The 144,179-nt window shown below is 38.3% G+C and overlaps 4 protein-coding genes across 4 annotated transcripts; 3 read left to right on the top strand and 1 right to left on the bottom strand.

Annotated features, from left to right (window-relative positions):
• The first annotated feature begins 3,211 nt into the window (after positions 1 to 3,211).
• Positions 3,212 to 42,199, top strand: LOC139710155 (uncharacterized). The gene is made up of 20 exons (XM_071622087.1): positions 3,212 to 3,746; positions 4,979 to 6,794; positions 7,800 to 8,184; positions 21,734 to 21,776; positions 22,703 to 23,938; positions 24,876 to 24,922; positions 25,624 to 25,830; positions 28,572 to 28,646; positions 29,591 to 29,711; positions 31,387 to 31,585; positions 32,308 to 32,416; positions 33,186 to 33,244; positions 33,539 to 33,668; positions 34,508 to 34,614; positions 36,010 to 36,109; positions 37,498 to 37,651; positions 38,130 to 38,196; positions 38,980 to 39,138; positions 40,332 to 40,503; positions 41,200 to 42,199. Exons 1-20 carry the CDS (start codon positions 3,212 to 3,214, stop codon positions 41,371 to 41,373), a joined length of 5,895 nt encoding a protein of 1,964 aa, XP_071478188.1. The 3' UTR covers positions 41,374 to 42,199.
• A 9,198-nt stretch (positions 42,200 to 51,397) lies between these two features.
• Positions 51,398 to 65,199, top strand: LOC139710159 (uncharacterized). The gene is made up of 2 exons (XM_071622092.1): positions 51,398 to 51,624; positions 62,625 to 65,199. Exon 2 carries the CDS (start codon positions 62,648 to 62,650, stop codon positions 64,577 to 64,579), a length of 1,932 nt encoding a protein of 643 aa, XP_071478193.1. The 5' UTR covers positions 51,398 to 51,624; positions 62,625 to 62,647; the 3' UTR covers positions 64,580 to 65,199.
• A 3,696-nt stretch (positions 65,200 to 68,895) lies between these two features.
• On the top strand, positions 68,896 to 80,314 carry LOC139710153 (putative neutral sphingomyelinase). Its single transcript, XM_071622086.1, has 7 exons — positions 68,896 to 68,930; positions 70,539 to 70,638; positions 71,153 to 71,229; positions 71,978 to 72,161; positions 75,501 to 75,728; positions 77,063 to 77,300; positions 79,911 to 80,314. The coding sequence occupies exons 1-7, from the start codon at positions 68,899 to 68,901 to the stop codon at positions 80,312 to 80,314; spliced, it is 1,263 nt and encodes a 420-aa protein (XP_071478187.1). The 5' UTR covers positions 68,896 to 68,898.
• Positions 80,315 to 89,447: 9,133 nt separating this feature from the next.
• On the bottom strand, positions 89,448 to 108,297 carry LOC139710158 (26S proteasome non-ATPase regulatory subunit 13-like). Its single transcript, XM_071622091.1, has 10 exons — positions 108,165 to 108,297; positions 103,132 to 103,210; positions 101,845 to 101,935; positions 98,476 to 98,606; positions 97,637 to 97,808; positions 96,593 to 96,672; positions 93,840 to 93,965; positions 92,993 to 93,136; positions 91,794 to 91,910; positions 89,448 to 90,778 (listed from the first exon to the last, which is right to left on the bottom strand). The coding sequence occupies exons 1-10, from the start codon at positions 108,257 to 108,259 to the stop codon at positions 90,677 to 90,679; spliced, it is 1,137 nt and encodes a 378-aa protein (XP_071478192.1). The 5' UTR covers positions 108,260 to 108,297; the 3' UTR covers positions 89,448 to 90,676.
• Between the last annotated feature and the right edge of the window lie 35,882 nt (positions 108,298 to 144,179).

Below are 144,179 nucleotides of genomic sequence, written 5' to 3'. Positions count from 1 at the left end.
TGACATAGAGCCGTATATAATTGTCGTACATGATTTTGTTTATAAGTTGTTTTGTGTTTTATCAATTGAGTATTCATTTGTTCATTAACGGAATAAAAGATTCAAGACTTGCTTTTCACCACAAGAAGTCTGCCATCTCTCTCTCTCCATCTAAGGTCTACGAGTGCGAATGAGCGAGAGGTGGGCTACATATATATATATATATATATATATATATATATATATGTATATATATATATGTAGCAGGACCAAAATTAACCCATCTATTACTCCTTTTTTCCCCAACTTAGAAAGGTTATCGGGCTTCTATATTTGAAGTGTGAATGTTCCCATGTTTTATAGTGCACCCAAATTACATAGGCTAGAGGTTATTATGATGGATGCAGCAATAGTTATAGTGTGTGAACAGGCTTAGCTGATTTCATCCGGCCCTGACAAGGAGTCACCTGTCCTAGCCAACCCATGCTTACAGTAGACCCATACGCCTGGTATGTTGTTTTCAGGTTGCTCCCCTTCCTTGAGCGGTAGGGTAGTCCCTTGTTGTTGCTTCACGTGTTGGGGAATGGACTTATTTACGGCTATTAAGTTCCGGACGTGGACAATGCTGAGCTGTTAGAGTCAATGCATATTGAAAGACAATTTTGTGCAAGCTTTATTCTTCTTTATAAAACAATGGGAATACAAAGAAAATGTTGTGTAAGCTCAATTTTTGAAGAGTCAGGACTTTTTGGACAAAGGATGCGTGACATGACGTGTCCATCATGATAAACTGACCAATGGAGATTTAATATTCAAATTTAGCACTCTAGGACCATTCCCCCAAAAGAATATTTAGGAGAAGGGAACCAGTAATAAGTCAGGATTAGTTAGTTCATTTACATATACCCAGTTAAGGCGGAGTAATTATGACTGCATAATGAAGTATAAATCCCCCATGTTTTCCCCTTCCGACTCACTCTCGGCTACCATTCCCACTCTCGGCATCCCTCATCCCCCTCTCGGCCGCCCCATCTCCTGTCCTCTACACCTACTTCATCGCCAGTAATATGTACTAACCCCTTAGCGAGAAATACTTCAAAGTTTTGGACTCCAACTGAAATGAAGTAAGCCCTGCGAAAGCAGAAAGTTTTGGAACTGATCTTCGCCGATTGAGTCACCAATATTTAGGGGAAAGGGACTTTTCCCGCCGATCGAGTCACCAATAAAATAGAGGGAACTTTTCACGTCTCGCCGAGCCGAGGAAACGGGACTTGAATTTGCACAAGTGCAATTCTAAATGTACGTCATCGTCCTGCAAGTAATGTGTTCCAGAAATTAATTTGATCCCGATTTGTTCCCGATTTGTTCCCGATGTGTTCCTGAATTGTTCCTGAGTTGTTCCTGCATTGTTCCTGAGTTGTTCCTGAATTGTTCCTGTCCTGAATGCTCCGGAGGAGCCAGAATCGCGAATCGACCCAACTGAATTAAGTGCAACCAAGTCAAGACTGCAGCGCATCTCGCAAATTATTTCATTTATTTTTTCGTGGACTCTCGCGTTGCATGTGAGTACTCAATTCACCCCTTTTAACCCCTTTCATTTATACTAATTGCCCTCCCATTCCCTATCCTGCTTTTCCCCCTATATATATTACCAGTGAAGACAATTGTGACTTCTCTACATGTACCACTCGTCAATTATTGACACAGGTAATTTGCTATGTACGAGTGTTGAACATGAGAATTCAAATGTGATTGTTGGATATGTTTTATCATTTTGGTTATATTCCATTGTTTGGAATATAATAAATAAAGTGACACATACCTCATAAAGCAAGTTTCCAAGTCCTTTATTTTGCTATCTAAACAATTCTTCCTTTAATTTGGTGGTTCATGTAAACTTTCTAACCCCGGAGAGTGGTGATGTATTAACGGACCCATTGCCCATCCCGGGACGCGATTTCCTCCTCTCCTTAGGGAAGGATAATCGGCGTAGTGTTGGACGGAACTCACGACCTTCGCGTCGATCAGCACGATGCTCTAATTACCCTTTTATTTTAGAATTTTGGTTATAGTCAATTGAATATTAAGAAAAAAAAAACTTTGAAAGGCAGGTTTAGAGTTTCCCTGCATACACGAGAACTTGGAAACTTTAGTACTTGTATAGGATTACTTTTCCCCCTCTTTTGATTTGTCTGACTGAATTAATTTTGATATTTGAACATTTTAACTTTTGTGTGATTTATTTTATTCATTATTTTGGTTAAAGATTGTGCGTTTGATGGTCACCGAATTAGTACTCAAGTCTGAATTTGATCTCACTGTGCGTGAAAGTGGATTGCCCAGTTTATTTCAGTAAAATTACATAGTCGTGTGCGATGGTTCTTTTTTTTCTCTATAGAAAAGTAGGTACATTTTGCACATTTGTCGATGAATTAGGCGATTTAATTCATGCACTGGAAAAAGATGACAGCAGAGTTTAGCGCACCCTATTAATCAACTGTTGTTTATAGCGGTGTGTTGATGAGTGATAATGTGTTGAATTCATAACTGCTGTTTTGTTTGTTTTGCTTTGCTGCTTTATTTTGTATGCTTTATTGCGTTCTATTCAAGGTCTATATAGATTTTGTGTAAATTTAGTTGTTTGCTGTCCTCGGCCCATCGTCTTTTTTTTCTTCATCTTCGATTGCCATTAATTTTCCGGCCCCTAATTCATTTAATTGAAATGGCAAATTTGCAGGGGGACCGCATAGTTTTGGTGCGTAGAATAGATTCGGGTGTGACCGAGGAGACACTTAAGGAATTTTTAGCGCAAGTAGGGGATGTCACACACATTAAATTTGGGGTGGACTCGCTAACGGGAGAGCGAACAGGGAATGCGCACTGTGCTTTCGCAGATCACAAACAAGCAGCAAAGGCTTTAAAGGATTTAAATGGCAAGGAACTGGGCGGGCATAGAGTGGATGTGCTAGATGTCCCAAAAGCGCACCTGATTTTAAAAACTGAAGTAGACCCGGCGCCCTCACCTGTAGTAACAACACAAACAATGATCCAGAATCCCGTAAAATTATCGATGTTTTCGGGGGACCCCAAAGCGAAGGGAGGAGAAGTATCTTTCGAAGTTTGGCGGCATGAAGTACAATGTCTGCAAAGGGAGGAGGGGTGCAGCCCACACACCCTTGGTAGGCTTGTCCGCCGATCCCTGCGGGGTGAAGCAGGGCAACTAGTACTAAATATGGGAGTGGAGGCCACCGTGGATGATGTAGTTAACAAGTTAGAGGGATTCTACGGTACAGTGGAGTCGGGGGCGGTGTTGCTCCAACAACTGTACTCAGAAAAGCAAAGGGTAGATGAGACAATCACAACATATAGTGCCCGCTTACAGCTCTCCATCGATCGCGCTGAACAGCGAAACGGCATTTCGCCATCAGCAAAGGATGAGACCCTGCGCGTAGTTTTTTGGAAAGGATTGTCGAACGAAACTCTAAAACAGTCGATAAGACACAAATATGAGTCTGTCCAGAACTTCGATGAACTTGTGCGCATAGCCAGGCAGGTTGAACAGGAGTCCGAGGATTTCCAAAAATTTCACTCCCCATCTCCGCGCCCCCGCCCCAGTCGTGTAGGAATGCACGCCTCCCAGGTCGAACGGCCGAATAAATCAGCCCTAGAGAAAGAGGTGAAGGAGCTACGCGAAAAGCTCCAGGAGATAGAACTAGCCAGCATGAATAAGGGACCATCTAGCTTCAGATCCTCTGGGCCCAATTCACGTAATCCCCGTCCCGGCCCTTGTTACAATTGTGGACAATTTGGACATTATGCTAGGGAATGTCGGGAACCCCGAGCAAGACCCCCTCCCCCTCCCTCTCAATCCTTTGCGCCATCCATGGGTCTCATGTCTCACCCACCCCCACCTCCACCCCACCCCAATAGTTTTCCATTAAACGGGATGGGGCCTCTGCCGCGGGGCGGGCAGTAGGCCTATCGAACCGGCAGAAGTCAGTGACCCAGGGCCCCCCTCAAAAGACAATTGGAATGATAGGAACAGCTAATGAGACTACAGCTATTGTTGATGGGTATAATTGTAAATGTTTGGTGGACACGGGATCTCAAATCACAACCCTGTCGAAATCATTCTATGACAAACATTTATCTCATGCCCCACTTTGTAGCATTGATGATCTACTTAGAGTTGAAGGAGCGAATGGGCAACCGGTCCCATACCTAGGTTATGTAGACCTATCCCTCTCTCTCCCAGGGTCCCTACCTGAGGATAATGAACTTGATGTACCAATTTTGATTGTGCCGAACACTCCATACAACCAACAGGTACCGTTGTGTGTTGGGACAAATGTCATCCAAATTTGTATAAATAGAGGAGTGTCAATGTGTGGACAGGATTTTGTGAAGGAAAATCATGCTGACCCAGTTTGGCAGTTGGTATACATGAGTATGCAGGTGCATGTAAGGGTCAATTCGGGAGGAAGGATAGGGACCGTCAGAAATTCAGCCAGGCGTGCAGTTAAAATCCCCCCCAAACAAGCTGTTGTTTTGGAAGGAGAAGTTCCCCTCCCCATCTCTGGTAGAGTCTATGACGTCACAGTAGAACCCCCGGCTCAGTCTAGACTACCAGCTGGTTTGGTCATAGGTCAAAATGTCATCACCATCGATGAAGAGAGAAGGAAAACAAATAGAGTACCTGTGCTGGTCCAAAATCCGACTGATAGTCCTATTTGGGTTTATCGCCAAACGGTTTTGGGTGAGTTGTACTTATGTGAAGTGCAGGGTCAAGTTCAGAATCATTCTCAACAGCTAACTGAAACAAAGGAGGAGAATAATGTAGAGGAAATTGTAGAAGGGCTTGACTTTTCCGATTCCCCCGCTTCTGATAGTGAAGTTCATCAAGTTAAACAGATGGTAGGGAGGTATTCTCATGCTTTCAGTCAGTCTGATACAGATTTAGGACACAGTAAGATAATTGAACATTCCATCCCCCTGACAGACCCACAGCCTTTTCGGGAGCGCTACCGGAGGGTACCCCCGTCACTCTATGCTGAATTGCGCGAACACCTCGAATCGATGCACCAGGCAGGCGTTACTAGAGAGTCATTTTCGCCCTATGCAAGCCCAGTTGTTTTGGTACGAAAGAAAGATGGGTCGTTGCGATTTTGCATTGATTTTCGAAAATTGAACCAGAAAACCGTCCGTGACTCGTACGCCTTGCCCAGAATAGACGAAACCTTGCAAATGATGCAGGGCGCCACGTGGTTCAGTTCGCTAGACCTGAAGTCGGGGTACTGGCAGTTAGAGATTAATGAGGCAGACAAACACAAAACCGCGTTCGTACTCCCCCCTCCCCTCGGTCTCTGGGAATGCAATAGAATGCCATTCGGGTTATGTAACGCCCCGAGCACCTTCCAGCGCGCGATGGAGCGATGCCTTGGCGAGTTGAATCATTCATGCTGTGTGGTCTACCTAGACGACATTATCGTATTCGGTCGCACTGTCGAAGAGCATATCGCAAATCTGGAAAAGGTTATTCAGCGACTAGACATGCATGGCTTCAAGCTAAAGGCAACAAAGTGCAAACTTTTGCAGACAGGTGTCAAGTACTTACGTCATGTTTTGTCTGCAGAAGGGATTGCAACTGACCCGGAAAAGACAGAGACAATCAGAAACTGGCCCACCCCACAAAATGTCAAAGAATTAAGGGCTTTCCTTGGATTGGCTAGTTATTACAGGAAGTTCATTCCAAATCTGGCCAAGATAGCCAGCCCTTTAAATGCGCTGCTCGGTGGACCCAGGAAGAGAAAGGGAAAAGGTAAACGCAAGACCCCATCCCCTGCTGCCCTTCCCCCATGGGTCTGGGCTAAGAAACAAGATGATGCTTTCCGGGAGATAAAAGAAAAGCTAGTGAGCCCCCCTGTCCTCCAATACGCCGACTTTTCGAAGCCCTTCATACTCCATACGGATGCGAGTACGACCGGTCTTGGGGCTGCGTTATATCAACTTGACGAGGAAGGTAGGGAGCGAGTAATAGCGTACGCAAGCCGATCTGTAAGCAGAAGTGAACAAAACTGCCCCGCCCACAAATTGGAATTTTTAGCTCTGAAATGGGCTGTGACCGAAAAGTTCCATGATTTCCTGTACGGCAATAAAACGCACGTTTTCACCGATAACAACCCATTAACATACGTGCTCACGACAGCCAAACTCGATGCCACGGGGCATAGATGGTTAGCGGCCCTTGCAAATTATGACCTGAAATTGACATATCGATCTGGCAAAACGAATGTTGACGCTGATATTCTCTCTCGCCGTCCGCCGACAGAGCATGCGCAGTCCGAGCCCCGTAGGTCCAACGGGGAAGCCCCCGTCTGCGAAGACACAGTTCATGCGGTGATAGATTACGCATTGCATGTAGATGTTGATGACAGCCCGTACGCAGAGCTAGTCGAAAACAGTGATGATGAAAGGGAAGGCATGTGTACCCCCGACGTATCCAGAGTCACATTTCCGAATGAACCCCCAGACTGGCCAAAAGAACAAAGAAAGGACCCGGTTATCAGTAAGGTGATAACATACGTTGTAAGTGGAGCCCTGCCCCCTGTAGGTCAAAGGAAAAGGGAGGAAACTGAAGTTCAAATGTTGTTGAGGGAATGGGATAGGTTGGCCATGAGGGATGGTATCCTTTACCGAAGAAGAGTTGTGAATGACAAGCAAGTGTGGCAACTTGTCCTTCCTAGGAAGTATCGCCAAGTAGTCCTAGAGTCCCTACATGATGAAACAGGCCATCTCGGAATAGAGCGGACAACTGAGTTGGTCCGGGATCGATTTTATTGGCCTTTTCTGAGTCGGGACGTCAAAAGTCATGTCAGCATTTGTGGACGCTGTGTACGCAGGAAGGGTACTCTGAACACACATAACACTGCCCCCCTAGTTAATATAAAGTCTACCAGACCCCTGGAATTAGTATGCATGGACTATCTCACGTTAGAGGAGTCAAAGGGAGGGTATAGCAATATTCTCGTCATTACTGACCATTTTACCCGATATGCTGTAGCTGTCCCTACACGAAATCAAACTGCGAGCACCACTGCCAAAGCTTTGTTCGATAACTTTTTGGTTCGTTATGGTTTTCCGGAACGTCTGCACTCAGACCAAGGGAGAAATTTTGAGTCTGGTGTGATTCGGCAGCTGTGCAAACTAGTGGGTATACAAAAATCTAGGACCTCCCCATATCATCCCCAGGGTAATGGAAGTTGTGAGAGGATGAATAGGACCCTGTTGAGTATGCTCGGGACACTTTCAGAAGAAAAGAAAAGCGATTGGAAATCCCATGTTGCCCCTCTCATACATGCGTACAATTGCACAAAACATGACACTACCGGGTTTTCCCCTTTCTACCTTATGTACGGTAGGCATCCCCGCCTCCCCATTGATATGTACTTAGGGCTCAATGCTGGAGATGACGACGCATCACACGATAATGCGCCAGGATATGTCGCGGGTCTGCGAGACAGACTATCATATGCATACAAACTCGCAGCAGAGCGCAGCGATAAAGCCGGTGTTCGGAATAAGGTCACATATGATAAGCGTGCACGTGAAAACAAAATCGAGAAAGGTGACCGTGTGCTGATTAGAAATGTAGGGGTCATAGGTAAACAGAAACTTGGCGACAAATGGGGTAAGGTTCCTTACGTAGTTATTGAGCAGCCGAATGCCGATATACCTGTATATAAGGTCCGCCCAGAAGTAGGCACAGGGAAAACTCGAGTTTTGCATCGTAATCTCTTATTCCCGTGTAACTTTCTTTCAAGAGAGACTCGCCCCAATAATCAGCGCCCCTCCCCCAAGAGAAGGATTCCCCCGGTAAATGAGAACAGTGAAAATAAAACCTATGATCCCGTCGATGATGACGTAGAGGAAAATGAGGTAACGGCCTGGAATATCCCAGCAGTAGGAATAGAAGAGGGTGCATCATCGGGTGTAGACACCGTAGATTTTGAGACCCCTCTAGAAGAAGAAACACATGAGGTTTCTGCTATTCCCGATACCCCTGGGATTCCCAAAGTTACCCAGGTACCAGACTCTCCAGGGCAAGGTGTGCAAGAGACCGCCTCTCTTGAAGAGGAGGATCGTCAACCCAGACGGTCGAAAAGGTGTCCGCATCCCCCTAGTAGGTTGGCGTATTATCATAGCCAGGTAATTCAACCAGTTGTTGAGAATGAGACAGGTTGTCTTGTTTTGTATGGCTTGATAATTCTGATGTTTGTGAAAATTGTGTTTCTGGTGTTCTCACTGACTGAGGTATTTGTGAGTGTTGGATTGGTGCTGTCGGTACTTTTGCTGTCATCGTTTCCTAGCATAAAGGAACAGTTTGTTGAGATTAAACGCGCACGCAAAACACCAATTTGTTCAAAGTTCAGGATGCAAGACGAAGGGATTGTTAGGAAAATGGAGACTCAGGAAGGTAGAAAAGAAAACTACCAATTGGTTTGATGTACTCCAATGAATGCAATCAATTTTGTTGTCGTCACGCACACAAGATCAAATTTAGATTTATTTGATATAGGCTGGCGAGTAAGTTAGCTTTGTGTTTTGAGCTCTAATTGATTTTACCGGCTGAGGCTAGGTAAAGTAACATTTATGGTTTGGCTCGTAAAACATTGATTTAGTTGTGAAGATGTGAATAATAGTATTTGCACTAGTGATGGTTACAACGTATCACATTTAATTTGTTTCTTTTTGTACACAAGGCCGTAATAATTGTGATGAAATAAGAGAAAAGGGACGCTCAAGGGTTGTCCTGCTTACATGATAAACCTTATTAGGATTTATCCGAGCAAACAGTTGATATGCTCTCAAGAAAACAGTAATGATATATAGGAGCTGTTTGGTGTAATGTGAAATTATTGGCCAATAGGTCGTTATGTTAGTTCATTGATTCATCTCGTTAATATTTGTTTCCTTAGTATGTCAATGATGAGACTTCATTGGATGATATATGTTTTGATTTTTGTTTGAAACGGTTATTAACCTAAAATATTTGATGAGCATGTGGGTAGTGCACACGAGAGGGGTACGTCTAATTTGTACTTTCACCTATTTTTATAGCTGGTTGTTTTTTTTACTCGCTGGCATTTTGTTAGTGTAAATATTGTAAATAGATTCTCTTTTTTTTGTTGTTGCTGACAAGTCTCACTTAAAGATTATGCATTTAATTGGTAATACAGTTTTATAACCGGGACTATGACATAGCTCCACAGGGCTTTGGACGCTATGTTAAACGCTGAGTCTCGTTAAGAGAAATATATATAGTCTGATTTTTCTTTGTTTTGTTAGTATCCTAACTATGTGTAGGATAATTGATGTCAGTTCAATTCAGAAATAATTGAAACAATCTTTATTTTGATGTTAGGTTTATAATTTGTTTAACTGATTTTTTTAATAAGTTTTGGGTTTAATGATAAAAGCTTATGGTAGAATTTTATTTCATAAATCAGGATATCTGATATTTCATTATTGCAGAATTTTCGACATGCAAGATATTTATTGATCAAATTTGAGTTTATTACTAAACTAGTTTTTTTTTACATCTGGTGTCTGGTTGAAGCATGGGTAAAGGTAGCAAAAATTGATTTGGCATATATCCTCGTAATTGCCACCGGGCGAGTGATTATAATGCGTACGATGTTTTGTATAATATATTATTCCATGTTTTGAGTTTTTTTTTTTGCTGAGCCTATTCATAGAGGTAATGGCCAGAGGCATCTTTGATTTCTTTTATTGGAAGTCAATACGGTGTGTAGTAATATGAATGGACATGTCTTGCGTTTACGCATAATGTAAATAGAGTTGGTTAGTAGGTACTGTATGTGTCACTTGGTAAATGTAATGATTTATGAAGAATGTTATTTTTAAAGCGAATGTCGAGGACGACATTTTTCCTGGCAGGGGGGAAGATGTAGCAGGACCAAAATTAACCCATCTATTACTCCTTTTTTCCCCAACTAAGAAAGGTTATCGGGCTTCTATATTTGAAGTGTGAATGTTCCCATGTTTTATAGTGCACCCAAATTACATAGGCTAGAGGTTATTATGATGGATGCAGCAATAGTTATAGTGTGTGAACAGGCTTAGCTGATTTCATCCGGCCCTGACAAGGAGTCACCTGTCCTAGCCAACCCATGCTTACAGTAGACCCATACGCCTGGTATGTTGTTTTCAGGTTGCTCCCCTTCCTTGAGCGGTAGGGTAGTCCCTTGTTGTTGCTTCACGTGTTGGGGAATGGACTTATTTACGGCTATTAAGTTCCGGACGTGGACAATGCTGAGCTGTTAGAGTCAATGCATATTGAAAGACAATTTTGTGCAAGCTTTATTCTTCTTTATAAAACAATGGGAATACAAAGAAAATGTTGTGTAAGCTCAATTTTTGAAGAGTCAGGACTTTTTGGACAAAGGATGCGTGACATGACGTGTCCATCATGATAAACTGACCAATGGAGATTTAATATTCAAATTTAGCACTCTAGGACCATTCCCCCAAAAGAATATTTAGGAGAAGGGAACCAGTAATAAGTCAGGATTAGTTAGTTCATTTACATATACCCAGTTAAGGCGGAGTAATTATGACTGCATAATGAAGTATAAATCCCCCATGTTTTCCCCTTCCGACTCACTCTCGGCTACCATTCCCACTCTCGGCATCCCTCATCCCCCTCTCGGCCGCCCCATCTCCTGTCCTCTACACCTACTTCATCGCCAGTAATATGTACTAACCCCTTAGCGAGAAATACTTCAAAGTTTTGGACTCCAACTGAAATGAAGTAAGCCCTGCGAAAGCAGAAAGTTTTGGAACTGATCTTCGCCGATTGAGGCACCAATATTTAGGAGAAAGGGACTTTTCCCGCCGATCGAGTCACCAATAAAATAGAGGGAACTTTTCACGTCTCGCCGAGCCGAGGAAACGGGACTTGAATTTGCACAAGTGCAATTCTAAATGTACGTCATCGTCCTGCAAGTAATGTGTTCCAGAAATTAATTTGATCCCGATTTGTTCCCGATTTGTTCCCGATGTGTTCCTGAATTGTTCCTGAGTTGTTCCTGCATTGTTCCTGAGTTGTTCCTGAATTGTTCCTGTCCTGAATGCTCCGGAGGAGCCAGAATCGCGAATCGACCCAACTGAATTAAGTGCAACCAAGTCAAGACTGCAGCGCATCTCGCAAATTATTTCATTTATTTTTTCGTGGACTCTCGCGTTGCATGTGAGTACTCAATTCACCCCTTTTAACCCCTTTCATTTATACTAATTGCCCTCCCATTCCCTATCCTGCTTTTCCCCCTATATATATTACCAGTGAAGACAATTGTGACTTCTCTACATGTACCACTCGTCAATTATTGACACAGGTAATTTGCTATGTACGAGTGTTGAACATGAGAATTCAAATGTGATTGTTGGATATGTTTTATCATTTTGGTTATATTCCATTGTTTGGAATATAATAAATAAAGTGACACATACCTCATAAAGCAAGTTTCCAAGTCCTTTATTTTGCTATCTAAACAATTCTTCCTTTAATTTGGTGGTTCATGTAAACTTTCTAACCCCGGAGAGTGGTGATGTATTAACGGACCCATTGCCCATCCCGGGACGCGATTTCCTCCTCTCCTTAGGGAAGGATAATCGGCGTAGTGTTGGATATATATATATATATATATATATATATATAATATACAATATTAATACATAATATACATATACATATACATATGTATACATATACATAATCGTAAGGCCTACAGATAATTATTCAGATAATCATTAATCGTACCTCTCTCTTCCACCTCTTTCCTCAAATATCTACACTATACACATAGTCTTGAGTGGTTGTACATGAAGCAAAATTTGAACTGAATAATTCAGAATATTCCTTGACTTTCGTCGTATCTATATGTGTTTATGATATTTAACATGGCCCAATTTTTGATGTAAATTATAAGCGAAATGAAAGTGTACTGATAAATCAAAACCACTTCATATTGAGGCATCCTTTACTGAAATTGACCAGTGCCGTGTATGCTCTGATCAACAACGTTGTGATATGCTTTTTACGGATATGCTATGTATCAGCAATATTAATTACCGTGTAAATCGTACGATTATCAATAAGAACGATCCGGACTTGCTGTAACTTTATATGCTTCGATTTAGATATCAACAAACTAACTAAATCATCATCCTTGTTAAGATGACACCATGAGTGTATCTTGTTGCCTTTCTTGCTATTCATCAGCATGTATATTGTTCAGCGTGTATCTATTCCTTCTGTTTAAAGGCATAATTAACCATTTGCAGATGAAACAAAAACCCAGCATTAGTGCCTTAACATAGTTCTAAAAAGTGAGTTAGGGATAGAAACAACCACTGTAAAAATTTGAATTGGTAAAATCGATCTAAGTATTGTTAAATATACAAAACGTGAACAATAGTTCTAATAAAAATGTTTCCATACTAAACCGTCTACAGTTATCGTTTAATGAGAAAAATACACATATCTCCTAATACTTTAGGCTTTATCGCAAAAATGTTATATAATAGGATGTTTTGTGGTATAACAGACCTATACATATGCATTAAAAGTCATATTTTAACATTTTTGAATCAGTGTTCCTAAAGGTAAACAGGACATTTAAGGGATTGGCCCTGTAACTTGGCTCTATATTCCACACCGCACGTCTAAATCGATGACGTTAGAATATTAAGTGGGCTAGTGAGCTCATTAGCGTCAATTAATGTCACCAAGATATCTGAGCATTTTTGTTTTCGTAACGAAATTGCAAACTATGTTATTGTTGTGATATTGTTTTCGCAGATTAAATGGCTGATTAGGATTACAGGAAAAACATATCTAAGTAGAAAATACTACAATGTACATTGCAGTACACTTTTCTTTGAAAATTAGGACACTTCCTGTAATGGTTCTTCGCCACAACATGGACGACCAATACAGAAAGTCGGAAGACACTTAAACAAAGTCACCTCTGGTGTGGGCTAGAGTGTCAAGGGAAATCACTGCTTCATACGTGGGATATTGCTGATATTGCAGTTTGGCAGGGTTGGAAGATATTCCCCGTGTAGGCCTAGTGATCGAATAATGACAACACGGAAATACCACGCGGTGTTTGTGAAAGACATATTTACATTTTTGTTTGGCCTTCCTTTGCTAAAGTTTCGATTAACTATGCCAAAATAGAGACGATGAATTTGTACGACCCCAATGCGAGAGAAAACAAATCTGCTTGACCCACATTAAAATGTTTTCATGCAACGGCAGTCTTTATTTATATACTTCATAAAGAACATTGCCAATGGCATTCCCCACTGGAGTTTGATGTATATGCAACAGTGAAAGGAAATTATGTATGTAGGTCATTATGATACATAAATGAGATTTAAATTCAATCATGGAATCACTATTACAAGTACTGCTTCCGAGTGGTTAGGCGCTCACCTCAAACTCCCTGGGTGACTTCCGCTTGCCTACACGAAGCTGCTTACTTATGCAAGGCGGAGCCACGTTGAGGAGCGTTTGAGTGGAAGAGTTCAAAGCCTTGCAGAAAAGGTGGAATCCCCAATGTCCTGACGTATGGGGCGCCATGTGTCGCCTGGTCTATTTCGTTACGAAATCGCCCGCATAATCGGTCATTTCGTCGACGAAATGAGTATATTTCATAATGAAAGCAACACTTCGTAATGACAAAGAAATAACATTTCGACGAAGAAATTATTATTTTGCATTGAAATACAATAATTTCGTAACAAAATGATTTGATTTGATTTGATATATTGGTTTCTGTATCATGTACATACATGATATGTACATATGTACATATACATAAACATAAGTTGTTCATAAAATATTTTTTCTTCATTGCCTTTGCACAATATACAGCAAAACGTACACAAACATACAACAATGAATAATACAGTGGGGCTGCAGCATAAGCGTGGCTTGATTTGCGTGCAGCCTCCGTACATACATAAAATACGCATCGGAAGGAGAATAGGAGGGAGGGATGACTTGCATAGTGATAGGATATTTGAAGGAGAAAGGGAAAGGAGAGGTCTGTCTGCTTTCACTAAAGGTTTATACAAAGTAAGTTCACCTGTATCACTGATTAGCAAGGCATGACAAAAATATTTTCTTACCGAGGTACAGGTGAACAGTTAGTACAGTTCATGGTCGGTTACATGATTACGTAATGAATTAAATACGTCGATATTCTTTTCTCAGATTAAATGGCTGATTAAGATTACAGGAAAAACATATCTAAGTAGAAAATACTACAATGTACATTGCAGTACACTTTTCTTTGAAGATTAGGCCACTTCCTGTAATGGTTCTTCACCACAACGTGGACGCCCAATACAGAAAGTCGGAAGACACGTAAACAAAGTCACCTCTGGTGTGGGCTAGAGTGTCAGGGGAAATCACTGCTTCATACGTGGGATATTCATGATATTGCAGTTTGGCAGGGTTGGAAGATATTCCCCGTATAGGCCTAATGATCGAATAATGACAACACGGAAATACCACGCGGTGTTTGTGAAAGACATATTTACATTTTGGTTTGGCCTTCCTTTGCTAAAGTTTCGATTAACTATGCCAAAATAGCGACGATGAATTTGTACGCCGACCCCAATGCGAGAGAGAACAAATCTGCTTGACCTATATTAAATGTTTTCATGCAACGGCATGCCAGTCTTTGTTTATATACTGCATAAAGAAGCATCAGTGCTTATGTTTTGCTCCCCCACTGGAGTTTGATGTATGCAACAATAAAGGAAATTTTGTATGTAGGGCATTATGATACATAAATGAGATTTAAATTCAATGATGGAATCACTGTTATGAGTATACTGCTTCCGAGTCTTGACCGCAAAATGTCCGCAGTGGCTTCGCGCACTTGGTAATACTACACTGGTTTATATAGGAGATCCGCCTCGGCTAAGCGCTCACCTCAAACTCCCTGGGTGACTTCCGCTTGCCTACACGAAGCTGCTTACTTATGCAAGGCGGAGCCGTTGAGGAGCGTTTGAGTGGAAGAGTCCAACACCTTGCAGAAAAGGTGGAATCCCCAATGTCCTGACGTATGGGGCGCCATGTGTCGCATGGTCTATATGGTCTATTTCGTTACGAAATCGGTCATTTCGTCGACGAAATTAGTATATTTCGTAACGAAAGCAACACTTCGTAATGACAAAGAAATAACATTTCGACGAAGAAATTATTATTTTGCATTGAAATACAATAATTTCGTAACAAAATGATTTGATTTGATTTGATTTGATATATTGGTTTCTGTATCATGTACATACATGATATGTACATATGTACATACATATCATGTACATACATAAACATAAGTTGTTCATAAAATATTTTTTCTTCATTGCCTTTGCACAATATACAGCAAAACGTACACAAACATACAACAATGAATAATACAGTGGGGCTGCAGCATAAGTGTGGCTTGATTTGCGTGCAGCCTCCGTACATACATAAAATACGCATCGGAAGGAGAATAGGAGGGAGGGATGACTTGCATAGTGATAGGATATTTGAAGGAGAAAGGGAAAGGAGAGGTCTGTCTGCTTTCACTAAAGGTTTATACAAAGTAAGTTCACCTGTATCACTGATTAGCAAGGCATGACAAAAACATTTTCTTACCGAGGTACAGGTGAACAGTTAGTACAGTTCATGGTCGGTTACATGATTACGTAATGAATTAAATACGTCGATATTCTTTTCTCAGATTAAATGGCTGATTAAGATTACAGGAAAAACATATCTAAGTAGATAAATACTACCATGTACATTGCAGTACACTTTTCTTTGAAAATTAGGCCACTTCCTGTAATGGCTCTTCACCACAACATGGACGACCAATACAGAAAGTCGGAAGACACGTAAACTAAGTCACCTTTGGTGTGGGCTAGAGTGCCAAGGGAAATCACTGCTTCATACGTGGGATATTCATGATATTGCAGTTTGGCAAGGTGGAAGATATTCCCCGTATAGGCCTAATGATAGAATAATGACAACACGGAAATACCACGCGGTGTTTGTGAAAGACATATTTACATTTTTGTTTGGCCTTCCTTTGCTAAAGTTTCGATTAACTATGCCAAAATAGCGACGATGAATTTGTACGCCGACCATAATGCGAGAGAAAACAAATCTGCTTGACCTATATTAAATGTTTTCATGCAACGGCATGCCAGTCTTTGTTTATATACTGCATAAAGAAGCCTCAGTGCTTATGTTTTGCTCCCCCACTGGAGTTTGATGTATGCAACAATAAAGGAAATTTTGTATGTAGGGCATTATGATACATAAATGACATTTAAATTTAATGATGGAATCACTGTTATGAGTATACTGCTTCCGTGTCTTGACCGCAAAATGTCCGCAGTGGCTTCGCGCACTTGGTAATACTACACTGGTTTATATAGGAGATCCGCCTCGGCTAAGCGCTCACCTCAAACTCCCTGGGTGACTTCCGCTTGCCTACACGAAGCTGCTTACTTATGCAAGGCGGAGCCGTTGAGGAGCGTTTGAGTGGAAGAGTCCAACACCTTGCAGAAAAGGTGGAATCCCCAATGTCCTGACGTATGGGGCGCCAATTGTCGCATGGTCTATTTCGTTACGAAAAGAACACTTCGTAACGAAAAAGAAATGAACATTACGTCCAAGAAGTGATTATTTTGTATTGAAATACAGTAATTTCGTAACGACGTGCAGTCATTTTGTAGCAAAATGAATGTATATACTCATTTCGTAACTAAATAGATCATGCTACACTTGCCTCCCCATACTGACGACGTCCTCACGAAAAATCAGCTGATAGTGCAGCCATGTTGCCGAATGTGTTAGGGAGTTCAAAGTTTGCACTCTCCCGAAGGTAGTGAAATGCGCTGAAGTGTCTCAAAATGAACGGAATCTTTCAAGAGGTTGGCGAATAAACGATTCACAAAATTTGCATTCCACGTCGTTTCCGAGGACTAGCGAAGTGGGCCCCAGGTTTTTATCAAGGAAAAAAAAACCTGAGAACAATGTACAAAATGCAAAGTGCATGTGTATGTATGTGAGTTTAAGGCGAGTATGTCAGTATTTAAAGTTTGTTGGCACCCACAATGTTTGCTTATGTGAAAGTTTGAGCTTTTGTTTTTAAAAGCTGATGTTTGGCAACAGTTTTATGGCTATTATCTTGATTATGGAAGAAAATGTTAAGGGCCAGTCACGTAGTTGAAAGCTAAAATACAATGATTATTCATTAATAATTCAACATGATTTGAGATACATCAATTTACATTACAAAAGAAATGCTTATACTATAGATCCATAACAGTCATATTGACTGAGGCAATTCACTGATCAACATAAAACTATGAACCCAATAGTTCGAGGAAAGTCCATTTTTGCATGATGAAGCAAATAGCATCTAAATGATTATAGAGCGTTTTCATGTGCCTTTTTTCGGGGCGAATCTAGGACGAAAACTGAATGATGCCAGAGAAAAGTCCCCCGTGTTTCTTTTTCCCGAATTTTCTCCTAGATTCAATGACAGTGACATTGTTGTTTTGTCCTGTTTTACGTCATGCATAACTATAGTTATAGCTCACAAAGTATTTACAATAGAGTATCAACTGATATGAACATTTAACAATTCTAGAATGTGCTTTAATGAGCTGATGTGACGATTCTCTGAACGAAGAAGTCTCCATTTTCTAAGTTATATTTCTTAATCCACGTAACATATGCATCAGAATCAATATGGCTTCCTCACTACATTACAATGTAAATTGTTGATGTATAAGGAAAATTTGTATGGCTCTGGTTGCCGATTACAAATTCCGTTATCATATGCCAGAATTTGTATTAATAATTCCAAAGTCGTAAACACTCTTCCCTATAGAGTCTGTGATAAGATGGAGCATTGTAATTTCATACCTTCCTCTTATCTTATCAACTTTTTATAAGGAAAACAATTTTGTGATCATGCATAATTTGAAATGTTTCTTCGACGACTGAGTGAAATAATTAAAAATGAAAAATTCTTCAATGTATTTTGTATCGATGAACGTAGATTGTTCTGTATGATGTATTATGATAGATTCATGTATTGTAAATTGTGGCGAGAGGAAGGAAATACTATGTCATTAACAACAAAAAGAATAGGAGAAACACACAAAAAGACAGAAAGATTGAAAAGATAAAAGGGGAAGGGAGAGGGAGAGAGAGACATGAGATAGAAAGAGCATGGAAATAATGATGGCACACATTGTATCTGGTTTGGTAAGACTTTTTTTTCACATTTAACTTCACAATACAAAAAAAAATGTACGTATATTTGCGACGTCTCTTTACATTCGTGACTGTTATACCGGAGCGTTTACATGTAAATTGATACTTAATTGAAGCGGGTACCATCAAAGTAGAGCTGTGCTGTTTTTAGATCAAAAGTCAAACTAAGCCCTTTCTCATTTTCTTTTTGTATTTATGTTCTCTAGGCAAATTGATATCATGCAACCCCCTCCCCCCCAAAAAAAAAGAATAAAAGGAAGATACATACGTCAAAGAGGAAGTATACATAATTATGGAAGGAAATGTAGACCAGTTTATTTAGGTAAGATGATTAGTTGTAATCATTTGTCCTTAAGAGGGCTTAGAAGTTCATCAACTTCTTCACGTATATGACGCCTTTTAAAAGCCGCTTTGTAAAAAATGATTGCTTATCATTGGTTGTTTGGTTGCTCTCAGACTTAATGGTTGCAAGTTCGATGAGGATCATTATTTCGTTTTTGAATGATCGCGACGTTTTCATTCGACAATTATAATATCATCTTTATTGGATACTTGTAACTTTGCAGAGGACGTATTGTGAGTGTTAGAAGTGCTTTAGGATGTTATCCGAAAGACTGGCTATACATGTCAATCATATATTGATAAATTAATATGTTTCTAGCAAGAATGTTATGCAGTAGTGTATATAGTTTCTCCAGTCTTGTTCCGTCCTGTCTTTGTAAACAAATATTTTCTTAAAGAATCCTTTGAGTGGTTCACAGTATACAAGCATGCTTTTCAGTGGACCTCTTAATTCTTGTTTTCTCCAAACATAGCTTTGTATTTTGCCGGTGTGCATGTATGATTTTCTTCGTTAACCATTATCTATCCTGTAAAGTTAAATGTATGCCTCTGTTATAATTCCTGATTTATTCTGTGTTATGTTTTGCTGGAAAAAAAAAGAGAATTAAAAGTGAATGAACTGAATTGAAGTAGGCTGATAAATTGTGACCCTGCACCTCAAAACAAACAAAAAGTCGCCAGACATGAATTTTGAGTTAAGACCATATTCTGAAAGACCAGACTTTAAGCTTTAAAATGATGTATAACTCAAATGAAATGGGCTCTCGTAACCTATCTAAATATTGGAAAGAAAGCACAAACTCAGGAAAAGTGTGAACTGAGAAAAGAGGCTCTGAAGTACAGTGTCTATTCAAGCGCTTAATCTTTACCAAACCGTGCTGGCTGTGCGATGAATGGGACAAAAAACAGGAAGTAAACCACAAGCGTAACAACAATGAAGGGATTATCAGATTAAAGTGAAATTAGGCATGCCTCATTAACACATTCTGTTCATAATTAACGCCAACTTTCAAAGCAGTAGCCCTATCTTTTCAAAAGTTATTAGAGTTGAAAGTGAAGAGTGTGGACAAGGTTTTTCAGAAATGAAAAAGGGATTCTAAAGACACACCTAATCACACTATTCTACCAAAAATGTTCGAGATAAACTGCTAAAAAACACACTTTCCTGCCCGTTTTATGATACCAAATTTAAGCATAATGTAAAAGAAGGCCCGCTCTTTCAGAAAATATGAAAAAGTCAAGTTGGCTAGGTTGACCCGTTTCATTTATTTTCAGTCCTCACGCAAAATCGCTGTGTGCGACTTTATGTTCGTTTTGAGGTGCACGGTCACAATTTCAATCATTACTTTTTTGTCTTCGACAAGAACATACAGCATATCACTTTCTTTAGTAACAGAGGATAAAGCAAGCAAAATAATGTAGAATGAAAAGAGCATACAATAATAGTATCGAAGAACCTTGTAGTAATTTGATTATACATTGTCATGAAGATTGAAGTGATGAAAATGAAGTAAAAAAAAACGCAAAAAATGGAGGGACCTACTGAAAAGGAAAAACCTGTGAAATGCATGTGTTGTAATCTTTTGCTGAAAATCTTTGCATAAAACATATTAAATGTCCAAATTGATTGCTCGCTCTGCAAAGCAGCAGCAAATACATGAAAACTAATCAGTGAAACGTAAAAAAATGCATTTACCGATTTACCAACGTTATTATCTGAATTTTACGCAAAGCTTTTAAGAAAGGTTATTCATGACAAACAAGAGCACCTTAGCCTTGACCGACATTGCAAAAATTATTGCATGAAACTGATTTTCAAGTTTTGAAATGTATTACATAGATAGAAAATAATAGACAGGTTTACTAGATGATATTCTTTATTCCGAAATTTCATTCATCCGAAAATAAAATAACAAAATTCATTACCACGACGTTTCGAAATTCCAAAACACATAAACTCCGTAAGCCCATTAGATGTTCATTAACCCGAAATTCGAAAAGGGTCGGTAATGTGAACATTTTTGGCGTCATTCCGAAAGTTCGTTTTTCTGAAGGTACGTAATTCGAAAACAGAGAGTGCGTATTTGAATAACGTATACCTTAGGCAAGTTAGGAATAAAGAACCTTATTTTCGGATTAACGAACTGTAACTGGTTTACTAACGTATCCACTGCTTATTCAGACCTCTATGACAAAAGTATTTATTTCAAGCAGGACAATACAGGAGGCTCATCCTCGGCCTACTCGAGAAAAAAACAACCAATGTCTACAAAATCATAAATCGCGTCGTTGAAATGCAGTATTTATGTACAGGTAGTGGGAAAAGCTTGTCACGTGAAGCACTTTTCATAGGTTTTGATGATCCTATCAGAGCAGTGCCTTATACAAAATGTATAGTCAGCCCACTTTGATTTCGTTATTGCACAAGTTATCCAGAAAGAATATTCTAATATACGTATGATATACACTCAGCAAAAAAAAAAAGTAAACACTTTTTCGAGTTTATATTTTTCCTAGAAGAGTTTGATGAAAATCAATGTATTATTCGTTTTTGTCCTCCAGGGCACAATTATAAAAAGTGCAGAAATTGACAGGTTGTCTTTCATTTGCAGATGCCCTTTAAGATGACAATGATAAAAAAAGACCAGTCAAACACAATGAGAGACATGAATGAAATAGTAAAAATAAGTTTTCCTTCTCTTTATCTCTTCATAACCTCAAACGAAAGCAAAGTGGGAAACTAAAGGGGAAAAATGAGGATTTTCTGTCAACTCAAACCTCAAATGAAATAGTGAGTAAGTGTAATCTGGCGGCCCTTAGTGAGTAAGGGCCGCCAGATTTCCATTTTGGTAGCCAGATTGGGCAACTCATATGTCTCATTGCTATCATCTCGGCTCATCAAAATTTCAAATCTTCGAAGTGGCCGGAACGGGCCACCAGAGAAAAACGTTATCAGTGTGAAGCCCTTATATAGGCCTATATATGGGATATAATTCAGACAAGGATAATTTGTGATGTATTTCGTCATTCCTACAGGTTATGGTCGAGTGTGGAGTGGCTGGTCAGGGTATCCCTCCTGGTAAGTTCCAGAGTACTTGCAATCGTTTTCAGATCTTTGTCATTTATGTCATTCTTGCTACTAGTACCCTCATCAGGGCAGTGTATTAGAGTATGATGCGTCTATGAAATCACACTGAAACATGATGCCAGATGTTTTGTGAAACATGCCCGCCAAGCCTTGGTCATGTTTGTTATCCTGTAATAATTCCTTGAAAGGGTAACTCATTGCAACCTTGTAACATCCCTTCTTAAGATACTCACGGTCTAGCGGTTTATGCGCTTCGCGTGAGAAAGGTCCAAGGTTCGAACTCTATCGTAGCACTCGTGCATTTCAGCATGGCACTTTACCACAATGTTACTCCTAAAATGTGACTAAATGTGTGGCTTACTAGCCTGGGAGGGAGTGGACTGTTATTGCTGTTTTAGTATGCAAGCAGTCTAGCTTGAGTGCTCCCAACAGTGCCCAAGGAGGTCAAGTAGGAGCTCTCTATCTAAGGTAATAGTTTGAATCTAATGACCCGGGAGATGAAGCTGACAAAAACAAAACAATTTAAAATGTTGTACATCCTGTCAAATGTAATACATTGTAGTCTTCAAAACTAGGCAGACTTCTGTTTTCTCTGTCTTTTTGTTTCTTTCCCTCTCTCTCTCTCCCTCTCTCTTTCTCTTTGTTCCCCTCTCCAATGTTATATGTTACTCAAATTACTTCCATATATCTCATGATTTATCTATATCTTAAAATACTTATGATTTTATGAGATGTCTTCCAAAAATGGCTTGTTATATGCTCGGTCTGCCGTCACCATGGATTTTTTGGTCTAGTATTTTTGTTCTTTTTTTATTCTTCAATGAATTACCGTGTTTTGTCTTTTCTATGCTTCCCTTTACTTCATATTCAGATGTTAAAGAAAAATCTGCCGTACCTTTTTTTTGTTTCCCTTCAAGAAATAGACTCGATTCCTGCAGACGAGGAATGGTCAGTACGCTATACTTTTTCTTTTACCATTGTCGGAAATGGATTCACCAAAAAAATCCGAATTATTCCAAGGACGTCAAAAATAACGCTTCTGAGTATACCATGTTTAAATGAGACATGTCAAATTGATGGAGAGCGCAGTCTTGACATTGATGTCTCTCAATGTACGACTGTTCAATTACTTTTGACCGATGATGTCATAGTGTATGGGTTAGTGTATGCAGGAGATGAACTGACAGCAGGATTTCTGGCGCTGCCGGAGCAGGCTCTCGGCAAGGAATATCTTGTCGACTGCTTAGGCGTTGACGGCACCCTGTACATCTTCATAACGGCCATTGAGGACAATACGGAGATATCTGTGAATTCCAGTAATGAAGGTGATAGTCCTCTGATACTTCATCTCAATGCCAGCAACTTTACACGTTTGAAAGCGGTTGCTGGGGCGCATGTTTCATCGAATAAAAAAGTTGCTGTTATCGTAGAGGGGGAGGGTGTGAGAATACCTATCAACAAGTACGACCGTGGTGTCATTATGGAGCAACTCTTTCCGATATCTCACTGGGGTCGTGTTCACATTGTGCCGAAATTTGCTGAAGACATTAAATGGACGCTGCAGGTGATGTCTTTTCAACCAGAAACAAACGTTAGCCTTACCAACTGTGAACAGGCCGGCGTTCAGTACGTTTCGCTCGAAAGTCGGAAGAATTACACCCTATTTCAAGTGAGGGGGCACCAAGCTCCATGCGTCGTTGTAGCAAACAAACCCATTCAAGTCGTTCAGTACATGCATGGTTCAGCCCTCATTATGCCAGGTGACCCGAGTATGATCCTGATTGCTCCCGTTGAGAATTACCATGGAAATATAACTCTGCATATTAAGGATAATACATTAAGAGGAGAGACATTAGAAAAACTGACATCGCAGCATGTAGACATTATTACCGAGCAGATTTACACCGATTCAGTCAGATTAGGGAACTTAAGCATTGCAGCCCAATCGTGGAATTGTTTTAACGTCACCGACGGATTTCAAGCCGCGTCTGCTGATGAAAATGTTAGAACCTTCTGCCACCTGTACAGGCAGCTGTCCAATGATGTATACCACGTTGGCAGCTCGGACCCATCAGTAAGGATGTTCGTCAGGCTGTCTGCGCATGCATCTTCAACAGGAGGAGCAATGCTAGCAGACATCTCATTTCCAACAGGTAAGAGCACGCTCCGTATCATTCTATTTTGAGTATTTCACATGTGTATATGATATATAATGATATCAACAGCAAGCGGATTATTGCAACATAATATATATAATATATATGTGTGTGTGTGTTTGTGTGTGTGTATGTGTGTGTGTATTTATATGAAATATGTTTCATAGATTCACACTATAATCATCTTTAAATAGAGGAGTTGTGGCTGAATGAATACACAACGGATTATCAACCACGAGGTCACCGGTTCGAGTCCCTGACTGCAGTGGTTGTGCTCCTATAGGCAAAGAACTTAATCCTCCTTGCCTAATCCTCCAAGGGGGACTTAAGCAGCCGTTGGTTCCGTATTTTCTTGGTTTGATATATATATATATATATATATATATATATATATATACATATTTATGTGTATGATATATATATATATATAGCTTCCTATGCTTCCTGAGCAGTCACGTAGGAAAAAATCACATAACGTATATCATGTGTAATTTGCGTTTGTTTTTTCCTTCCGAAATAATCCTCAGGGAAGTTATATGTTGAATATTAAGCTTTCTTACTTTTGTGAATGCTCTGTGAGAATGTTGCTCCTTAAACTTACCATTGCATTATGTTCAAGAAAACCTTGAGGCGATCATGTTGCTGACGCAACATCTTGTTTAGCACCAAATGATTTTGCAATAGCATCTGAACAGTTTGCTAGAGTAGCATACCTCAGCGGCAAATTGATACGATGCACAGAGGCAGGAATTGATGTGAAAAACGCGTTTTTCTATGTCAACAAGGGAATGGTCAATTAAAATCTATCGAAATAACATTGCCATGGATGGATGACTGAAAAAAGAAAATCACAAATAATAACCACATTCGCACATTATTTGTGTACGTGTGAGTCCTATTAATGTTCTTCATTTGTCACTTCATTCCTCTCCAGCTCCAGAGAAAACGGAAGAAGATGTCGTAGACAATCCTGAGTTGGAGGTAAGCTAATCAACTTTTCAGGGTTACATCAGGATTGTAGATATAAGAATGTGATTCATGTTGATATTTGTGACTTGGTGCGAGTATGGCGTTCGATACTCGTCAATCAGTCAAAGTCATTCACGTGTATCATACGACAAGAAAATCTTGAGTTTGGCACCAGGTTTTCGTCTTTTTTTTAATATTTTGCTTTAACCAAAGAAGACCTGGGTGTACTTCGCTGTCAAAAAAAAATATTGTCTTATCATTAAATCATGCGATTATGAATTTCACTGCATTATTCTTTTGAGAAAGATTTGATGGAGCAAGTCAATTCAATTATACCTGTAGGCAATCAGGACCACAATTACAAGAACTATCCATTTTGAGAAAGTTATATTCACTTTATGGTTTAATGTGTAATGGATTTAAGGATTACTGGAATTTTTTTTTGCGAGCTCTTAGAAGATATTGATAATTCTTCAAGTGACACAAACAATATATGAGAGCAAAGTTGTTCCCCTGGAAAGAAACCATTCTATTCTACCATAATTTTAATCCTGGCAATGAATTATAATCATCGTAATTTAAAACCAAAAAACAAACAAACAAACAAACAAAAACATACATCATCAAACTACAGAAAACAGAAGTATGGTCTCTGGACCCTGATGGGTTGCGAAAATAATGAGAAACAGCGTGTTTTTTCCTCTTATTTTCAGTTGAAAAATTTTCTAGCCCGGCACGGGGACTTCCAGAATTACGAGGACGCCGAGAGATTGCTGGGTTACTTGCTGAGTTATCTAGGAGATAAAGACGAGCTGGACTCCGTTGAGAACATGAATTTCACTTTTGACATCTTCACTGAGATCATGAGACGCAAGCCGCTGCAATACGCCACCGCCGCAAACACGCAAACTTTCATGAATGTAAGTATGAATTGAAAGAGTGTAGCCGGCACCAGCTCCCCCCCCCCCCCCCACGATTTAGTAAGCCCGTGTGTTTTCATCGAGACTGAAGTCAATGATGTATAGGTTGTATAGGATGAGGATAGTTTGATTAAATTTCACAGCAAGCCTCCAGGGGATAATATTTACCCTATTGACAGCGATGTGTTTGTGCGATTTATAGCTCCTCTGTTACCTGCTCTGCCATTGAGCCTTGGGGCTAATAAAACTGGTATGAGGGACAGCGCAATGCCTGCAAACATGTATCTAAGGTGTCACTAAAGGCAAACAATTCTTGAAAAGTAGCATATTGATCTCACTGATGCTACTGGGTTTTTTTCACATCACGATGAGTCAAAAGGGAGAGGGAGACATTAGAAGCGTGTATATCATCAGTGTGACATAATGCAAGTGTTAATTGGGTATACAAATATCGTAGCCGGGGAGGACAATCAAATTAAAGAGTCGGACACAAAGGTTTCCCAGGAGTTACGATCCCATCACTTCAAAACACAAGCTGACCACTGAAATTGGTCGTCTGATTCCAGTACTGAATTAGATTTAACATTGATATTGTCGTTAGTAGCATTATAATTTCTTTTTTTTTAATTTAGTCATCTTCCATATGCAAATAATGCAAAATTATTACAAAAGAAAACAAGAACAATTTGTACAAGTTGGTGAAATGGTATATTTATGTATTACAATGGAGTAAAGAAACTTTAATACAGAATCGCTGATGTATCAAACAATGGTATAATATTTAAATAAAACGTATGTATACAGACTTGCGCATACATGCACATAATATACTGATATATCAATATTCTGATATTCATGAAATCAATACAACTTGAAATAGCACTAAATTCATTTTTTGTTTCCCGAGCAACACATGAAATCCAGCCAAGTTCGTTTTGACTTTTCAGGGATCCAAAAAAGCTTTCACGTCCCCATGGAAAATGTTAGATGTAAAGTAGAATTAAGTGCGCGTTCTTTGTGCTATATTATTATGTGCGAGCGTTTTGTGTCAGCGTCTGTCCATCGATGAAGTCTATCTTCTTACTTGTTCTTGATACTCACGTAAGTGTTGCAACCGACAGACTTATTTGAGCTTCAGATGACTGTTTGCTTCGATGCCTAACTGACAGCAACGTGAAGATCCATCCTTGGCCGTGTTCATTTCATGAATATACCCTTTTAATCTGAACATGAATACTAAATGACTAAACATCCGCCATGCAGCCTGCTCCTATAGTGCCTATAGTACATGTACTCATTACATTCAATTTACGGCGCATTTTCTACATTCTGAGAAGGTTCGATAAATAATTCTTTTTTTAAAGCAAACGAATCATGAGACGCGAGACTCGTTTCAGTCAGTTAATTCAACATGATCCAGTGCTTCAAATTATATTACAATCTAAATTGCCCATTCCTTCAGAATATCCAGCGAGGTGATATTAATTTCGGTCCCTTTAGGTGCCTTATCTATCCGCTGTCAAACCATGGAGCTATTTTGTGTTGAAAAGTTCCATAGCTAAACTGGCGTTGTTGGTTTTTTTCTGATTTTATGTCGTATTGCGTTTACTACTTGTTTTATTTTTGCTGCTTCACAGACTCACTGAAGAACAGCTTTTGGCTGAAATGAAATAAACTCAAACTCACAGGTGGAAATTTATGATCTCTTACTCAAACGGTTATAGGCAACTGAATCCAGGGAGAATGACTTTCATTCGTTCGAAGGATGGCGTACCAAGAAGAGGTTTATGTTAGCAAATTGCGTGCGAAGTGATTATACTTCTAGACATGATTGATTGTTGCAAGCATGATTTCCCCCGAGTCAGGATTGTTTACCTCTTTCCCGTGGCCCGCTCTTTTACGGATATCTCGTAAGGCTTGATCAGGGGGAACTCCAATCACAGCTTCACTTCACTTCATCCACAATAAACACATCAAACAATCAAAGGTTCATCTCAATATATACTACACACTCAGATGAAAAGAAAATACTGAGTTTCGGAAGATTCAAACGTTTTCGCAAAACGGTGATATCGGTTACAATCACTTTCCAAAACATTAAGTTTATACCCTCATTATATACTTAGCCATCGTTGTTTTAGGTTGTTGTTTTTTTTTTAGAAAAAATGTTTAATAATTTTATGAGACTAGCTCATTTCAATAAATAATTCAGCAGCTCCTGACCCTTCCCGCTTTTGCATTGATATCACACACTAAACTAGATCTTTTGCATTTTTATTTGGGAGAGGAGGGAGGGAGTGCCTCATTAAGGAGAAGTTAGTGAAGATTATTGAGCACGTCATTGATACACTACTGAGAGTGTGCTGTCATCTCCTTTCCTAGTTTACAATTATGTGACAATGACTGTTTTTGCTGTTTTGTAACAGACAGAAATGTAGAAAATTCTAAATAAAATAACTGTAAGAACTTCTGTCGAAGTTCAATGAGCTTGGATGTGTTTGTTTATTTGTTTGTTTAGACTGAAGTTAAAATAAAGTCAATATGAGAGAAGGAAGGGACTCACACTTTAAAGCACACTTTAAAGAAAGCATGTTAGCACATGTAAGCACACAATGGTATGATGCCGGTTTCCAATCATTCTTCTTGAAAATCGTTCATTTTCTTTCACTATACTGCACATAAGTGTTTTAAATGTGTGATATGTATTTATATTTATACAAGTATGTCTCTTTTTTAACCAGATGACAGCCGCAGCAGTACATGTGATATTTGCCGAGAGGACCAACGAGCTCATGGCCATTGCGTGTAGTCAAGAGGTAGACCTACTTTCCCCATCTACATTACACTTAATTTCATAACTCCTATATATGGAAATGTTGAAGTGAGCCCATAATATCTAATATTTCTCACTAATTTCTGAACGTGGATAGGGTCATCGTCTTCACACACGAAATATTTTGTCTCTTATCCTTGCACCAGAATTTGATGTCGTCACAACTTCACTTTCTTACTACTGGAGCCTAGGGCCTCAGATAGTATTGCTCCTGTGTGAGATCCAAACAGGGAGGTGGGAATCAAACAAATGTCAATGAAATCGACGGGTCATTCAATGACATGCAGTTTGTTTCGAGCAGTGATAATGCACTTATACTGAGCATGATAGCTGCACTAATAATGAAATAACAGTGACGATTACAACGCAGTAATGATCTCTTTCAATTAGAAAATCTCTTCAGTGTTAAAACCCCTCTTTCAGAAACACATGTCCTCATCCCCCTAGCATCGCGAGGTACCAATTTCACAATACTTGTTCAGAGAGGGTTCATCTTCTCAAATAGTTTAGGAGGGATCCGGATTTAGGATTTCATGCGAAGAGGGTTCCATCATCACGTATTGTAAAAGGGACTGCTAGGTCTGTAACTTCGTCAACATACATAGGGTGTATTTAGATGTATTCTGGCAAAGACTCTCATCTTGGTCATGTATTTACTATATTATCGTTCATAATCAAATTGCCTTTTCAATGTCATTGTAATGGCAACTAAAGGCAGCGAATGTAAACGCATCCTTCAGTAGCCCATGAAAGTCAATATACCACTATCACTTCGATCAACGAATTGTAATGGAGGAGAATACGCAAACAGCACAGAATAGCCGACTTTTCCGGTAGAGCTCTGCCAAACCGCGCATCCCTCTCTCGATGACCTCTTTCAAGGTATAATGTAAAAACGCTAATGATAACTCCTTTCTTGCCCGACAGGAAAGTCTCCTGTCGTACCCTGACGATGTCCAAAGAGAACTGGAGGCTGTCGCGGAGACTGCGGCAGATAAGATTGCCTCCGGCGGACTTTCATCTTTTCAGGCCCTTCGACCCAATGCAGGTATTTCTTTACTTACTAACTTACGTACTTACTTTACTTTACTTTTATTTTTACTTTTCCGGAACGATGATGTAGGTCAGAGCCTGTTCATCGATCAGGATTGCATCTTCGGCTGCTCTTGATCCTTCCAATTATAGCCTGGGCTAATTTCATTCGAACATTGTATCTTGAAATTTAAACAATCTATGGGACTTATATACACATGGCGGGGTGAAAACTGCCTGAGACCAAGAACAAACTTATGATATAATACGTATAGTTACTAGTACTCGTAATCAAATACACAATTCTTCCGATGCTCGTCCAGCTTTACATGTGGCAGATCGCAAGAACGATCCTGTTTCTATACAGAATTTATATGCATAACCAGGGCCCCGTTGCAAGAAAGTTGCAATCAATTGCAAATAATTGCTAATTTTGAAACAGCCATTCTGATTGGCTCAGGGTCTGCCCTATTAAGAAGACATGCATGCAACAATGATTTTGATTGGCCAGTGACAATCAGTTGCAAGTTGCGTTTAAACGCAAAGTTTCTAGCAACGGGGCCCAGGTCATATTTTTGGTCCATGCTTTGGCATTAACAACCACTCCTTTGACAAGTTGCTTCACCACTATATACGATAATATGAATACCAATCATTTACATTTTTAATTCCATTCAAACATTATATTGATATATAATTTAGTAAATATTTGTGTATTGTTCAATGGGAGACAGTCGGGGTGATCACATAATCAAAATATTGCGCAAACTATTTTTGCCCGTGTCGTGTTCTGCGAGAAAATGAAAGCATTCGAAGTTCAATGAATTACCTTGTCATCTGCCCGGTTGCATTAGTTGTACTTTCGTTTTCTTCAAGTAAACCAGGAGGTCTGTCACGCAAGTAGCTTTCCGCGGTGAAAACTATAGGTCGATACACCGATCATTAATATCACTACACCTTGTGTAAACCGGAATCGACTGTGGGAAGAAAGTTAAAGAGATATGGGCAACAATGTTCACTTTTTGTCGAACACGTCCTAGTGATATACGTACCAAATGCAGGCTCATGTTTTTTTTTTCTTCATCGCGCTACAGAAAAGAAAGAAAAGAAATAAACGGAATCATTTGAAGCGTCACTTAAACTGATCCTAATTGTAACCTTATTCATATGCCCTCGTAACATTGAAAAGAGCGTACTGAAGAGGATATGTTTCAGTTTCAGTTTGATTTTATTTGTCCGCTTGTACAAGTATCAATATACAAAATACACACAAATAGACAATGAAAATGACAGAATCGGATGGTTTCAGGTGGATCCCGTAGAGGCATTGGATGTGAGGTGGATCCCTTAAATCCAAACAATTGAAAGTTAGACGAGTTTCTTGAACTGTTCATATTCAGTTTTAAATTCAAGTGACAAAATCAGAACACAATAGGCTGCTAATGATCCTGTTTCCTAGAGTAAAGTAATGGCACTTACTGTACATTGCAGCAATAGCCAAACTCTGTTCAGTTACTCCGTTATCGTCAGGATAATGCCTAACTGGTACATATACATTTTATCATCTGCTACGTTTGTCATCATGCGTTCTTTGATAAGGAGTTCTGGCGCCGAAATAATGCACGTGTATAGAATATTCCTGGGCAATGATAATATACAATGTTGATATTGTTTTGTTTTTGCAACTGCAGCTATCAGGCTCGCGGCCACGCAGCCATTCGTGTCAGTGGAAAGTGAAGACAACTGCGCAAACGTAAACGATGTGACGTCACATGTGGCAATTCCGTGCGCTGTACTGCGCGAGCAAGGCGCTAGAGCCTTGTACCACATCAACCTCCCGTATGCGGGAGAGGCCATCTCGCGATCTACATGCACATTTAACGACAGTAGGTAAGAACAGCGCATGCGCACTGCTTGCACCATTTCTTCAATGGTTGACTCAATCTTATAGTCTTATAATATCTCTTTCAGCAAGCAGAATTGCGTGCTTTTGTGTGGTTTCATGTAAAGTTTTCAAATCAATTATACGTTGCTCTTTAATAATCTACAATCTTACTGACTTAGATGTAAGGTGTCAAAAGAATAAGAGAAAGTAAACTCATATTTAATCAATCTTGCACATTGGTAACAGAAATTTAATAAATGATTTTAGGTCAGCCGAAAATAAGGGACATTAAATTTTCATTTCTGGCTGCTGCCTACCATAGCAATTCCTTTTACACTGTTTAACTGATATGTTTGTAATTGTATTTTAATGTTGATGTATGTGCTTGTTTGTTGTTGTTTTTTTTTGGGGGGGGTTCATATCTTCTTAGCTTTGGTAAAGTAAAGAAATTTGAAACTTGAAATATTACATGAATAGATTGTTGAACTTAAGAATTACAGCTTTCGTTACTCAATAACTGGCTTTACAACGGGCAAAACTAATCGTCCTTTATACATGGTATGTTTAATTTCTGTTATTCCCTACATATACATGGCATCATTCTCTTTCTTAATCATGAAAATTCGCTCATTACCCAATAAAAAGAAATATTCTGAGTTTGTGGTAATAATTTTGAAGACAACAAAAGAGAAAGTTTATTGTTCTGTTTTAAACAAATTTTGTGCAGGATTGAGGTACCATCTTCGCTCCTGGGCGTTGGTTTTGTGTCAGACGTCAGAAATGAGTCCAGATTCTCGCAGAATATCTCCATTACTTTCAATTTGAAATCCCGCAGGGTGAGATCATGTCACGCTCGGAATGCTTTAATATTATGCATGCCATGTTTCTTTCTCTACAGCAGTATTTGTGATGTACTCGATTTCAGTATCATGAGATCCCCAGATATGCGATATTATGAGCTAACACTGCAAGACTTATAATTCCATTGCCTTAAGTTCCTTTATTCATCATGTTGTATAATTCTGAAGGATCAGTAACTATACCTTAGCTTTGAAGTCGCTATTATTAATTATAATTATAGTGACGAATCGAAAGCTCGATTAAAAAGGGAAACGAAGAGAGCAATGTCCGCCTCCAATTTTACTTCTTTCACTTTAGTACCAGACATCGTAACTTACGTCAATTTCAATTCAATGTTTTATTTCATTTTTCAACAAGAACATTAGACATCACTTTTTCGGTTATAACAGATAATAAGGTGCGTAAAACTATGTAAGATGAAAAGAATGTACAGTTATTGTACCAGCTTACAATAATTATACATTATCATAAAACTCAAGTGATTAGAAGTAAGTAAACAGAATGCAAAATTAGAAAAATGGAGGGACCCGCTAAAAAGACAAAGCTTGTAGGATGTGGGCCCCTCAACGTCTATGTGATTTAGATTATTTTGTTGCCCTAAAAGTTCTAAAATCTCAATTCCAATATGTTTTTTGTCCGTCTACCGCTTCCTTGTCCCTGTCTGTTTATGTGTGTATGTGTGTGATTGATGTGTGTGTATAATGTGTGGTTGCGTGTCTGTCTGTTCCTATCCTCCCCCTACAGGCCAAGGTCAATCTGACGGACGACAACACCCTGTGCTCGTTTTGGAACTTCACTCAAAGGTATTTGTCATTGTAACAGTGTCAACCTATTAAGTATACGGCAACCTAACACAACACTTTCATGTTATAGACCTTCAACTGGGGATGATTTTTGACGAGCATGTTTTTACCATTTCTATCTTGATAAACATAGTGATATGTATTCATCTGCTCTTATCAAATATTAATGCTTTTGTTCCATCATGTAGTTTGGAGTGCACAAGAATAATTAACCAAAAGAAAAAAAAATAATATTAGTCCATTTCCAGACACGAAACATAATGTAACAACGCTTTTTTTTTTACTTTATAAAAGAAATTGGTCAAGTGCAGGGTGCAAACTAGACACTCGATCAATGAAGATGACGGAAGATGTGATGCAAGTCACGTGTCTCTGTGATCACCTGACAAGCTTCGCCGTACTTGTCAACCTAGCAGCCGACACGGTGAGGAATGTAGGGGTGTCTAACTTATCAATTCCAATGCGACGGTTTCCCAACATACATGGGTTATTCAAATAGCAATGTATACTGTACTTTTACAGGAAAAGGTGTTTCACGACAACCAGAAACCTGCCAAGGACTAACATAGCAATAATTCATAGTGCAACGTGATTTCGAGCACATGTATCAAATTACATATACTAAGTATTAGCAGCTGCATTTGGTAACTGCATTTAAAAGCTGGTTCCTAGTTCTTCGGATTAAGAAAAAACAACAACAACTATTTATTGATAGTAATGCAAAGATTGAGTAAACTGACATATTGCAGCTGTACAGGACAAATAGCACTATTTTTCCCCCATGACGAGAACTGAATATACAACCTTTACCAATGAGTTTATTTCATGTAATGATATGAGCACAAATAGTATAGCAAGGAAACAGTTCAAAAAATATCTCTCATATTTCAAGTGGTAATATCTGACATTTATGTAAAGATGGGTTAATAGAAGATAACACACCTTTCATGAAGAGGTATCAGATTCGATGTTCATCTCACATTATTCATTTGATGTGAATGCATGATAAACTTATCACTTGTCAAAACCACTGAAACAATGACACCTACGCCGAAAATAATGTCCTTTTTACTTTAACGTTCAGTTTTAAGGACGTACCGAAATGATTGTCACCTGGAGATTGTCAGTCAATCGTTTATTGTCTGGTGCGATATTGAAAGTAAATTCTTCGTGGAGTGTCATTTTCGTGCATTCTAGTATACCAGAGCAAGAATCACCAACCAAGTGCTGCTAATTTCAAAACTCTTCTTTTGTTTACCCCAGGAGACCCCGGTGGTTCATGAACACGTGATGTCAATCCTCTCGATCATTGGCTGCAGCTTTTCCATTGTCGCCTGTTTCATTATGTGCTGCGGATACGTTGCCCTGCGGTGCGTTGATTCTCAATTTCAATTTCATTTTCAACTTATTTTCATGTTTCTCAAGAAAATATCATACTACGAGAAGTACAATTGTGTTACAAATGCAAAAATTCTAAAGTATAAATCAGGTGAAGCATTCACTTGAATGTAGGCATATAACTGTGTCGATATGGCAATAAACGTAATGGTCTGTATAACGTAGTATGTATGACTATAATATATTATAAGTAGGAGAAATATGATGGGATCTACATATTATGCAAACTAACAGGTGTTATGAAATATGGAACACGGATATCTATTCAGACCAAATAATGGATGTATGGAATGCGAAGCGATTGTTCTCTCCGAGTGTCAATACATTGCCCACGCACATCAGTCATACATGGATTCTTTTGTATGGGATCAACATAAGAAAAGATTTGAATGAGTTGAAAAATGTAGAAATATACCTTTGAAAAAAGAAGAGGCATAATCTTTGTGTTTACTCCGGTGAAACAGGGTCGATAATCGACAAGCGCGATAAAGATGTTTAAGGGCACAAGTTGAAGTTTCACACACGTCAATTCAGTATCAACAGATCAAGATGCGTGCTAACTCTATAGCAATCTGATTTTTTTCCTGATTTTTTTTTCTTTTTCATTCGCAATACATGTGGTCTCGTGTGGGTTATCTTCATGCATTGACGTCCTGAGTGTTCGCATGATACTGCATGCAGTATACGAACTGTTTATACGCTGGGATACGATCTTTTTTTAAAGTGCTACAGAAGAATGAAAATCTAATCTAAAGGAAATAGGATTTGTCTTCACAAGATAATGCGTTAGGTATTCTAAAGATTAGTGGAAAGGACTCTCTTTAGTTTCATCTTTTATGTTTGCATAAGGCATCCAACCACATTTGCATTATGGAAATGGACAAGTTTCGATCGTTCTCAGTGAAAAGGAGTAGGTCCTAATTGTATGATGATGATGATTATAATAATTATGATGATGATGAAGACAATGATGATGATGACGATGGTGACAATACTAGTATTGACGCTATTATTGCTGTGATTTTTACTTTTATTACTTTCACTGTATTACTCTGGATGTCATTACTATTTTGTGTACTATCATTGTTATTATTCATCGTCATCATTTTTGTCACAATCATCTTAAGCAGGGCTCCACACTAACTTTTATTTTTGGTGGCCCAAAGGCAAACATCCGACCTTTTTTGGTGGCCCGACGTGCGTTTTTGGTGGCCCCGGGCCACCGGGCCACCGTTAGAGTCGAGCCCTGTTTAAGTACCAGCATTATCATCATTCCGGTTATTTTTATTGTTTTTCTTGTTATTAACAATACTATTATCATCATCCCAGCCATTAATATTTATCACATCAATTTGTTTCACCCGTAGTCTCAAGAGTGATCTGATATTAGTGCATGGGAACTTGGCTTTTGCTCTCGGCCTAGCAGAAATCGCTTTTCTCTGTCTCGAGTTTGTACGCCCTCCATCGGTAAGTTAAAGCCATTTTCATCTCCATTGACATGATACAATTTGTACATGATTGCAATGCATAATTCAAATAGTGATGTAAGATAACATTGGTACCAATACTACAACGGTGACAAACTCAAACAAGGAAGAGAGATAAGATATCTTGAGCACTAGAAGTATATCAGAAAAACACAAACTCAAATTAGCTAGACCCATATGACATAACAGCTAAGTGCTAGACTATAGTCCTCACTAGCCACGTGAAATAGATATGATACGTAACACAAAAAGAAAACACATTTCTCTTGTGTCTAAATGTCAAGCATTTGTTGTTGTTGTATAGTTGTTGTTGTTGACCCTTATTCAGATGATTCCTTATCAGCTAGTACAATTTCATTATTAATGTAATGTTGGCTTGACAAACAAATGAAGTCAATTTTGTAATTTCTCTCATTCTTGCGCGTATGTACCAAATATTCTTGGAACCTTGAATGGATAATCACTGCAGCAGCTCCTAGAAATTCCGTTAAAATTTTTGTGGATTTCTAAAATCAAATATGTGTTGTTGCTCTTTTTTATGTTTCTCTGAATAGTGAATATTAGTGGCAACCACATGCATGAATTAGAAAAAGGCGGCAATGTCAACATCTCACTCTAAAACAGGATAAAACAAAATAAGATAATGAAGAAATTTCAGTCCCCCCCCCCTCAAAAAAAAAAATCTATACACAACACCATGAACTTCAAACTTTATCAAAGGGTGGTATAGTTCTGGTTGAGGTGAGGATTCAGCCTTTAACTTTTTGCAAGATGGCAAGAAATCACTTATGAAATAGTGCAGAGCATACCATTCTAAGAGATATTCTAATTTTATTTTATGAAAATCGGCTTTGAAATGGCTGAGACATCCGAAAGCAAAGTAATACAAGGCTATAATTATTTGGATTGCTCTGTTTGGGTATCTCAGCCGTTTCAAAACCAATTTTCATTAAATAAACGTTGAATTCCACTTGGAATTACATGCTCTTTCATATTTCATGAAAGGTTTCTCATTATCTCACCCAAAAGTGTTGAAAACCTAAAGTCAGATCTCTACCAAAACTATAGGATCCCTTTAAAGAATTATGTTCAGCTTGATGGAAGACTTATCAGTTGATGACAAAATTACATCCTCCACTGCGATTAATGATTGATAACTTGCACACAAAGTATGTAAATCTTCAGAGTTCCATATAGCTTTCGATCTTGAGATTTCTACTGTAATTTTGTTGACGTAATTTTGAGTCCACTCAATCAAGCCAATCTAAACATGGTGTGGAATTGCATGCAGATATGATATCGAATGACTATTATGATTTAGCATCAAACAGAGATTGTCAACTAACCATGTTAATAACGTGTTCTCAGGTTCCTTGCACAGTTGTCGCAACGCTTATCTACTACTTCTTCCTCGTGACCTTCTCTTGGATGACCGTAGAGGGCATACATCTCTATCTCCTGACGTTTGTCGTGTGGAACGCCGAAAAGAGAAAAATCGGATGCTACATGGCATGCGCATGGGGTACATCGATGCAATTCCTTTTTCTTTCCTTCTTTCGTTTTCTAAGACCCAAGGAACAATAAACCTTGATGATGCAGTTTGTTCGGTATAACTAGTCGCAGTAATGCAGTTACATAAGAAAATAAGCAGTCACGTAAAAATCAAACATGAAGCTATGGAATCAATCGTGGAAAAAAATATTTATATTTACAGTGACGAAAAAAAAGTGTACATTGGTTGCAGACAGATGATTCCATGATGAAAATTTGATTTGATTAAACGCTTATACATGCAACCATGAACACTAGACTTAGCTTATGCAAAGACTGTTCTTGTCTGAAGACGTAATACGCAGAGTGCAGTGAGAAGTCTCCCTTTCACTACCCTTTCCTGGAGGCAGTGATTTTATATCATCACGAGTTCACAGAGTGTCACTATATCCTAACAACTGCTATCTCTTTTCATAACGAGCTGAATCTATCATGTTCTATGTTTACAGGGTTGCCTATTATTCTCGTGGCGGTTCTGCTTTCTACTAACGATGGTACTATTGGACAGGAAAATATGTAAGTAGGCAGACACAACCCCACGAACAAAACTAGAACATAACACTTGGATTCATTTTACTGAGCGTAAAAGATAGAGTTCCCTGTTACTTGAAAAGGAGATGACTTCCTAGACGCTATGAGAGGTACTTTGGTTTATATTTGCAGTGTCGATACCTTATCAAGTGGAAGTGTCCATGCACTTGTTGAAGGCCAATATTGATGTAAGCATCCTTGCTTCTTCAGACTGTGGTAGAGAAGCCATATCCACAGTCAGTGTCAGCTCGTCAGGATTTCAATCAAGAACGAAATTCATAGAACGTGACAGTAATGTTGAGACAGATGTTTAAAATGTTTGTTAATTTGTCTGATTGTTCAAAGATGCACAGTTGCATTCTCAGTTCTAATGATCAGACATAACAATATTGTATCAACAATGACCAAGCAGAATGAAAAGCGAACGCAATAAAGATTAATGTCAATGAAGAGAACAATCACCGTAGTAAGACGCTGCATCTGGCATATACATAAACTCTAAAACTTTCCTGGAAGAACTAATGAAAGACGTGTGGTTGAAATACTCTGGGATTTAGTACTGAAGGTTATGGTAAACTGATATCTTGTAGCCTTCAAACTGTTCGTTCGTTCTCACTCAAATTCTGGTCAAGTTTAAGAGATCCAGTTCATCATTACTGATTGTACTTCAGTCCAACGTTAAAGATAAAGTTTATCAGATGGTGCAAATATTTAGATGCCATGAACTAGCCCACTCTCTTTGTTCCATTTCCGCTTTTCCGATCCCAGTTGTTTCCTGAGCATCGACGATCTGAAATTGCTGTATCTGGTCGTCCCTCTGGGCGTGGTCATTCTCTTCAACCTCTTCGTCACTATCAGAGTTGTCTTTCAGATAGCCAAAATGGCGAGCGGTCCCAACCTCCACACCGACAACCTTACAAAGATTAAGTAAGCAGACAACTGCGCCGCAATTGAAGCACGCGCTTTTAATTCCTGGACTTGCCATGCTGCCTGCTTAATGCAGTTTCATACCATGTTCGAGATGATACAATATGTGGAGTCAAATCAGTCACTAATACCCATCATGAAAGGGGAAAAATTATGGAGATTTGAATTGTATCATACTTTTTCCCGAATCGTGATAGTGGGCGCAACCCACTCTAGCAGACTCTACTTGGCCTGATCATCATGATTGTGGTATCAACTCACAACTCTCCTAACTCGAAAAGAAAGTCATAAAATCAAGATATTATTAGATAATTTAGCAGCTGAAACCCTTTCCCCATGAAAGTCATTCATTTCACACACTACAAAGGATTTTATTCTGAAACTGATAATACCATGACATCATCACTTCGTCTAATTTCTATTGTGGCTGCTGGTGATATCATGCGAAACTTTGAAATTCCATGATGTCCTTGTCCTAAGTCCCCTTGAGATTTGCTTTTCTGTTTGTTTACTTTTACTCTTCTGACTATAAAGTCAACTATAACATCATGTTACACTGCACTTTTGCTTGTCTTGAATGAGCCAAATCAGAGAGTTTGTTTTACCACAGTTGTGGGCTATTCGGTCCTGATAATGAACAGACACTGAAATGATTATTAGTGCAAGCTTCTATATGCGTGTGATGATCGTGCCCCTTTTTATAAGAATGTATGAATAATATTTGCTTCTCCCGGAGCGAAATACGATATTAACACACACACACACACACACACACACACACACACACACACACACACACACACACACAAATCCCTTCAAAAAAGTATCGAATGACGATGTGGAGGTAGAAAGTTGCAGCTACTATTTGACGTTGGAGCTCGCTTCTTGGTTCGGTTATTATGTGTATAAAACAGCAGCGAAGAGAGCGGTCTAGGTATTCTAGTCAGAGTTCAGGATCAGCATGAAATTGTTGCAATGGATATCTGCAAATTCCGACCATGCTCTGAAATGTTGTCGTAATGCACAAGATTGTAGGCCAAATTATGGGTTTACCTTGCAGCGGGGGATGATGCACACAAGGGAAATGAATATTGTCTGGAAAACAAAGAAATGTGTTCAATATTCTTTCCCAGGTAGTTAGTTGCCCATGATTATTTTCAGTAAAATACTTGTCTTACGCTCATCTCTCACAGGCATGGCGCCAAGGCTCTGGTTGTCCTCCTGCCCATCATGGGTCTTACCTGGGTCATCGGCTTCATGACCGTGATCCGAGGCGCCTCCCTCGTGTTTCAGTACATCTTCCTCGTCCTCAACTCTCTGCAGGGGGTCTTCATCTTTGTCATTCACTTTTTGCGAAACTCTGAGGTAACTCAATGTCATTCATTTTTATTTCGTTTCCTTTCTACCTTTGATTATTTTCTCATCGCTTGGTTAGAGTGTGGTAGTAAACAAGCGACATTGTCACGGCAATCCCCGAAAAGGCATTTTACACTAAACCCCTTCTCATGTATATACCTGCTTTTAAAACGAGGTCATGGCGTTTGGCCGTTGATAGTTTGTAAAGCATGACTTGCGCGTACTTTACCATTATTGTGTGGAATCTTGTACGCGAATTAAATATTGTATAACGTCAAACTAATACCATCTGAGATACCATCCAAATCTTGCATCATGTACTTTGGTGATGATTAGTCAACTTGTGGTTTCATGCACGACTTTTCATAGAAGGGCTCGTTTTGTTTGTTTGTTTGTTTGTTTGTTTGTTTGTTTGTTTGTGTGTGTTTGTTTGTTTCTTAAACCAGTATTCAGAGAAAGAATATTCAGGACGATTTTTCCCTGTTGAAACTATTACAGCTTTGAAATAATTTCCAATCAATTTCGATCTTTTGGATTAACAATTTGTCAAAGCTTGAGTTTTGTCTGGTCGTGGTTGCAAAGAAGAACTCTAAAAACATTAGGCTACACCATCACATTTTGGAATGTACGGCACAGAACAGTTGTTGCAAATATCCACATCTTATTTTGGAGATCCAAAAAAAAAGTTTTCGTATTGCAATGCAGGTGAGATACGCGATTCGGCGCCGGCGGGACAAGTGGATGACGCGGCACGGCAAGCCGCTGGTGTACCGGGAGAAGATGCGAGATAAGTCGTCTCAGTCTGGCCAGACACCGACCAGCAGGAATCTATCGAAGACACCAGAGCAAACTTTGACGCTCACAAATTTGTCCAGTTAAACTTCATAGATAACTGATGTAACAGGCTCATTTAATGACATGCAGCAATATTCAGGACCCCTGGTAGGAATTTAAGACATTTTTCTCGTCATGGAAGACAAAACGAAACATGACGAATCCAATTCTGATTTCTGATTTGATAGCTAAGGAGAAGCATGCACAGTTCAATGCCACTGTGTTACTTCTATTTTGGTCTGCACGCAAATTGATGATTCGTTATTGTCTATTGCTGCATTTAGATGTGAAAAAGCCATAGGATGGTAATACTGAGAAAGAATTAATGTTCATCACTCAAAGGTTTGACCCTAGTTTGCATGGGGTCATCCCACGAGACCACGAGTTCGACATTTAAAAATAAAAATAAAAATGGTTCATGAGCCATAACAGACACGAGTCATACAGTCCACGAGTTCGACACTTGGTAAAAACAGCCCATGAGTTCAACGGATACAGCTCGTGGCTGATCGTGTCGCTCTCGTGGGCTGTATGACTCGTGGGCAGTATGAATCGTGGTTGTCGGTCTCGTGAGGTGCACCCTTTGGCACACCGTCATAGTAACAGCGTTCTTGACTCTTGAATAGAATGACAATGATGATAACTATTGTACCATGCCTTTGTCCCGTAGCGCGTGATTAGTTAATATAATGCCCTGCGTTGGAGTCTATAATTTTGCTAGTCAACAAGCTAGCAGCGAACAGTACTGTATCGTGTATAAAAGTCTGTGTTAGAGTGTAGTGGCAATGCAGGTCTTTATATACCCCAAGTAGGTGCAATGTACTATGAAGCGAAAGTGCCTGCGTTTAATAAGGGGTTTACAGTGGTTTAGGGCCAGCGGCGCTCCACGGAGAGTGGAGAATGTTGAATCAGTGTGATATTCGAATGTGTAGCATTTTGTCATCCCTTCTCTATGCTATGTAGTCCCGGTGTGAGGCTCTGAAATCAGAGCAGTGTTCCGTATTTGTAAATAAATGCAGTTTTTGAGGTTATGCATATTATCTTATGTAATCATTACATGTCTGCACGGCCACACACTGGCTTGTAACTTTCATATTTTTAACTTTCTGAAATACTCGTATAATACGCATAGATATAAAGTTTCACAAAGAATGTTTAACTTTGCAATAAGCAGATAAGGAAGGCACTATAATAGTCAGACAAGTGTCTGCTGCTGCAGCGATCCTATTTGTACACTTTATCCATATGTTCTGTGTTATATAAGAGTCGAATCCATGTAGTGGTTATACGTATTAATGGGAACACATCTTTCAGGGAAAAGACATCGGTAAATTTGGGAAAGATTTCTCATCATAGGCACTATTATTATTCTACAAATGAAAATTTTGCTTGTAATTCATGCTACATGATTATAAAACTGAAATTTAGTAAATGTATGGGAGTAAAGGTAGTCATGATGGGTTTTTTTTTGTTTTGTTTTTTGTTTTTTGTTTTTTTTTTTTTTAACAAAGTCATTTTCCAGTATAGGTTACTACTAGAATAAACGTGATGAAGGACTATCCACTTAGTATATTATAGTAACGTCGCCCCATTGCATGGCGGCTTGCACTACACAGCGAGAATAATGCTCACATCATGTAACATTGGTTTCAAATAAAAAGAAAAGGCAAAAATTGTCAGCGATGGTTGCATAGAGGTATAAATAGATATAAGTTGCCCGAGTTGTAAGTTATACCCAAGCGTGTTCGGGTTATGGTGTGATGTGTTGCTCGATGTATTGAGCTTTGTAAAGTGTACTGGTTCCTCAACTACTCGTCTCTTTTAGTGGGATCAGGGAAAGGTCTTTATCCCGGATCGTCATTGCTAAAATTCTTTCAAACAACAACATGAAAATTGGCATTGGTTTGTCTTTCTTTGACTTCTCTCACTCTGATACCAGTTTATGGGTTGCAAATTCCGTGGATACAGTGTCTTGGTAATAATGATACATGGAAAGAATGCTATACACTGCAAAAAGTCCGGTGTTAAATAGTGAACACCGAGCTGGTGTTAAATTTTCGGTGCTCATTTATGGTGTTAAATTAACACCTCCGAGTGTCATTTCCAAATTTTAAACTGTTTTTTGATGAGTTTCTTAGTAACTGCACTTCTTGTTGATTTTTAATTTAAACAAGACGATCAAGAATTTTACATTAAAATACTAGATTTTTGAAAAAATGTGAAAATAAATTTACACCAAAGTAACACCAGCTGGTGTGGTCTCTTATTGAAGCTGGACGGGTGTTAAACCATTGATATTAACACCAACAAATATCAAATCAACACCATGTGGTGTCATTTTTGAATTAACACCAGTACAGTGTCAAAATAACACCAGGTACAGTGTCAAATTAACACCACGAAGTGTCAGGTGAACACTTTTCAACACCATCACAGTGCATTTTTAACACCTGTGGGTGTGGTCCTTTATTGAAGTTTGATCGGTGTTAGATTTAACACCCATGGTGTTAAATCTAACACCGATGATTTTACAGTGTAGTGTGTGGGAATGTGAGATTCTTTTGATAACGTTATGTGTAATACAGGAGATTGATAAAACAGGTAAAAGCCTATTTTTGCCGAATGTGCAATTAAGTCAATGCACAAAAGAAAAATGAACTCCATGTTAACCTGAAAAACATAATCATCCCATCGCAATACACTGTACAGGGAAAATGTCCGCTGCATGCATGATAACATGATACAAAATTAAAGGCCAACGGACGCAAAAGGCACAGACTATGCATATGTACGCTGAACCGGAAGTGTTTTGGCTCTATTTCAAGGCACAAAAAGCACCAAAATTGTTTTGTTTTTGTGTAATTGCTTGCTTTCTTTTCTTTTATTGGTTGTTTTTTTTTTTTTTTTTTGCACCTTACCAAGGCTTCACGTCACTAGAAGCCCAATATACTCTTGGCAATTAAGCGATCATGCATGCAGGACCTTGGAATGCATAATTTCGATTCAAAATATTATGATGTGATCATTGAAACTTGATATTACTTTATATTTTCAAAAACAAGTGAGGGATGGATATAATAATGTAGTACTACTCGATCATACCGATCACTGACAATGTATTTGCGGACGTAACTAGCAGCAGTTCTGTGGACGGGGATGATATCCTCTGTGGAGAACCCTGTACATTACTTGTTGCAATGTCATCTTGTTAACCTATATGCCCTATCATTATAAACTACGTATATTAAGGCGCATGGTAAACGTAGACGAAGAACTTGGTCGACAGTGGACTGCTGACGACCTCTGGGGAAAATATCGGTCATGTACCTCGGTTACTTGTATAGTTTAACTGTAACTTGTCACTGTTTGGCAAGGTTATGGTTGAAGTCCACAGCCTACAGACATAATTATTGACATACAATTGAAAGCACTGCAAAAGCTACTATAATACAGCATTATCATGTGGATAGAATGCAAGAAAATAATGATGTCACGTTCTCCTCTGGCAGCGTTTGATGCCATTGTGAGCAATTCGAGTGTCCGATATGTGGTGAACAGTTTTAACAGCGTTCCTTTGTGTACGATCATGTGTACGATCATCAATGTTCAGATGACTTTTAATTGCACTCACGGAGTACTATAATGAGAGGCAGTGTCATAACGAATGACCAGATCAATGTGTATGAATACACCAATATTTCCCATTCACTTGAACATGTTTGGTGTTTCATGTGTCATTAAAATTTTGACGTGAATGCATTTCTACGTTTAATCACTCGATACTTCAATTACTTTGTTTGAAAGACTTGAAACTGTGCGAGATCTATAAGTAGCCTGATTGCTAAGCAAGACGTCGTAAACACCAGAAAACGCTCTGAAGAATTATACTAATGTACTGCTGACTCATACAGGACGCTAGTAATATAGATTAACTGCGTTTTTTATGTGTTGGCTGATGAGGCTGAGAATATCAACCTCTAGCAGTCTAGCGACGATGGGTTTCTTCAGAAGTCTAATGACATGAACATAACACTGTGTACTCCTAAAGCCGACGGATTTCTTCATCATAGATGGCGATTTTTCTGTCTACTTTTCTAGTTACCATACCATAGTTATCAAATCGTATAAGAAATCATCTTCTGAAATGAATTGATGGCAAATCACTGATGACTTTATGGTCCTTTCACTTAAGTACACGAGGAACCGTTTTGGCTAGAGGTGGATGTAAACCACGGTCTCTCAATCACAAGGTCAACAGTTCGAGTCAGCGGATAGCAGTGATTGTGCCAGTAGGCAAGAATAATTGATCCTCATTACAGAAAGTCCTTTAATGAGGTTGATCTTAAAGCTGCTGATCCCTTGTTCATAAGCAATCAAAACTTTATAAGTGCATGGCGACGTTGTAAATAGATCCGACACAAGCCAAAATAAGATAAAACAATGATAGAGTGGTTTTTGTTTTTTTGTTTTTAGGATATATAAAAGTCAACGTAGATAGATGTCGGAGTATGTGCCAAGACTTAACCCCGATTTTTACTCATATCGTACCGTTGCACGTTTCCTTCAATGTCAGTACTTGTGAACGTTATGAATATAATATGTTATCCGAAGAATATATAATTCTTAGAGGGGTGTATAAGTATGTTCGACTGAAAATAATGTTGATGATTCGTGAAGTTTCATGGGATTGTGTAGTATCCTGTCATTAATGGTGTTATCGTCATATTGAAGAAAGCGTTTCAGTTTTACCATGAAGTGAGATTGAATATCGCAGTGTGAGTAAGTTGATTATTTATCTATTAGCAGCTGTGATGACATGCGTTCAGATATGAATGTAATGAATTGGGGATATCTATGCGATTTTTGTATGCATGCAGCACTCACACACAACTAAGGAAAAATCTCACTCACAATGCCTTCAATGTTTATCTATTGTTATTTATCAATTCTCAGTGCCATAAATTCTCCTGTCAACTGATAAATCACGTATCTGTTTCTGTTGGCATATGGTTAGGGCTGTTTTCTGTTTCTTCGTACTCTCATGTATTCTCGTGAGACTTGTTTATAGTTTCTTCCATTAAATACTCATTTTTGCTTTCACACAAAAAATGGCAAACTCTGGTTATGAATGGGTGATATATTGTATTGTGTTCAAAGGAATGGTTTAATTTTAGTTGTTATGGGGATTCAGAATTAAACCTTTTGCGAGATGATTAGAAAACACATACAATACATACAATTTTAAGAGAAATTCAAAGTTTATTTCATGAAAATCGGTAAAGAAATGGCTGAGATATCACAAAGCAAACAAACAAACAAAGTAAAACAAAGTAGTCCTTAAAAGGCCGGTCCCACCTTTTTCAATAGGACCTCTTTGTTTTTGGATTACCTCAGCCATTTCAAAACTAATTTTCATCAAATAAACTTTGATGAATTATCTTAGAATTATTGTATGCTCTTTCATTATTATTTCATGAGAGTTTTCTCATTATCTAACAACAACAAAAAAGTTGGAAACCTAAAGCCCATCTCATCAAAGCTATAGCATCCCTTTAAGGCATATTTCAATTTGTGTTTGGTGTATGTGTCATGGTGGAATACTATGTAAAAGATTACTTTCCTGGTACGTTAGGAATGTGAATTTCCATGAAATAAAACTCTACATGAAGCACGCACAACATGTATCGAATCTGGCTTACGTTAACAATCTTGTGCTCTGGTGGGTTGTGGTGAAGAATTCCAGCATATTCCAGTTTCCATGCTAGTGATTGAAACCACATAATATAAAAAAAGTAGTTGGGTGAAGATGTCATCTTCTGTTCAGTTCTGCATACCACTCAAAGTCATCGAAATGAAATTATGATTTTAGAAAATGAATATCAAATATAAGCAGCCACGACTCCGTCCCCAAGTCACAACGGATTGATAACATATTGCAACACAACAGAAATTGATGGCAAGGATGAAAGTGTTCCTATGTGTGTGTGGGTGGGGGATTGATTCATAATTGGGTTATCTATGTTGAAGAGAGATTATTTGCAGTATAAATTGAAAAATGGATTTGTTTGTGATTTGAATTGTATATTAAAAAAAAAATAAACAAACGTGTGCGTGTCGTTCAAGGATGAGAAACTTGTGTGGCCACTGATTGCACCTTATTTCATTTGCTATGCTTCTTGCGGTATATATCTATAACTTGTAAAAATCCTGAGCTTTCTTATTCTGGGTCCGACTTTGACAAAAAACAACAACAACAACAACCACCCTCTCTGATGTCACTGTTTCTTTGCGCAAAACCCAACTTAAACATGGCTCCGAATTGGGAAAGTAAGAACACAATCCACAATCTCCATCTCTCTCTCTCTCTCTCTCTCTCTATATATATATATATATATATATGATATTTGTGTGTGTGTGTATTTGAGCATATCATATATATTTAATAAAGTGACAAGAGCAATTCCACAATGCAGCACACTTTTTGACCCTCGACTGGTAATCAGAAGGCGTCTAGCTGTGAGGAAAGTTCGGTTCACTTTCAGCCGGGTATTATATGGCTTGGTCTGTCTACGCGACACTAATGACCGGCTGTATCGTGTTGATCGAATAATATCAAAGGCTTTAATGTGAAGGAGAAAATCAGGACATAGTATTAATGTCAAGGAGATAATGACTGAATGTTTTGCCTTGTGATACTGAACAAGTTTGATATCAAATATATTACTTATCTTTGGTTTTATGATACTGCGTTCTTCTTTTGAGTCCTCTCAATGTAGTACTAATCAGCTTAGATGACATTACATTATGTCAGTTATAACTATTGGCATCGGGTGCTTAGGATGTCAAGAGACTGTAACTGATGCTTTTTTGTCATTAATTTGCAATCCGAGAGAAAACATGATCGTGCAATAACCAATAATAGTGTTATCCGATATCGTTCAAACAATATTAAAACACTGTTTCACTGATTGCCCATTTGACCGTTCTATTGCCTCGGGCCAAATCAGGTAGAACATAATACACCTGCAGGGGTATAAGATTCAGATGAATACTAGTAACGCGAGGAAGATAAAGTGAAGTGCTGGGAAGGCATGCTAATATAATCCACTGTATACCTCTCCAAATTACCTCGATGACTAATATGGGACAAGGGTTTATCAGAAACGTGATTAATGTGTATGAAATGATTGAATGTATTTCTCATATTTCACAACAAAATACAATACGCCTTATCACTGCACAAAGCAATATCAAAATCATCAAAATATCACATTAAAACTAACTGCAAAAGTAAATGCAATTATGTATGAGCAGGTGACTAACAAAAAGGTTATTACTTAGATAAAAATGATGGAACAGAGGTTTTAGGTACATAACGGATAAGAGTGTGAAATAAGATGAAGGGACCGACTAAGCAATGCTTATGAATAGCAAATACAATCATAGAACGATACCCCCTTGCCATATCATTTTAGTAAAGATAGAAAAACAGATACAAAGATACACTAGAGCAGATGAATAAAAAAATGATTGATAGATAGATATACAGATAGGCCTACTTAAGTAGATAGATAGATAGGTGATAAATGGGTACATTATAGATAGAGACAGACATAGATAGATACAGATACAGAAATATATAGATAGATTGATTGATAGATAGATAGATAGATAAAGAGAAATACATGAATAAATAGATAGATAGAAGGGTTAGATACAGGGGGGGGGGAGAGGAGTAAATGAATGACGATCAAAAGAGAGGTTGTAATGTATTTGAACTAAATCTTGTTGTTATGCATTCAGTGATTTGCGGAAGTTTCCAACGGAAATAGATTCATTCGGATAATAGTCTCAAGCCCAGACCGCATCGCGTAGTCCGTACAGATCTCGCGGAGTCAGTTGTTGTGCAAAGGTATCACCCGAGAATTTACCTATTATATACGTAGTTTACTGGAATCTTCTCAGGGGCCAGAAAGGTCTCACAATTTCCAGAATTTGCAAGAAGAACGTCCACAAATTTTGTTCGACATGCATGTAGATACAGCAGGATTCAGGGGCGGATCTAGGAATTCCGTAAAGGGGAGGCACCTTCACAAAATTAAAGGGAGGCGCAAGCATCCCCCCCTCCATTTTTTTCTTTATATTTCTTTTGTTTTAGCCACAAGTAAAGGGGGAGGCGCGTCTGGTGCGTCCCCTCCTGGATCCGCCACTTGGATTAAAGTTATAATATTCTATTAAGTATATCTTTCTCAGTGCATTGTAAAAATGGGGTTGACAGCAAATGTTTGCTCTCATAATGATATAGATATCTTTCATGTCACATTCATTGCAAATACTAATTTATTTTCAACGGTTGGGAGATCTGACCTACTAATATATGAAATTCATGTTAAGGAGTTTCTTATCATATTTCAGATTTTAAAAATTTGTTTCACAGTTCCCTACAATCGATTATATTCATTTTTGTTTGCTTAAGTATATTTCTTCAATACTACGTAATTTGCTCCGTTTTACATGAATAGTGATGGTGATAGATTTCTAAGGTAGTGGTTCTCGAAAATGTTACAGAATGCATTTCTGTTTGCTGTAAAAAACGGAATTCGGTTTCACATTCAAGATGACTTTAAAGGGAAAAACGTAATCAAAATATGACATAAGCAGACCCATAAGAAAGTAATCTCAACACCACACGACCCTTCCATTTTGTTGTTAACAAATATTTACAAATCTTGTTTCTTGGAAATAAATCAAACAAGGAAGTGCTTTACATAGATTTTGTCCTACACTTGCAATGATTAAGCAATGGTTTGTAGCGGAGTATAATAGGCCTATATCATGATAGTTTTTTCTTTCTTTTTGTTATTGACAGTACAAGCCATCTATCGCCTAGCTTTACTCGTACACGATAGTGTGACCCACATCGCAAATTCTGAATTAGTCCCCCAGCACCCCTGGCATTCGTCCCAGCTTTAAATGTCCGCCTGTTTCCCGTTTATCATTTTAACATAATCACGTATTTAGATACATTGTACGAGAATGATCGTACCATGGCATAGCCTTACTCCACATAATTGGTTAGGAAACCACACCTCTCCTCGTATTTTATTTACTTTTTTTTTTTACAACGAATACGGCAGCTGTAGAAAGAACCATGGAGCTACCAGCTCCGTGAAAGAACCATACAAAAAGAAAAACAGACAAAGCAAACGAACAACGCAAAAGGGTTTTCCCCGTTCATTCCCGGGCAATATAGCAGTAGTCTTTCCTAACGCAGACCCTCAATGACGCAAAACAGAGGAAGCTCGGTTCATGTGTGTATGGATGCATAAATCGTGACATATCTTATCTGTAATTTTCTCTCTTGTTATACATGTCAAATGGCACATGTATATCAGTACCGCTCAATACGATGGCATTCATGCAAAGAAAATGCCTGGTTGATATATTATTCTCTTCTATAATCAATGTAACTCGAGGTTTGAGACTATCAGACACACAAACTTTGATTTCGCGGAAACGTGGGAATTTCATCAAGAAATAAGCCTGGCCTCTGTAGTCTCTATAGGACACATAAACCCGAGTAACTTACTTTCATGTTTTCAGATTTTATTTTTTTTTAAATGGATAATGGTAATCTTTCTGTATTTGACAAGGAGGTGAAGTCCTTTATACTCTCAGTTAAGTTCTGATTGTACCACTATTGGTCGTTCTCCGTCTCACGAAGTAAAATGAATAAGAGAAATAGATGGAGAAATATCAGAAAGATAGACGGGATTGAAACTAGCAGATGAACACATGATATTTCGACTAAATCTTACAATCCAATATGCTAGGAAGAATATGAAGTAACAACGGCAGAGAGCAGAGATTTGTTTCTTGAGACTCTGATGTTTTGTTTGTTTTTTGATGTGCTTGAGATGAGATTGGGGATTTGGCGCGAGTTCACAACCCGGGTTTTCCCACTTGGGAAACTTTGACCCTTGGCACGGTATCGAGCGGGATTCACGGCTCGGCCTTTTTTGCGTTGTATTCCATCATATTATTTCTGTGTCGGTGAAGCGAGCAAAGGTAAAACGAAGAACAAAACGTTTAGTGAGTCCGTGACTGCGTGATACGTTTTGGTGCTGAGCGGCACCGTCGAGTACAAAGATTATCTCGTCCCTCGCTTCGAGTCGTATGAGTCACAAGTGTAGAAGGAAAAGTTGCTGAGATGTTACTGAAGCACATGGGTTTTACGAAAGAGGGACTGCGAAAGCTCTGATGAGACAGCATTGACCTCGCCATTGTTGATTAAAGGTCAGTGTCTTACTATACACAGACATTCGGTATCGTCTTGTTCGGTTACGGTAATCTTTTTCAGCTAGACACTATAGCTGAATATTAGAGATGTGGAGAGTGACTTTTCTATCTGAGTACCAATTGGTTAATGCAGTGTGCGATGAGAAAGGTGTGTGCAACAAGGAGGAAATAGCGGGCAAAATATTCTGAACAATGAGAGTGTTGTAGACTATTTCTCCAAGTGAGCATGGGAATCAAATGTTTTAATTTCACTGAGGTATGAGAAACTATCTATACGATTTCAAGCACTGATGTTATCAAATGAGACGGTTAATTTTTATTGCACTTGTCGTAAGAAATATTGTTTAAGTAATGAAACCACAATATAAGGTAAGGTTGTGAAGAATATCGATGTCAGAATAAGTTGTGATGGATCAAATCATATCCGTTCTCTTTCCCATCCCAACAGACTCTCCCTAGTATACCTGCCCCCCTGATTTTATTGCAAGCCCAACATTTTTTTTTCTTTAACATGTTTGAATAGTACTTAATTGGTAACGTAATTAGAGCAGGCAAATATTTCGCAATAGGTGACTAATCCAACAGCGAATACAGTAGTCATCATTGATAGTAGTGGTATAAGGTGCTCGATCGTTCTTTGATCCACGCAGACACTGTGGGCCGATGTACTATTCCTTTATATCACTTATATCTGGAGGGAGGGCTTTCTAAAACTATTCAATAGTTCAATAGTTTTCAATTCAATAGTTTATTTATTTTCATTAAAAAAATGAAAAAGAAAACATGATTCGAAACGGTACACGTTGTCAATTTGACTTTTATTCATCTGATATAAGGACAGTTCGTCGAATACAATATAAAGTATCGTATGCACGAATGATATTATAAAAAAAAAAGAAGAAACAATACACACTTTGTCATGTGACATGGTGACAAAACAAGTAACTAATCATAACGACGGAAAGAGTGTTCCACTAAAAAGCCAAGCTTGTAGGACTTGGAACACTAGAATGAGAACAACGACCCACATGGTATATGGGTCGTTGTTCTCATTCTAGTGTTCCAAGTCCTACAAGCTTGGCTTTTTAGTGGAACAAATCTACATGTATATTCATATTAAATTCATCTATGTCACTATCACTGTGTATGACAGGTAAAGACGTTAGAGGTAAACATATTACACTGCAAAAAGTCCGGTGTTAAATAGTGAACACCGAGCCGGTGTTAAATTTTCGGTGCTCATTTATGGTGTTAAATTAACACCTCCGGGTGTCATTTCCAAACATAAAACTGTTTTTTGAAGAGTTTCTTAGCAACTGCACTTCTTGTTGATTTTTAAGTTATACAAGACGATCAAGAATTTTACATTAAAATATTAGATTTTTGAAAAAATGTGAAAATAAATTTACACCACAGTAACACCAGCTGGTGTGGTCTCTTATTGAAGCTGGACGGGTGTTAAACCATTGATATTAACACCAACAAATATCAAATCAACACCATGTGGTGTCATTTTTTAATTAACACCAGTACAGTGTCAAAATAACACCAGGTACAGTGTCAGATTAACACCACGAAGTGTCATGTGAACACTTTTCAACACCATCACAGTGCATTTTCAACACCTGTGGGTGTGGTCCTCTATTGAAGTTTGATCGGTCTTAGATTTAACACCCATGGTGTTAAATCTAACACCGATATTTTTACAGTGTAGAGGTATTACTGTCATACTTATAGTAGTGTCAGGGTGAAACAAAAATCACGGGAAATTAAAACTGACATTACAGAGAAAAAAAAATAGGCCTACATGTCGCGCCAATCATCATCCTCTATTATAACTGCTCTCAAGCACTCTGTTGTTGTCCATCCCTTAACATTAGGAAATCCTTACATGTTTATTTTTGAAGTATTGTATTCTACATATTGACCTCCGGTGTTTTCGCACCACACCCGATATTTTACACTTTTCCATCTGACATTCTTACACCGAGCCCGTGAAAACATTTTAATATTTTAGTCATGATTATGACAACAAAGATCTTGGAGTGACCGTATCGCTGCGGTAGGTTATAAATTCAAGGCTCGCATTTTAAGGGAATAACGGAAGACATTACACAAACATGATTTTAGAATGATACATCCTTTCCCCCACTCCTCCCTCCCCCTTATTCCTTATGCCAAATTTTAGGAAGATGTGTAATATATTCCTCAACATTCTCTTTTTGTTTTGTTCTTGAACTACACTTTCACTCTCCGACGCAGAGAGCCGTAAATCGCAGCTGTAGAGATCTATAAATCGACCTGACTGAGCGGGGGTTGAGAATAAGACTAAACGCGCCTCTTGTCAATTTCAAATGCATACACTGCAAAGGCACTTCGTATTCAAATTTGAGTAAGATTCAAGAATAAAAGTAAAAGAAGAAAGGCAAATAAACCTTAATCTTAATCGAAGTTAAAGGGGAATCTACCCCAATCATGAGCATATTCGTGGATGCAGCAACCTTAATAGAACACATCATTCAGTGAAGCTTGAGGAAAATCAAAGAATCTGTTGAAAACTTGTGAATTTTCAAAGTTTTGGTGCAGCCGTCCCAGGGTTAAAGGGGCAGTCCAGACGATTTTCATGATTTCACATCATGTAGTACATAAATCGACAGCTCCATGATGTGAAAACGTTCTGGAATTCATTGTAGTCCTTGAGCAGAGAAACCAATACTCTGAAAAATCTTCAACAAATTACACTGAACAGTGTTGATGACATATAGGAGCCTTACATATCTATTCAAAAATGTAGCAGTGTAATTCTATTGCAATGCCGCTTGCTTAACAAGTTCACCTGTGTAGAATCTATATATGCATGCCTTCTTCTTTTGTTCTGCTTCCTTGAGACCCAACTCATGCATTCTTATGGTGAGGCTGCCATGTCATCATCCTTTGTTCATTGCAATTTGCTTTAAATTTCGGAAACGTTCTTACTCTTCATCCCAATCACTATAAATGCTGAAACTCTGTACTCAGTATAACTGATTTATAGTTGTTCAAATGCAAAAGTCTGAAAATCATCCGGAGATCTCCTTTAGATAAAAAAATTAAAAAGAACACATCTTCATTTTTGTAGCATTCCACGAAAGAGCACTGGGCTTGCATCTTTCGGAAGGTATAGGGAGAATGATATTTCCCTTCATATGTGTCAGTAATAAGTCGAGGGTATGATGTGTATACTTTTCTCATCAATTAAAATCATCAAATAAAATGTGGAACTCTCTTTATAGCTTTTGTTTTGTTTTGTTTTGTTTTGTTCCACCATACCACTGGGACAACATAAATTTCTACAGCCTTCTTATCCAGCGATGGGGATACATGGATTTAATCAAAACTTTGGAAATTCATACCTTTTGGACGGATCGTCCTATTACAATTTCACTAACGTGTCCTACTGTATTCTGCATTCACAGAATTCAAATTGTGCGCTTTGGGTAAATTTCCCTCTAAACAAGAAGATAATGGAATTTCAAAGATTCTTACGTTGACAACACAAAGTGAAGAACTAGAGCACCATCACAAATGCAAATCATAATCATTGCAAGTCCGGAATAATTTTGTGAGAGAAACATAATCAACTCTTCCCTATCTTGTTAATCACAAAGGCCTACACATGTACACAGGAAATTTGCGCATGTTGATAGGCATCGGCATTTATTCATTAAAATTCAAATTTTTGTAGTTTTCTACATTGAGTATTATTACAAATGAAATGCAATCATATTTTTTAAACAATAAGACGTGCTATCGGTATATTCAAATGTAACTAAAATTTACATGTGCAATAATGATCACAAAATGAGAAGACATGGTTGATAATTTATAGCGATTCGGGATTAAGGAACAAGTAGTGATCTGACTGAAATATGGTAGCATATACTGGATCGGAATGCAGAAGGCTGTCGATGAATGAGCAATAGCTTGAAGACACGACAGCTTACTCTTCACACATCATCTAAATTTAGACACCATAATCATCTTAATCTTAATTTAGACATCACCTTATTTTAGACATCATACCTCATCTGAATTTCTGTGTGCAATTGTGCCTGTATGACAATTCTCAGTGAACATAGGTGATATTCTATAACTTTTTTTTAATATTCAATAATAAAAATGAGATGCTCTCTTGTTCTTTGATTTCGTTCCATCCATTAGAATCAAAATAAACTTGGAGTATCTGCCAAGCCTCATTTAAATTTCGATATAATGGCCCTATAAAATCATAAAACATCACTCACTTGCGATACAGTAGGAGGGGGTGAACGCCATTTTTAAAATTTTTTAACTAAAGTTCACCATCACTTATATATGGAGAGAGGGAAATGAAAACTTTCCAATGATATCTCACTTGTTGCATAACGAGAAATGTTCTTGAAGTTATGATTAAAGGACAAGTCCACCTTCACATACATAAGGATTGTGAGAATGCAGCAATATTAGTAAAACACATCAGTGAAATTTTGAGGAAAATTGGACAATCCGTTCAAAAGTTACGAATATTTTAAGTATCTGCGCAGTCACTGCTGGAAGAGAAGACTACTACAGTGTATGATGTCACATACTTACAACTATATAAAGAAAATAAAAAGAGAATTTCACAAAACTTTACTTTTTGAATAAAGTGCACATTTCTTTGACTTGCTACTGACGTATGTTAAGGGTAATATTATTCCCCCTGCCTTCTGAAAGAGAGAAGTCAAGTGTTCTTTTGTTATGCGAGAAAAATGGAAATATGTTGAATTTTCTTTATTCCTTCTTTACATCGTTGTACTCATGTGACATCACAAGCTATAGTAGTCTTTTCATCCAGCCATGACTGAGCAGAAACTTCAAAAATTCATAACTTTTGAACGGATTGTCCGATTTTGCTCAAACTCTCACTGATGTGTTCTACTAATATTGCTGCATTCACTCAACCCACATGTCTATGAAGGTGAACTTGTCCTTTAAAGATATTCAATGCTTTCTCGTCATTTCCTTCGTTTTTAAGCAGTTGAATTGAGACGTTGTGCAATGAAACACTTCACTTACACCCGTATGATGTAGCTTTGAAGGATAGCTCGTGGGGTCATTATACATTCCAACTTTACCTGAAGAGAGGGAGAAGCTCTGATCTTCATCTTTTCCAAAAGCGAATAAAAGACACCTTGTAGACTTTCCTATTCTAGTTCTTCACAATATTAGCATTTTACGCATAATATTTTTCTGCCAAATGGTATCTTCATATGAAATTTAGTTGAAACTGAAAACAGAAAATATGCACAAGACTGAAGAGACCGGCTCCTTCAGAACATAATGCCTTCTACCAAAAGAAAGACCCCGAGTTTCATCAAACTCATCGTCTTTCAGATTGAAAGAATGACGTGTCAAATCAGTCATCAGTCGTCAGATAAGATGGATGAAATGTGTGGTAATTGATCCTCTGTTTTCACACTCGCTAGATCAGACAAATGGAGACCTGAGCTATCACCGGTCACATTAGGCTCAATGTTCTGACCTAGCTATTAGGGAAATACGTTACACAATGATCATGAATATTTTTTCCAGCAATGTTGTACATAATGTTTGACATAATGTGAGAGTCGGACGCCTTTGAATATTCTACAGATAAATGGAGCTATATAAATGCTGTTCATCGTCGTCGTCGTCATCATCATCATCATCATCATCATCATCATCATCATCATCATCATCAATTGGGCGTGGTGATAATCAACAGCAACATCAAGAGTTGATCCAGTATCGTCTATGATAGTTGTTGATAAATACCCCTCTACATGCATATAGAGGCCAAATTCACCCTTGCGGTGCCGGGTGATCGTGCTCTCATATCAAATAGTATTAGATGGGTATTCCACATGAAATTGAAGAGAAATCGCATATTTCCTAAAGACACATCTTTTGATTTATTAGCATTGATACAGTCAGAATCCAAGCATTTTACCGAATTGTATATTCGGAACTACAGGTGTACATGTATGTCCTGACTCTATTTCTTAGCATATCCACCATTCACGCACGACACATTGCACCACCTCTATCCATCATCACTGACCATAATATAGTCACTCATGTTATCATATCACATGCACATCTGTGGAGGAAACAAAAAGGGAAAACTTATTGTCTTAAGAATTACGTGGAATTCCCCACTCTGGCATTCCTTTATGACAGCAGAATATTGGCACGTCCCCTCACTGTATCGATACTGGAAACTTAAAGGGAAACACCGCTCCATACTTAAGAAGACTTGTATAAAAAAAAAGGATGAAGGCAATTAAACAGATGCAAGTATCAGTAGAAGTGAACCTCCCACCCAGAATGATGAAAGTTAGGTAATCTCAGAAGAGATTTATCGTTGTTATTATTATTATCATTATCATTATCATCATTATTAATAGTAGTAGTAGTAGTAGTAGTAGTAGTAGTAGTAGTAGTACTAGTAGTAGTATCATTAGTATTGTCATTACTATTATCATCATCATTACAGTGCCTGTGTGATAAAACGCAAAGATAATAGCGACCGCACGCATTTATGCAAATGGACGAGGTGATTTTATTATCGTCTCATAATTTTCGTGTTTTATGATTGTAAAAAAAACAAACAAGTTTGCATGCATGGAAATAGGATTTTCCTCATTTCAGACGGAGCTAATTGACATCATGATCTCATCGTATTATTTTGTGAATTACAAATTTCGGTGAAAACGTATTATGTCCTGACATTAGTTGACTGGGTTTTTTTTTTCTCTTTCATATCTTAGTGAAACCTTGACTCTTACTCCGTGAGGGTTTCACTTTAATCAAGCGCGAGCTCATTGCTATATTTTAAGCTATTAACATCAAGGCTTGTCGACTGAGGATGTTGATGCTCTGAGAGTGCACCAAACACCGGAGAATACTTATTCTGAAACCAGCGCCTCTTGTTTGAGAAAAACACTTTGAGCTCGAGAAATCGAAACTGTAATCAAGGAGAACATCTAAAACCTTTCCATGCTCTTAAAGATAAAACAACCCCATGCTCAAGTTAAGTTTAGTCAAGAGAATGAAAAATAAAGAAAAAAGAAAAATCATTAATATCGAGCTTACGGAAGAAAAGAAAGAATTACATTAGAGAGTATTACACATATCATGCAGGTTTACAAAGAGAATGTGTAAAAGAATAGGGAAAACGTGTCAAAGTATTTTTATACTATGACGGGTAAATTCCGTTTTCCTCGTTATCACTTTGAACTGTGGTAAACTGAGATTTAAAGTGATAATCCATGTTTCGTGTCAAGTTATTAAGTTTAATACTCATAGTAAAACAAATCAATAAGATTTGAAGAAATTTCACTCAATGTATCGGGCATTCGCAAGCCGTGAAATTCTAACGTAAAACAATATTATCTTTAACAATATCAGTGTCATGCAAATCAGTGAAGGCGGTGCTTCTTTCACCAATTAATGCTCCCATCAATTCGTTCATAAGCTTTTTAAGAGCATTTTTCATGACGACGATGATGATGATAATGACAACTATTTTCCTCTCCCCTAAAGAGTCACCATTCCTTTAAGTAATCACAACTCCATAATTACTGGTGATGATTATTTCATGATAAGGATATGACCTAATCTGTCATATATCTTTACATACTATTAAATTTATCAAATGACGTGCCAGGTATATCAGAGACGTGGTAGGCAACGAAAATTAACATCATTTCATCTACCATATATGCTAATTTGCATGATTAAAGGCATGAAACCAATATTATCTAAAGTACTACATGATATAACAATGTTAGAAAATTATTAAAAGTTTACACGTAAGCACTGAATTGAGACAAATTCCTTACTTTATAATTTTGTGTTATTCTAATGAAAGTTCTAAAGCTCTGTTTTCTTTTATTCTATTTAACGAAGGTAAATAGATTACGGAGAGTGAGTCTAACTTTAACCGTCTATTGTGCAACCCTATTATGGGTAATAACGGGAAGTGACGGAATTTTACCCATCCTGCGAAGTACTTCGACCATTTTCATCACCTTGATAATTCATCGTGCACATTCTCCCCCCCCCCCCCTCTCTCTCTCTGCGCTATGCGTGTGTGTGTGTGCGTATGTGTGTTGTACGTGTACGTGTGGCGTGTGTGTATGTATAAAATGTGTGTGTGTGTGTGTGTGTGTGTGTGTGTGTATTATGTATGTGCTCACCAACCAGGATGTCGCGAAATGAAAATCAAGGTTCAGACTGAATCACAATCTATAGCAATCGAACTAAATGATTTTCACATGCTTCAAAGTGTCTTACTGCTGCTTGCAAATGGTTTCTTATTCCTAATACATTGTACGTGTGAGTGTCTCCTGAATTTCAAGAATTATGTACTAAATTGAGAGCTAGAGAAAAGCATGAGTGAACCGTTTGGAACAGTCCTGAGTTTCCAAACAGGAAGTCCTGAATTGGAATATAGATCCTGCCCTGTGCTTACATCCTTGGAAAATGTGGTTGGACAGTGATGTACCTCTTCTTCACCCAAAACAGTGTACAAAATGGCTGCCTGGCGAAGTAATGATGATACCAGAGCCCTCTGTTGGACCAATGCTATAAACTGAAACAAATAAAAAACTGAAACTAAAAAGGCTACCGTATGAGAACTACTGTAGTTGTGGAAGGAGCATGAAAGTAATAAAATTGTTTGAGTTATTGGAAATAATCAAAATGTAATATGATTTTTCCAAGTTTCTTAGACACGAGTGATCAACCGGCTGGGTAATTTGTTTTCTATACAATAATAGAAAAACTAGCTATTGTTGTTGAATTTCTTCAGAATGTGAGACTTATACTGCCATGCAAAGTTATGTCCCCGATACATCCTTTATAGTCTGGGTATAGCCTCCCCCCCCCCCCCCCTCCTTGTATTATTTCGGGTACGCAAGATGATATGCTTGTTCCCTCCCATTGAAAGCAGCCCCGATCCCAAGATTGCCAACATTTTTTGATAAGTTACATCGATACCATTGCTCCTAATTCCCTCGCCACACCTCCACCCGGCGTCTCTACTTTCATCATTATGCCACTTCTCTTCGCCTTACCTTCGTAGTAACCTCTCTCTCTGCTACACTCGCAGTATTCTGCAGTACTCTGCACTGATACGCTCGTCTTTTACAACATTTTCTACTCTATCTTCTCAATACCTCTTGCAGCTACTCTGAACTTCTAGTTTGTATTGTCCTCTTCTCTTCTTGAAGTTTTTTCCATCCTTCTAGCATTGTCCATCTCTCAGAGATTTTTCTGAACTATACATCGTATACATTGCATACCGCAACGTTACCATGATTTTTCTCCTTTTTTTTCACGTGCTTATTCATTGTCTCATCATATATATATATATATATATATATATATATATATATATATATATATAATATATATATATATATAATATATATATATATATATATATAATATATATATATATATATATATATATATATATGTATATGATGTGTGTGTATAAATCTGTACATATACTTATCACATTTTTCTTGTTTGTGAAATAACTCTGCATACAGATATTGTATATATTACATATTGTTGATCTTATTGCTCAGTTTATAAAGTCACGTAACTCTTTCTTGTTGATTGCTAGTAAGAATTAAGCAAGCTTCAGAATGAAGGAGGGTGCTTTGTTGAGCGCTCATTTGTGGACACAATCACAATCATTAAACCCATGAGGTGTAATGCTACAGAATTAGAAAAAATCACACCTTATTGTTTCTATCTATTGTTTATATGCCATAGCCAACATAGCTCAAACGTTCACAGATAACGGTTTCTTATAAAAAGACAATTTTAGTGGGACTATTTTTTTTGTACCATGCTTTATCATGTCTTCCTAATACTTTCCAGACTTCTCTTTCAGACGAATGCGCAAAGGGAAAAGAGAATATAAGTTATCCCCAGGTTAGAAATAAGGATGAAATGGTGCTGAGACGGAAATCATAACTTTGTGCAGCCCATATACTACCGTTATTATGTCACAGGTTGGTAAAGACAGATATCTATAATCAAACGAGCCAAGGGGTCATGAAAATGATATCATTACTTTCAACGTCTGTTTGCTGTTTGTAAACGTACGGAATTATACAGAGTATCAAGTTCTCATTACTTTTTTTTTCTTCTCGCCGAATATATCGAATAGTGAAAGGAAATACCGACTGCTCTCTTTGTCAGTGAATTTATCCGGATGTTTTCTACGTGACTCTGGTGGATATCCGGGTATGAGAGTACACATTCATGCTGCATTAAAGTCTCACGGACACAGAACAATGATTTTCACTTCAAAACTGGGATGTACGAGAACAATATTGTTTAAAAAAATACTCGAACGTATGAGAACAAATGCATCCTTACTTTTCTTTTCCGATTTAGATCTTGGGTGTTTGTGTGTATGATAATGTAATCATGTATCTATAATTTTCTTAGACCAGTGGGGACTTGAACATGACAATCAAAATAGTATTACTATATAAGTACTTCTGGAATGTGGACGATTTTTTTCTCCCACCGTCACGAGAAACTTGTAGCCATGTAGTCATGTCTCCTAGTGCTTGTGGGTGATGATAATGGAGACATGACGAATTTGCTCCTGCAACAATCGCTCCGGTCTTATTTCCTCCACGAACGTAGAGTTAGGGTTAGGGCTGTGAGAGGGTTTTAGGTTTAGCTTGATGTGAGGATTAGGATTAGGGTTACGGGTAAGTTGTATTTGAAGGTAGGTTTATGTTCGGCTGAGTGTGCAGATATTTCGTGGGAGCAATTGTAGCAGGAGCAAATGTCATGGAACCGATAATATTAAAGTGAGTTTTACATTCGATAATGAGCATAACATAATACATTCACATATATTACTGATCGCGCCTTTTATTACGATTATAATTTTTTCCCCTTTTTTCTTGTTGTGTTTCTAGAACCTGACACATTCAAGGCTACAATGAGAGGCAAATCAGTCGTGTGGGATCACTTTAATTGTGATGAGGAGGAAGGTCACGTCTCGTCACCAATTGGCGGGAAAACGCGGCCGGCGGCATACTGCAGCTACTGTAACCTCAAGTACTCCTTCCCGAACGCAACCAAGATGATGCGCCACCTGCTCAAGTGTTCGCTCTGTCCAAACGACACGAAACGCGAGCTCGAACGGAGCGGATTTGGCGAGTTCCGGTCAGATCACCACGTAGGAGCAACGAACGGTTGTCATGAGGACGAGTACGCTTCGTCGTCCGCGGGACGACCGATGATGTCGTCGCGAATGAACCAAGGGACCGACAGTCCTAAGCCAGGAACACTCGCCCTATCTCTGCCTCAGGCCGGCACGTCGTCAGGACTAGTTTCGTGTCAGCGGAAAGAGCAGCAAGACGTACGATCAGGCGGCGCCAACAGAGATCCCTGCTGTCCAGAAGCCCAGCATGCCGTGACGAACAGAGTTTTGGCGTGTGCGCTTTTCCGAACTGACGTGCCGCTCAACATCATAGAGGACACCCACTGGTTGCAGTTTTTCCATCACCTTAATCCGACTTACTCTCCCCCGCCGATGGAAACTGTCATTGGGTCATTACTGGAGGTCGAGTTCATGGCAACATTGAAAAATGTGTATTCAGAGATAATCAAAACGAAATTTGCAGCCGTTTTGGTATACGGACGACAAGCTTTGAATATAGACCTAGGAGCGCCTGAACACGAGGAGAACATTGTCCTTACGACCCCTACCCCAATGCTAATGGGTTGCATTGACGTTGGGAAACGACAGACCCCGCAGGACATCGCTGACTCTATCTCGACAGTCATTACCAAGGTGGAGCCTGCTCGCATTGCTATTGTAGTAACAAATTTCGGCGAGAATGTCCGTGCCTCATGGCCAATACTCTCAGAACGCTACCCATTTACCACTGTTGCGGGAGATCCTGTCCAGGGCCTGCTTCTTCTTTTAAGGCACATTCTTCGACAGGACACCGTTGTATCAATGGTCAAACGTGCTCAACATATGCGCAAGTGTATGAATCTCTTGACTGAAGATGAACAACGCTTTAACGAAATCGATGCCATATTAGGCTGCAACAGTGCAAAACGAAGTCTTGGAATCAATGACTTAATGCAGAGTCTAGAAGCACTGATGGCTTGCAAAGAAAAGCTTCAGGAGAGTGTAGCCGCTGGATCAGACATCGCCTCGGTTGAAGTAAAGGTAACTATCCATGACGAGATGTTTTGGAACACGCTGTCACAAACTCTGACAAGTTGGCGCACCATTCAGATCTCGAAGTCGAACCTTGAACAAGAAGGAGTGAGACTTTCGGACGTGGTCATAGAAATGGCAAACATCGAACAACTAATTAAACAATCGCTGAATACATCCACATTTCCTGTAAAGGAGACCGACTCCATCGCGAAGTTCTTTGATGATGTCAAGTCGGCCTGCTGCAAACCAATCCACCACGCTGCCTGCCTTCTCGACCCTCGCTACTGCGGCGGCTGCCTCCCGGAGGACGCCACCAACGATGCTATCCAGTACATCGTAGAATGGGCAAAGACATCCGGTCTCGAAGTTGGACGCGTGCTTGCTAATCTCGCCGAATACCGAGCCAAGGACGGACGTCTGTGGTCGAAGAAGTACCTTTGGGAAGCAGCGTCGCACGTTGCCCCAGCGACGTGGTGGAAAGGCATCTGTGACACCCAGCCACTGTCTCCTGTGGCCATGTGTCTCCTTGGCCTTTCCATCAAATCAGACATGTCATCCCTGGAGCCATGCGACCAAGGTGAAACCGTAGACCGTGACAAAGCTCAGAAGATTCTGTTCATCAAAGCCAACTCCGATCTCAACTCCCAGCCAAGTGATCATACAGAGGAACTCACCGCTTCTCCTGGTCGCTAATCCAGCATGTACATGTAGTTTATACCTGTATAAATGTATCACAAGCAAATAATTAAGGATAACTGAATGTGAAATCCACGCCGCGTTCAAATCAACTATACAATACATCAAAGTAAAACTTTAGAAGAGCAATAATCTTCATTTTGTTTTGTTTTGTTTTGTTTTGTTTTTTTAAGGTAAAACTGCACACGGTTTCTTGCAAATTGGGCTCGGTCATAGTCGCATATCATGCAAATTAGACAAGTAATGATGAGCCCCGTTTGTTTGCAGGCAGGATCTTCACCAAATTCATCTATTTTGACATGGGATTTAAAAAGCTGTTGTCCTCAACATCGAATTATTTTAAAGATGTAACGATTCAGCAATGTTGACTTCGACGAGAAAACGCTTTTGTTTGCCGAGATATTGACAGATATAATGATGTGACCTTCTGCACATACAAACTGATGAGATAGAAACTGCGTGAAATTATTACATTATTGTCTTGTCTAATTGGCAAAAGTCATTTTGACCAATATTATTGTTTCGCGAATAGGTCACATGATAAAAGCTCAAATGCCATAATTCTCTAATTTTGTGGGAAAGCCCATGCAGATCAAATCTAATTGTCCCTTTTTGGATGGGGGGTGAGGGAGGGGGGAAATGGCTTTTTCTTGTTTAATCATCTTCCTTATTGATAAAAGTCATTCTGACCCATAAATCGTTGTTTCGCGAATACATGGTCCTGCAATTGATGATAAACGGTCAAACTCCATAATTCTCTTATTTTGTGAAAGAATCCAGTTTACCTTTTATTGTACTTTTAAAAAAAATCATATACGCGGAGTATCAAACTCAAATTGAGTGAGGGGTGCAGTTCTTGTTTGTTTTTTGTTTTGTTTTGTTTTTCTGGCTGCCCAACTGCTTGATCAATGCTTCCTCGATGTCAGAGAATTATTTGTACTTTTATCAATACGATAATAAGGCAATATATGCATTTTTCATTCTCTAGAGTAATATAAACGGACTTGAACTTTGACATGATTGCACGAGTGGGAACCCTTCTGAGAGATCTGTATTGCGGGGATTTTTGAACTACAGTTTTGTTCATGAAATTTCGAGGTCATCATCTATGGAGGCGAGCTTAATGATTTTCTTTTTTGAGGGGGTATTTTTTCGTATATACAGTTTTATCAAGAGTTGCGACAAGTATTGGGGGGGGGGAAGCAACACTGATGAACTATGATCTGATGATGGGGAATGGCGATGTGAATTGATGAAAAAGACATTGCAGTTACAAGTGTATTCCAAAGCTGGAAAGTAAAGTGCATATAATGCTATCATATACAGATGTCACTATAAAATATATCTTAGAATATATTATGTTTGTACATGTCCAACTCCAAGTATCGTGAAGTCAGTAACTGAGAAAACCACACTGTCTTTATACTGGAGTTGTGCAGAGGAGACCGCATGTATAAGACTCAGAAGTAGAAAAGACACGCTGTTGGCCGTGTAAACTCTACTTTAACCAAGCATTCCAGAAATTATCGTAATATTCTGCTGTACCTGATGCTTACCTCGTGAAGACTGAGGAACAGATGACGTCCATCAGTATTTAAAAAAAAAGGTCATAGTTATCACAAAAATTAAAGGGATGGTATAGTATTGGTTGAGGTGAGGTGAGGATTCAGCTTCGAACTTTTTGCGAGATATTATTTAGAAACCACTTTATGAAATATTAAAGAGCATATACAATTCAAAGAGGAATTCAAAGTTTATTTGATTAAAATTGGTTTTGAAGTGGCTGAGATATCCAAAAACGAAGTAAAACAAAGCTTTCCTATGGTTAAAGGTGGGTACCACATTTTATTAGAATCGCTTTTGTTTTAGATATTTCAGCCATTTCAAAACCAATTTTCATCAACTAGACTTTGAATTACTCTTAGAATTATATGCTCTTTCATGTTTTATATGAGGTTTGTCATTATCTCAACAAATTATCATAAACACAGTTGGAAACCTGAAATCCCATCCGCAACTGAAACTGTACTATACCTTTAAAGTTATATTGCCCTTACCTTGATGGTTTCAAAATGGCAGCATGTATCGCAATACGCTTTCTCTCCTTTCCATGTACATTATTTCTGCATATAAAAAGTGAATGAATAGATAATATGCTCTAGAAATATCAATGAGAAAGCGCTGTTACCAGTGGTTTTCAAAATGTTTATCGTCGATCAAAGCATGCGTGGGTAGTCCATTCATGCAGTCATGCATTTTGCCAGATTAACTATATTACACAGATTTAATGTCATACATCAAATTGTTGTACTTCGCAATATTGTCTTGTTTACATACCGTGCACACTGACAAATCATGTCGTATAAGCATATACATAGACCGTTTAGTTGTTACAATGAATGTACAAACAAATCGCTCTTGTTCGCAACTAATTTCGCCAAAAATATCGTAACCTATCTTATAGTTTTACTCTCTGATTAGTATGAAGTGAGAAGGGAGCTGTAAATCTATTCGAAAAGAGAATCCCTATAAAACTGTAGTCCGAATTTTTCTATATGGATAATGAGGGATAAAATCAACACAGAGTTAGTTCCCTGCTAGGATTCCCAAACTGGCACACAATCATAGTCATAATTATGTTATTACAATAATATTCAAAGGTAAAAAGCATACTTTAGACTGTACTACTGTAATAAAACTTTGATAGTGATTGATTATCAGTCAGCGTCTGAGGAACGGAATTTTTCCACGACACCCAGACTTCCGTAGTCTCTACTTGACTCTTGCAAAGTTTTTTTTTTCTTCTCTCTCTCTCTCCCTCTCTCTGTTTTGAGTTACATGCCTGAATTCTTCATGTTGATTCAACAATTATGCCTATATACGATCCTTTAAATTGCGTGCTTGTCTGACATTCAAAAGTGTACTTTCTGTTTATTTGTGTGTGTGTTTTATGATTATGTTTTTTTACCTTTGTTGTTGTTGTTATTTTTTCTTAATTGTTGTTGTTCTTCTTCTATGTTTTGTCAAAGTTTGGTTTGCAGGAAACGTCAGACGGGATGAAAAAATTTACCTGTATATGTGTACTATGACATTTCTTGCTTGACCAGTGAGTTCGGATTTGGATAGCGACTTGTTATATACCCTATGTCCTGTCAACACTTTGTTTTGATTTTGATTTATATTAATTGTGACGGGCTCCTGGCCATAATCATGAAAAATAAGTAACTAAATAAATAGGGCCTACATACTTACTGTGTCAACTCGAGAATTGCTTCTTTCAACAGTTGTTGTTTGCCAAATTATGTGTGTCTGTGTGTGTGGCTGTGCGTGTGTGCATGAATGAATACATACAACATAATTATTACAACTCACTAAGGGTGTTATCTTACATAATCCCCATCCTATACTATACTCTAAAACAACGAATCTATATTCGATCCTTGGCTGGAGGTTGTTCTACCATTCCCGAGCAAACCAGTAGGGCTTGACACTAACCTTTTGATTAAAGATTTTATTTAATTTGATTTGATTTGATTTGATTTGATTTATTTATTCTCCGTATGGCATCATTTACAATTCTTTTTTTTATCAACATAATCAAACATAATATATAAAATATGAAACTCATTATTGCTAGTTTCTACAACTTCAACAATTTTGATTACAAATACATTTGTGCAACAATTACAACCATACAGAACGGTCGCCATGCAATAAGCTATTTAAGCCTTTTTGTTCGCCCCTCTGAGATCTTTAAATCTGAAGTTTTGTTGTCTCGAGATAAAAGCAAAAGTAGGCCTTAGGCTAGGTCCCTAAACCATTTTTAATCATAGTTGCCCAATTGGGCCACCAAAAGACCAAGGTGGTCCGACACCATTTTTTACTGGCCCCGGGATACCGCTATAATAGTGTCGTGTCGACCCCTGCCTATGGGTTCTAACATCCTTTTGTATTTTGTTCTTCTAGCACCCATGCATTTTTGCTTTGTTTTTTGATTTGTTCTATTTCGTGTTTTTGTTGGTGTTATTGTTATTACTATTATTGTGTTGGTGTTGTTGTTGTTGTTGTCGTCGTCGTCGTCGTCGTCGTTGTTGTTAATCTTTGCTCAATAGGCCTACTCCTTCATGACACTTGGCCCAGCACCATCCCAGTGTGTATCCCACTGACAATGGATTACCACGGGACGAAGTCAGCTCGGCCACGGGTCGGGTGTGAAGATTAAGCGATAGGATCCCGCATCCGGATATCCCGCATTGATACCGGAAGTGTTGCAGAAATCGAATCCAAGGCCTCCAACGTGCTGACTACGGAGAGCGATGGAAGTGAGAGTCTTGACTTTAAACTGCTGGTAAGTGTAAGCACGAAGGACTGCGTTTCTTCTTCTTCTTCTTTTTTTCGTTTAGATACTAGCTAGCACTACTACACAGAAAGAGCGAAGCGTTTAAAACATGAGTTGGGACCTAAAACTACCCCAAGGGAGAGAAGAGTTGTCCGAATTCGGCTAGTCTTCATTCCTTAGTCCCGCGCGTTCAAATCCATGTCATCTTGCCGTAAGCAGAAAGTTCAACTGAACCACACCTGCTTGATCTTGATTTGGGCATTTGAATCTTGAACCTTGAAATGATAATCCCTGCAGCAGCTCGTCGAAAGCTAAACTGGGATTACGACATTGGCCGACGGTGCTTGAAAGTGCTATTATACAGATGACATGAGATGTAGCTATTTATAATAAAATGTCACGTGCGTGCAAATAAAAATCAGACTGCCAGGCCCAGGCTTACAGCATTTTTGACCCTACAGGAGGCTGCAACCTTCTGATGATTGGTAGGGCAGCCTTCTGGAAGATATCAACAGTAACAGAGTTAGGTGCAGTGACAGCATTGCTTGGTAGGTGGTTCCAGATCCGTACAGTACGTGGATAGAAGGAATATTTGTTTGGGTCAATTGAAGCTTCTCTCTGGTATTATGTATTTGATTTTTGAGTTTGTGGTCAAGTCTGCCAATATAAGGGGCTGGAAAGATGGAGGGCGGAAGTGAGATGTTGACAAGGTTGTAGTGGACTTTGTAGAACATGATGCATTGTGCTGCGAGGCGTCGTGTGTGCAGTGTGTCCCATCCCAGTCTGGATACAAGGGCTGTAGAGGAAGTACCCCATGCCCCATCTGTAATCATGGTGAACGAAGCGAGCAGCTTTGTTCAAAGTCTTGTTCAGAAAACTGATTAATTACATGCAAGTTTTGAATTTTTTTTGCAATGTTTCTGATGAGCTTTAAAATGTGATGGTTCGCAGTCACTAAAATAATTGATTTCGAACTTAAAAGCACCACACCGCAGTTCACAGAATCACAAGTCACAAGAATAGCTAACGACGAAAACGATCTGCACAAATTACGAATACAAGAAAGCCCGTTAACAAATAAATAAACAAACATGTATGAGAATGTTGCGCATGAATAAAGTTGGACTAGCGCTGGCAATCAATACATTCACTTAGTTATTCATGAAGATCATGTTCAGAGTTATTTTTGTTGATGTTGTCAACATACAGGGCAAGAATTCTCCACAGAGTCTAGTAATTTCTGACTTACGTGTCTACCGTATACCCTCTCACAAAATATTGCAATAATAATGATACGTGATTTTTAATTCCATTGTGGAAAATTGTGATTATTTCCTATGTGTGGATGTGGAGTGTACAAATGGCTAGGTGTGCCATTGGGCATTATGACATTGGAAAAATTGTGTAGTCTTTGCTTAGAGTTCAACAAAAAGTTTCTTGAATGGTTGCTAGACATCTTGGTGTTTGTTTATCGTTCCACAGAATAGATAGTCTAATTACGTCAATGCAAATAAAGGATACAAGAGAGAGACACTTTACGTGAACAGGGCATATGTTACTATTTGTGCTCCTCAGTAGTTAGTCCTGTAATTTCTTTGTATCTGACTTCTTTCACAGGGGCTTGCCTCTTGGTCTCAGCAAAGATAAACACCAGAGGTTCCAGCACATTGCCAAGAAACTTGCCACCGGGTGCTATGACATTGTAACACTTCAAGAGGTAACACAAGTTATAATTAAGATTTGAATGTCATCAGGAACCATGTCTTTGATAAGGGATGAGATTCATGAATTCCAAAAGGAATTCCAAAAGGGGCTATCAGTTCAGTTGGGCTATTTTAGATGATTTCTTTTAAACTCTTAAACTTTAAATGGATCTAGATTTCAGGTGGAGCAACACTCGTAACAGTTTTCTGTGCTGGGCCAGTGCTTTTTTGTTTGTTTTGTTTGTTTGTTGTTTGTTTACTTGTTTGTTTACTTGTTTGTTGTTTGTTATGTTTGTTTGTTTGATTGATTGATTGATCGATTGTTTTGTTTTTATATTCTTATCCAATTATGATGGTGAGTGTCTTTATTAGTTCACATATTTTATCATGAAGCATTAAGCCTATCAAGTTTGTTGTACATACTGATTGTTTTGAATAGTGAGCTAGAGGAACTTCATGGACATTGTATGCGAGTGATTGCATGCATTCATCACCACTGTAAGTATTTTTCATTCCTGATTCTACCAGGTATGGGATGTGAAAGATTATGACCTCCTTCAAGCAGCTACCAGAGTGGCCTTACCTCACAGCCATTACTTCAAAGGGTATGGAAGCACTTCATAATGTTGATATCTGCACTTGGCCTACAAGACTACTGCATGCATTTGATGCAATTTTTTTTTGAAAAACAGTTCACCTACATGATCTCACCCAGAAAAACCACCAGTTCACCAGCAGTCACCATGTCATGTAAAGATTCACTGCAGATGACTAAAATCCTCAGTGGTATATTTCTAAAAGTGCTTAACTTTCATGATTGCACATCTAAGCGTGACGATATAGAAGTCTTTTTAAACACAGGCCCTAGACTATTCGAGATGATTTTGACCAGTTGAGGAAGAGTCCTGAGTATACTCTAGCAAATGCCTGTGGAAAATGCTTGTTGTAGCAAAATCAGCCCGTCCCCAACAGGTTAATTAAAAAAAAAAAGTGTAACTACATGGATCCAGGAAGTGCTGAACTCTGAAAGTAGAACTCGAGTGCCACATCCTTATCACAATTTAGATAAAATTTGAATTCAAGTTATGTGTGAATGTTTTCTCAAACAGGTATTGTCTAATTATGGTTATATACATTGTAAGATAATGAAATAATGCTGCATATATACTTGTTTTGCAGTGTTTTCTCTTTGTTGCTTGTTGTAGCTTGTTGTGTTTATGTAGGTGTTGTTGTAGTTTTGATGTTGGTGGTGGTGACGTACACGTAGGCCTACAGTAAGGCTGTGAAGCACGTAACCCAGTGTCCAAGTGTTTGCATGTTTCTTCCATTTCTGTTCATGGTACACTTGTACAGAGGTTTCACCAACAGTGGTCTGTGCATATTTTCGAAATGGCCAATCACGGATTTGCACTCTTCTCGCTTCTCCCTGAATGGCTATGCCCACAAGCTGAACCAACTGGACTGGTATGCAGCCAAGAGAGTTGTCATGTGTCAACTCAACATTGAAGGACTGGTGGCCAACGTCTATGCTACTCATGTAAGGTTCCTGTCATTTCATCTGACATATAAAGTGTATTGAATTTCGAGAAGTATGTGTCTTTGTTAATTTTCTGAACTTTTGGGTGACAGTTTTTAGGTGATCCGAGAATCCTCTCGGATCACCTATTGTATCTGTACGGATTCTTTCTTTCTTTCTTTCTTTCTTTCTTTCTTTCTTTATTTCTGGACAAAAGTTGTGCAGAGGTTAGCTCAGAAAGTGCATTGCCTCTCAATGTCAGACTTATACCATATATGTATCATGTCGCAAAGACGACAGCGCAAGTAAAATCATAGTGATCAGTCGACCGTGACGTCACTATGACGTCATTATATGAAAACACATTTTCATGCATATCTCATTAATGGAATGGAATATTTCAATGAAATTTACGTCACATATATTTCAAGTCAAGCGCATTCTACTCATATTCTCAAAATTCATTTTTATCTCAAAACGCGCGCGTACGCGCGCGTTGAAATATTTGTATGCTCAAATCCAGCTCAAATTTTTTTTGCACACGTTTCAGACCATTTGGAGCATTTTTTGAAAAATTGAAAAAATTGGACGGACGCGTACGCGCGCGCACATATACGCACGCACAGCTAATATGAAATAGAAATTTTCAATTTTTTCACACGGATCGGATGTCCGAAATTTCAAGGAATATTTCTACCAAGTTTCAAGTCGATCCGATTCAATATGACGTCATACGGGCCCGTCAAATTCAAAATTCCGCGCGTGCGTCAATGGGGATACACAGTGCAACTATGCCAAAGAACCGCCAATTTTAAATCGGATTTTACTCGTCAGGATGGACGGTGACCCCCCATTTTCTTTACATATTCTGAAAGGTGATGAGTTGTACATGTCATTTCATGGGCTGGCTATGCTGATAAAATGATTAAAAGATATCAAATTTCTTAATAAAGTAAAAAAAGTAGATTTTCAAAATGACGTCATCAAATTTCAAGTTTACTCGAGCGTATCTCACTAATCCTTTGCCAATTTTCACCCAAATTTCAATATGTTGTAGTTATGAAATGTTCTTTCATAAACGTAATTAAACAATTTTGATTTGATGACGACATCACCTCGAAAAAATGGATTGAAGGTAACCTTGTCAAATTTGACCAGTTTACGTGTAATCTCTATGGGAGTGCAATTTTTATGGAAATGAAAATTGACATGACTATCTTTATCGAGCACTAGCTCACTTATGCTTCGGTGAATTTCTCTAAGATTTTAATATGTTGTAGCTGAGATGTAGGGCTATCGTAAGTGTGCCCTTCGTTTTTTCATACGTTGTCGGGATCACGTTAAAAAACTTGGTTGAAATTAAAATTTATCTTCGATGTATTGAAATATTTCTTTCTTTTTGCAACTTTCTTTGCAATAACTCAAGAAAAACAGCCCCTATCACCTTCATATTTTGCACATGTTTAGTTCATGTCACGAAAATTATTTCATAAAATTACAACTACTTGATCAGACGCCATCTTGGGTATGTAAATTAGGGTCAAAGGTCATAGATGTTTCATCCTGTATCTTGGTGAATACATGTCCTATCTTTCCCATATTTTGCACACGTAAAGACCATGTTACAGGGATCATTTCATAAAATAACCACTTTTTGCTCAGATGCCATCTTGTCTGTGCAAAGTGGGGTCAAAGGTCATATGTACTTCTTTTTCTATCTTTGCTATGACGTGTTATCTCTATGGGAGGGAATTTTTTAGATGTGAAAATTGACATGACTCTCTTTATCGAGCACTATCTTACTTATGCTTCGGTGAATTTCTCTCAGATTTTAATATGTTGTAGCTGAGACTTTGCAGTATCAGGACTCGAATCATTGATTAAAAAAAAAGATCGGATCACCTTAATTTGTCAGTGATGACAAATTACAATCTCTAGTTTTTTTTTGGAAGCATTATTAAAAACATTGCAGATTTGAACAGGGAGGTGCATTTCCCTGATTCAAAGAGCCAAGTCATTTGTTTTCACCTAACTTTAATTTTAGTTTTAATTTTATTTTATTTTTATAGGGTTTTATTATTTTTGGAGTGTTACAATGAATAATATGTATAATCATATCACAATGAGTTAAGATTTTTTAGAGATGTTCCTTAATGACAAAACAGGAATTCCCCTTACCCCAGTTTATCTTGGAAGCTTGTAAACACTAACTTTTCCTTTTGGTGGCCCAACAATGAAGTTTTGTGGCACGATCAGGCCACCAAGACAAATTTTGAATCTTAAAAGTGGTGGCCTGACATTTATTTCTGGTAGCCCCTGGCCACCACAAATGTCACTCCTTGGCTATATGAATGTTTCAAAGAGCTATCTTATGGTATCGTGCATTTCTTAGAAACCATTATCATGCATGTAATTACAATTAGTAGTAGCAGTAGTAGTAGTAGTAGTAGTAGTAGTAGTAGTAGTAGTAGTAGTAGTAGTAGTAGTAGTAGTAGTAGTAGTAGTAGTAGTAGTAGTAGTAGTAGTTGTAGTAGTAATGATAATAATAATAATGATAATAATGAAAGTACATTCATAATGCGCCATATCTATCATTACTGATACTCTTGGTGCATGAGAGCCTGTAAGATGGAATGTAATAAATGCTGTGTACACATAAACAGCTGGCAGTACAACCCTTCAAATCCAATCCATATTCAGTATTACATAGATATCAACCAAAACTACAATTGAACAAACACAATTTGTGGAGAGTCTTAAAATGAGAGTATAAAGTTTCCTGATGGATGTTGAGTGGGAGAGAATTCCATAGAACTACTACTACTACTACTACTACTACTGCTGCTGCTACTACTACTACTACTACTACTAGTACCACTACTACTACTATTACTTGTAATAGTGGTAGGTAGTGGTAGTAGTAGTAATAGTAGTAGTAGTAGTAGTAGTAGTAGTAGTAGTAGTAGTAGTAGTAGTAGTAGTAGTAGTAGTAGTAGTAGTAGTGGTAGTAGTAGTTGTAGTAGTAGTAGTAGTAGTAGTAGTAGTAGTAGTAGTAGTAGTAGTGGTAGTAGTAGTAGTAGTAGTAGTAGTAGTAGTAGTAGTAGTAGTAGTAGTAGTGGTAGTAGTAGTAGTAGTAGTAGTGGTAGTAGTAGTAGTAGTAGTAGTGGTGGTAGTAGTAGTAGTAGTAGTAATGAAGGAGCACATTATGGAAGACAAATTCTTTTGGATGCGCATGTTATTTAGAGTAAGCCCTCGGGGAAAAAAAAAATCAGTGATGTTATCGTGAAAATGTACAATTATGACAAGGCGGATCCAGGGGTGAAGTAACTTCCTGTGCAATGTTCTTGTCCTCCGTACTAGGCACATGCTCTCTATGCTCCATCCAATCTGCCTGAGAAAGATGAGACCTTGGCACATCGCTTGGTACAGCTGTTCGAGCTCAGCGAGTACGTGCGACTGACATCAGCCCGCGCCGATCTGACCATCGTTGCAGGTGACTTCAACACGGAGCCATTTTCCTTGGCTGCCAAACTGGTTCTAGCAAATGCCGGCCTTTTGGATGCTTGGGAAATGAGAGAAAACAGAGAGGTGTGCTGAGTCGCGTTTTGTTTCTCTTGGTCAGGGCAATAGTGATGATGGAGGTGTCTTTTTCCAAGACACCTTTCTATGGATAACACGATTTGTAACTGCCCAGCTCAAAACCCATGGAGTCGCATATTAGGATGCTCTGTAAAGGACCAGAACAGTCATTTCGGTTGACCGACTCAAATTTCATAAGTTTGTCTTATGTGGGAGAGTAATCTGTTCCCCTACCTACTGTCAAAATTTTGTGGCTTGAAATACAGCAGATATTGAGATACATTGTATTAGCAGACTTTCTGAACCATATTTTTTCAGCTGCCTGCACTATGAAATAGACGTGTTTTCATTGATACTTCTGCACAGCCTGAGTGACCCTAATCTTTAAATCCTCTTTTCTCCCCTTTCTATGAAATTGCATCTCCTAACTCTTTCTTATTTCAATCACTTTTTGAATTGGTTAGGAGATTAGAGCTTACTCTTGTGCACTATGCAGGAAAGTGGAAATTCATGTTGGCCTTCTTTTTTGTTGGTTTAGAGCTGGGCGGTCACAATAGGTAATGCTTGTTTGCCCCAGTATTGAATTACAGCTGTAGGCCTGTCTTTCGTTTACTTTATTTTACTATATTACTGATTTCGTTTCTGTCACATATAAATCTGTATTGGTTCTAGTCATCATTTGTGTTATTAGTAGCCATGTTTATTTTCCCCTTCTTATTCTTATTCTCTGTGTGCGGTTAATCATTTACATCTGCACTTGATTCCTAGCTTTTACTGTAAGCTGAACTTCAACTAGAAGTAAATGTTGTACCCTATCCTCCAATAATGACTTGTTTGTGATCCCATTGTCCATGATAAAGCGTTGGAATACCCCTCATAGTTATGATGTTTTTTCATTCATGCTCCATTATGCAATATCATGAACAAATTCCTTCTTAAGAATTTGTGTTCACTTGTTATTTCAAGGAAAGGATAAAAGAAAGAAACAATGTTATGGCATGAGGCTAAATATTGCTACATCACCATTTTTCTGCATAGATCGCCCTACCTCTGTATAATGAAAATCTAGAGTGTTCTCAGGCTCTCTTGCAATTTGTTAGTGAGATGTAAAACTTGTCCTGGAGTCCTCGCTCCTTGCTTTAGAAATAGTCACTGTCTAGTTGCATACTATATAATATTTTTATACGATGTTTACTTTTGTCATGCTTTTTGTTTACTTTTGTTTCTTCAATCCCTACATTTCCTTTAAACCTTTGTCTCCAAGGGTTTGTATTATGTTGGTGCTTAAATAATCTAACCATATTCATACAGTTTAGTCTCATCCCCTTTCTTCTCTCGTACAGTACAATGATTGCAAGACCAACGAGACGCCTGATAATTTTTATGCAAGAGGTCAGACCATGTACTACATGAACACTGAAGATGGTGAGAGGATAGACTACATCCTCTATCGGTCATCAGGTAACGCCAGCATCCAGTGCCGTGAGGTAACTCTCGACTTGCATGACATCCCTGGCACCAACATGCTTTACTCGGATCACACGGGAGTCGCTGCAACCTTGGAGATCTCTCCATCCAAAGGTTGGAACCGAGTGCAATGTGCATGTATCTTATTAAAGCTGAACATTTAATTTGCATAGATGCATTGCTAAAATGATACAGATGTTACATTCCTCCTTTCTTTTCCCCTTCTGGAAACATTATGAAAATATCACTCTTGCTATAAAAAGTCATTCCTCACAAATAAACTTTGCCACGTTCCTACTAAGTGATATGGCTAAGACTGTTTATGCCCGCCAATTCTGGCGAATAAACCATAGCATTTTTTCTCTTCTTACTAGCTCCTGGACGGGTCTATCTTGCACGACAGCTTGGTTGACGTGGTGACACGACATTTGCTCCTGCGACAATTGCTCCGATCTTAGGGATGGGTTTTTAGATTTAGTTTGATATGAGGATTAGGATTAGGGTTAGGGGTGTGTTTGTGGGTAGAATTTACATTGTATGTTTGACTTAGCGTGCCAACATTTCATGGGAGCAGTTGTCGCAGGAGCAAATGTCGTGGAACCGGTTGGATTAGCACCACAGCTGTGTACATAGGCAAAAAAAAAAAAAAAAAAAAGAGATGAAAAAAAAATAAATGTGGACATAAATTGTGACATCGAGGACAGAAATTAGAGTGGGGGGCTCATGGGTGAGAGGTTCAGGTAGTGTTTGGGAAATTTATTTCCACTGTTGTGCAACCAGATGGGCAAGTGATCGATTCAAAACACAACTCTGCACTGTTTGTGCTGTGCCAAATAAATATAATATCTCATGCATATATGTGGAGTTATAAAGTGGCTTGATAACTTCACAAGTAGGCTCAGTTTGGAGGGATTACTGAATGCAGATGAAAAGTCTTGGCAAGTGTATGTGTGACCTCGCATCACAAAACCAGCAAAAAGTTGCCAGACATGGATTTTTAGTTAAGGGCAGATTCTGAAAGAGCAGAATCTAAGCTTTAAAATGATGCATAACTCAATTCAAATGGACTCCCCTAACCTACCTAAATACTGGAAAGAAAGCACACACTCTGGAAAAGTGTGAACTGAGAAAAGAGGCGGTGAAGTATAGGGTCTATTCAAGCGCTAAATCTTTCACCAAGCCATGCTAGCTGTGCGATGAAAGGGACAAAATACAGGATGTCAACCACTGGAGCAACAACAATGAAGGAATTATCAGATTAAGCTGAAATTGAGCATGTTCTGTCAACACTTTCTGTCCATGATTAATGCCAACTTACAAAGCAGTAGCATTGTCCTTTCAAAAGGGTTGTAGAAAAACTACTGAAAACACATTTTGCCATTTGTGTTATGATCCCAGACTAAAGAATAATGTAGAAGAAAGACAGCTCTTTCAGAAAATATGAAAAACTTAAGATTGACATAGTTGACCCATTTCACCTGTTTTGAGTCCTCACGTAAAATCAAGGGGTGCGACTTTTTGTTTGTTTTGTGATGCACGGTCACATATATCTGAGCCAATAAAAGATTGAAGAGGGTTATAGGACTGACAATACAAAGGCATCAGAGAACTGTGAAAAATACCTGAGCAGCATCGGACAGCACAGCACTATGAAAATTAAGTGAAAAAAATGGCAAAATAATGCAAAATCCTCCCAATCTTCTCAAATTTTTTAGATCGATGCCAAGTCTGAACATGAACACTGAAGCAAAGTGGCTCATTTTTAAGTGTAACTGGTGCTTTTTCTTTTTGTAGTTGTTGTTGGAAAGCAATCATTTTATGTTATTTCCTCATTTTTCTTTACATAGTGCAGGTGTTTCAATCATTCCCCAGCAAAAAAGTGCTGATTCTTTTTTTTTTTTTTTGACACGGCATCAAAACAAGATATCAAAGTAAAGTAGCAAATGCCTTTTGTTACTCAAGCTTGGAGAGTGATTCATCATTGAGGATGCCTATTGTTCACATTTTGTATATCAAACATTACTTAACATTGATAATACTTCTTTCCCTAACTCACATTTTAGAACTATTTTGAAACACCAAAGCTGGTTTTTTTTTGTTTCATCTGCAAATGGTAAATAATGTTTTTTATAAGCTAATCTAATTCTTCGCAAATTGGGACTTTGTGGCAATTACCAGAGTGGTTAAATACATGATTGTGGAAAATACAGCAATGGATGGAGAAATGTAAGTGTGCGTGTTGCATTTATGTCAGGATCAGAACTAACACTTTCGCTTGTTTTAAGATTTGTGAATAGCACCCAACTGGCAAAATTTGTAGAAATAAAAACCCTGCAAAATGTATGGCTACTGTAATGTACTGTAAAAGTGAATATTTTCGCGCAACAAATTTTTCGCGCTTGGGCGGGTAAGAAGAGTTTCGCGTGTTTGTGATTCCTCGCAATGAAGATATCAAGTACATGAACATGTGGCAAGCAAAAATATTTGTGTCCTTTTATTTTCACGCTAGTTTCCGGTTGCACAAAATATGCAAAAATTTCAACACCGTGAAAATTTTAACTTTTACAGTACCGACTTATAATATGCTTTGTGCTGACAGAGGCATGATGTATTCCTTTAATCTGTACATCAACTATTTCATTACAGTTACAGTCAATTCCTCTGAAAACACATTTCCATCATTGGAACTATCATAGGGCTGTCACTACTGATATTCAATCTCAGGTCAAGGGGCCCGAGGAGATGGAGTGGAAGCAACCCAGGTTTCTATGGCAACAGAGAATGAAACTCAGGGATCCAAGTCTCAGCTTGCAGACCTCCTGAAAGAGGCCATCCAGCTGATTGCCAGAGCTCAAATGAAGTCCAGGAGGGATCGAACCGTGTCATTCCTAAAGGCAGTCTTCTGTCTGTCCCTGCTGCTGGTCTCAACGGCGTTCCAAAGCGATGCGTTTGCCGTCCGCGTCTTCACCCTTCTCTGGAACTGCGTCCTGACGCTGGTGGCGGCATTCTACATCTGCTTCGGAGGCTTCGTGAAGAGTGCTGAGATGAACACACTGGCTGGTATAGCAGAGAAGATGGATCATCGATTGGCACAGACTGGTGTTGCCATGGCAACCAACAGCAGCTGATTTCTTCTCTCTTTGTAGTTGTACAAGTGTTTATGTGCGTATTATGCCATCAGCATACAACATTCCTCAGTTTTATATGCTCTTGGTATAGTTTTGCAAGAGATGATGGTTTAAGGATTGGACAGCTGCTCGGTCTGCAATATCATCATGTATCTATGTTATTTATTCATGATTGTAGAGGTCACTCTCTCTAATATATATAGCCACTTGCATATTTTTATTTTCAAATTTATATGTCACTACTGTTCAAGTTTGGGTTTAGAGAATGGTGGGTTGGAATGAGAATCTGACTTCTTGGATGCTTACATTAAAAGGATCTTAGGATCTAGCAGGAGAAGTACATTAACAATGGCAAACTTATTTCTGGGGAAAAATAACAATTGTATGCATCCTCAGGCAGCGATTTGTTTCTGATTCAGGTGCTGCTACAAGATATTTATGGTCCAAGTTTAGGCTGTTTACCCTCAAATTACAATATTATATTTTTTGGCAATAATCATGACCATGAGAAGACCACAAAGTAAGAAATTAACAACTTGAGAAAATGTCTGATCAACTGCCATTCAAGAAAATATCTGTGTGGGGAAAATATTGGTATCTACAGTATTGCTTTACCTGATTTCTTTTCTTCTTGGTGTTTTTTCAACCAGGACGTATATCGTACAGAACATGCTAGTATTCACAGATTATCTTAGGCTGTTCACCCATCAACTGTTTCTTGGTTTATGTTTGCTGTGGTTTTTGGTTTTACTAAAGGTATTTTTTTTACCATGATATTTATGACTCATTTGTTCAAACTTTGTGCTCTAACCATTCTCTGGAGTCTAGCCAGGTAACGAGAAGGCCTGAATGTCAGAGAAAAATGCAATAGCTGGTTACTGTTAATTGCACTGCTCTATAATGAGCCATCATAGTGATTTATAAAATGGGTTCAAGAATGTAGCCAATTGGAAGTGCTGAAATGAGTCACGTGTGCGTGCATTAATTTTTACTATCATGCACGGCCTTGCAAGAAAGCGTAAAGTCACTGACGTCACAATGTTTACACTAGCAGTGCGCACTTAATCAGTTGTTACAAGTGCGTCGCGCGCTACCATAAGCGCTGTCAATCCTGTAAACAACTTCTCGTTCGGGCTGCCAGCCGGCCTTTCTTGTGCACAACAATCATGTGGCGTACGTATACGCTTACTGTAAAACATGATATATTCGCGGCATGAAATTTTCGCGAATTGGAGCCGACAGCCCTTTTCATGGCATGAAATTTTCGCGAATTTTGGCGCTCGCGAAATTCGCGAAATTAAAATGCACGCGAAAATTTCTCGTTTTACAGTATACGTACAGTACTTACATGTGCGGGATTTCCGAGTGCGACGTGCGTAAATGTTTGGGACGAACATCCTCGGACGTCTTGACCCACAAAGGTACGTGAAAAACGCTGACAAATGCTGTTAGTTTTCGAATTTTCGACCCATTTCATAAAACAAATGATGCACAGGATTATTTCGTGGCGTTAGTGGAGGCGTAGCTCACTCTCGGGTATTTACAATGTAGTGCAACATGCACTCGGCTTCGCCTCGTGCATGTTTCACAATTGTAAATACCCTCGAGTGCACTATACGCCTACACTAACACACTCTATCCTGTGCATCATTTGTATAGGTGCAGATTTTGAGACCAGCAAGTGTGCAAAATCAGGTATTATTCATTATATGGGACATTTTAGCTGCGCATTAATAGGACATATTCTTGTCTGCTTGATTTTCACTGTGCAATATGAGAGTGTATTCAATGAAGTGCATAGGCCAGTGTATCAATTCCCCATAGTGACTGTGCAATAACAGCATACAATGTATTCTGTGTCATCTGTTATGCCAACGCTTAGTACTGTACTGAGTGTGCAAACTCATGTCACAATTAACAAGCACACAAACATCGTGCTACACATAAGTGCGAGTCACTCCTTTTTCAGTGCAGTCAACTCCAAATTCTTGTAGAAGTATGCTACTTTTCCACAGTTTATGCCTTCTGGAGATAATTATTACAGATAATGATATTCATATTGGATGGCTTTAATTCATGGAATACCAGGGATTATACAACACCTTAGAATGATGTTGAATTGTGATTGGCCAAGAACATGTCACATGACATTCAATAGAAAATACCTATCAAACTCATTGAGAGTGACAGCCGTGCATTAGGCCCCTGGCGTGGGCCTAATGCACAGTTCGCAGGTACTAATGTACGGCTTCGCGGGTGGTAACTAATGCACGGCCGCTCGACTTCACTAGCAAAGCGCCAGCAAACTACGTGCTGGCCGGCTGCGCTGGTAAGTTCGTTCACAGGCCAGGCGCAGCGGAGTACTGCAACGTTACATGTACGCGCAGCTACTTTACCTTGCTAGTTAAGTTGCATGTATTGCGGCCTTACGTTAGTACGACTATTTTAACTTTTGACTCTGATCTGCTACATGGACCACAGTGATCTCAAAATCAAGACTTCAATTCAAGTTGAGAAACCGTAATTTGATTATTTTTCTGTGTTTTTATACAAAATCATTGTCGGAAATAGACATAGTCTAGACCTACTAACGTTGGATCTACCGACATCTCAGATCGGCCTAGGCCTAACATTAGAACATTCTCGATCTAACGTTAGTGTAGAATGGGTATAGACCCTGCAGAGTTTGCGATTCCTGTGACTGTGTGGTCGAATCATGATGAGTGTTTGAATACACTGGGTGGTTTAGAATTCTCGGCCTAATTGTTACATTTATTTTTGGGACTTCCCGAGTTGCCGGTCACTGATTTAGTACTGTGATTATGGACAAGGTGTTGTATAAAACGAATAATTTATGATTTTGTTCGTGCATTGGGGCACGTAATATCTCACTCGGCGCGAGATTCACCACTGGTCTATTCAACGCGGCACTACGTGCCTTGTTGAATAGACCAGTGGCTTATCTCGCGCTTCGTGCAATATTCGTGCCCAATGCACTCACAACTCATAAATTAATTCGTACATTATACAACACATGTATGGAATTTTGCCATCTGATTGGATGAATGCGGGTCACATGGCATTCAGAGGAATCAGCTATCCAACGCTCACTCTCAATGGCAGTGCAATAGTCGACTATTGAACGGTACAAGCGAGCCGGCAGTGCAATAGACCCTAGGACACACTGAACTTGTGTATCGAACAGCTAGCTGGCATTGATGCATACGCGCACCCATTGGGTTTGCGCTGCGCCAGCAGCACGATACGTATACCACCGGTTCACCAGTCCACAGCCATGACAGGCTGTGGCGTGCAAGTCTGTTTTTACACGCGAAAGGCCTGACACGTTAGTGTACATGTCAGATTATCATGGCTACGTAGACCTAACAGGTTACCTCTTCTCGCCCGAGCTTTGTTCTCGTCTCTGATGAGGATCTCAGCGCATTGCTAATCATGAGTGAAGTGAAGCAGCAAATACTTAGAAAGTGGTCAAATACAGTATGCTTTCTAGACCTAGCTAAGGTTTAGTTAGACCTTTTTTCAAGACCTACCACAGATCGAGCTAGTGGCAGTACGTTACGTAGCCAGTAGTCCTGACGTAGGCGTAACTATCGTTAACATTAGGCTTTTGCACAGTTCTCCACCTACCTAGATAGGGTTAAAGCATATCTATTTTGGTTTAGACTCTAGACCAGGCCTAAGCATTTCAAAATCATGTGTTGTATAAACAAATATTCACTCACTAGGGGCAATATTGCACTCATCTTCGATTCGTGCAGAATTGGCCGAACTCATTCAATATTTTCTGGTGTCCCATTTATTGGCATCCAATGTTACATAATTCTGCAATTTGGTCAGCTATTATCATCTCGTTTAAGAATTATTCTTGTGCAATCAGCTAAAGGTATGTGTGACTGTGAAAGCTGGCCAAATTTGTTTTGGTTGCATTATGATTATGAATCTTCCTCTAACAGTCATGCCTAAGGCTGTACAGCTCATTGTATGACAATAATAGGACAAATATTTGCTTGACTAAATTCTTAAAGTGAAACACCACTGTTTAATTTGGCTTAACTAGATAGAGCAGAATCAAGTGAACAGAATAAAAAAATTATTTCAATAAAATCAGACATGAAATCAGAAAGATGTGGGAAGTCAAAATTGCATGTTTCTTCACAAAGCGGTAGCATACGTGTAGGTCAAAACCACATATTCGATGTGGACGAGTACATATTCGATGTGGACGAGTACCTATTAGATGATGTAATTGCATCTGATTGACAAATTGCTCTACATTGTACATCGTAATAAAACTAATCATTTGAAACACATGTATAAACAACTCAATGCAAGTATTTCATTATGATGATGTAATCACCTCACAACTTTAATCACAAGTCCCCCATTGACCCATGCAAAACTGTCAAATGAGATAATGAAATGAGATAACAATGGATAGATTCTATCCATCACATGAACTTATTACAGAATTGGAATACATTTGCAGTGATGGCTTTCCAAGTTTAAGGGGTTGTAGTCGTGTCCTATGCTTGAAATGACTTAAAGCTTTTCCTCTTCGTGTGATGTTACTCAGGGTTTGTGGTTGGGTTTTTTTTCCTAATGTCAGCCCTGGTATTTTATTTTAGGTCAGTGTAGCAAGAGAAGTAAGAGAGACATTGTTTTTACATGAGAGTTGTCCAAGCGACAGGCAATTGCTACTTTTTACGCATACTGCCCATTGTGTGTAAGTCACATTGTCACACAAGTTAGCTCTTTTAATCTATGCTTGTATGTACCTCATACTTTTGAGAATGACATCCTGTGAGTTGTTGAATGCAGAGGCAAGAAGAGCTGTACTGATTCAAAAGAACGAACAAAAACAAAAAAACAGCTGAGAGATCATACTAGCTTTAATGCTATGTATATTATGTGTGTTTGTAGTACAACAATTTTAAAGCTTTATACATGTACCGTGCGAGCTAGCTCCATATGTAGGGAATTGATGTTTGAGTGCCCATCATCTGAAATCAGTGAAATTTCAGTAATTCTTTCTCACTATGATATTTATTATTCCCCATCTGTATCATCATACACAACTAGACTTCCTTACTGTTTCAATCATAGTGCAACTCTTTCAAATCTGACACGCTGTAACACCAGCATAGCTGTGGATCACATCATGACTATTACCTTCATAGTACAGGCATCTACCATTAAAATGAAGTCCTTGGAACCATCAGTTTTCTTTTATTATATAAAAATTTCATCACATCTAAACAATGATGAAAAGGTGTGTGGATAACAATTTTGGAAACTGAATATTCACTTTGTTGTAACAAGAATTTCCTTAAAACCTTGTTTATTATAATGGAAGTGCACTGTACTCAATATCATAGTGTGGTTCCAAGAGTCCTGCTGCTTATATGTTGTTTGTTTTATCAGCTGAATGTTTCAATGTTATCATTTGCTCTCTACTTTTGAGAGTGGCAGGGATCAACATCTTGTGCATTAGCATATGTTCTGAAGAGTGCTGCTAACAGTAGTTTAGAATTGTATTCAGGTTTATAGCATTTGCAGCATCACCTTGGTGTAGGTAGCACAGAAACTAAATATTTGGATACATGTATGTCACGCAAACATCAATTAGTGGAGCTTTCTCATTTCTGCAATTTTCTTGAAACTCTCCCTGCACTGTATTTGTATAAGTTTATAGTATTTATTGCAACATATTGGGATCTGGTTTGAGTTTGCTGGATATTTGATTTTGTGAAAACAATGCCTCCTGTTACACAGATGCTTTGATTAATGTCTCCAAGGTTGGAAATGGCTTTCTTTCCTCTTGAAAAGTGATATGTCTTTCTCTTTTCATCAGTGTGGTTCACAATCACAAATTCACCCACTTGCAAAATATTGTCTTACAATTCTCAGTCTTGCAAATTATATGAGGGACATACTAGTACTAGAATGTATATGGCATATAATAGTATTTATTCAGTAACATTATACTGCAGTATTACAGTCCACTGTTTGTCACAATTTCATAAACTTGCATAAAATAGCCTGAAAAGGCAGTTGACTAATATGTTATCACAGGAAAATAAGAAAAACATCAAGGTAAAATGTCACTTTTCTTTTAATCCCTTTTTTTAGTTAGTTCTATGTCTTTCATGTAATCTGAAAAAAAAATTTGGTATTTGGGCAAGGTATTATGTGACAAATAATATATTTGAGGCAAAACCTGATGACAGCAAGGAGGCATATTCCCAAATTTCTGTTAACACAAATATTTGAGAAGTCGGTCAGCAAAATTTGATACGCGGATAGTGTTACTAAGTAGTTCCCTGGTAAGATAGGTTAAAAGTTTGCCAAGAGTTCAGAAGGTACATCAAAGCAAACAGACATGTACACATTTTTGAGTTGGCAGAGTGTCATGTGTGAAGAAGATATGTCTGTCAATAGTGTTGAAAGATTTTTTTTTTTTGTGGGGGGGAGGGTCTTGTTGCATATGACAAGACTTGAAAGATTCCATGTGTGCCATCTGTTCCAGATGTCTTCATGTGGATATATGAATTTATGTTTCTAAGTAGTCATACTTTGTCATTTCACTCCAAGATCTATTCAACAGACAGAGACTGAATCCCCATTTTAACAGTGCCTTTCAAACTAGAGTTGTTGTTGTTTTTTTACCCTGCCTGTTAAAACAGTCCCTGCAAAAAGGGGTGTGGACATTGTCATGGTAAATTTTTGCCGATTTCTACCCTAGCCAGCCAGGGTAATTACCCAACATTACCTTAACATTACCCCGACAACCCTTCTATTAGAATGCTCCCACAGTAACATTCCTCCGATACATTCAAGATGCGTACGCAACATTGCAGACAGAGAATGACTGACATGCCATGCACCAATCACATGTATGGATTGTAACTACTGATCTCTATGTAGCGAAGATCAGTGATTGTAATCACATTCTCTTTACTAACTGTAATGCTATTGCCTACATAGATGTGCACAATCTAGAATAGGCGACACTGACCAGTGGGCAAGGTGGTCTCACCAGTAGACAACACCCCCTTCTTGAAAACTTACTCGAGGTTTTCGGTGAGTGTCTGTTAAAACAGTATCCCTCGCTCTCTCTCCTGTGGTGTTATTGCCCGAGGCAAGGAATTTTCTCCGGATGTTGTCCTGATGTTGTTGGGGTAAGGTTTGTTAAAACATGGCTTGAATTTTACATTGCACAAAGTGTATGAGGGCAATTTAAGTTGTCACTCAAGTATAAAGGCATTATGAAGTGGCTGAGCTAAGTCCATCAGTGTGTTATCCCCAAACCAAGCAGGAGAGCTTGTTCACTTTTGGAGTATACTGTAAAAGTGGAAATTTTCAGAGTGTTGAAATTTTTGCGCATTTTGCACAACCAGAAACTAGCGCGAAAATAAAAGCACACAAATATTTTTGCTTGCCATATGTTCCATTACTTATCATTAGTTGATGTCTTGATTCCGTGGAATTAAAAACCCACAAAACTCTTCTTACGTGGCCAAGCGCGAAAAATTAGTTGCGCAAAAATATTCACTTTTACAGTAACCCTCATTTTACGGCAACTGATTGATAGACTGCCCTTTATCTACCTAAGTACACACCAAATATTCAGTGTTTGAGTAATAGCCAAGGCATACATACTCGGATGGGATTTTTTTTTTTTTTTTTTTATCATGGCCATTACTCAAAACACTGATAAATTGGTGTGTATTTACAAGTATGAAGGGCAATTTGTTAATCAACCTTCATTTTGTTGCTCCTGTTTGTCACTTTCTCACACTTATTATTTGTACCAAGGACAAGTGGAATCAAGAACAATTTGTAAGAGGAACAGGGGAACCTCGTTATGAGAACCTAGTAACAATGACAATTTCATTGTAGATGTACCTTGCTAATCAGGGCCCCATTTTATCAAAAGATGAAATCGATTAAAATTTTAAATTTCCTTACCACACAGGCTGCCATAGACTTACAGTTGAAATCAACTATTGTAATCAATTTCAACTCTTCATAACACAGGGCCCAAGGTTTCTCACTATGTCAGGTACAAAAACAACTTTACAGATATAGAATTGTGACTTGCAAAATCACCGTGTTATAAGAGGGTCTTATTATAAATGACCTTTGTTACAGGTTCCACAGTACAAATGATTTTTGCGAGGCAGGAACTTGTTATTCAGATTTGGGGTTTGGGGACTGTAGTTTGTAATGTTATCCTACACGCTACACACTGTATTTATGTACTGTAATTACTGGTACATGTAGTCATTACTAGCACTCACTGTGCCAGAGTGTTTCTTTACAGACACTTTCAGTGGTAAAATTCTTGACATCCTGATGATATTATGTGTGTATTAACAGAATCTAAAAAAGAATAAAATAGAATTAAAGAAAGAACTTTTATTGACAATATGTAAGTACATCTGTATGCGTAATGCTGTGAATCTGGATTTGGAGATATAAATGTGCCAGACATTTCTACAACTGGTGCTTTTTATTTTCCCCTCATACTTTTCTTGCATAATCCTTTCCTTTAGACATGTAATTTGTTTTGGATGTTTTCCTCATGATGACTATTTATGCCTTTATTGTAATGGTGTTATATGAAGAAGATGGGTTGTTTGATGTTGGCAACACCAGGCAATTGTCTGTGCAGATGCATATACTTGTATTTAGGGGAAATGCACTTCTTTCTTTTTTTTTCTTGGGACTGTTGCTGCAATACTCTACTAATGAATAGAAGAACCTGGACATGTGCTGGTTTATGTATTCCCAATCATGGTGTCAATAAATATTTTTGAGTACAGAATAGAAGTACCAAATGATTTTATGTCTTCCTTTCAATTTAAAAGCAAATTTGATTTTTTTTAAAAATCACAAAAACAATGGAAGTAGCACGATGATGATGCTCTTTTATTTGCAAGTACACATCATTACCACATACATGTATCCATCTGCCTGGGACAATACAGATGTATACACATACTTAATCACATTTAGATTCAACATGTACCAAATATTAGACATGAACACTGAATATGGTTCCTCTCACTTCCCAACCCCACCCCCACCCACTCTCCCTTTTTTCCAGTATTGTTGGATTGGAAGAGCCTAATATGACCACAGATTAATCACACATACAACTAATGGTCACCAGCTCTGTGAAATCTGCACTTTTTTTCTTTTTTCTTTTTTTTTTTTTGGGGGGGGGGACATTTCAAGATTTTCAGTTTTTCTAATACATTTGTACAAGGCTCAAAGAGATGGAAAGGAACAGTTCTGTGTTCAGGGCCTGGGAAGTTAAGTAGTCGTAGACTCAACTAAGAATCAGTCCTTTTCAGATGTGAAACCAGACCACATGACCCTGATTTAATACAGGTAACTACTTTCTGAGCTGTTGGGCTTCATGTTTAGTTGGCAGATTTTTCACATATTCACAATTTTTACCTCCATTAAAATTGCTCGAAAATCAAGATTTTGTATAAGAAACATATAAATTCTTTTAAATCATGCAAAATGCATTTATTTATCTTTAGCCACCCCCCCCCAACCAAAACAAACAAACAATAATTTCTATTCCTTGTGACAACAATATATTGTAGGCCATGAGAAGAAAATTTTAGAATATCCAGAGGTTTGCTTCTGACCAAAAAAAACCAAACAATAATAATAATCTGCTGCCCACTCTGGTAACAGCCCTGATCAGTCAGCTGTCCTAACTTCGGAAACACCTTGCAGTTAGCTACAAAAATAGGTTCTAGACAGGGTTGTACGTAAGTCCGGTAATTAGATGTGTCTAAGTTAAATTAAGATTATGAATAAAGACTGTGAACAACATACAAACAGTATGTTCACAAGCCGAAATCTAATGTCATTCCAAGCCTACAAATATAAACCTGTGCCATTCTAGAGGGATCATTTTATTGAGCATTTGTTCATAAAAGACTCTGCAAGCTTCCAGCCTCAAATAAATAAACATGTATACCTATGCCCTGGACTTTTCCCCCTACAAACATAAAAAACATTCTGCCTTCCTGTGAACACACACCCTATCCCTCCTTCAACTTATACCATCTGCTGGCCCTAATAACGTCACAGTTACTCATGTGAATGATGACAGCTGAATGACTTGCATTCGAATATCCACTAAAGTGTTCCAGGTTTAGTCGTTGAATCCATGTTGAGACTTGGGACGAGTGAGAATGTGGCAAATTCCCTTCCGGCCCGACAAGGTGGAATAAAGCATAGCTAAACCAGACACTGGAGTGACCAATTCACTGTCCATCTCCTGGTGATCTCAGTGAGATCACCCCCTGGGCCAATTCAATTCCTGTCCAGGATGTCCTGTGCCCGGTCTTCCAACATGAGCTGTGTGTTCTTGATGTACTCGCACCACTCTCCTAGACGAGTCTGCATGGTGGCAATCTATAAACAAGGAGTCACAAACAAAAAACTTCCAACTTGCAATGCCAGTTGAATGACAACAGCCCTGGTTAACCAACAGGGTGACACTCTTGAAACCTACTGGCTTCTATGCTACACACTGAGATGTGCCTCTCATTTCATCCTTTTCAGATTCGTTTATATACCGTATATGCCTAATATACTGTATACGCCAAATGTTTAGCCAGTCCGATTTTTCACAAATTGGGACTTCCCCAAAAATGGTTAAATTCATGAGCGTTGAGTACAGTAATGAATTGAGAAATGTGCATGCAAGTCACTTTATGTTGGGATCAGAGTATATATTTTGCATGTTTTTATATTTGCAATTAGCACCAGACAAGTGAAATTTAGGAAAATAAAAAACCCTGAGATATATATCATCGCTGGGGCGACAAGACCTCGTATCTACAAAATGTGAAATGTTCAGAAGAGCAAAAAAACAAGGCGGCCAAAGCACTATAACGAATGGGATAGCCTTTCGTTTGACATGCCATGGTGGCTTTATCTTTGGAGTAAGACAGTTTGAATTTGGTCAGGACATCACTATTCACTTAACCCATTATTTGACCATTAATCCAAAAAAGTAATTTTCATCAAAAATTTAAGATACAAGGTCTTGTCACCCCAGCGACGATATGCCGTTATACAGTAGCTGAAACTTACACTGCACATATTACATATAAACACTTCAAAAAAAAGTCTCATGCAGAGTTCAGTCAAGCTTTGGGCATTACTTTATTTCCAGCATCTCATATTTGATGGATCTCCCGTTACATTTGACAGATTTCTGCTGCGTTAAAACAAGAAATCAGCCTCTGCATGTAACAACCATGTACTGAACAGAGAAAAAGCCAGCAGTTGAATGTACTTAAATTGAGGAGAGGTTAGACACAAATGTGAGTGCATTTGAAAATTGTTGTTTTCATATTTGTTACAAGGCTAAGATTAACTGTATCAAGTAGGAACCTGACCCTCTTTGAACATGGCATCTTACCTGTTTGGAGTCCAAGACCCTGGGTTGGACCCAAGTCATGTGTACCTTGCTCTCCACTTGGTCTATTGAGCCTTTAACCAGCCCCAGGGACAGTGCCTTCATGACCAAGATCTCAACCTAAGAACAGGGAAACAAACAATCATGTAGCTCAAGTTAGACTACTGTAAAAGTGGATATTTTCGCGTGACTAATTTTTCGCGCTTGGCCGGGTCGGAAGAGTTTCGCATGTTTTTAATTCCGCCGAATCAAGACATCACGCACAGGCACATATGGTTGCGCGATCTGCGCGAAAATTTGAACACCGCGAAAATTTCCACTTTTACAGTATGTTTGACTTTTCTTTTATTGTCACCTTGTCTCATATTTGAAAAGCCTTAGAAAAATAATGACACTGAAGATATTGATGAAATACTTGTGATTACCGCAATAAAAATAGTAATGATGATTAAGATATCAATATGTCATAAATATCATCATCGTCATCATCATCACAAGAAGAACAACAAATATGATTACAAAGATAACAATATCACTAATAAAAGGATAACAAACATGAAAGCATCTCCTTGTTTACCCAGGTTGGCCACATCAGTGTTAATAGTGGGTGCATTCACATTAGAATTATTGTGTTGTTACATGTATGCCAAGGTTAGAAATATACACTGTCACTGTTCTCATTGACAAAAATATCACAATAATAGATATGTGTATTGCGGTACTTCAGTTGGCACTGGTCTCATTCACAAAATCCTGTGATATTTCTGGCCAGAAATACAAATGAAAGAATGAAGGATTGAAAAAAAAGGATCTTCATTCATTCAGTCATTGTAAATTATCTCTCATTAATTCTCTATATGGTACAGTGGTATTTCTGGCTCAAAAGTACAACTCTCCAAGAGAAGCACCGCACATACACACATCTACTGTGGGGAAAAGACATTAAGTGTATCAGGTCACTTGAAAAATACACCGCAGTGCGGTGGATGATGTTTCAGAACACGATTCACACTCAAAGTTTGCATGTATATTTCGCGTGAAGTTTGAATTACCATCCTAAATATCACAGGATTTTGTGGTTGATTTTGCGGAGTATTTGTGTTCACATTCAAAATAACTCAGTATTTCACTGCAAGTGTGAATAAGCTAGGCTCCTTATGCTCTATTCTCTATTACACATCAAAACTTTGGGGACATCTCACCTCATTGAGTGGCAACTTGGCAGCCTGGGCGATCTCTGCAAAAGAGAGGCTTCGATTGTTTGCCGGCCTCGTGAAAGTCATCTCCATCAGGCAGAGGAGGGAGATTTTCTGCCTCAGGGGCAGCTCACTTGTGGCCAGGTCAGGCTGGAGCAAATTGGGGGGAAAAAAAGGGTCAAGGTTGGTGATGAACATTTTGCACAAAATGCAGGATTACAACAATATACTACCCATCAAATCAATCTTCTGCAAAAATGAGATAATGAATTGTTTACTCACCTACAGTACTGTAAGTACTAGTTTGATACTTTCAATTACATGCTGAACACACCACATACAGTGCATGCTCGTTACAATAGACATGGCTATAACAAAATTCTTGTTACAACGAAATGAAAATTCAGGTCCCAACATTATCATCCTTTATACACTATGATGTTTGGTTATAAAGACAATGAAAACCGCCAGTCCGGAGGACTTCGTAATAACAGGAGTTCACTGTATTTAGTGAGTCTATTTTTTTGTGAACTGGGAGTCCCAGACAATATCGTGAGTGTTTAATTTTGCAATTGTGGAGTACAAAAATAGAGGTAGAAATATACACGTGCACATCACACTCATGTTAGTATCAGAGTTGCAATGTAATACGTTTGTGTGTTGTTAAATTGCGAATAGCACCAGACTCGCACAATTTTTGAAAATAAAAACCTTTTTGGCAATATATAGCGTATATACAGTATTCAATCTAGAATAATTCAGCCACTTTGGCTACTTCCAGTATGTAGGCCATACAGTGTGGATCAGATATAAGGCACAAAGTAAATTTTTGCATGATGTATGTCAAACCCACCTGTTGTTTCCACACCTGTGCCAGTGACTCAAACTGGTCCAGATTGCCACTGTTGAATGCGAAAAGGAGGTCCACTAGCCATGACTTGTCAGTAGAGCGGAGTGAAGCCAGAACAGGATGAGCAAGCTGGCAAGAAGAGGCATCATCAAGAGATGAATACATCCCAGTTCAATTACACTACCTTATCCTAATGACACCCATAGCATTGAAAAACTTAATACACCATGTACAACACGACAGCACTATACAGACAGCAGAGACTGCGAAGTAAGCTTGTAATAACACAATATGTGAAGCCACATGACAAGTTCTCTGCAGTTTTTAGACATGATCAAAAGTATCCTACACCTGGATGTCACAGACAAGACAAACTCATGCCAAGATGAAACTATCCCATTATCCAACACCAGTCATTGTGACCAGACATCAACTGAGCTTGATGATCATATCACAAAACTTTGATTGCAACTGAAACACCTGCAAAGCAAGAAAAACAAAAGGAACTAGAAATGTCGCTATGGCGACTGGTATGCCTCCGCCATAATACATGGTTCTCTCAATGTGTATAGTACAATGTCTTCACAATGTGTGATGACAGTTTCACATAAGTGGCAAAATATTGCAATGACAGGTTTGTCATAAATGTCTTGAATGTTCACTTTCCTTGAACTAGGTTTGCTATTGTCTAAGAGTGCAGGTACGTGTATTTGGGGAATTGAGGATTTTACTTGACTTTTGACCAACCCTTTAACAGGTTTATGCATTGAGTAATTTTCAAGGTATGATGAACTAGAAATGTCGCCATGATGCCTCCACCATAATGCATGATTCTCCCAATAGGTGTATATGTAATGTCTTCACAATGTGTGATGACAGTTTCACATAACTGGCAAAATCAAAATGACAGGTTTGTCAGAAATATCTTGAATGTCTTGAAAAGAGTGTAATTACAGTATAAAATTGATTTTTTTTTTTCATTTAAACCTGGCCTTGACCCTTAACCTTTGACCTTCTAGCAGGACATTTCCACAAGAATCTCCATTAGGTAATACATGTATATTAAGTTTTAAAAATAATAATGCAAGCATTGCATACTAGTATATGAGGGAAATAGTAAAATTTTGATGAGTTGACCTTGACCTTTGACCACTGACTATTGACCCATGACCCCTAAATACCCTAGATAATCCCTGCCAGTCAGTAAATGTGTATGTACCAAGTTCCATGAAGATACATTGAACCATTTGTGAGAAAAGTGAAATTGTAACATTTTCACCTTGTCTTTGACCTTTTGACCTTTGACCTTATGACATGAAACTCTCTCTGGAGAATCTTTATGCTGTAGTTCATGTCTACACTAAGTTTCAAGAAAATACCTTCGGGCATTGCATGGATATGGGGGAAATAGCAACATTTTTAGCATTTGACCTTGACCTTTTGACCTTTGACCTCTTGCCAATGTCACTAAAATCTACTCAATTAATTGCCCCATCATACATCATCCTTGGACCAAGTTTGGTGAAAGCTGCTTCATCCAGTTTAGAGTTATCACGTAAACAGATAAATTTTAGGATTTGACCTTGATCTTTGACCTTTGACCTCTGTCCGATTTCACTCAAAAATCAATCACGTAATTGTCCCACCATACATCATCCTTGAACATGGTTTAGTGAAATTTGCTTAATCCAGTCTTGAGTTATCGCGTAAACAGATACAATTTCATGATTTGACCTTGACCTTTGACCTTTGGCTGATTTCGCCCAAAATCTAATCAAGTAATTCCCCTATCATACTTTATACTTGGACCAAGTTTGGTAAAATTCCAGTCAATATTACTCAAGTTATCGCATAAACAAATGCGGACGGACGTACGTACGGACGGACGGACAGACAACCCGAAAACATAATACCTCCGGCACCACTTCGTGGCGGAGGCATAAAAAGTGAATTACAGCATAAAATAGATTTCTTTTTTTTTTTGCATTTAAGCCTGGCCTTTGACCCTTAACCCTTGACCTTCTGGCAGGAAGTTTCCCAGAGAACCTCCATTAGGTAATACATGTATGTTTTAAAATAATCCTGCAAGCATTGCATTGATATGAAGGAAATAGTGAAATTTTGAGGATTTGACCTTGACCTTTGACCCCTGACTATTGACCCATGACCCCTAAATTCCCTAGATAATCCCTGCCAATCAGTACATGCGTATGTACCAAGTTCCATGATCTTTGACCTTTGACCTCTGTCTGATTTCACTCAAAAACTAAACAAGTAATTGTCCCATCACACATCATCCTCGGACCAATTTTGGTGAAATTTGCTTGATCCGATCTTGAGTTATCACGTAATCGGATACAATTTCATGATTTGACCTTGACCTTTGACCTTTGGCCTTAAGCCGATTTCATCCAAAATCTTATCAAGTAATTGTCCCATCATATTTTATACTTGGACCAAGTTTGGTTAAAGTCCAGTCAATATTACTCAAGTTATCGCGTAAACGAATGCGGACGGACAGACGTACGGACGGACGGACAACCCGAAAAAATAATGTCTCCGGCGCCACTTCGTGGCGGAGGCATAAAAAGGAAGAAATTACGTCACTGTCTTCTGATGTGATAGATACTTCTCTTTGGACATTTTGCACTCATCAAATACATGGCCACAGTGTACATACACAACATATAACCAATTCTAGGAAATCTTCTTGCCCATTAGATAGTTGAAAAAAAAAATAATAATGGTCTACTCACCAGTTCACCAAAGTTGTAGACACCATCACCAAGAAGGGCTGCAAGACCTAGGTTGAAGGCTCTTTCTCTCTTTTCTGCATCTGATACAAATAATATTAGTACAAACCATTTTAGCAATTACATCTTTCATTTCATGAAGTGCACAACAATATATGTAAACAGCATTATTGGCAGATTTGAGGAAACACCTTTTCATAATTGGGAAAATGTCTTTAGTCATTACAGGGGAATTTCAGGTCAGTTAAAAGTTGGTCTGAGAAGGATAGAGTAAAATATGACAAGCACAACAATGAAAATTTCAACAAAATTATATTAAAACTAAGAAAGATATGAAATTTCACATATTTGCTAATTTTTTACCACAAAAATTCTTGTAAAGATGACATTTTGACGAAAATGGTGAAATGATGCAAATTTAAATTTTCTGTTATATAAGTGTCAAACATTATGTTATTCCTGGCTGAATAACTTCAAAGTATGATCAGTCAAATATAATTAAGATTTGAGACTGGGGCATATCAGTAATTACAAGTGAACGAGAAAGTGGAAATTTTAACATTTCATGTAGAATCTATATAACAGGTTAAGAAGGGTTGAAATCATCAATTCACTATTTGCATATATGCATAGACTGTTCAAGAACTGCTATGTGAAAATTAGCAAAACTTTACAACATCATTTCCTTAATTTTCGCCCAATTTTGATCAAATTTTCGTTGTTGTGCTTGGAAGACTTTATTCTTTCTAGACTAACTTCCAACAGGTTTGGAATTCCCCTTTACAATACTGAGTGCTGACATGGCCACACTCATGTACAGTAGGTGCCTGAGAGACATAAGTGCGCCAAATTACAACAGAGTCAGTCCAAAAGACATACAACAGGATCCCCTGCAGTTTGAAACTCCCAGTATATGTTTACACTACTGAGCGCTGCACTAGCAACTAAAGACAAAAACTACTCATAGAGAAAACATCCCCGCACTAGAGAAAACATCCCCGCAGGTGCAATAAGCTAGGAGCCCCTAAGTTGTAAGTCAGTTTGTACCTGGTATGTCTTTGATGTCCAGGCAGCCAAGATACCTCAAGGCGTCCCTGTAGTAGGAGGCATGGTTTCCTGTGACTTTGTAGTAGTTGCTGGAAAGGTCATAGAACCTGGAATGGACAGACGTCACCCCATCATAGTTGTCAAGGATTTTCTGCGCCTCTTCAACTCTGGCCTGGGAGAGAAAAGTAAAATTATTTGGAGCAGAAATACTAAACCAAAAAAAAAAAAAAAAGACGACACATGAAATGTGATTCACTTCAGCTATTACTTCATACAGGACATGAAGAGACTTCTGTTCTATTACTTGTCATTGATATTTTTGCCAAAATAATTATGCTCTCTAATTCAGGGACATGAAACGAGGGGTATTTGATTCGCACAAACTACAAATTTTCTTTATATAAAGCAAAGGGGTTTCTACTGAAAGTAAAATATTTATCATGCACATACTGTGTAGCAAGCACACCTTCGTTTTCAAACACATTTCAAAAGGAACACTTGTACCATAGACCCCTGCTTTTCAACTGGTGGGCCGCAAAGCTGTCATGCGTGGGCTGCGATGTTGATCAAAAATAAAATAGAAAAGATTCAAATTCAATCAAACTATGAGCCTTGAAATGATTTGTAGGAGCCAAAGCGGCCTTGGGCTAAAAAAGGTGCACAGCTGTACACAAAGTCAGCTAATCTGTCTATTTAGCCCTTCATAATGAAGCATTGAAGCAATTAAGTAGAGAGTGCATGTCTTTAAAGAGAGGCCCTTTTTTTCATGTTCATTTCGTACATATATTTATTGATTCAGGGTATTGTAGAAAGTAAGAGGATTCACTATTTTCACACACCTTGGTGCCTTCAAGGTCATTAACCTTCAGCTTCATCATCCCGTTGACTGTAGTGCAAAGGATGACTGCTTGGTCATCGGATTTAACCTTCTCCTCCATCTTATCCATGAAAGCCAATGCTTCATTGTAATCTGCACAGGATTGAGCAATGCAAGAGAACATTTCATAACGTCAAACAACCTGCCATCAATCCATAAACAGTCAACTCTACATAGTATATGCAGGACTGACAAAAATGCATAGACTTGGGTGATATTCAATTTTCGCATTCGATATGCAGAGAATAAGACATATAAGGCTATGACGTAAATTAGGACTTTTAAATTCTTACTGACGTGGCCGATTATTCAACCCATAAGATGCTCTGTCGACTAACACGGAGTTGACTGCAGTTACTGGGAACAAAAAAAAAAAAAAAAAGGCAAATTTGGAAAGACAATTTTTCTCTGTAACACTCAACATAATCATCTCCAATTTGCTGACTTTAGCACATTGTATATTTAAACATACTGTTACTGTTTGTCTGTCACCATGTATAAAGCACATCTAGACATTCAAGTAGATTTTAGATTCTGTGCACTTTTCTTCTTAATACATTGCTACTGTTCATCCAAATTAAGAACAACAAAATATGTGAAACACATTTGTATGAATACCTCCTCTGTAGATGAAATCAACACCAAGATACATGTATTACAGACATCTATCACCACTTGAAGTTTTGATACAGCTGCTGTAGGCAGTCAGTAATGGGACATGTTTGTCACAATTCACGTAAGAGACAAAATGGCAAAATTACCACCTACACATGTATGTCAAGTGATTGGTTCCTTACCTTTGACTGTATGAAACAGGTATTATGTAAAATTCTATCAACATTTATGTTTAATTAGGTGATACGCTATCAGCGTATCACCTATTGTGATTGTCAAAATCTCTCTTTATTTCTTTTTATTCTTCTTTCTTTCTGGACAATTTTGTGTCATCAATATCTCAAGAATGACATTACGGAATAACATGACATTTTCAGGGAACATGTCTCATGACAAAATCTAGCCACAATAAGGTTTTCATGACAGTAACATATCTATGACGTCATCTAGGCGCCATTTTGTGATTTTCGGACCATGTTACATGATCGATCATAACTTCATATCTAAAGGTCATGTCTGTATCATTTTCGGCGGACATTAAGTTCAGGTCACGCTCTATCATACATTTTAATGCTAATTACCTAAGACATTATTACGCGCGCGTACGCGCGCGTCAAACTTTTAAAAGGCTCAAAACAACTTACCAATGGGAAATCTCGAAGTTTCAGACAATTTTAAGCGTTTCGCGCGTTCGCGTCCGTCCGCACATTTTCGCGCGTAGTGCGCGTAAGCAAACTGAAAATGCACATTTTTTGACAGATTTGGATTCCTGATACATTAAGTAACAATATCCATTGATTTCCGATCAATTTTGACCTATAACAAAGGAATGCGTTGGCGTCAAAGTTGAAATTTCGTGTGCGCGTCTTTGTGCAAATATAGCGAAAAACATGTCTTTGTTTATTTCGCCATAGCTCTTTAAAACGTCTGGTTACCCTATGTTTTTATTGCATATTACAAAAACATATGAATTGGAAATAACGTTTCAAGTATTAATATTTCCATAATTACATTATGACGTCATCATATCATCATCTGAAATCAAAAAAGTGGAATTAATTTTTTTGAGGTACTGTTTCTGACATTCATTTGCTCGTATCTCTGTTGTTTAAGCTCAATATTATCCCAAATTCAGATATGGTGTACTTTGAACATTTGCCTTTTAATTCCATGTCATGGTTTTGAAATTTGATGACGTCATCATACCTTAAATTGTGATTAAAGGTAAAGATGCAAAATCGGACAAGTTTACGTGTTATGTCTATGGGAGGTGATTTTTTTTAAAACCATGCATTGACTTGACAACGTTTAAGCACCTTTATCTCAGCTGATTTTGCTTCATTTCCTCTGAAACTTAAGTATGTTGTAGCTGAGACAATAAGCTTCAGTAATCATGCATTTTATTTTTTGAAATCTCATCATCAGGTTGACAATTTTGCAGTTTAAAACTGAAAATGAGAATGGAATGTGGACAAAACGATTCCCGATTCAGCTTTCACATACATAAGTTTACGTTCCTCATATTTTCTCGCCGAGACGTATGGCCGAGTGGTTAAAGGCGACGTCTCAGAGATGTGAGGTTGCGGGTTCGAACCCCACAAGATCACGAAACAAAATACTTAGCTATTTTACTTTTTTTCTTCAATTTTGTATTACATATTCGTCCATGTAGAAATCACGTTCGTATATAAACGCACCTATACACACACACAGACACACACCATATCCCTCTTTTTTGTGTTGGAGACCACATTGCTTCGACTGCTGCAAAATTTTGCAGGCTGACTTTGTCAAACCGATCATAGTATGTAATGACGACGACGGAGGTGTTGTACTTTGAACAATTGTCTTTCAAGACCATGTCATTGTTTTGTACTTTGATGACGTCATCACACTGAAAATTGTGATTAAAGGCAAGGTATCAAAACCAGCCGATTATAGGCTTTATGTCTACGGCGCGTATTTTTCCCAAGTTGCCAGAAATGGCATAGCGACATCAGTCGTTACAAGGCCACATTTCCATCTAGCAATGCAATACATGTTCACGCGGCCATGATTGTTGAGTGGGCATTGACTTTTTCCCCCTGTAATATCTATACATTTCTTTTTTGCCTTACCATTTCCGGGGATGTCCCGTGGCCGAGTGGTTAGAGAAACGGTTTTGCATGCACGCTAAATATAACTTCAAGGTGCCTATATCACATTCTTTTCTTTGTCGATCACAGATGACCGACACCTGATGACCCCAAGCGTATCACCTAACTCGTCAGCGTGACGAGTTTCATATCTCGTTTCACTTTGACATTGATCACAAAGTTGCATATGCTTCTCTGATGCATAAAACAAACTCTGCAACTGAAATTCTCTGGTTTAGGGGAGTGCTGGCAAGGAGCTCTTATCTGATGATCTGCTACAGTGTATAATAAAATTATATGAAGAGTTTGATCGCAAAAAGACTACATGCGTGTAAGTGCCAATTTAAGCATCATTTTTAAACTTGCTAAAGCAAGTCTATCATGAAATAGACCTATTCCAGTGATACCTCACTTGTTACATCACAAGGAAAATTCTAGAACTTATGATTAAACATATCCCTCACTTTCTTATAATTCGCTCTGCTTTTTAGAAGCTCTAAATGCAAATACCTCAAATTAACTAAAATGGAGTTAACTTGTTTTGCAATCAAACTCTTCATATGGTTCTTGAACTCCCTTACCTGGGACCTGTCGCACAATGATAGCTGCAAGCTCGGCCAGTGATAGGGGGTTGATCCTATGCTCAAAGTCGGACAGGAAGTTTTCATACAACTGCATGAGGAAAAAAAACCCAGTAAATCACGGTATACATTGCATTTTCATTGACAGATTGCCCTACATAAACAAGTACTTATCAATCAATGTTTTAGGAGCAGCCATGATTTAAAAAAATAAAATAAAATAAACCATTTTGTTTGACAGCCCTTTACATTGTAAATTCACATCAAGCTTGAATGTGAAAATGTTTGCATGTAATGCTGACAGTCTGATACTCCAAGCACTGACACAGGTGCATAGAAACTTTCAAATAATATACACATTTTATCTTCACTAGCATTAGAAAACACACAAAACAATTTGTTTTTCATTAGCTACATGTAATACACATACTTCACCACGATTGCCATACAAAGGCTTCACAAAATGTAAGACAGAAGTAGGGAGCATTAAGAATACCCCTATTTTAATTATCTTTTTCATTTCATTTTCATTTTTTTTTTCATTTCAATTTATTTTCATATTTCTCACATATATCACAATAAAGTATATAAATACGAAAATTATACAAAACATAATTCAGATGAGACTTCATCAGAATGTACAGAAGTTTGATTTGGTATAAACACGAGGTCTGTATGCATGCGAATTACACTGTGGTCATAATGCGAAAAAAAAATATGATGGGGCCTGCGTAAAAGCATTAGCTTGTACAGCCGCAGGTCCCGTGAGTAATCAGATTAGGGGAAGTTTAAAGTACGGATGTTTTTTAAGACCAACTATATCTGGGGAAACCGATTAAAACAAACAAAACAAAAAATCCAATTAAATATATATCACTAAATAAAAATACAGAAAAACAGAAAGCTGAAAGGTCACATGTTGCAGCAGTGAACAACAACTGCAGAGATTCAAGGGGTGTGTTGCAGAGTATAGAAAATGGCGTAACTGTATGTCATAAATACATAAGTAGAAGGTGGGATAATGAGATTTGTCGTGAATGTAAACAATACCGAAAGCTCAGGAGTAACATTCCAGCATGGGTCCTAAAACCAAGCATTCCATGTGACCATAGTAACCGACAGCTGTCACGCGCGAGAGTTTCGATAACCGAGTGGAACAATAGGTGCATGAACAGCGCAATAGGCAGACTGTTCAAAAATAGTGTTCATGGTTAGGATCCCGCCGGACTTCTTCTCTTCTTCTTTTTTTTGTTGTTGTTGTTGTAAAGTACATGTTGGTTGCCATACCTTGATAAGTCCATCTCCTTGTGCAAAGATGGGCTGCTTGACGAAGTCCAACAATTTTAGAGTGAGTTGATGCCATAACCTGCATCAATATCAGAAATAGAGCAGAGACTGCAATGAATGAGGTAAGATATACAAGTAGTGCATGCACTAAATCTCCTTCAATCTGAGGTTGCACATGACACCCTACAATGTATTTGAGTATATAGTGAAGTAAAGTAACAATGACAATGGACCACAAAGTACTGGGCACCCAAAGAACTCCATTGAAATATTTTCAAAGTTACATCCAGGTGATCATCCAACTGACAGTCTGATAGATATGTTGGTTGGGAGATATCAAGATAGGTAAAGATAGCTACAGCTAGGTACAGCTAAACGCAAGTAACTACACAGTATGTGTTGTCTTCCACAGTTAACCCGTTGAGGACGAGTCCCGAGTATACCCATACTTGGGCAAGCGTCTATGGGAAATGCGTGTTGTAGCAAAATACAACAGCCCTCAACTGGTTAAAAGCAGACGAACATTGTGACAAGACTAAAAAGCAACAAGAAAAAGAGTGAGAATGGAATGAACAAAGCACTGAAAATTTCTGAGTCGGATCAGGCCGATAGGTGTGGCAGGCCGATAGGTGCGGCAGCCCGGTAGTAAGTGAAGCCGCTGGCACCCCTGCTTTGGTGGGTCACTGCATATCAGTTGATTAAGACTCAACTTTTGTCAAAACGAACAGACAGAATTTTTTTTTTCTTTTCATCATGGACAGTGCACGTGTGAGTACCAAAATAATCACCATGTGAACATGAGACAATTTACAAGTATACAGTGTATGTCACATGTGAAATGGATGAGAAGTGAAGAGGGGCTCTCATCAGCATCCCAGGCCAATGGCCTCAAGAGCCTCTCCAAATTTGCACAATATCCAACAACCACCAATATTTGCATATGAGTGAGACCCAAGTCCAGTAAAAATTGAATTTTTGCCGTTTTACACTTTTACACTTGTTGAAATATGTCGATCATAGTTAGTTCGCTGTGCAATAACAGCACTGCACAGCAGCAAACGGCGCAGCATGCATACAAAACATGTTCACAGCATGGCAGTGAGCACAGCGATTTATCTACATGTAAATGTAGCTATCTCAATGCTATCTTTAAAAAGATAATCCTGTTTTTCCGCCTCTCCCTCAGCTTGTACTGAGTCTTGCAGTAGCAAGTGATTGAGGTTTGGGGTTGTTGTTCGTGTTGTGAGTGTGTGTGTGTGTGTGTGAATGAAAGAAGATTGTGAAAAATGTGGTTACAAGACAAGGGTGAAAGAATATAAAGAGAAAGAATAGGAAACGGGGGAAGGAAATGAATGAAAAGATACTAAAACAGTAAACCAGGAAAAGTGAAACAAAAGGTTTACAAAATAGAAAGTACACTTAAGATAAAAACAAAAGATTATGAAAGGCAAGTAAGAAGAAAAACTTGCATTATAAAGGAAAGCAAAGGAGAGATGAATATGTTTGAAAAGAAAAGTGGAAAGCAAAGAAGAACTAAAGATAGAAAACAAAAAAGCACTAGGTAGAATAATACGAGTGATGAATCAAATTTGGATGAAAGCAAAGATGAATACGAAGAAAAGACAGTGTACTGGTAGGGCCTAGGTTGACGAGGAAATAAAGAAAAGGACACATCAGGATGAAATATAAGAAAAAGATATTGGAGAGGAAAGAAAGGAAAGTTTGAAAGGTAGATGGAAGGAAAGAAAGGAAAGTTTGAAAGGTAGATGAAGGAAAGATAACCCATGAAGGAAACAAAGAATAATTAAATGCAAAAAGTAAAATCAAACAGGAAACTGAGGAAGTTACACAAGAGGAACCCACAAAGAAATTAAAAGGAAGGAAAGGGAAAGTTAGGAATACCTGAAAATGAAAGAAGAAAAGATTTTAGAAGAAATTGGAAAGGTATAAGGGGCTGCACAAACACATGCTCAACCACTTTGAATAAAAGCTGCAAACAACCACTACCACAAGACTTGGCTGAGGAAAACAAGAAAAAAACAAATTTTAGCTTTTCACTTGAGACAACATAGAAAAAGCTGCTGTCATCGCTACACTCGGATTAAAGGATGAACATACATGTATTCGAACTGTGCTGTGCCGATTGTTTGTGTACAGAGTAGCATTTCGGGCAATCAAGATTTTCCGAAACTTGAACTTCTCTTCTACTTTGAAGACTCAGATGCAATTACATGTAGAAGGTTCAATAATAGGTTAGGCCTGGCTAGGCCCTAGGTCCTACTGAATAACTAAAGTTGCATTAGAGTGTCTAGTATACGAATAATTTATGAGTTGTGAGTGCATAGGGCACGAATATCGCACGAGGCGCGAGATAAGCCACTGGTCTATTCAACAAGGACGCGTAGCGCCGCGTTGAATAGACCAGTGGCGAATCTCGCGCCGAGTGCGGTATTACGTGCCCCAATGCACGAACAAAATCATAAATTATTCGTTTTATACAACACCTTGTCCACAATCACAGTACTAAATTAGTGACCGCCAACTCAGGAAGGCCCAAAAATAAATGTAACAATTAGGCTGAGAATTGTAAACCACCCTGTGTACTGCTTTCAAACACTCGTCATGATTCGACCACACAGTCACAGGAATCACAAACTCCGCAGGGTCTATACCCATTCTACGCTAACGTTAGATCGAGTTAGGCCTGACTGTTAAGCCTACCTGAGATGTCGGTAGATCTAGTAGTAGGTCTAGACTTTCTCTATTTCCGAAAATGATTTTGTATAAAAACACAGAAAAATAATCAAATTACGGTTTCTCAACTTGAAATGAAGTCTTGATTTTGGGATCACTGTGGTCCACGTAGCAGATCAGAGTCAAAACTAAAAACACAGCAGTAGGTAACTAGGTAGGCCGCAATACATGCAACTAGCTAGGTAAAGTACCTGCGCGTACACGTTAACGTTGCAGTACTCCGCCGCGAATGGTCTGTTTACCGGCAGCGCATCGCAGCGCAGCCGGCCAGCACGTACAATGTAGTTTGCTGGCGCTTTGCTGCTGTGAGCCACAGAACTCTGTGAGCGGCCATGCATTAGTAGCCCCCCACGAAGCCGTGCTATAGTACCTTCGAGCCATGCAATAGGCCCATGCCAGGGGCCTTTTGTATGGCTGTCACTCTCAATGAGTTTGGTAGGTATTTTCTATTGAATGTCATGTGACATGTTCTTGGCCAATCACAATTCGACATCATTCTGAGGTGTTGTATAAAACTGTTTAGTTAGAGTTACTTAACAAATGTTATAGGGTGAGTTTTATACAGAAAAATCCTTCTGTCCAGAGGAGTCTTTTATCATTTTCGACTATATGGGAATGGATTCTGTGAAGCCAGATGACCACATACAGACCGATCTTTTGGTCAAACAAGTGTGCTTGTGAGAGTGAAAGAAGATTGTGAAAAATGTGGTTATAAGATGGGTGAAAGAATATAAAGGGGAAATGAAAGAAAAGATACACTGTATTAAAGTTGAACCTAGAAAATATGAAACAAAAGGTTTACAAAATAGAGAGTACACTAAAAATGATGGAAGGAAAGAAAGAAGAGAAACTTGCATTCGTAAAGGAAAGCAAGGGAGATATGGATGTTTGAAAAGAAAAGAGGAAAGCAATTACTTTAAAGAAAAAAATATATTGAAAACAAAAAAGCACTGTGTAGGTAGACTAATACTATAGAATCAGAGATGAATCAAAACTGTATGATAGCAAAGATGAATAGGAAGGAAAGAAAGAATTGAAAAGGAAATAAAGAAAATGATTCATTAGAACAACACATGAGAAGATGTCATAAGGATTTTTCTGTATAAAACTTTCCAACTATGAGGAAAGATCCTCATACACTTTGTAGTTGGAGGGAAAAACAACCCATCAAGGTTAAATAGAAAACTGAGAAAGTTAGACAAGAGGAAAACCACAAAGAAATGATTGACAGGAAGGAAGGGGAAATTTAGGAATAGATTCTACCTGAAAATGAAAGAGGAAAAGATAGAAAAAGAAAGAGAAAGATATAATGTGGCAGCATACACTCACGCACGCACTGAAGCTACAAGGTGCTAACGCAAGACTTGGCCAAGGAAAAGGGAAAAACAAATTTTAGCTTTTCAACAACACCATAGAAAAAGCCCAGTAGCAGTATGTACGCTGATACACATTTAGTGGACTGTATTACCTGGAAGAAGAAAAAGAAGCCGGTGTGTCGTTAATACATTCAGACCAAAATTGACCCTTCGGCTTCGCGGCTTTGTGCACTCGCTGAACGCATTCGTACTGTGCTTGTGTACAGAGCAGCACAGCGATCAAGATTTTCCAACGATTTTCCAACACATGTACAACTGTAAACACTACGGTTGTTAAAAGGGTGCAAACTTAAATTCTATTCCACTTTGGGTCTTTGGAGACTCAGATGCAAGTATAGGTTACTGAATAACTAATTTTAACCTTGTTACAGATCTAGTTGTAGGGTGAGTTTGTGCATGTTTGGAGATCAGTTGACAAACAGGTGCGAAAGTACACTAACACTAACGCTAACAGTAACAAACTAGAATTTAAAAGAGCTCTTTACGTTAACGTTAACGCCGGTTAAATTTTACTCCTAATACTAGTAATGGAAAGGCTAACTATTAACAACTTACTAGCTAACGTTAGCGCCCCTATCTCAGAAGGTACCTACCCCCTAGGCCAGTGACATTAAAAATTACTGCAGTAAAGGCGGCAAGATATTCAAGTCTGACATAGGCCTACTGTGGAAGCTTGCTGAAAGTGGGAGGGCATTACAGGACTGTCAGAGGCCCGACAAAACAGGTGAATACAAGTGAGTACCGCGTGACCGGAAAATCCTGCCGCTAAATGGATCATAACATCGCCCATATTAACATCCGATGTAACCAGCTGACTCACGGCAGAGTAGCAGCGGCACTGAAGAGTAACTCGTCATTCATTTTAGGTTCAAGTCATCACAGTTGTATAAATAATACACTCACTTCTTATTATAAAGCTCTTCGATGTCATTCCAGACCTCCGCAACCTCTGGATTGCTCCGTTTCTGCTCACTCAAATACTCTGAAACGTCTCTCATCGTGCTTGTGATTGTTGTCTGCCGAGCAATGATAATTTCGCTGATCACATCATAGTCGTCACATCACCTCCTAGCTACCACGCACTCCTCGTACTCGCCTTGTTGATGTGAACAGGTAGGCGGTTCAGCGAAGATAAAGAGACTTGTAGCTTATCAACGTTGATGGCAGCGTCTGTGATTCTGTTTTCCGCAGTTGCAAGTGTACGTGTACCAATGAAGGGCTCTCTGTTCACCTGCATTGGCTGTAAAAAAATTTCCATAAAAACACGTGTTAAAATAAAAATTCAGAGTTTGATCGCGAAGTGAGTCAACATCATTCTTTTTAATTTGTGATATCTGAGAATAAATCTGTTGAAAGAGAAAGAAGATGATAAGAAAATGTGGGATGGTTTTAGTCGTGACTTCATGAATACCAGTGTTCCTTGTTATGTAACTAGGGAAGTTATTGTGAAGTTTCGCTCATTTTTACGAAACAGTTGTTCGTTAACAGTTCATATGAATACGCAAAATGGTGAGTTGATGATGTCATCGCGTCGCAACTTGCGATATGGTTTGTACACATGAAAAGATCTTGAAAATATTAATTGTTATTTGTTACTTCTTTATGAAATCATCATGCTCCAGTCTCATCATTTTGAACATTCAGCAACAGCTATTGGAACAAAATAATGTTTTACAGTGTCTTTTATATCAGGAGAATTGAATTTTTGTTATTACTTTAGACATTATCAGCGCATTCATACACCATATTGATTATTCATCACAATAATTATTCAAGTACTTTTTTGATAAAAAGAGAGAATGTTTAAAATTGTACAACTTCCTTACTTCTAATCCGATTTTGATCAAAGTTTTGCTGTTGGGCTTTCGAGGTCTCATTCTTTCTTTTAATTTTGATTGGTCCGGAATTCCCCCTTTAAAGAAAGACTATTTTTTACCACTTAAAATTTTCATGCTTTTTTTCTTTAGATCTATATCCCTAAACGAACGCCCCCCCCCCCCAATAAAAAAAAAGAATTAAAGAAGGCATGTGAAGCTTCCAAATGAGGTTCACGCAGTGGCGTATCTAGGGGGGGGGGGGGGGGGCAAGGGGGGCACGTGCCCCGGGCGCCACTCCTTGGGGGCGCAAAAAAAAAAAACGAAGAAGAAGAAGAAAAAAAAAAGAAAAACGAAAAAAAGAAAGAAAAGAAGAAGAAGAAGAAGAAACTCACCGGAAAAGGGGGGGGAGAGGAAGAATGGTGGGGGGGGGGGGGGGGGGGGGGGGGGACAGAAAACGAAATTTAAAAAAAGATTAAAACAAAACATAGGCCTAATGATGATTCGGACAAACTGACAATGTTTATTGTGTTCACACAAGAATTCCATGTTATTTAAGCTGAAATATAACATTTTCGGCTCGCTCGCTGCGCTCGCTCTCTAAGTTTTATATAGAAGAAGAAGGTAAGAACAAAATGTGATGATGACAATGTCTATTGTGTTCACACAATCATGTCATTTTATATTTAGCAGGCAAAATGTTTCACGGAGCAGCGGCTGCAATTTCTTTCGTTCTGAAGCGATCGCCAATTGGATCAAAAGAAGGCGCCAACGGTTTCGAACATAAGGGGGGCGCCAAAAAAATCAAACAAGATAAAAACAAAACGTACTGATGACGTGGAAATATACAAATTTCGGCTCACTCGCTCGTACTAATTCATTTATGGAGTATTTCTTCAAGTCCTCAGTTTGTTGGTAAAAATCGTTATCTATAAGGCCGTCACCATATCTTGATTAGAATTTTAAGATTTGATAAGCATAAAATGACAAGAGTTCCATGTTTTGTAAGCTGAAATACAAAAATTTTCGGCCCACTCGCTGCGCTCGCTCGCCAAAATTTATCAAAACAAAAAGGAGATAAGAACAAAACGTGATGATGACGCGGAAATATACAAATTTCGGCTCACTCGCTCGTACTAATGTAGAGTATTTTTTCAAGTCTTCAGTTTGTTGGTAAAAATCGTTATCTATAAGGCCGTCACTATATCTTGATTAGAATTGTAAGATTTGATAAGCAAAAAATGAAAAGAGTTCCATGTTTTGCAAGCTGAAATATAAAAATTTTCGGCTCGCTCGCTGCGCTCGCTCGCCAAAATTTGTCAAAACAAAAAGGAGATAAGAACAAAACGTGATGATGACACGGAAATATACAAATTTCGGCTAACTCGCGCGTCCATTGTGGGCATTTCATGAAGCAATTTGTCAGATATTTTGTCTGACAAACTGTTAAAAGCTACTGAAGTCCTTGCTTCTGATTGGCTGAAAGCAAATTTTGTCCGACAAGTTGTCGGACAAAATGCTTCATGAAATGCCCCCTTTAGAATATTTTTTAAAGTACTAAGTTTGTTGGTATAGATAAATCGTTATCTATAAGGCCGTCACTATCTTGATTAGAATTGTAAGATTTGATAAGCAAAAAATGACAAGAATTCCATGTTTTGTCAGCTGAAATACAAAAATTTTCGGCTCGCTCGCTGCGCTCGCTCGCCAAAATTTATCAAAATTCATTACATTTAAATCACCCTCAAAAGACCCCTTTTAAGGGCTTGAAAAGCATATCATGTGGACTTTGCTTAAAGTCCCTACCGGGTTGGGGTTGGAGTCGAACACTAGTCTTTTTCAGAAATTAGGGGCGCAATTTTCGCGCTTGCCCCGGGCGCCGTTTTCCCTAGATACGCCACTGGGTACACGGCGTAGTGGAATATCATCCTCATTAACCATAACATTTGATTAGGTTGTTGTTTTTTAACAGGCTTCGATATATAATGGTTTATTCTCTATTATGTTTCCACTGTTTTCGATGTCTTTGGTACAAAAAAAGGGGGGTGACGCTCGGGCTGGTCCAGTTTTATTTACAAGTATGAGACCTCAGTTACCGGACAAATTCGTCAATAGAAATTCTTTGACAAAAAAGAGCCTACATTGAGAAAAAAAAAAGAAATGTGGAAAATACTAACACTAGTTTCAACAAACCTCGATTCACCTCTTCAACGGGACTTTTTGGAACATCTACACACCATGCACGTGTGGGGAGTTTGGGGTGTCAGTCAATGAAACGTACAATCTTAAAAAGAAAATTATTAGTACTTTTTTAAAGAGTGTTCATTTTAACCTATTTTAAACTTATGGAAATTAACAAACAAAATCAAAGAAAACTTATCAAAATCCACGGAAAAACTCGTTCCGAGCATTGCCGTTTTGCCTGTTTGGTTACTCAAACCGATTGTGGGGGAAAGGCGAAAATCGTTAAGCAAATATATCAAGGGAAGACTGGGAGAGTTGATGGATTGAAAAAAAAAAAAGTAGACCAAGCTGATTAACAATCATGAAAACAGCTTAATTGATCACAACACCGACTCATAATAGAAAGGGATTAGAGAATAATTAGGCCTCCTAGAATTTATAAGTGAAGAAAGTCTTGACGAATAATGAGGAGGTCTCAGAATACTTTTAGGGCAAGACCGTCTTGCATGAAAATACAATGTATATGATTTGCTGTGCATCATCTCATGAGCCTCTTCCCCCTCCCCCTCTCCCTCCCCCTCAAAAAAACAAAAACAAACATATATATATATATATTATTTAGGAAGGCATCACTGGCCGCCCACACTCCGACTCGGAATTGGTATTTCTCACCGTAATAATCAATGATGCACAATAATCATTTTCAAACAATTGATCACATTTGGGAGCAATATGTTGTTTAGCAATCTACAAACAGTTCTCTTTATTTAGTCTCTTTCAAATGATAGCCCTTCTCGTAACCTGAAAATGACGGCTCTCCCTATAAGTCTCACATCTGTAGATAATTCTCCGTCTATAATATCTACACGGTGTTACAGATAAAAAAGAAATGAATTAAAACACTTAGATAAAATACACGAAAACTGCATTGTATTTTGTGTTTCAAATCTAAGTACACTAACTTATTTAACCTCAGTCCTGAAATATGCAAAAAGGTTTTTCTGCTCAAACTGCGCTCGGTTTTACACTCTATGAATTTCACATCAACTATATTATCTGTCCAGCGGTTCGTAAGAGTTTTTTTTCTACCATATTTTGAGTCAATGTATATACACTGAAGCTGAACAGTCTGCCTGCATTTATCCTCTTATACACATGTTACCAAAATGACCTCTCATTTTGCTCTATTAATCATTCGACCAGTATCTTGCTTCTTTACATCTTTTTTTTTTTCGATTTGGCCATCTGTATTCTTGTCCTTGTCAATCTTTAATCAGGGAGGTGACGAGAGCGTCTCCCTGTTCTAATCTGCAGTCTATTCTCCGTCATTGACATACTCTTTCTTTGCCAAAGTCTCTTGGACTTGCTTTAGAATGAAAATTAATGTCTCTCACCTTCTCCCAATTTGTCTCATCCCCTAAATGAAAATTTTGAAACGATTTTTGGCTACACCATTGCACCCATGAGTCTTTTTTGTCTGTCAAGGGTTTTCCACCTCATGAGTAGGAGATAAAAATTGAATTGAATGGAATTGAATTTTACGACGAGGAAGATGTGGAGATTAGAACGAGGAGAAGAAGAAAAAGAAGATGGAGAAGAAAATGATGGAGGAGTTGGAGGAGAAGGATGAGAATGTTGAGTATAAGAAAAATGAAGAGGAGGAAAAGGACTAAGAGCTAGAGCAAGATGAGATCAGCGAGGGAGATAGAGGGAGGAAGAACATTCGATGGAATGACAGAAAAATGTACATCCAGACTTATTAATGTCTGTGTCAATGAGACAAGAGTGCACAAATTCCACATACAATATACCTATGGACAGGAAATAAGCATGGCACTCAGAGGGTTGAACGAGTCAAGACACAGTGCTGCCAAAATGAACTGTGACCTCATTATATTTTATACCCTTCTGACCTGGTCAACGCAAACAGGAAGACTCGTCAACATTTTGACCGTGAAACCCATAGACCAAAGGAGTTTTTCCAGGAAGAGACAAATATAATGTTAGAGGCTTATACCAAGGGGATAAGCAGCCAGACATATTATTCACTGATCCCTTCGTCCATCCCGATGTCTTTGTTTACAGTGCCTATCACCCAATACATCTCCTTGTCCTCGTCTGTTTCGACATCTCACCACACTGCAAGTAGAGGCATCAACATTTTGACCATGAAAAGAGGGAGCCAAGAGTCTAGTCTCCTTTTTTTCCCCCTATGTTGTATGAACATAACCAAGACAGATTTACGGTGACTAATTGAGGTTCCAAAGGCAAAAGGTGAGATAACACCGATGATGTCCCAGGCAACTGTAAAAGGGTCTTGATACCTCTGTCAGGCGCCAACTGAATGAAGGGATTCTTATAAACCATATAATATTTTACATGTGTTGGTTGGATCAATATGTTTTTAATCTTTAAAGAATTCCAGATCGTGGATATTGCATCAAATTTGTCAGTACCTTTAAATCACTACCGTTGCATTCAATGAATAGGAGTTGCCGTCGATGCACCGACATTACTTTGCTGATTTAAAACTAAAAAACAAAGTCATAGCTTATGTTTGTTGGTAGAGATTATGCAACGTGCCATGAATAGAGGGCTTCATAGAATGCACTGAAATGCCGTTCCTTAAAACCCAAACCAAACGCGTATATAGGCCTACATGATATACACATACATACATACACACATACACCTTAAAGGGATAGTACAGTATTGGTGGAGATGAGAATTTGGATTTTAACTTTTTGTGAGATACCAAGAAAACACTAATGATATAGTACAGAGCATACCATTTTAAGAGGAATTTAAAGTTTAGTTGATGAAAATCGGGTTTGGAATGACTGAAACATCCAAAAACAAAGTAAGACAAAGCGATAGTAATAAAGTGTGGGTCCCACACTTTATCAAATCACTCTTTTTTGGATATCTCAGCCATTTCAAAACCAATTTTCATTAAATAATCGTTGAATTCCTCATAGAATTACATGCTCTTTCATATTTCATAAGAGGTTTCTCATTATCTCACAAAAAAAATGTTAGAAACCTGAAATTAGGTCTTAACCAAAACTGTACGATCCCTTTAACATACACACATACATGCACCTAAACCAAGTTAGCTGTACATAAACACATAATACATTATTATGTCATAATGCAAAGACATCTCATGCCCGATCACTCTACAATTTCTCATAATGATTATAAAATATGGGATTCTGTATAGTAGCTGCACTTTGGATCCAAAAATATGGTACAACGAGTTTGGCTCTGAAATATACTGTTCCCCATCCCCAAACACGAAAACGCCTCCAGGATCCCCTTTCCAATCTTGTATATTATGTCACTCGTGCTCAAACGCCTACTCATGAATAATGCAGAGAAGCCTTTGTAGGGGCGACCTTGAAAACGCCCTCTTATCGATTCTTCTGTGTAGCGTACTCGGTGTTCTGGGTTGTTTGCGTAAATTATTCATTAGATCAATGAGAAGGACCCTAGATGTGGTAAAAAGGCGTCGCTGCCATCAGGGAGGTCCCTGGTTAAATCAACGTGGTTCATTAAAACAAGATGTTCAAAAAATGTTTAATGACTCAACACTAAATCATATAGCAGTCGTCAAACTTAAGTGGTATATTTTATCCCAACTCGAGCCAATCTTCACATTCCATTGTAGAATGTCCCTTTTGCTAGCTTCGTTTTTGGTTAGCAGCTTCTTTTTCTCACTTTTTGAGAGGTGGTTTCATACTCGTCCAGCCTATAAAACCATGACTTCATGCTAACTCGGTGACTTTCTCTACCTATTAAGTATACCTATATGGTTGGCTATACAAAACGTGCATTTAGACGAATTCTTAGAACTATTTTGACGCACTTCCACATTTCGTTCCAGGATAAAGTTTTTGTATCTCTGTTTTCTTGCATTCTTCTGTATCAGACGACACAACTTAAGTGTACAACGTATTTCAGTTTCTTGAACAAAAGCACTCGTGATAAACCCGTACATCACTGAATTTTAAAATGTTTGTAATGATTATCAGTACTATAGCTGACACAAGGATTATACACTACAGACAAATAGATTGGTAGCTAGATGGAGAGGAAAATATGTGAAGATAGATAATGGACAATAAAATCGAATCGAATCGAATTCAATTCAATTCAATTGAATCGAAAATAGGTAGACAGAGATAGAAATAGATAGAAATGTGATAAACGAGATCGGCTTCCTTCATGCAACCAGGGAGGTGGCTGTTCCACCTCCCTGATAGGACTAACTCCTTCCGTCCTTCAAAAGAGGAGTCCGTGTCTGGAAAACACGTCTTGATATTACGTAACACCGTGCTCACTGAACACGAATATCCTCTCGAGACAGTTATACGTGTGCTGATGTTGACTCTCCAGGGCAGCTTCTGACTTTCCTCCTTGTCTGGCGAGCAGACATTCTGCAGACGTTTCCAGCTGGGGTAGTCTTCTTGGCGAGGAGGTTTCAAGGGTGTAGTGGCACCTAAGAGCAATTTTATTATTTCATGTTTATGATATGAATTGTCTGCTTCAAATCTGCCATGTTCAAGCAACATTGGGCAGTGACAACCATGATTAACTTGACACGTTTATGAGAATCAATAACTTTATATCACAGTGTCTAACATCAGCTCTCGGTCACACCCGGCTCCCTGGTCACACAACCCTATCTTGCAGTTCATCATCTGACTGCCATGCCAACTGAATTATTCTTCATATATTCTTTCCTGCGCAATATGCTCGTATCTCTCAGAAATTGAAGCTAGTTGCATTATTGGTAATACCAGGGAGGTGAGTCACCTCCCTGGTATTGCTGAAGCTATGGCTATATAATTACTCTGGAAAATTGCTTTTAAAGGAGAGCACTCTCGAAATTTAGATTTGAAAGTACAATGTATCTTGCTTCGGTGCATGGTTTCCGACAGTTTCCACTGTGTTGTCATGGAGATAGGGAGCTCCATGGGGTTACAACCATTTCTACTGTCTGCCACCTCCCTGCTCGAACCTCACTGTTTTTGCAAGTTATATAACAGACCTGAATTTTTTTTCTTTTCTTTTTTTTTTTCGCGTTGATCGAGCCTACGTTGTCATAACGACGTCACAGCCAAGCTTGAATAGAGAGAGTGGAACAGCTTTTTGTTCGATATCCAAGCTATCGCAGGAACGATCGAAGAATAATAATTGTATGATAACCTTCGACTGGGATTAGCCGGTCTCGTAGGTATCGATCGTGGCATTAGCAATGTTTACATATTCGGCGTGCGTGCGACATTAATGTATACAGGTGTGAAATGTGTATTCAGCAAAAAGGCTACACCGCCGACCTTCGGTTTTATCGATCAAGTCATTTTATCCGGCCCAGCACATTTGCCGATATCGCCTGTCAATTAGGATACAAGCCTGCACCGTCTCGAACCATTTCACCGTGACAGAACAATCACGATCTTTATCCCTTTAAACCGCGGCACAATAGCAGTATAGCACTAATTTGGGTGGCGTCTTGGGGAGTTTTCAAAGACGAATAGGTTCAGTGACGTGAAAATAATGACTCATTTAACAAGCATACCATAACATTCGATTTAAGTGTCTATTCGTAGACGGGTACGACTGGTGGATATGTCTGCAAATCACTCTACTGAAGACTCTTCGTCAACAACCTAAAACTGTTTAAAGTAAGCAACAACTAGAAAGATTTTCCGAGCTTGCTCGACGTATACGACAGCTACAGTACATGAATTTTATGACCCCAGTTCTCGAAATGTTATCGAACTTGAAACCATTTTATGTTCAAAGTTGACCACGAAAAATTGAAATTTTAATGAGTCCTAGCAGAACAGTGCAACTTTCTTTACGACTGGGTACATTATATTATGTTTGCAACTGATTGACAAATTGCCCCACATCTACGTAAATTATTTCGTTCAAACTAAATCAAGCTTGAATTCAGTAAACGTAAATCAATTTTATTAATTCGGGCAAAATTGATTATCGAATAGATACGAAATTTTAGAGAGTATACACGTTTTCCCAGAAAAATTATATTGATCGCTGTCGTCCTCTGAATTCTTTAGATTGAGATGAGGGATCAAATCCAAAATTAGATTGAAATCTCATTGAAAGTCATTTATTTTTTCTCAATGTAATTTTGGATTATCTGTCTAAAAAAAAAAGAGTGAAAATGTTCACTCTTGAAGGAGTGAATAACAGAAAAGAGTGAGTTTCGATTGAAATTGGAGTGAATTTTGAGAGAAAATGTTCATTTTCACTAATTCTATAGAGTGACCTCAGGAATCACTCTATCTTCGAGTGATCCCTGAGGTCACTCCAAAATTAGTGAAAATGAACAATTTAACTCAAAATTCACTCCAATCTCACCTGAAACTCACTCTTTTCTGTTATTCACTCCTTCAAGAGTGAACATTTTCACTCTTTCTTTCTATAAGAGAGTAGATCGATTTCCAATCTAAGGAAATCAAGATAAGGTGTGATCACCGCATCATAGAAGTCTTTCATTCTCTTGCACAATATAGATCCCATATTAATATCTCTTCTCTCTCAGGAAAAAAAAAACCACATACTTCTTCTGCCACATTCGAAGAAAAATAGGTTCATCTTTACACATTTACCAGTGTCAAACTGGGAGCACCTTTATACGGGTGCAACTTTGCACCTTTCACCACTATGGTCTTATAACGTGTGTACTTTTCGGGTGCAGATTTCTGGAGTAAAAAGTGCACAGTTGCACCCGTAAAGGTGCCCCAGTGTAATACTGGTAAAGGTGCAAAGTCGAACTTGTTTTTCTTTGAGTGCATGGTGCTATTTTAGATTTGTAGTTTACTTTATATTTACTTAAATCAAGATGAATATCATGCGATTCTCACTTTCAATGTTGGAACACTGCAAAAAGTCCGGTGTTAAATAGTGAACACCGAGCTGGTGTTAAATTTTCGGTGCTCATTTATGGTGTTAAATTAACACCTACGGGTGTCATTTCCAACTTTTAAACTGCTTTTTGAAGAGTTTCTTAGTAACTGCACTTCTTGTTGATTTTTAATTTAAACAAGACGATCAAGAATTTTACATAAAAATACTAGATTTTTGAAAAAAATGTGAAAATAAATTTACACCAAAGTAACACCAGCTGGTGTGGTCCCTTATTGAAGCTGGACGGGTGTTAAACCATTGATATTAACACCCACAAGTATCAAATCAACACCATGTGGTGTCATTTTTTAATTAACACCAGTACAGTGTCAAAATAACACCAGGTACAGTGTCAAATTAACACCACAAAGTGTCAGGTGAACACTTTTCAACACCATCACAGTGCATTTTTAACACCTGTGGGTGTGGTCCTTTATTGAAGTTTGATCGGTGTTAGATTTAACACCCTTGGTGTTAAATCTAACACCGATGTTTTTACAGTGAACCGGTACATATACACGAAAGCTCGTTACTATAAGAAAACATGAACAGCGAGTGAAATTGATAACATTAATCTTTATTAGTAAAACAGCTGATCATGGCTATCAGAGATTGGTAATATAGGCTTTCACAACTATTTATCGCAATAATTGCTGCATGTGTAAACATGATGATCATTTACGTGTAATTAATCCGCGTATGTCACATCATCAGCGTGGAGACCTTGTATTCCATTCCATCTTGTATTGATCTGATGAGTTGTTGTTGTTCATTTTCCATCTGTGAAGATGGCTGGATAGCCCATATTCAGCTACACTAAGCTGGTCTTCCATGGGGTCCAGGTGGTTGTGGGGTGGGACCACTTCACCGGGTTAGACACCCTGCTCTTTGCGATGAATGAATGAAGCGGGATCTTTTACGTGCATGAGCTGTGACTCTCTCATACACGGGACCTCCATTTTATGTCCTATCCACAGTTTTCATTTTCACTTTGTGAAACGATAATGTAAAACTGCAGTAAAGATGAACTCTATACAGACAAAACAAGTTTACCTTCTAACATTACACTTAGCCTTGAACGTCTATTAGGACTTCCCAGTGTGTTTTGATTAGAGGATCGTCTTACAAGAATATGAGCACTTTCGCTACACTTTTCAGAGAAACCAATCTTTATAAAACATTAGCAGCAAACAACATCATATATAGGCCAAATTCCGAGTTTAGAGGGGAAACCTTTCCTCAAGTGAATGCTTGGCGTTTACTTTGGCAGCGAAAAAATCTGGATTTCTTCCTTTCCAGACTTCCCTTGCAAGTAACAAGGTAATAATACTCTCACACGTGAGGGAAAAAAAAATCTCCAAAAGCAATTTCTAAAGTCCACTGGGTTTTTGCCGGTTTCAAAGTGCATTTATACCTTTACACTTCAATACATTATGAGTAAGCAATAACAATCAGAAGGGGGGTTGTGTCCATAAAAATAATCGGCGTAATTTATGAAAGTTATTCAATTTCAGATTTCCCCATGGAAATATTATCTATTGAATAACTGACATTCAACAAATCAGACGAGGTAGTGTTATCAAATCGTGACTTTCTCATTGGTTTGTGCACAAAAATATTGTGAAAAAACAAACAAACTGAAGCAACCACAACCCTTTACGGACCCCAAAAGCTATTGATATCATCATTGCTTGGTTGGTCATACGAAGGAGGTGTCTGATAACTCCTTGGTCATACAATACAACGATGATTTACGTGAAAAATAGTTTTCTTTTTTCCATGTCAAGAGAGAGAGAAAACATGTGTATAGAATCATACAATTCAAACAGGTCATCTGATAGATCATATTGGTATACGACTATAGAATAATAGCATCATTTCGTGAAAATGCACCAAAATTAAATTATAAATTGCATAATTTCTTATTTCATATGCTAGATTGGAAAACCTTGTACCAGTCTGCTTGCCTGGTTTGAAAAGAAACACGACACAATGTCACTGACAGTAATATGCAATTATGTAACTCTTTTTTCTTCTCTAGATAAATCGATGGACATTTAACTCTTATTCTCTTTGATTATCACGCATTGTCAGCCATTGATAAGATTGCTTCAAAAAAAAAATACCTTTACCTTGTTACTGAAAGTAGATTTTTTACATAAAAGGATTGATAACGACAAAGTCACATAAAGTTTTGAACCACGAGTTCCATTTTGATGAGAAAGCTGGAGAACTAAGGTGACGCTAATTTGGGACTGCATTATTTTAATTGGACACAGATAATCATGCTGCGTTTTTCTGACGTTTTAGGGGAAACGGCAAGACGTCTTTAGTAATAATATATTCTTCGAGCCATTGGGCGCAGGGATTGTTTTTAAGAAGAATGAAACCACCCGAAATTGTATAAAGAATAAACGAAAATGACAAAATGTATAGTGTGTCATATTTGTTGTTTTTGATATCCAAACCACCACTATCAAGGGCTACCAATGCACGCTCATAAGTCATGAACATCTTATCATGCAAACACCATGATAAATTGGTTAATAAAATTATGTCCCTTCTCACAGGGGTATCTTACTGAGAGGCGAATGGTTGCGAACGAAGCGAATTTTAGCTAACTTCAAGTTTTACCAGAATTCGTAAACAGTTGCAATCAAAATTCGCAAACAATTTTCATCATTTTTTTTTGTCGCAAAGAAAGTTTGAACACGTTCAAGATTTCTTTGTGACAATAGGAAAAACTGTTTGCGAAGATGAAAACTGTTTGCTAATTTGATTGCAGCTGTCTACGAACTTGATTGCGACTGTTTACGAACCCTGACAAAACCAAAGATTCGCTACCTTCGCAGACATTCGCCGCTCAGTTACAACCCCCTTCAGCTTTGCGTTCGTAGTACACGTCTGTATTACACTAATGTTGTATGTATTCATTTAATCATCAAACGCAAAACTGAAGAGTATAAAATATAAGAAGAGACAAAATAATAACGCACATCAGGTTGGGGTTTATTCAGTTGATAAGGATGGTATCAGATCAGTAATGTGACCTACTTCCCAGCCACATTCATTATGAACATTCAGTCGTGATCTATCTGGTACAGGGAGGGCCCTTCCGCAAAATCGAACTCATCTAATACTAACTATAGCCTTCCATGATTCATGAAAAACAAGGTACGAGCACTCTTGGCTCTCCCCTGTCTCTCTCCCCCCCCCCCCCCCCCCCCCCCCTCTCTCTCTCTCTCTCTCTCTCTCTCTCTCCTCTCTCTCTCTCTCTCTCTCTCTCTCTCTCTCCCTCCCTCTCCCTTTCTCCCACCCTCACCCCTCCCCCCCCTCTCTCTCTCTCCTTGTCTACAGTGTTATCAATCGTAATTCGTGCTGATAGACAATAGGGTGCCTGCACACTGCACACGTATGCTAACGTCAGCGCGAGCTACCTGCAAGCACACTTTGGTGACCTCACCTATGCACGTTATTCAAGGTCACTTCTCAAACGTTTAGCCTAACATTCCCAGTCGTTTCTCTCGTGCTTCTCACACTTCAAAAAAAAAGGAAAGTATGTAATACAGTGTTAATTGATGATGTATATCATAAGTCGCAAAACAGAGTGATGAATATACCATAACTTTCATAAAACAAAAAATAGCCACGACGTGACAGTAGCAATCCCAAAGTAGGGCTTAATGGTCTCAACAGTCACACGTATTCCAATTTTTCTAGGACACGATGCCCTACTTAACATGTGGCTCACGTACTCATCGACAAATAACTAGAGCATTACGTAACGATACACGACAACATTTAAAACATTGCGTACAGTGAGTCACTGGTTCACCATTTCACTTCCCTGGATATTATGCTGAATGCTGAAGGTACTGAAGCGGGCTCAAATCGTGTTGCTGAAAGCTCGCTAGATATTTACGGCGGATATAATGAGAAAGTTTTTGGTTTGACTTTTGCATTATGTGATTATTTGTTTAATACAAATTTGATTTTCGTACAGGTGAGAAATGCGTCAGCTATGCACTAAATTTAGCAAGTTTCAGATAAGGTACTTCCTAAAGCTTTCTAAAAAGGAAAGTATTTTATTCTTAAATTTTCCCAATTCATAAAGATTTCTCACCGAAGGCCGGTCAGTTTGAGGGCAAAAAAATGAAGAATTTGTGCATGTGACGTTTATCGACCTTTCTACATGAGTTTATCATGGTACAGTCCTTCTGTATTGCCCTCATTGCTGTGGTAAACCTTTATCCATGACATTTATTCAAACGAGGCTTCACAAACCGTGACATAATATGTATACATCCATTTATTTGTATGTTATTTAGAGTCACCAGTCACATACTGTTCTAAATTGCATGTATTCTCATCTCTTGCTCCTTTTTCTCTTTCGTCCGCGCAGAACTTCTCTATCGTTTTGTAGCAGCAAAGGAGACTGAGGCCGTTTAAGCAGACGATTTGAAGCTCCTTAGTTGCAGTTAACTCTTCGGATCACCAGCTCTTGTCTTCCTTGTTCAGTTCCAGTTTTGCAGTCGGTGCAGTTTCGTCTGAATCGTTGGTACACCGCGGGGATATACCGTTACATCCCATTATACGAGGAAATCAAAATTGCAAGGTAGGTTTCTTTTTTTTTAAACCATAGGTAAGAAATGTTTAGCGTTCTAATGTTTTTTTTTTTCCCTTAATTTGCTATGATGCAACGATAAACGTTTGAAAGCATAACTATAAACCAAGCCAGTGTTATGGTTGTGGTATAAACAACCGCCATGCGAAATTATGTGCCAAGTGAAGTAAAATTACATGTGAGGGTATATCAGTGATATAACGCAAAAATATAAACAAGGCAGACCCTGAAATACGATCTTAAACGTCGAAGTAATATAACCTGCTCTACTTTAGTAAATACAAATATGTACGGAATGTGATATAAACATCACGTCGGTGTATGGGAGCCACTGAAAATAACGACAAATTTGACTTGATATTCGTTTTCAGCAAGTATTATAAATATGCCTTTTTATTTTTGTCTCAAACATTCGTTTTCGTAATGGAGATTAAAATGAAACGTCGCCAAGATTTAGCGCCTCGTCATCCTCATATCATAGCGAAGAAAAAGAAATGCGTTAAACAGTACTGCAAGATTAATTTCGTGTTCAAGATGTCGTCGAACGAAAAGACATGCTGCGTCGATTGCACTTGTTTGTAAAAGGGCAAAATAATAATGTTATAACTTGTTCCTCGAGTAGAGGACCTCTTCTTCATAGAAAGCAGAAATTTAGGAGAAAACAAACACACATTTATATAAACCCAATGTAAAGTATTCAGCGTACGAAAGTAGGCCTAATTCTTTTCCAACTTCTGGCATCTGACATACATTCTTTCTCTGACAATGATATGTCAACAGTGGAGTAATTATTCATAAATCGTCAAAAAACGATTGGTACGATGATCTTAGTAGCTTTACCACCTAATAAATCAACAGCAAAATATCTGGAACCAGCGCACCACAAACGAAAAAGTGTTGTCTCTATATATACCATTACGTTAGTTTTGCTGCTAATCCTGCTACTTGTAAAAGCTTCTTTGTTTTCTCCATATAAAAGGATGAGAAATCTCTCTTTCAGCAAAGTATTCTCACACTTTTCTCCTGCTAAGAATAAAAGCCTTTATTTCCTCACTTCAAATTTCTTTCACGACTCGAAAAGGTCCCTGCGTTCAGACAAAAGTTCGATTATTTCAACAAGTTGTTCCAAGATTTTTCCCTTATTCTCGTGTATACTAACCATGTTAAAAAAGCAGATTTCGTCGCTCATTATCGGGGGAGTGATAAATTTCAATGAAAATGGAGCGGAAAGATACAATGTGTCCACACTCGATGACACGCATACCAAGCTCTGATGGTATGTCTCTCTTCGTCATGAAAACGGTTTGCTCTTATTACCTGAGACATATAGTGAGTATGGAGCCTACATTTTGAACCAGTGAGTAAAGTGGTCTGTGCGCTGTGGGAAATTCCCTGGGTAAATAGAATATATATTTGGGTCGTTGGAAGCTCCATTCTAGTTCTTATGGAATTCCACAAACAAAAATCACTTTTCATGAAAATTTCGCATACCATCAACTTCACTGACATAAAAGGGCTTACAATTATTCCCCATGCTTTCTGAAAGCGGTTAGTCAATTATTGCTCTTTCATTATGCTAGAAAATTTTTGGCTTTGGTTTTGTTTTGTTTATATCGTTGTCCTCACATGCGTCATAACCTCTAGTAGTCTCCTCATCCAGCAGTTCCAACACCAAACTTTAAAAATTCATTGTCCGATTTTCCTCAAACTTTGACTGATGTGTTCTAGTAATGCTGCTGCTCTCACTCAATCCACATGGCTCTTTGGGTTTGGGTTCCCTTTTTACTAAAGGACGTAAGCTTTGATTAAAATTTTGAATTGAATCAAAAGTTTAATACTGATGTACAGTCCCGATGCAGATTAAAAGGGGTAAGGTATACAGGCAAGAAGGATAAGACGTAACCCATATTTAATAATGTCTCATTTTCTTTAGATAAAGCGGCATGACGGACATCCCTTCAACGGACATCAATTATTAATGCGATTGGAACGTTGTGTAGGTGACCTAGTTTCTAGCCGCTATATTCGTCGCATTGCGTGATCTATTTTCACCTGCAACCAGAACGCATGCGGGCTCTCCATGCAAAGGCTCAGGGTCAAGATAGTATTGGAGTGCAGCAGCACAACAATTATCTATTCCGTTATTCTCTTTTCGCTCTCTCCTTCATTTTCTCTCCTGCTCTCTTCCTCTCCCCCTCTTTCATCTCCGTTACTTCACAGCACTATTCTTGTCTTGACTGATAGCCCATATATCATAACACAGAGACCTATATACTTGTTTAAAAGGTGCATGTACATGTTAGTAAACTGGATAGCACAATACCTGAGATGAAACCCAAATTGTTGATGTCGTTAATTATATTGGCCGCCAACCTTTCCTTATTATTTTCATTTCTTAAAGTAGTATGATTCTATATACGTCCACATTAGGTTGACAACAGAGAAATAAAGAGCCTAATGTTGACAAAACGTCACGATTTTTTTTTTATACTGTCTCCTAAGATCATGTACTTAGTATATGAAATCTTATAGTAACACACCTCAGAGTGTTTTTTAAAGAATTGATTACGCAACCCCATGCCACTCAAGTGTATGCTCCTCTTTGTACTGATAATAATTTTGATTTTCTTTTTCGAGGTCAGAACACATTCACTGGAAAGCTATTACTAATATTATAGTTTTCCCCTCCATCATAAAGAAGTTTCCAGTTTTATTATTCTGCGAAAGGTATGAATAACCTACTTCTACAAATATACCGGTCTATGAAAGGAATTTGGTTTTCATGTTTGCTAAAGGGCACACGAACTTCAAATTAATCCGTATTTCTCTTTTCGACCGAAAAATAACTATTAAATCGAAAATAAGATTTAATCCGAAGAAATTTTGTGTCTGTATTCGAAAAAGTTGTTCCCTCTTACCGACACGAAAATAATTTCAGTTTTCACTCAAATGGAATGCCTCAAATGCTTACAACTTGACAAGGGTCATTTTAGATCCTACAAAATCCATTCGGACATCGTAATTTACTTTTGGGTGAAAAGGCAGAATTCTGTAATTGCCAGTGGAATTTGTACTCGAAAATAAAAAATATATTACTCATTATGATTTATGTTAGTCTATAAAACAAACACACCAGTCCCTTGAAGCAAAATGTAGTACCACGCTGTATCACCTATAGAGTACCTTCACATCAATGTAGATGTAGGTACAGTGTCTCATACTTGTATTCATAAGACATGAGAGTCTACTAGTGTACATGTACCTCTGCGATGATACCACCGAACATCCCTTGATGCCAGTGCCACTGCTAACGATGACACTGTTATCACCACTAAAATAGCGCCCTCATAAGATGATACTTGATTGTTTCTGTCTGCTTTGTCATGTTTGTCGTGAGCGTTGAGTCAAGCGATAATCTCGGTTTACTCAAGGTGAACCTTTACAATCGTATTCAGATTATTCTGTGGATCTTTTCATTTTCTAAAGGCCAGTATGGTAAGATTTTACACTTACCTGAAACTATATGGTATTATCATCAGACTGAAGGGGTGTACTTTCTCTCTTGGCAGAAACTGATGTGTACGTCTATTGACAGCGTCGTATGGCGAGTTTTATAATTATATAGGTATACAGCACGGTTCGTGCTTTATACCTTTACCAGGGGCGGATCCAGGAATTCTGTAAAGTGGGGGGGGGGGGGGGAGAGGGCGTGACTAATATTTCTGGTGCCACTTCCGGGTTTCAATTCATTTTTTTTCTTATTTCTTTTGTTTTTAACGAAAAATAAAGGGGGGCGTGCGCCGGTTGCGCCCCCCTCTGGATCCGCCACTGTTTACACTATTAATAGTCTAAAGACTCCACCGGCAATACAATGATGCAATGATCACTGCGTTTTGAGGAGGGTGGTTCTCAGAAGGTTCATAGTGACACTCATTCATTCGAACGGACGAACATGCTGTATAAAGTAGATTCAATGTTACCACATTCCACTGAGGTGAACTTTGACGCACACTATGTCATAAACCTGTAACACAACCCCTGTCACGCCTTTCAGGGCATCATCATCGAAAGTTTCCCCTACAGAAAACAGACTACTCAGTATTCTTCCTTAAAGTTGGCAAGCCTCCGGCAGGATCAAGGTCCAAAGTTGGATCTCTCCTTTAACCCTATAAAGCCCAAGGGGGGGGGGGGGGCCCTTTATCCAATTTTAACCAAATTTGGTGACTTTTCCTAAAATCTTATTCCAAACATTTTGATATATAATTTAGCTATATTTGATATTGCTGGTTGCCATGGCAACCATAAACTGACAACCATGTCAGTCAGATTTTGCGTATTTTCCTGTTCCAATTCCAATTAACAATATTATAATGTATGAAATGGGCGTTTCTTGGCTGAAATTTGCTGAAGAAGCAAAATGTAAAGTACTTATTATGACCCTGAAATGTTTTTACTATTATTTCCTTTGTTCTTCTATTGTGACAACGGCGTAAAACAATAGATATAATAGAGATACTTGAAAATAACAGTATTTTCCAAAGATTGCCGTTCTATTTTGTGTCATTTTGATTTCTTCACCCAAGTTATACCTCTAATATCATTTATTTGTCACATAATCAATCTGCAAACTTAAAATTTCAAAATTATGGGAATATGAAATATGATAACTATGCATATACCTACCCCAAACAATACATCACAGGTCTCTCTTTATTATGTTATGAATAGCGCCCCCATGTGGTGACCTTGAGAAATATCAACCATAACAAATAATGAGCTTTGACTTGCACATCATTTGTGGCAAATATGAAAAATATTGGTCAATGATAAGACATATATATACTGGGGATAAAGAAATTATACAGAAAAATCATGTTTTAGCATATTTGCTATGTATTTCTTTATATTTTGGGAAATAGCGCCCTCTATGGGTGACCTTGAAAAATTCAAGTATGCAGTCATGTAGAGTATGAGTTGCTCTTCCCATGTGCCAAATATGACAATGAAACATCGAACAATAACAAAGTTATATAGGTGGGGGCACAATGTGCCCCCCCCCCCCCCCCGGGCCTGGGAAGGGTCAAAATAATTTGATCTTTATTGTAGGGTTAATGGGATCGTATAGTTTTGGTTGAGAGTTAACTTCAGGTATTTATCATTTTTTGCGAGATAGTGAGAAACCTCTTATGAAATATGAAAGAGCACGTAATTCCATGAGGATTTCAACGTTTATTTGATGAAAATTGATATTTGAAATGGCTAAGATATCCAAAACAGAGCAATCCTGATAAAGTGTTGGACCCACATTTTACTACAATCGTTTTGTTGTTTTACTTTGTTTTTAGATGTTTCAGCTATTCGAAACCCGCTTTTCATCAAATAAACTTTGAATTCCTCTTAAAATGGAATGCTCTGAACTATTTCATAAAATTCATGTTTTGTTGCAGTTGTGCAAGAGGATTAACATAGGTTTCTTGCAAATCGAAGAAGTGGCCATTGCAATATGTAAGCTATGATTTTACGTATATATATCTCAAACACAGAGTCTTGAAAGTGATAAGCACACTATATATACCATTCTTGTGGAACGGATTTATTATAGATGCTGCCCTGGACCTGTAAGGAACCCTGATCTATATACTGTATGCAATAATGGAAAGCTGCCCTCATCTTTTAAAAAGACCTCTAATCATGAATTTCACACCCTCGATACTCCGGTAGCCGTCCCAGACCTTGAAATTTAAAAAAAAAAGAAGAAGATATCAACCTATCGTATATCGTAGTCCTTTACCTATTCGTCATACCTTATCCACGTTAGTGACTACATACTGCCTTAAGCGATCAAATCAACGTCAATGTTGTGATATGACTATACCAGGTAAAACATAGAATATCATGTCAAGTTACGAGCCATTTTTGCCTTTCGTTTTCCCTCTATTTTTTTGTCTTTTAAATTATCGGAGGTCTGCCAAAATAAAATCCTCTCCTCTTCCTCCCAACGATGGAGGCTTGCTTCCCTAAAAAGAAAAAGTAAACTCAGCCGGAAATTATTGCTCTCTGAATTATGGGTCCATACTTTTAATGACCAGTTAATAGAGTCAGCTGTATCTGTCACTATCAATAGCGGCGTAGTGCCGAAATTGTTCGAAATAATAGCGCTTTGGAGAGATGTTCCAGGGTGTAGTAGCCAACTATTGTGTCCGGAAACGTAATGTTGCTGTGTTGTGTCATTCAGCACGTGAATAACGAAAGACCCGTCGTATACATCTTGAGGAGTATGCCTCTAAACTAAAGCGAGAGTTTTCCTTGCGAGATAATGCTCTCACGGATGGAGATCAAACCAACATCCTTTGGTTTGTATCATCCTGCGGGTCAGCCTCCCGCGGAGGTATGGATCTCACCCAGTCGAAAGGTTATCGGAGTTTATTGACAACTCAACCTCGAGAGCGGAAGCGCATCAATCTTGGAAAGCTGAGGTTGATCTGAGATGCGAATGAGTTTATGAAACGAAAAAAATAAAAAAAGACGGAATTCCTCCTCTCCTCCAGCCATCCTCGCTCGAGTCGGACTCCGGATATAGGGGTGCAACGATGTTCGTTATTCCGAAGTTCCGAAAACAATCAAAAGGTGCGTCATGACGAACCTCCGGAATTACGAACCGTTTTTCATTTTCGGATGGAATAACCAGGGAGGTGGAATTCCACCTCCCTGGAATAACGAACCGTATTTCATCTTTGGATTAACAAACCTTCGGAATAACGAAACTAACGAACGTCTCGGAGACGTCTCCGCAACCAGATGAGACTCGAGTCGCCACTAGGTGGTCTCCAGGCCAATGGGATTCCTTATCTTTTTTAATTATCTCATTAGCAAATTTACATAATCTCGTCCATGAACCCATGTCGCTTCGTGAAAATGGATCACAGCGACCTCTCTTAGAACCACCACATTAAAATGCCACTGACATCACTACCATCATCGATACATGTACCATCAGTGTCAATGAAAGAATTGCAGTGATTTACATCAAGATTATGAACAAAAAACCTGTTGAGAATATTAGTGGTCATTTATTTTTAAGTTATCGCGAATCGCATTTTTCTGCGGAAGGGGGGTATAAGGGCGCCTTGAAGACACATTGAGTTATCGTAATACATTCATACGACATACACATGGATATGCGACGTATTGTCATCAGACCTTTCAGACACAACGTCCCGTTATAATGATAGTCCGGCATTTATACCTCTCGCACTGCGATGTTTCACGGCAAGCTCATTACAGTCTTTCCCTAGCATAGTGTACGAACTTTGTGCGGGCTTTACCTGATGTGTACACAATTACTATCATATGCATTGGATCATGGAGATATACATCTGTATGCATTGGATTCATCTGGTAGTTTCGAATACTTGCAAGCCCGAATCCTTATACAACTTATGATACACAAGTGCATTCCGACACAAGTGCATTCCGACACATAAATGTCACACGAATATAGCACGATAATCGAACAAAAACAGCAACCATCCTTTCTAAATACTACATAAGATATTATTATACTCATCTTACCAACATAACGGTATTCAGACATAATAACACTTCCTATATATCCATACGTCGTATGTTCTCATAATATTATTATGTTGTTCATTCATACGACTTATCTAAATTACGAGCATTCAGACAAGTAAACATTTCCTGTATCCATACGTCGTATGTTCATAAATATGTCGTATATTCATACGACTTGTCAATATTACGGGCATTCAGACATTAGATTTTAAACACTATATCCAATAATCCCATGTTCATGATTAGGTCATATATCCATACGAGAACTATCTTCTCTGAAAATGTAGTCACGCAGGACACACAACTCTTGAGCTTGACATGTGCTCATTTCAGCTAACGATAATTACTCTATTATGTCAGCTGCGTGCCTCATTGCATCTTATTTTCAGCCACAGCCTCATTTTCGTATTGTTTACCCATTCCCGACATTCCAATTGCCGGAGCATTTAGCCACGCACGATTGCCTGCTATAGGGGTAACGGCATCAACCCCGCCCACATCATGGCATTCAAAATAGGTCTGTGTTTAATCACCTAAACCTAGCAGCAAGCATGATGCACTCGACATTTTTCTTCTTTGCGCCATTGCTGCGTCACATATTATTTACATTGTTCCGTTCGATTGATTTTAGCGTTTGAATACAAACTCATGAACAACGCGAAACGATAAAAATATAGCCACCAAAATGTACTCGTTAGTTTTTGGTACAATATTAAGCGCCATCAGCTGGATGAGAATTTAAAAAAAAAAAAATTTTAGCTTGATTGTGGATTTTAGACCTATTCCAACTCACCTCAAATTTCGCTGATGAATTGCTTATTAATCTTGTTTTTTTCTTTTTCAATCAAAAGAGAAATCACATGAAAATGCAATAATATGTCTCTCCTCAAGACCTTATTTTGATAAAATCTAATCCATAGTGAGATTTTATAATCAAAAGCAGTATGAGTCAGGTTTTAAGAGAAGAGTAGGCCTATATAGGAATACGTTTGAGCTAAAGTTAAAACCACAATTTGTACTGTGTTCCCTTGTTGTGCTTTAAAAAGAAACCTCGAAAACGCCTTCTGCAAATTACCGTCATATTTTATCGGCAAATTTACGACCTGTACTGCATAGCAGCCGCGGATTACGTGACAACGAATCTTAAGAAAAATGAACTGAGCATCTTTACATTGGACCTGCGATGTAACTCCATGATTGGACAGAGTGCAATAAGTCTTCAAGCGAAGTCTCAACACCAGCACTATTTAACATTTGCAGATGAAACAAAAACCCAGCTTTATTGCTCCAAAGTATAGTTGCAAAATGTGAGTTAGGGATAGAAACAACTAATGTAAAAATGATAATCAGTATAATCAATGTTACGTATTGTTAAATACACAAAATGTGAACTACAGTTAGAAAACAATTGTTTCTAGAATAAACCGTCTACAGTTTTAGGCTTTATTGCGAAATTTTCCTACGGTATACTTTGTGATACAACTGACTTACACATAGGCCAATGCAAAATGTGATAACTCAAACATTTAAAAAAAAATCACTGTTCCCAGTAGTAAAAGATGTGAAAACCGGCAACTAGATTCATAGACCATACTTCCGTGGTACATTAATCAGTACCTAGCTCATTTCAAATAGCTTGAACAGGCCTCGTGGATGATTATCTGACACAAACCAATCTACAACCAGTAGATGCTGGCATGCTTTTGACATTTTAGTAATCTACCAGCGTTCATCATTTTCGTTCATCACTGAAAATTGAAATAAAACCATGCCTGTAGGTCACGCGAATGATATTATGTCACCGAATGCTGCATGTCAGTATTAAAAAGAAATGAACTCGTATGACAGCAAAGAATCAACATTCGAACTTGGTCGTGTTGCATCCCTGGGTGTAATTTTGGTTATCAAGATGAGGAATGATGGGCGTTCAATTGCTGGAAATGAGAATAGGTTCGTGAATGATCTTTGATGGCGAATAGAACCAAAATATGAAAAGGAAAAACAAACAAACTGGAGCATTAACCTCTGAAGTATGCCTATACGTGACATCAAATATCTCCCATCTTTTAGTTTCCCAAGAAAAGAATCCTACCAAGGAAAAAGAAAGAAAAAAAAAGCTGAAAAAGTGGAAGATTCGTCTAAAAGATGTTCATTGCTTCAGGCATCAGCGTTTCTTCATGGCCTCTGAGCGAGAACGCAGAACGTCTATTAAACAGTGACTGGTGAACTTGGCGAACACGACTTTATTTCGATTTTGGGGGAATTAATACCCCGATTGACAGTCGCTGGGCATGAAAGACGGTTTATGATACAGAATAAGCCAATGTCAATCGCTTTATAATGGGGTCAAAGGTCACGTCAGACAATGTCAAGGGGCTTATCAAATTGTTTTGACACGTGATACCTACACCCAGGAGAATCGATGAGTGACGGAGATGAACGCGATACAGCGCCGGGCACGCTCCGCGTCCAACTCAGCCAAGACTCTATGCTGCCTCGGAGCTATTCATTCCGTTCTCCATACCTTTCTTCTATAAAGTAATGAGACGTCGACCGTTCTCTTCCATACTACAAAATAAAAGAAACGTCTCGATATTACTAAGGATAAAGTGTGGCAAGCGACTATCAGGAATAAGCAAACTGACGTTTTAGGAAAACTGAGCGACAATCTCATGGTGGTTATGATAGTTTCAGTCCACTGTATATAGGGCAATCTCGTGCCGTGTCATGAATGCAGTTGCCTACAGCGTTTACCTTGAAAACTTGCAGTCAAGAAAACAACCTGCTTTCTGGATTTTCCTCCACAGAATAAACTATGTAACAGTACTGTTGTATTCTAAAGTCTCGCTTAGACCGCGAACTAGATAGCAACAAGGCCCAGTCGTGATTAACGTGTTTTATTCACAGAGCGGGGAGTGATTTGGTCGTCGTGAACGATTTCGACATTTTTGGTAGTAGATATTTCCCTTTTTCTGAATAAAGCCATGCAAACATAATCAACTTGCAATGTCTCTTGCCATGCATCAAGTAAGGACTCTAAGAGGCTGAATGTTGTCGTGTTTTGTGGTTACATAGTAATGTCCCTTAACTAGTGTACATCGCAATGGCATGAATGCATTGCTTAGCTCGTAACTGAGTACCTGAATGATTGTGATATAGACCTATTCATTCTTGATATGACTATACAGACCATTGCTGTAGGTGCTTCCAGTTTATAATCACCAAGATAATTTAATATTTTGCGACTTTCATTGGACATTATGATTGGAACAAAAAAAAAAGGAAACTGTCAAAACTTCGTTCCACGTATATTTCGTGCGTATGATAAATCATAACATCGTAATGTATTTACCTAAGGCAAATGACCACTTAGTAATACATAGGGTATTGCCACATCCCCTCACCCTCTCAGTAATAAAAACCTCCATTTACTCTCTAATTAAGGAAGCTTTGTTAACTATATGGATGTGTGGTTGGCTCTCTTTCCATTCATTATCCACGCTTCATCGAAGCAGGAAACTTGAATGGCAAAACGGCTTTCGACACACTCGAGAGCTTTCCAAACAAACGCTGCCGTCGATAAATTACCAATCATCTCTTCGCCTACACATTAATTGAGCTTATATTCAGTAAATTTCCATCAAAACAACTATTGTTGCTCCAAACCCCACGAGCAAAGAGAAGAAAAATATCAGTCACGTGAAAATGGGTACAAATACATTATCACACATGCACACAACCACGCCCACTTGTGATCTACTGCTGCTGTATAATCAACACACATAATATACCTATATCAGGTCACCTCCCTGCCTATATGGAGTTTGGATCCCCGCTGCCATCCAGCAGTGGGTATGAGCCGTCAACCATGGGTCCCATTTTCATGACATTGTGTTGAGGATACAAACTCTTGCTAGAATAGGAACTTCCCGGATATAGCAACAGCCAATCAGGAATCAGGGTTCTTGTCATTGCCATGACACTTGTCATTGCAGCAAGAGTTTGTATCTTACTTATACAATGTAGCAACTGTTTTATGAAATGGAGTCCTGGAATGAAAAGTGACACTGTAAGCCTCACGTTTATACTACTGCGTCTTTAAAGGCATAATTTACCATGTGCGGATTAAAAAAAAAAAACAGCATTAGTGCTTCAAAATAGTTCTAAGATGTGAGTTAGGGATAGAAACAACCAATGTAAACTTTTTAACCAATACAGGCCTATAATCGATATTAAGTATGGTTACAAAATGTGAACAATAGTTATAATGAAAATGCTTCCAGACTTAACCGTCTACAGTTATGGTTCATTGAGAAAAATAGTGATATATCCTTATATTTTAGGCTTTATTGCGAAAATTTTATATGCTAGGATGTTTTGTGCTACAACTAGCCTACACATATGCATCAAATGTGATATCTTGAGCATTTTTTAAATCACTACTCCCAAAGATAAACAGCACTGGCAAACAATAAGGCATAGGCGATGCACAGTTATTAGCGCAATTAGGTTCATAGGAGATTTTTGAGGCCATATCAGATATAAAAGATATTGTCGCCTCGTCTGATTGGTACGTGTGGCGTTACTAACATCACTATAATATTATGTGAAAACATGTAAAAGTTTACCTTTCATGAAAGTTATACCCGACTGTGATGAAACCTCTCTACCATTCTTCTAGATCTATCTGTGCTCTGTATAGATCTATCTGTGCTCTGTATATTTGAAGCCATATTAAACATGTTTTGGAAATTCAATTAAACACCGAATGATATAGTAGATAGGATCTCTTTCTGGCCTATAAGGGATTCGGCAGGGAACCAATGATGTTTCCGATGAATTCCATGCACATGCGATATGCTTCTTCCTCTCCCGTGCTCAATGTGCTATTGGCGTCGAGAGCAACACTTATACAATCGGACAGAAAATTAGAAAGCTACAGCGATATCGTTATCACCTAATGCTATCTATAAATACTTGATTACAAACGATAGCGATGTTTCTCTACATGCGAAAAATAATATCACGCCTTGTATATTGTTCATAGAACCTTAATCGGTCCATTTGTTGACTTTAACCTCCATATGTCAGTCAACCTCATATACGTAAAGTAGGGCTCCACACTAATTGTTATTTTTGGTGGCCCAAAGGCAAACATCCGACCTTTTTTGGTGGCCCGATCAGGCCACCAAATTCTTCATTTCTGAAATTTTGGTGTCCCGACTTGCGTTTTTGGTGGCCCCGGGCCACCGTTAGTGTCGAGCCCTGCGTAAAGGGAATTTCCCTTTACATTATGCTGTCAAAGGAGATCAATTAATGAAAGAAAGCATAATAAAAGGCGGAAACAAACTCATGTTTGATCTGGTTGATGTTTACAAGCAAATTACACCTCCACACACATGGCCTAAGACACTATAATTCTTATCTTCTGTAAGTACGTATTAACACAAGGTACAACGCAACAAGACAGAAATAGATTAGAAATGGGTATGTTAAGTCATTCAAATTGATTTTGAAAGTGTGGGGGAAAAAAAAAGAAAAAGAAAAAGAAACGGAAGCCCTTAGACTTCTGCCAACATTTCCACACGCGGGGAGTGCCGGCCACAGGTATGTTTATACCCGGACCTGGTTTTCAGTCATTGTACTATTATGTCAGTTATTGCACTATCATGCGCTTTTGCTGGAACACACAATGAGGTTGAGCTAACTACGCTAGTACATCTGTTTCGCTGGAAAAGAGATCAAATTACCATAATTCACCGTGCATGCATCTCGCTTGTAAATCTCGCTTTCATTTCTCTATGTAATAAACACAATTAGATTCAGTTTCAATATAGGCCAGTTTAATTACATAATATTCACAGTTTATTTATCACAGTATCTCTGTAACTAAGGTTGTTGATGACGACGAGGAAGCTTCCATGGGTTTGCCCGACATAACAACAACTATCGCTTGCAACAAAAAGGACTGAAAATATTCAGATTACAGCTTAAAATTGGATATCTCGTTGCGAGGTCCCCTGAGAGTAAGATTTGCAACTTAGAGTACATTAGTATACATCATAGTTAAGTTATCTGGACTATCAGGCACATTACTGGGATGCAGTAATAAGTCGTTGGCAAGGTAGCTTTCAGTGGAATCTTAAACCCTTACAAAGAGGGTCATAATATTTCATCTCTCTCTCTCTTCCTTCTTTCTCTGACATGTGTTTTCTAATTCTTCCTGAATCTATCAATCAATATAGACTCAACGCACTTTTTCCATCTTCTTTTCTGCATCTCTCGTACATTCTCCGTGAATTTCTCTTTCTTTTACCTTTTTTTTTCTCTTCAAATGCATAAAAACATAAACCAAGGTTACATACATAATGAATCATTATACATAATAATTCTCATAGCAACGCACATTCAAAGTCCTATCCCAAAAGTTACATTGCAACTCTTTTCTCAAAGTTCAAACCCAGGTACTCCTTAAGAAAATACGCGGTGCCAGTAATTTTACTTGGCGTCAATTAAAACAGAACTTGTGCTCGATACAGTAGTTCCTGAAGGTTGTATAGAAGTGGAGGGTCATCCATTGGCCTCAACTGCTTTTGCCGGTATACATCTCTTATGCCCATACCATGATAGGTAGCTAGAAATTAGACCAGTTACAGTCGTTAAGAAGGGAAGCACCTCAGAAGAAAACTAGTTTGTAATCCAATATTGAAACCAAAGGCACCGGAAACAGAAACCTTTCGCAACCAAAACTTAACAGGTAGCAAAGATAATATCACGTTTTTAAATGCTAGTCATTCGTGTATCACCGTTTCGTATATAAAAGGCATTCATTATGGTCATTTAGCTTTGGCGTCACTTGGTTTAGGAAAATGCCCCTCTTTATTTTGGTATATATATATTCCTTCTTTACCAAGGATCAAATAGAACAATTGATATACATTTTATGATTACATGTACATGCAAACTGCACAGGCTGATGTGTGTTTGTGTCTGAAAGTAATTACAGTAGTATATTTTCATACCAAACATTATACGTGAGAAGTTCTGTAGTCAGTTCGGCACGCCTTTCTCCTTATCAATTCAAAAGTTTCGTTATAAATAAGTTCTTCGTTATAAAAACTGTGGTCCACGTTACCCTGCAGGAACTTATCTTAAGGGATGGCTAGTAACTGATCAGTGGGAATCAATGGGAATGCTGGGGATGATTGTTCCAATTCTTGTGGGATTCATTTAAGAGTACATTATATATTTGTTGAGTGAAAATTATTTGCTTCAGAACGGTCTCATATTCAAGTAGGTGCAGTTTAATGCCCCGTCACTGTACAAGCATGCTAACCTGGAAACATTAAAGGACAAGTTCACCTTCATAAACATAAGGATTGAGAGAATGCAGCAATATCAGTAGAACACATCAGTGAAAGTTTGAGGAAAATTGGACAATCGATGCAAAAGTTATGAATTTTTTAAATTTTTGTGTTGGAACCACTGGATGAGGAGACTACTAAGGCTCGTGATGTCATATGAGTACAACAGTATAAAGAAAATGTAAAAAAAAATCAACAGATTTTCACTTTTTTTGCATAATAAAAGAACATTTGACTTGCCTCTTTCTAAAGGCAATGGGAATATTACCCATAACACATGCCAGTAACGAGTCGAGGGAAAGTGTACTTTTTTCAAAAGATGAAATTTTGTGAAATTCTCTTTATATTTTCCTTATATCGTTGTACGCATGTGACATCATACACTGCAGTAGTCTTCTCATCCAGCGGTGACTGCACAAAAACTTCAAAAATTCATAACTTTTGAACGGATTGTCCGATTTTCCTAGAACTTTCAATGACAGTGAATGATGTGTTCTACTAATATTGCTACATTCTCTCAATCCTTATGTTAATGAAGTTGAACTTGTCCTTTAAACTGCACATTGCTTGAATATGGGACCATTCTGAAGCAAATAATTTTCACGGAACAATAGATAATAATGTACTCTCAAATGAATCCCACAAGGATTGGAACAATCATTCCCCAGCATTTCCACTGATTCCCACTGATCAGTAATAAAATTGAGCATTGTCTGGCAAGACTCCTGCTTCCGTGATTACGCAATACAATTGCATTTGCTCTTTCCATGGGGTCATTGGCCGGCAAACAAGCTGGTATAGTGTAGTCATTAAAAGTTTGAGACTGATATCTAATCTTCAATGGCTTGAAATTTGTAACTTCCTCCTGTAATATTTTGGCCAGTGATCGATTGGGGGATGACCGCGTAGCAAATAATTGTTTTTCTTTCTATTTCATCATGTATTTGACCATGCATGCACAGTTTCGGTCGAAAACAGACCACTAGTGTAGTAATTCATTTGAAAGCTGTTGTGGAAAGGATAGTCTGCACAATTATTATAATGATAATCCGTCTCTGTGATGAGAAGACTAATGAAGCAAATGTCATCTCCATTCAACTGAATGATTGTCATCGATCAAAGACTTTAGAGAAGATTCCCATTCGTGCTCCCATTGTTTGCGGTGGTGGTGAAGATACATGTATATGAGTGGGTTGAACTGTGAACACAAAAACTCGTAATCTATACTGTGAATTGTGAATACTGATATACATGCATATGAATTTGCAGAAAACGCGAATTTCTTTTCTTAGCTGAGATCAGCATCTCGTAAGTGTTATGTTTTATATTGACAAGAGGCGTCAAAAGTCGTGCTCCGACATAACGTCTGCACTCGGTAAACATTACAGTTAGGTGCCACACTCAGTGACTATATAAAGTACATGATTAGTGATTAGTACACTTTATAGGAAATCTTATTCTGGTCCTGTTGGTTCATTACGAGTGGGCTTCGTTTGATGGGCATAATGCTGATGGGCAGTGGAGAATGCTCTGCATGAACTCTCTGTGTATTCTTAATATTTTATATTATACTTTTCAATACGAGTTTTTAAAGTCCGTGATCCCATTCTGTTGCGGAATCCTTGGATTGAACTTGTTTTTGTAATTATGTTAAAAATTTCTGCTCATGCGCAGAACGTATACTAACTTGGAACTGGCTCACCATTCATGATGTAACAAAGGTATAATTACGAGTAATAAATTGAACATTCTGTCATGGACAGGTTCACTATGAGTATTGTTCAAATTTTCCTGATCTTTAGACCATTGAAACAAAAACTGTTACAGAGCTAGATATCACCCACTAATCCCACTTGCATGCTTTTATGTTAGCAATTCAAGCTCCCTTAGATATTTAACATGTTTAGTTCTTTCACTGCAACGTAAAGAAACAGTTCAGGTGCTGTCCATGACATTCCTCTTTATCATACACTCTGTGTCTCATTAATGGTTTTCCTCATTTGAATTTATTTCTACTCATGCGCAGTATGTAACTCCGAACTGGCTTATAATTCACGATGAACAAAGGTAATAATTCTGCTTACAATGACGCATCGTGTTCAAATAATAAAATACTCTGCCTTTTCATTAATTTCATGTTACGTGGTAATTCAATTTTTCTAAGCAAATTATCACGGGTCGACGGCTTATTGCTCTCTTTTCTTTTTTCCCCCTTTTGTCACATCCGTTGTCTCTTTATCTTTTCAATGTCTTGTTTATTTTTCTTATCGATATTCTCCGTCAGTTACTTAAAGTAAGAATTTTTCTCAAAATTTTTATTCAGCATGGTATGAGTGTAGTTGCCTGTGCATATACCAAAGCATATTAGGTATTCAAAAGGATGAATGAATTAATATCCTTATATATCGATGCCAAGCAGGAAATACGGAACTAACGATTGGTTTAGATCGATGTTAAAGGGGATGGCTAGTAACTGATCAGTAGGAGTCAGTAGGAATGCTGGGGGATGATTGTTCAAATTCTTGTGGGATTCATTTAAGAGTACATTAATATCTATTGTTGTGTGAAAATTACTTGCGTCAGAATGGTCTCATATTCAATTAATGTGCAGATTAATGCCACGTCACTGTACAGTCATGCTAACCTGGAAACATTATATATAATGTACTCTTAACAATGAATCCCAGAAGGATTGAACAATCATTCCCAATCATTCCCCAGCATTTCCACTGATCATTTACCAGCCATCCCCTTTTAAGAGGAAGAATCGGGGTATCAACTCTGTTTTTAAAGGAAACCGAAACACAAAGAGTAGTGCGAATTGAGTGAAAGCATCAACATTAAAAGAAAACATCAGTGAAAGTTTGAGGAAGAACGGGCAATCGATGCAAAAGTTATCATTTTTAAGTTTTGGTGTCGTAATGACTGGACAAGGAGACTACTAGGGTTCATGACGTCATGTGTGGACAACACTATAAAGAAAATATAAAGAGGATTCCACAAAATATCCTTTTTCATGAAACTTACACATTCCGTCAACTTTATACTGACATATGTTAAGGGTAGATAATAATATTATTCCCCTGCTCTCATTAACATGTGGATTGAAAGACTGCAGCAATATTAGTAGAACACGTTAGTGAAAGTCTGAGTAAAATTGGACAATCCGTTCAAAAGTTATGAAGTTTTGAAGTTTTAGGCTTGGGATCGCTAGATGTGAAGACTACTACAGCTTGTGATGTCACATGTGTACAACGATATAAAGAGAATATAAAGAGCATGATAAAGAGCACATGACCTGTCACTTTCAGAAGGCAGAGGGAATAATATTACCCTTAACATATTATAATTATTTCAGGTACAAGGTGAGAGGAAGTGTACTTTTTTCATGAAATGAAATCTAGTGTAATTCTCCTTATGTTTTCCTTCTGACGTTATCAACTTCACTAGTCTTCTCATCCAGCAGTGACTACACAGAAACTTTAAAAATTCATAACTTTTTTTTTCTTTCAGAATACAAAAATAACAAAGGCAGGTTCAATTACACAAATACAATTCTGAAAATTATTGACATATTACATAGTAAGTCATATTTTGTATATAAAAACAAATGAAACGTTAAATAACATACAAAATGTTTATATGGCCAATAATGACTTGATTCACAGTACAATATATAATATATACATATAATGCAGAGGGCCGCCGTTATAAGTTTAACGGATTGTCCGATTTTCCTCAAACTTTCACTGATGTTTTCTACTCTTATTACTACATAATCTCAATCCACATGTCTATGAAGGTGGACTTGTCCTTTAAAGAGTTTTTCGTTTTTCTGCAAGTTGACCTCGAATTCGGCAGTAGCCACATCTGGCACGCTGTTGCACAAGAATGCTTATACGACGACGACATCTAGAAAATCTTCCTCAACCCTAAAATATTCCCATCAAGATACGCAATAATCATACTGATACTAGTAATGGTGGAAAGGAGGAAGAAGAGGATATTGATCATATTACGATGATGATTGTCCACCTATAAGAAATATTGCTAATAATAATCACTATGATGAAATAATACACCAATAACCGCAGAAGCAGAGAACTCGATAAAGGTCTTTAATTTTGCAAAATAAACACCGGGTTCAAGGAAACCTTTATGTTTGTTACTCTACACGTACTGCAGACTCGTATATCAGTTTCACTCTTTCTATATGCAGTCGGAACGGGACTACCTAGATCAGGCTCAGGAGCGTTTGCAATGTTTTGTTGTGTTTTGTTTGCTGTGTTTGTTATGTTTTCCCCGAAAGATGAAGACGTTACTCTACATGATGGAGCAATCCACCGAAAATATACCAGATTTACGAAACACAACAAACTACCTGGGGCCGTATAGACCACCATTCATAACTGGAGACCCATTCAATGTCAATCAAGCATGGATCTGCAAATGGTAGCCACGTGATTGTAAGCTGACCCATGCGTGCTAATACTGGTCCTTCAATACAGTACTGGTACATTGTACGTAATATCCAATGGAGAAGGAAAAGTGCATCGAGGGGTCATCCCACTCAGGCGTGTCGGATTTGAATGGAGTAAACAGTTCTGGACGTCCGGGGAAAAAACCAACATTAGAAAACGAAACAAAAACAAACAGAGATTCGAATGCATGTGTGTGTAGGTTTGTTTGTTGTGTTTGTGAGTGTGTATGCGTGAGTATTCTGTTGTGTTTGTAAACGAAGAAGGCAGAGAGTAAAGAAAGTCACATATTTCGATCCCTTGTCTTTAGTCCTTGTAAGTGCTTGTGCCTTGATAATAGAAGCACTTGTTTCGTTTGTTAGTGTGTGCGCATTGCAGTTTTTGCAGAGCTACCAAGTCTCACGCATTCTGCGTGAGACTCAAGCATTTAGGGGCCATCTCACGATCTCACGCATGTCACCCATTTTTCTCACGCATCAGGCGAAGTCTGCAACTTGGGCCTATAATAATAGGCCTAACGAGCATATAGCTCAAAAGATTAAAGTGATAGTTGCAAATGAAAGTATATTTCCCTTTTGTCTTAATAGTCACTTAAGTATGCACCTGATCGCACCATAAAGAACTAAAAATTGAGAAAGCTCCCTACCGTGGAACTCGGGCCACAGGGGGAAAAAGCCCCTCCCACACCCTCGCTCGCATGCCGAGATGCCGAGTCATGATAATCTCACTCATAAAATTTTTTTGAACTTAGCATCCCTGTTTTTGTGTGTTTACTTTGAGTCTACTCATGTGTATTGTATTACAAATTTGACAGACATTCTTTCTCCTTCTTTTAGAGTACATTTTGTAGTATAATCCACCTCGTTGCTTATTTTGCACTACAAATTGACAGAAACGTGAGTGTATGCACGCATGTTTATGGATGCGGAAATTATGTGTGAGTGTGAACGCTTGTGTACAGGTGTGTGTGAGACCAGTGAGACCATGAACCAGTGAGCTGGGATCCCAGGGACTGGCATGAGTTAGTAAGTATGTGATGGGTGCTGGAGGCGGGGAGTGTTTTATATTAGCATGTGGGAATGTCATGATTGTATCGTATCTTTTTCGCTCAGTTGCAATTATGGCAGAAATATGGACTTGTTGTTGTAACATAATTATTTCGACCAAATAGTCCTGATAATCCTTCGCCGCACCATTTAGGCTTTACTCAGAGTTCAAACAGGTAGCGTGCATTACGTGGTGCATGCTGAAACAGTTGAATTGTTTAAGGGGGGAAAAACCCTAAGAGAAATACAACAACAACAACGAATCGAAAAGAAGAAAGGGAGGAAGGTCAAAAGATGCAATCTGAATCATTTTTTTTTTCCTTTCGTGTAGGTTACGTCTTGATCATTCCAACCCAAATGTCGACAACCCTGTCCGGAAGATGTTGTTAACTCCATGGTTATATCAACCGTGTGTGATGCACTCTGTTTGCAGTGGAAAAAACAAACAAACAACAATAACAACAATGGATACGAAGCATGCATTTCACGAAAAGTCCATAAGGTTGTCCACAGTAAACTTCGATATCTGATTGTCTTATATTTGCATGATTTTATACATAATAACTAATCAGCGGTACGCGTCATCAGAACTTTCCTTGATAAAAACAAACAAACAATGATTACAACCCAGTCACAACAGAATAATTTCCCTTACGAGCATAAACAGTGATTTCAAAAAGGCCTGTCACACCGTTCCGGGCAAGCCTTGCGTGTGATCTGCGGAGAGCAATTTTTGCTACCCGGAGATCCCCGCAAATTTGCTTGCACATGACAGTACCTTGAAGGCATCTTGCCCGTATTCGCCCGGAGGTGCGCACGCAAATCCTATATATCCGCATTCGTGTTATAGGCCCTGTCCCACCTTTCCGGGCAAGCTATGCGGGCTTGTTG

The sequence above is a fragment of the Diadema antillarum genome, unplaced genomic scaffold (assembly GCF_040938485.1).
Source record: "Diadema antillarum isolate AM-2024a unplaced genomic scaffold, OU_Dant_1.0 seq00001505_RagTag, whole genome shotgun sequence".
NCBI classification, from domain to species: domain Eukaryota; kingdom Metazoa; phylum Echinodermata; class Echinoidea; order Diadematoida; family Diadematidae; genus Diadema; species Diadema antillarum.
Note: the sequence above shows the minus strand (reverse complement) of the source record. Positions and strands in the feature narration are given on the sequence as shown.

Bases quoted from the DNA above. Each gene is read 5' to 3' on its own strand.
- LOC139710155 (XM_071622087.1), top strand. From the start codon at position 3,212: ATGGGAGTGGAGGCCACCGTGGATGATGTAGTTAACAAGTTAGAGGGA. The intron at 32,417-33,185 runs GTGAGATCATGT...CTCCCCCTACAG, and splicing joins TCAATTTGAAATCCCGCAGG to GCCAAGGTCAATCTGACGGA. The intron at 38,197-38,979 runs GTAAGTAGGCAG...TTCCGATCCCAG, and splicing joins ACTATTGGACAGGAAAATAT to TTGTTTCCTGAGCATCGACG.
- LOC139710159 (XM_071622092.1), top strand. From the start codon at position 62,648: ATGAGAGGCAAATCAGTCGTGTGGGATCACTTTAATTGTGATGAGGAG.
- LOC139710153 (XM_071622086.1), top strand. From the start codon at position 68,899: ATGGAAGTGAGAGTCTTGACTTTAAACTGCTG. The intron at 70,639-71,152 runs GTAACACAAGTT...TGATTCTACCAG, and splicing joins ACATTGTAACACTTCAAGAG to GTATGGGATGTGAAAGATTA. The intron at 75,729-77,062 runs GTGTGCTGAGTC...TCTCTCGTACAG, and splicing joins AAATGAGAGAAAACAGAGAG to TACAATGATTGCAAGACCAA.
- LOC139710158 (XM_071622091.1), bottom strand. From the start codon at position 108,259: ATGAGAGACGTTTCAGAGTATTTGAGTGAGCAGAAACGGAGCAATCCA. The intron at 93,137-93,839 runs GTGGGTTTGACA...AATTTGCTCCAG, and splicing joins CACAGGTGTGGAAACAACAG to CCTGACCTGGCCACAAGTGA. The intron at 90,779-91,793 runs GTAAGATGCCAT...CCTTGTTTATAG, and splicing joins GGGTCTTGGACTCCAAACAG to ATTGCCACCATGCAGACTCG.